Source organism: Nicotiana tabacum, chromosome 16 (genome assembly GCF_000715075.1).
Source record: "Nicotiana tabacum cultivar K326 chromosome 16, ASM71507v2, whole genome shotgun sequence".
Taxonomy (NCBI): Eukaryota; Viridiplantae; Streptophyta; class Magnoliopsida; order Solanales; family Solanaceae; genus Nicotiana; species Nicotiana tabacum.
The window spans coordinates 123,846,054-123,990,232 of record NC_134095.1 but is presented as its reverse complement, the minus strand read 5'-3'; positions in this window follow the sequence as shown (position 1 = coordinate 123,990,232).

Sequence of the window (144,179 nt, the reverse complement as noted above, 5' to 3'; positions counted from 1 at the left end):
GCATATATCAAGGACCAAAACAGTCCACTTCCTATACATTAAGGACTATTTTGATCATTTCTTCTCCCAAAAGAATAGCACTAGCTCTGATACATGGCAAAGTCACTTGCACTATGATATTAGTAGTTAAAATACAAATTCAAAGAAATACACAAATGGGGTACACACATGGGCATGTGTATCCATAGACTAGGTAAGCTTGACGAGAGAAATTCTTATCTTTATCTATCTATCTATCTTTCAATTTAGGATGAAGCCTTTATCGAAATGTCTTTTATTTTTTTACCTTTTAAAAAATAATTTTACACTAAATAAAATAGTCACTTAATTATTTTTCTAATATTTTGTTTTGATAATAAGATGTGAATATATTGCCAGACAACCAAAACATCAATTTACACATAAGGAGTACTCACTACTGTTATAAAACTAGTAATTGAGCCTCAGTTACTCTCTAAAAAAAACAGGAATACTAGTTATATTTCCTATCAATTAGAAATTTTCCTTGCTTCCTCAGTACCTCAACATCTCAATTTTTTTCCTTATTACATCTTGTATTTGTTGCAAAACAAAACTATTAAACATTGTGTCCTCTAAATTGTCTCCAGTTTCGTGCTTGCCATATTTGATAAATTTTCGCTCCATATATCGCTGCCATGATCTTCTTCTTAAAGCTGCTCCAATGTTTCCTATTGATGTTTTGCATTGTATCCGGCACCTCTGGACACTGTTTGCTGAGACCAATCCATTGCTTTATCATTGTCTATAGCTACCCACACCAAGTACATTCATGAAATACGTGTACTGCATTCTCGATATTGCCAGCATCACACATCTCACACATTATGTTATCGCGATGTATTCTCATATCTCTTAGTCTATCTTTTGTCATGAGTCTGCCCTGCATAGCGAGCCACACAATGAATTTGTATTTTGGTAGCATTACTCTGCTCCATACTAAACCAACTATTTGTAACTTGGGAGCATATCCTATTAATTTCAAATCAACTAAAATTTTACTTAAGAAATCCTAATATTAAGGATTTCAAATTCAATTAAAATTTATCTAATTAATTTTTCTCCTTATTTGGCCAGTTTTTATAAATATCATTTTGGAGTTTTGTACGTGGCCATTAAAGTTTTTTTAATTCTTAGTCTCTACAACAACAACAACGACCCAGTGAAATTCTACTAGTGGAATTTGGGGAGGGTAGTGTGTACGCAGACCTTAATTCTTAGTCTTTAAGGTATATAATAATATTTTTTTCTCCAAATTACCAATAATTTATTAACTAAAAATATAAAAAGTCCATCAGCAATGCATGTTCGTAGGGAGGGTAGTGTATATGCAGACATTACCCCTACCATGGGGTAGAGAGGCTGTTTCCAATAGACCTTTGGCATCCTTCCCTCCAAGAACTCCCTACCTTGCTCTTGGGGTGACTCGAACTCACAACCTCTTGGTTGGAAGTGGAGGTTGCTTACCATCAGAGCAACCCCTCTTGTCCTCAAGAGTTTTGATTTAATCTTAACTTTAAATTTCTAGAAGTCTGAACTAATGTGGTGTTAATTTAGAAATAAATTAAGCTACAACCATACTATATGAATTTGAACTACAATTAATTTTTTAAACTTAAGATAAACTAATGTATTTGGAACTCTTGAAATAACTATAAATTTGTCATTTTTTCCCCGATAATTTTGAAAAATTGACCCCAACATTGTGAACACCTGAAATTTGAAAATTATTATTAGCAGAGTGCATTCGGAGTGAGTTTAGGATAGTATTAAATTTTATTTGGTATTAGATGAACGTGCAAAGAAGGAAATTTAAACTTAAAAGCGAGAAGATATGCGTCCCTTCCAGTGTCAGAGACTGTTCAGGAACTTTTTCTCCAAGAAAGGAATCTTCATCTACTTCTCGGTAACATGACTTGCATCACCGGAAAGAAAGGGAACTATCTGTATGAGATAAAATCGGTTGATAACAAATGGCTAAACAACAAGGTGACATGTGGAACTGAGAACAGATAAACTTTGTGTCGACAAATAATCAACATCGGTTACGAAGTGCGTAACCGGTACGAGATGAATCCTGAAGGGAGCACAATCGATGGCAATGACTCAAAGGATTATGTTCCCCAAAATTCAAGCATTTGAGATAGTGTGGAATCAACCGGGCATAAATTTTGACATGTTCAAGTGCACGTTCGTATGCTGCATCGCCCATGGAATCATACACATATATAAATTTGTCTTCAAAGTCCAGAATTCCAAAAAAGTAGTGCGTAGATATCTGGCCCTCCCATGGCTTAAGTCGAAATGGAAGAAATACTTTTTTGGCAGATGCCCATGAGATACCACAGGAAAGGTCGAGGCCTTTTACGTAGCTGGACACCTTTTCATTCGTTGATTCTGTCACACCTCCTTTTTCCGCCCCCGCGAGGGTGAAGGAGTTTTTCCAATTAAAGGACAATCGAAACGGGATTTGTTTGTTTATTTCAAAGTCGCCACTTGGGAGATTTAGGGTGTCCCAAGTCACCAATTTAATCCTGAATCGAGGAAAAGAATGACTCTGTTTAACAGTCCGCGAACCAGAAATCCGGATAAGGAATTCTGTTAACCCGGGAGAAGGTGTTAGGCATTCCCGAGTTCCGTGGTTCTAGCACGGTCGCTCAACCGTCATATTCGGCTTGTTTATCTGATTTTATAGAAGTATGAACTTATGTGCAGATTTGAACTCTTTACCGCTTTTATTATTATTATTATTATTATGCACAAGTTTTAACTTTTAACCACTTTTGTCATTATTATTATTATTAGACAGGGAATTGCAACGTTGTGAAAATGTATCTTGAACCGCGTCACAATCAATGTACCCGTGGTCGTCGACACACTTTGACTCCGTTGAGATTTGGATTTGGGTCACATAAATGTGCACCCGAGTTTAAGGAAATTAAATTATTAAAGGCGTGCCTAAAGAGACTAGCGTATCATTTACTTTGGGTAGGGCTGTGAAATTTTGCTAAAACGGTCCATCCCGAAGTCTAAGCAATTTTAAAGCAAATATTTACTGAGGGCCCCGTAATTTTGTATTTTTTATTCGGCGAGGCTCATCTCATTCTTATTTTTTAAAAGGAATTTGCAACGTCATGGGCACGCATCTCGAATCACGTCACAATCAATGTACTCGTGATTAGAGACACATTTCGATTCCGCTGAGATTTGGATTTGGTTCACATAAATGTGCACCCGAGTTTAAGAAAGTAAGATTAATTAAGACGCGTCCTAAAGAAACTAGCGTGTTGTTATTTTGGGTAAGGCCGTGGAGTTCGCTAAGCGGCCTATCCCGAATTCTAAGTACTTAACACATACATTTTTGTGAGGGCCCTGCAATCTGTGCGTTTTATTTGGCGAGGCTCGTCTCATTTTTATTTAAAAGGATAAACCTATAGTGGCTATGTTTTTCTATTAAGTTTGTCTCTAATAATGAAAGAAGAAGAACGGTCCAACTTTATTTACATGCTTACTACCTGGTTACACTATCCTACATACATTCGGCATTTGAGAGGCAGAAATGTAAAAATGAGAACATATAATCGAACATATTATCGCGAGTTAGATTAGGTGGTTCGATGATTGAGATAGCTTAAATTGTCCAACAGTTAATTACCTAAGGCCTGTCGTGCTTTTGAGACCGATTGTCTAATAAGTAAATCGAAGTAATAATACGTTAAGGAACACACCATCAATCCCTTCCTTTAACTATAAGCAAAACATGGAGTTTATCAACTAAACGACACGTACAAATGTTCAGCTACACCACAGCTAAATACACGGTCTAGGAGAGAAAATGAACTACCCTACAAACAACCAATTTTCAGTACATTTTTAAAGCTAATTCAAAAATAACTTCAACTCTTCAAATTTTCTTTGTATTCATGCTTCAAATTTCAGCTTACATTGACAGTGTATCAGTTGTGTACCTGGTATAGGAAAGCAAAAGAAGAAGAGGAATGATCAGTGGAAGCAGTAGCACACACACAACAACATAGCAAGCAGGAAAGCAGCAACACAACCCCAGTAGTCAGAATTTTTTGTTACCAACAGCAAACCCAGCAAAACAAAATCCAATAATACCCAGTAGGAGAAACCAGCAACAAATTTAAACCAAGCAGAAGACCAGTGAACTTTCAGACCAACAGAAAACCAAGAACACTCAACTGAAATAGTGTTCAACAAGTAAAGCACCCAGTTAGCAGCCCAGCAGCATCAAAACAAGTACAGGCAAAGCAGAGAAGGAAACAGATGCAAAAGTAGTAGCCCCTAATTGTTATGTTAAAAAATCCAGCACAATCTCACTCTATATCACTCTGAATCTAGACTAACCTATTCAAGGTTGAAAGACCAGCCTTGTTTTTGCTTTTCTTTTCTCTTTCTCTAAACTTAACTGTCCAGCCAACCCTTAACTCTAAATCAGCCTATTTATAAGCCAGAAATGGCAAGCCCCCAGGCTGCCTTGATCCCTTCAGCCTTTATTCTGCCCATACCCCTTAATCCCCTATGCCTAAATATCTTTTCTTGATGCCCACTATATTGTTCCCCATGATTATCTTATTTGTTTTAATCAAGAGTCATGGGTGTATTATAATATTCACTTAATTCCCATGCTTGTTGTTTTGTTCCCCATTGTCATTAAAATAAGTTTAACAAATGACCCCTAGGCAGACCCCAGTTTTAACAGCTTGTTAACATGCTACTAAACTCCCAAAATTACCCTTAAACCTTGCATATTACTGTATTACCCTAACTCTTAACAGTCAGTATATAAACCCCTCTGAATTTAGCTAATCACTGAACTGACTGTATCACCTTAAGCCTAATCACTGATTTCAGGTTGCCCCTATTAGATTTCTACAGTTATGCCCAATTCTTAACCTAAGTTCAACCAATGATTCAAACTCAATCAAACAAAGGTGCCAATCAAATGGTATGAGTTGGTCATATTGGGAGCCAATCCTGACCAACTCAAAACCAATTGATCCAATAGGCAGTTGAGGAGGCAAACTAAGATCGAAGCATTGCTGCAACAGGCCCATTGATACAAGTCTCACCATAGATAAGAGGAACAGGCTAGTAATCACACTGAAATGAGCAGACTCATGATTTTCTAGTTTTTTCCAAGTGAATTCAGTTGACGACCCTTATTCAATCGATTATATGCACACAATGGATAACAATAAACAGACTAAAACATCGAGACAGAGCGATTCATAGCTTTGGGGCAAATAGGGAACCTAAGTATTAACTAACTATTTGATGATTTTAATCAAGTTGCACACACAGTTCATCACAACAGATTAACAAACGAACAAAAAGAATTGACTAAATAACAGGTCTACTTGAAGATGGACAGAACTGAAAAAAAATGACAGAACAAATCAGCAAATTAGCTAAACATGCTGACAAACACAAATAGAAATTCAAACATTGACAAGGGAAAAAGAAACTTATCTTGGAAGCTCAAAACAAAACGACCCAGGCTCGAACTCGGACTCGACCATTTTTGGGGTCGAATGGACCTTAAACGAGTATTCTCAACTGAGAACACCTCGACTAAGGTCGATTAGACCCCACATCGTCTTTCAATTCGGACAGACCTCAACTTTTGGTCTTTTTAGGGTTCTTCTTGGTCTGATTTGGGATTCGTTCAGTTCTGGTCAGATTCGAATGGAACCAACAACATTTAGGTGTGAGGGGGGTCAGGAGGTGTTGTGGTATGAGTTTGGGGTCGGTGGGTGTAGATCTGGTTTTTTGCTCGAATCTTCAATTGAAGATTCGAGAAGCTATAGGGTGATTCGAGGTAAATGGTTAACGGATTCGTGTTCAGGGTGGTTGGGTGCATCAGGGGTGTTATTTTGATAGTCATCGGAGTCGTGGTTGCCGGGTTTACGGTGGGGGAATCCTAAGGCAGCTAGGGTTTGAGAGGGGGGATCTGGGGACAAAAATGAACAGTAGGCGAGGGGGGGTTTGGTTTGGGGCGTGGGGTGATGGATTGGGTCTTATATACGGGGTGGGTGGTTTAATCCTGGCCGCTGGATCAATCAAGATCGATGGCCAGGATTAGGGGAGTTAACCAACACGGCATCATTTGGTTTAAGTAGGGGGGTCGGTTCGAACCAGGAAACGGGTCGGGTTCAGGTAACGGGTAAGGGAGATGAAATCCTGGCCGTTGGATTGATTTAATCCAACGACTCCGATTAAAAGGAACCAAAACGATGCCGATTGAGGCGTCTCGAAGCTGGACCAAATTGGACCGGATACAGGGGGTTGTTTTGGGCATGGATTTGGGTCCACCTAGGGTGGCCCAATCCCGATTTCCTTTATTTTCACCCATTTTCCTTCCTTCTTTAATTATCAAAATTAAACAAAAATCCTAAATAAATTATAAAATCAAAATAAAATTACACACATATTATCTAACACCTATAATAGTTAACACACAATATTAAAAAAATAAAATCACACAATGACAAGAAATACACGTGCATAATTTTTGTGATTTTATTTTAACCAAATTATGGTTAATTAATTCATAAATGCACCACTAATTCCCAAATGCATGCAACATATATTTTTGTATTTTTAACTATAGCAAGGCGAGCATTTACGGACATAATAATTATCAAAACGTCACGCAAATTCTCAAAATTGTACCCGAAGGTAACTTATTTTTTTTTCGATTTCTTTTGGAGTAGTTTCCGCGAAACTAAAATCACGTGCTCACAGATTCTTCCTCATACCAACAAAAGTCCGTAAGTGGCTTAATAACCGCTTCTTCTTCTTCTTCTTCTTCTTCTTCTTTTTCAATCTGTTCTTCGGATATCTTCTTTCTCTTTGATTTGCTCTTAAAAACCTCCATTCTCTTTTGCTTCCTTTTCTCAATTATATTCAACTTTTCTTCTGAAGGATGAATACTATCCAGGATAGTCATATACTGATCGAAAAGTAAATCTGTTACTGCGCATCTTGATTTTGTATAAATTGGAAGGTGATAACAATATTTTTTGCGCAAGTAATATACGCCCACATCAATATGCTGCAAATGGACAACGACAAATGATAACATGTGAAATTACCACTATGAAGTTTAGAAAAAACACATTACACAACTACAAACAGCATGACAAAAACTTAAGCATATTCAATTTTAGAAAATAAGCTAAAAAACATCAGCAGTTTACTATGAATAAAGCTATTCTACAAAAAATAAACTGAACTTTTGGGAAATACAGTTGAAAACCAATTCAAAAAATAAACTTAATAACTTACTTCATCCGCAAGATCAGAGTCAGGATCCATAAGCTCGGTAAAGAATGATTTTTGAATATCAAGTCCAGCTAATCTGAATGGATTGGAATCATATTCACTGCCATCCATCTTAAACCACTCTTTAAATCATTGCATCAATCCACTGTCTTGATTAACATAATGGAAGGGACACCTTCTTCTATTCTTTTCTACTATCCAATCTTGCCCCCTTTGCTTTTTCTTATAAACTACATAAGGAAATCTCAACCAAATACTCTCCATACGCATCCTTTTCCCTTTTTTATATTGTTTTCCTTTTGCTTGCTCTTCCTGCTGTTTCGTCAAAACTAACTTCTGTTGTTCAACAGCAGGGGGGAAACTACAGCCATCGTGGCAGATGTTTGACCAATTCCCTGCTATTCACGACGTTCTTCTGCCTCTTAATGAACAACAACAACAGCATAATTACCTTCTGAATCAGTCCCTTGTGTACTACCAAGTGAAAATGAACATAAATTGAAGTTGGGGATATCACTGGTGTCACACATAGGAGAACTAGAAATTTTCCTTCTTTTAGGTTTTGGAAGCAGTTCCGATGCATCAGATGAGATCTGCAAAAGCAAGGAAAATATAAACATAAATAAAACTGATAGAGAACACACATTAGGCAAAAAACAGCCAGTAATCGAATTGCAGAAAATAATTACGTGGTCTAAGTGCTGCTACACAGATGGTGTTTGCATTCCAACAGATCCTGTATCTTCATGCAAAAAAAATAATAATAAATAATACTGACTAAATTTTATAAAATAATACCAACACACTTCACACCTGTCTGTGAGTCAACAGGTGTGAATATATGTATTTCTCCATTTTCATATTGCTGCAGAATCTCACCCAATTCTTTTCGAGCTGCCTCCAGTCTTTCTGAAAAATCATTCAAAAACATAAAAAAGAAAATAAAATATGTAAAATTTCAAAATGTAAAAAATATACTTCGATCAAATATAATAAATTCATGATCTATAGAATACCTTTACGTTTGTCTTCCGGTGTGGTTTCCCCAGGCTACATGCCTTTCTCAATATCAACATTTCCAGCATCATTCAATTGTGAACCAACGTCGACGACCATTGCAGTATTCTCTGGAAGGTTTTTCTCAACTCTACCTTCATTAAATTGAGCATCATCAGAGAGTTTTTGAGTTATGGCAATTGAACCACGACTAGTTTCAACTTCCACTGCATATTCATAAAAGAGGGGGAATAGATCAACTAGTTTTTCTATATATAAAACATAGAAAAAATTTATACCTGTAGTGAAAATTTCACTACAGGATATTATAAAAAAACAGTTAAAACTTCAACTCTAAGAAGACTGAAGTTAGCCAGTCACAAACAAAAACTTCGACAGTTACAAAAAAAAACTTCAGCTCTAGAGCTGAAGTTCGACAGTTACAAAAAAAACTTCATCTCTAGAGCTGAAATTCGACAGTTATAAAAAAAACGTCAGCTCTAGAGCTGAAGTTTGACAGTTATAAAAAAAAAGAAATTCAACTCTATAGCTGAAAGTTCACCAGTTACAAACCAAAACATTCACCAAAAAACATGCTGTAGTTTTTACAAAAAACACAAACACATGAAAATAAAACTTCAGCTCCTATCTAAGGTATAATTGAAATATTATAAACTTCACAATTTGTACCTGTGGTAACAACTTCCTGTGTATCACCACCTAGAAGTTCATTGCAAATCGCTATTACTCCTGCATAACGATCGTCTTTCAGATTTAAAGTACCAACAGGTGCTTGATTTCCAATATCACTTTCCAAAGCACAACTCGGTGCATGTTTTTCAGTGCCAACAACTTGATCATCTGCACCTTTCTCTCCACCTTTACTCTGTCTACAGACATTGGATTGTTCCTCTCCACCTTGTTGTTGAACATGTTCAACGCCTTCAACAACCGCTTCATTATGTGTAGCGTTATCATCTGCGACTTTACGCAATGCATCATGAACAGTATGTTCTTCAGTCTCAACAACATGATTATGTGCACCTTGCTTGCTTCTAATATTCTCAGTTGATAAATGTGCTTCATCATTTACACCTCTGCTCAATCTATCTGCACTGGAACTGTGCTCTTCAACTTGTTCTTGAACATGTTGATCGCCTTCAAAAGGCAATGGACCTTTGTAACAGTCGTTCCTCCTGTCATATTCTCGATGCTTACTCAAATGAAAATTACCATTGTCTATTCCATTTGATTTGTTGACAATCATAAACAACTGTTCAAACTTCTCATCGAAATATTCCTAGAAAAAAAATTACTAACAATGATTAATCTGAAATACAATCAGCACAAATAAAAAGGCTTCTCTATAAATTAGCGTACCTTCACTTTTACAAAAATCGCATCCACAATAGCAGTTCGCTCCTCCTTTTTAAACTTATCAAAAATTTCATTCACGATCGTGCTTCTTTCTTTTTCTGCATGCCTTTGAACCTCCGTCGTTAACCTCTACAATAAATACACAACAAAAATTTAGATATAGAAGAAAACTTCAGCTCAAAAAACATGTTGTACTTTTACAAAAATAAACCCAAAAAACTTCAGATCAAAACTTACAGAGCATATTGTATCAAGTAATTCATCATCATCAAAGTCAGATATAGACGAGGTAGAACGACTCTTGGTACGAGATGCTTCGCTAATAAAAGGAGTTCGATTTGGTTCTTTTGGTTGATTCCGACTACGTGGTGATTCACCAATGTCATGAGTTTGATTCGCTTCTTTTGATCGACTCTTTGTAAGTGGTGATTTACCAATGACAGGAGTTCGATTCAATTCTTTTGATCGACTCAGAGTACGTGGTGATTTACCAGTTGAAGGAACTGCATTAACTACATCTGAACGAATTCGGTTGCACGATAATGTCACGACCCAAAAATCCCTCCGAAGGAGTCGTGATGACACCTAGTCTCTAAACTAGGTAAGCCTAAAATTTACTGAAATAACATTGATATTTATTAACTTCAAATGAAATTTCTCTAAACAATTTACAATTCCCAAAACCGGTAGTACAAGTCATAAGCCTTTCTAGGAGTAGTCATACAACATAATTACATCACTATTCCGAAACAAAGGGAACAAATGGAAATAAGTACAATTGAAGGTGACTCTGAGAACTACAAACGCTGTAGCAAGTTTACCTTGAGTCTCCACCACAACGAATAACTACTATCGATCAAATACCTGGATATGTACACAAAAATATACAAAAGTGTAGTATCAGCACAACCGACCCCATGTGCTGGTAAGTGCCTAGCCTAACCTCGGCGAAGTAGTGACGAGGCTAGGACCAGACTACCAAATAAACCTGTGCAATATAGCGTACAAAAATAATATGAAGCAGGTACCGATGATGGCAACAATGATCAACCAATGATATAAAAAGCAGGTAACAAGAATACCATAAATGTTTCTCAACAATTAATAAATACAAGTGCAATCATCTAATCAAGTCCTTCAAATATAAATCTTTCACCTATAAATCCTTCAAGTAATAATCTTTAAGATAATATGCTTTTCAATAAATATCTTTTGAATATATTTCCTTCAAATAAATCTCTTTCAAATAAGCATCTTTCGAATATAATTCTTTCGAGTAAAGGTCATCTTGTGACACCTCATTTCATAATCATAATTAATATAGGTCTCAACCCACTATCATATTTTTCACGACATTTCGTGCCCATATTTATATCACAACCGCACGGACAACTCACGTGCTATTAAATAAAACCATAATATTTTCCCTGGTACCTCGTGCCTATATCATAATCTATCATTAATAAAAATCATCATATTTTTCTCGGCACCTTGTGCCCACATGTCTCCATCTCACATTTCGCAACAACATTCTCATGTTACTCAATTCATAGGGTCCATAACCCAATACAATTAAAAATATTCAAAGAGCCTCATTTACTTAATATAAAGTAGAGTACAACTTCCAACCCAACTAGAAAATAAACAAGAAAAGATGAAGTTATTTTTAGAAATCGTTTGAATAAAGAAAATACCCTTTTTAATTAAAGTACAATTGTTGAAAATTTAAGTATTGAAAGCTTTATATAAATGCGGAGAGATATTGAAAACAATATGGCTTACAACACAAGGTATCACAACACAGTAAAGGACTCTAAACAGTTAATACACTTGAAATGTTAATAACAAAAAAAAAACACAACAAATAGAAAGTGCACGGCATCACCCTTCGTGCTTTTACTCTCGTCCTCACCATACACGGCATCACCCTTCGTGCTTTACACTCTTCCTCACCATACACGGCATCACCCTTCGTGCTTTACACTCTTCCTCACCCAAGCAACATTCACAAAGCAATCCAGGCAAGGAAGTCAATAATATCGGGTATTAACAAGAAACCAATAAAGGAATATTAGGAAAGCCATAATTCAATTATCAACAAGAATCAGGAAAATAAAGGACAAGTGCACGACATCAACCTTCGTGCTTTTACTCTCGTCCTCACCATAAAAATCAATATAATCTGCAAGGCATCACCCTTCGTGCTTTTACTCTCATCCTCACCATAAAATCAATATAATCGGCACGGAATTGTACATCGTGCGATATGGCATCACCCTTCGTGCTTTAACACTCTTTCCTCACCATATGAATAATATAAATGTGCACGGCATCACCCTTCGTGCTTTATCGCTCTTCCTCACCCAAGCAACAATCACAAAGCAATTTGGGCAAGGCAAAATCAAAAATATCACAATTTGAGCCAATGCTCTATAATGTTCAACAATTCAATTCTCAACTTGAGCCAATGCTCTATAATGTTCAACAATTCAATCCCGGCAAGGGAACAATAGTACAACAATCAAATCCCGGCAAGGGAAACAACATCAAAACAATAACATCCCGGCAAGGAAAACAACATCAAAATAATAATATCCCGGCAAGGGAAACAACATCAAAACAATAACATCCCGGCAAGGGAACAACATCAAAACAATAATATTCCGGCAAGGGAAACAACATCAAAACAATAATATTCCGGCAAGGGAAACAACATCAAAACAATAATACTTCCACAAGTCATATTCCTCAATAGAAATTATCATATAGAGCATATACACTACGAAACGGAGTCAGGTTAATCAAAGTATAAGACTCACGGGCATGCTTGACACCAACGTATAGATACTCGTCACCATGCCTATACGTCGTACTCCACAATTAACATGTAACAAATAAGACACAATTCCTAATCCCTCAAGCTAAGGTTAGACCAAACACTTACCTCGCTTTGCAATCAATTCAAAATTCCAACAAGTCTTTGCCTCGCGAATTAGTGCTCGAAATTCTGAAATCTAGTCATAAACAATTCGATTCAGTCAATAAAAATTATAGGAATTAATTCCATATGAAATTCTACATTTTCCATTAAAATCCGAAATTGCACTAAAAATTTGTCCGTGGGGCCCACATCTCGGAACCCGACAAAAATTACGGAATATGAAACCTCATCCAACCACGAGTCTAACCATACCAAAATAACTAAATTTCGATAATATTTTGACCCTCAAATCCTCAAATCTATCAGAGAGAGTTTTCAAACTCTTCCAACTAAATTCACAGATTTAGTATCAAAACTAGTATTAGATTCGGGTAATCTAACCAAAATTAAGTTAAGAACACTAACCCCGTTGTTTTCTCTGAAAATCTCCCGAAAATGGCCTCTTCCCGAGCTCCAATTTAACAAAAATGGAAAATGGGACTTCCCATTTTCAGAAATTAAGAATCTGCCCAGTAAATGTCGGGGGCACTGTTCACGCGTTCGGGTACTGTTCACGGGGTAGTGTTCATGGTACTTTTCACGAGGTACTATTCATGGGGTACTGTTCACGATGCTGTAAAAAAACAGCAGCTTCCCAAAGAGAATTTCAGCAGCTTTTTCTACCCGTTGACCTTCCGAAATCCACCCGAGGCCCTCGGGACTTCAACAAAATACACCAAGTCCTAAAACATGATGCGGACTTAGTCGAAACCTCAAATCGCATCAAATAATGCTAAAACCGTGAATCACATCCCAATTCAAGCGTAATGAAACTAAGAACGTCCAACTTCTATATTCGATGCAAAAACCTATCAAATCAAGTCCGATTGACTTCAAATTTTGCACACAAGTCATAAATGACATAACGAAGCTATAAAAATTTTCAAAACTGAATTCCGATCCCGATATCGAAAAGTTAACTCTCCGGTCAAACTTAAGAAATCTTTAGATTTAGATTTCTAGATTCCGTTAAATGGCGATAATTTGATCTAGGGACCTCCAAATTTGCTTTCGGGCATATGACCAAGTCCCAAGTCACGATACGGAACTACCGGAATGGTCAAAACTTTTATCCGGGTTTGTTTGCTCAAAATGTTGACCGAAGTCAACTCAGTTGAGTTTTAAAGCTCTAGTTCCCAATTTAGTCCATTTTTCACATAAAAACCTTCCGGAAAATTATACGAACTGCGCACGGAAGTCGAGGAATTATTGATGCCGCTTTTCAAGGTCTTAAAAATACCGAGATGGTTATTTAGTTTAAAGATGATATTTTGGGTCATCACATTCTCCACCTCTAAAACAAACGTTCGTCCTCGAACGTACTAAGAATTATTCTCAAGTTACCAAATTGATGATTTTACTTTTACACAATTATTTGTGGTTGATCCCACATTATCGCATTCGACATAAGTCCGACAACACCATTTCAATTGAGATCATTTCCTTTATCCATATTCGTAAACTTCAAGACCAAATTGCTTACACTCTAATCATTTCTAGAAAGGTCCGATTTTTACGTCAACACACGATATTAGTCCAGACTGGCTATAGCAACTCGTGCCTACGCACCCATCAAATACGGGGTATTACATTCTCCCCCACTTAGGGTCATTCATCCTTGAATGAGAAGTAGAGTCCGTCTTCAAACACATAATGTAACTTATCTCTTTCTTTGCACATCTCAATATCCCAAATTTTTCTAACTCCCAATTTTTTTCAGAAATTTCGGCAGAGTCTCCCCTATAATTGGGCCTATTCACCTGTCAGAGTAACACCCAAACAACTCCTAACAACATGTCCACAGCCCAACAACGCACCACAAAGTATATATCAATAACACTAATCTCCGCATTACAAGCACGCCATTATCACAATGATATCTTGACATAAAATGTATCATATGTATGACCATAACCACATCTCTGGTCTTAATGGTTTTTCATAATAGATTACAACATCGCCAATTAACCTCATGTTAACAAAATTTCGTTTCAAACCTCCAGATTACTAACAACAAGGCATGGAGATCTTATAATTACTTACCCGAAGTAACGAGTCACAATTTAACGCCACTTTGCTCTCACCTTGTAGGCTAAAATTCAATAGTTACAATACAATTTTGGCAAATTATGCACAGAAATATTCATGCAAGAATTTTCAAATAAGCCTAATAGGCATGACTCCCTACAAGTGCTACAACACAAATTTTAATTTCACAAAACAGATAAAATTTTCACCACCAGGACCTCGTCCTTATATAACATCCACCGCAGCTTGTAGCCCAGTTTAAATATTTCATATCATATAAAAATGTGAGGATCTCATCCTTAACTCTGAATCACAAGTATTTTGCACATTGTGCCAACTAAAATTCTCCATTTCCTTTTTTCCATCTTTTAAATAAATTCGGTTAAACAAAATCACAACATACAATGATCCCTCTTGCCGGTAGGGCATATAATTTACAATGGAAATCAATTATTTAGAAATTACATCAAACTCATTAAATTGATTAACAAGAGTCACTTTTAGCCTCACAACTATTTTTAGTGACCAACACATAATGATAGACATAGCTATCTCCATATAATCTCCCAACAGAAGTATTCACATATGTAGATTTAAGAATTACGAAGCTCACTCATAAGTGGAGCACAATAGGAGAAATTTTCTCGATACTCAAAACCGAATCAAGTTAAGGAAATTTTGACTTTATAATAATTCGAGACCGTACTTATAATGATACCGTCTGGTGTAGCAACCTCAGCCATACCATAGAAAATATATCAACAGACTGGGTCTCCACGTCTAGGAGTCTCACCTCCACCTCTAATATCCTGACCTCTACGTATGGTTGGTCATGTAAGTGGAGTAGTAACTGCAATGGGGCACGTAGCCTGAGTGCTTTGACGAAATATGTCTCTCACAAGTCTAGGATAAATTTCTCAAGATGTTCCTAGTATCACCATTTTCATAACAACCCATCCGCAGTTCGACTGCTCATACTAAGTTTGTACCGGATAACTTAAATAACCATTGCAGGAAATTTCATGCCACTGGTACATTAAAAGATGATTGCCCCACGTAAGTGCCCTGATTAACTGGAGCACTATGAGTATTCTGAAATTGTTTCCATGTCCCTGCTGATACTGAAATGTAGAATTATTAAGGACGCGGGAATACCAAAAGTCCCATCATCATTTCTTTCAAATATCAGCTCTTAATCATATACAAGTTTCGACAAACATTTCAATACCACATATATACAGCTCAAGACAAAACTAATATAACGCATGACCCCACAATTTGAGCATTGATAGGAAACTCCCCTCACTTGCAACGAAGCCATATGAAACATTCTGATGATTCGCAATACTAACCTTTATCGCTCGTACGACACCGGTCATAAGACACCTCAAGCTATTTATTTGGCGCATGTCATCCTCGTGACATTTAAACTCGCCTCTTCCAGTGTCTCGGCTTGCTAGTAAATACCATTCGCTAAATAAAAATACCATACGAAACACATAATCTCTAATACGACCAACTATTTTTAGATCTACATCCACATGTGATGATTAGGCAACCAATTAAAACTTCTTAATATATTACTTATCAACCAAATGTCAGAATCTGATGCACCCCCATGTGCACAACTGAAAGATCTCTTTGCACTTCCATATCTTTAATTCTGAACGACACGTGTTAACAATGGTTGAGTAGCCCTGGCTCTCTTATAACCTTTTACGGTATCACAAACCATTGGCGTAGTGCACAATTCCATACATGAGTGGATGCAAAAGAACATAAGATATATGCTTCAAGCTGAATAAATGTCGCACGATAAGGAATGAATGAAGTGGAAATTTTTCCTACTAGTTCTGTAGCCTCTCGAAGATAAGTACAGACGTCTCCGTACCGATCTGTAAGACTCTACTAAACTCGCTTATAACATGTAGCACCTATGAACCTAGAGCTTTGATACCAACTTGTCATGACCCAAAAATCCCTCCGAAGGAGTCGTGATGGCACCTAGTCTCTAAACTAGGTAAGCCTAAAATTTACTGAAATAACATTGATATTTATTAACTTCAAATGAAATTTCTCTAAACAATTTACAATTCCCAAAACCAGTAGTACAAGTCATAAGCCTTTCTAGGAGTAGTCATACAACATAATTACATCACTATTCCGAAACAAAGGGAACAAATGGAAATAAGTACAATTGAAGGTGACTCTGAGGACTACGAATGCTGCAGCAGGTTTACCTTGAGTCTCCACCGCAATGAATAACTACTATCGATCAAATACCTGGATCTGTACACAAAAATATACAGAAGTGTAGTATCAGCACAACCGACCCCATGTGCTGGTAAGTGCCTAGCCTAACCTCGGCGAAGTAGTGACGAGGCTAGGACCAGACTACCAAATAAACTTGTGCAATATAGCGTACAAAAATAATACGAAGCAGGTACCGATGATGGCAACAATGATCAACCAATGATATAAAAAGCAGGTAACAAGAATACCATAAATGTTTCTCAACAATTAATAAATACAAGTGCAATCATCTAATCAAGTCCTTCAAATATAAATCTTTCACCTATAAATCCTTCAAGTAATAGTCTTTAAGATAATATGCTTTTCAATAAATATCTTTTGAATATACTTCCTTCAAATAAATCTCTTTCAAATAAGCATCTTTCGAATATAATTCTTTCGAGTAAAGGTCATCTTGTGACACCTCATTTCATAATCATAATTAATATAGGTCTCAACCCACTATCATATTTTTCACGATATTTCGTGCCCATATTTATATCACAACCGCACGGACAACTCACGTGCTATTAAATAAAACCATAATATTTTCCCTGGTACCTCGTGCCTATATCATAATCTGTCATTAATAAAAATCATCATATTTTTATCGGCACCTTGTGCCCACATGTCTCCGTCTCACATTTCGCAACAACATTCTCATGTTACTCAATTCATAGGGTCCATAACCCAATACAATTAAAAATGTTCAAAGAGCCTCATTTACTTAATATAAAGTAGAGTACAACTTCCAACCCAACTAGAAAATAAACAAGAAAAGATGAAGTTATTTTTAGAAATCGTTTGAATAAAGAAAATACCCTTTTTAATTAAAGTACAATTGTTGAAAATTTAAGTATTGAAAGCTTTATATAAATGCGGAGAGATATTGAAAACAATATGGCTTACAACACAAGGTATCACAACACAGTAAAGGACTCTAAACAGTTAATACACTTGAAATGTTAATAACAAAAAAAACACAATAAATAGAAAGTGCACGGCATCACCCTTCGTGCTTTTACTCTCGTCCTCACCATACACGGCATCACCCTTCGTGCTTTACACTCTTCCTCACCATATACGGCATCACCCTTCGTGCTTTACACTCTTCCTCACCCAAGCAACATTCACAAAGCAATCCAGGCATGGAAGTCAATAATATCGGGTATTAACAAGAAACCAATAAAGGAATATTAGGAAAGCCATAATTCAATTATCAACAAGAATCAGGAAAATAAAGGACAAGTGCACGACATCAACCTTCGTGCTTTTACTCTCGTCCTCACCATAAAAATCAATATAATCTGCACGGCATCACCCTTCGTGCTTTTACTCTCATCCTCACCATAAAATCAATATAATCGGCACGGAATTGTACATCGTGCGACACGGCAACACCCTTCGTGCTTTAACACTCTTTCCTCACCATATGAATAATATAAATGTGCACGACATCACCCTTCGTGCTTTATCGCTCTTCCTCACCCAAGCAACAATCACAAAGCAATTTGGGCAAGGCAAAATAAAAAATATCACAAATTGAGCCAATGCTCTATAATGTTCAACAATTCAATTCTCAACTTGAGCCAATGCTCTATAATGTTAAACAATTCAATCCCGGCAAGGGAACAATAGTACAACAATCAAATCCCGGCAAGGGAAACAACATCAAAACAATAACATCCCGGCAAGGAAAACAATATCAAAACAATAATATCCCGGCAAGGGAAACAACATCAAAACAATAACATCCCGGCAAGGGAAACAACATCAAAACAATAATATCCCGGCAAGGGAAACAACATCAAAACAATAATACTTCCACAAGTCATATTCCTCAATAGAAATTATCATATAGAACATATACACTACGAAACAGAGTCAGGTTAATCAAAGTATAAGACTCACGGGCATGCTTGACACCAACATATAGATACTCGTCACCATGCCTATATGTCGTACTCCACAATTAACATGTAACAAATAAGATACAATTCCTAATCCCTCAAGCTAAGGTTAGACCAAACACTTACCTTGCTTTGCAATCAATTCAAAATTCCAACAAGTCTTTGCCTCGTGAATTTGTGCCCGAAATTCTCAAATCTAGTCATAAACAATTCGATTCAGTCAATAAAAATTATAGGAATTAATTCCATATGAAATTCTACATTTTCCATTAAAATCCAAAATTGCACTAAAAATTTGCCCGTGGGGCCCACGTCTCGGAACCCGACAAAAATTACGGAATATGAAACCTCATCCAACCACGAGTCTAACCATACCAAAATTACTAAATTTCGATAACATTTTGACCCTCAAATCCTCAAATCTATCCGAGAGAGTTTTCAAACTCTTCCAACTAAATTCATAGATTTAGTATCAAAACTAGTAATAGATTCGGGTAATCTAACCAAAATTAAGTTGAGAACACTTACCCTGTTGTTTTCTCTGAAAATTTCCCGAAAATCGCCTCTTCCCGATCTCCAATTTAACAAAAATGGAAAATGGGACTTCTCATTTTCAGAAATTAAGAATCTGCCCAGAAAATGTCGGGGGCACAGATCACGCGTTCGGGTACTGTTCATGGGGTACTATACACGGTACTGTTCATGGGGTACTATTCACGGTACTGTTCATGGGGTACTATTCACGATGCTGTAAAAAAAACAGCAGCTTCCCAAAGAGAATTTCAGCAGCTTTTTCTACCCGTTGACCTTCCGAAATCCACCCGAGGCCCTCGGGACTTCAACAAAATACACCAAGTCCTAAAACATGATACGGACTTAGTCGAAACCTCAAATCGCATCAAATAATGTTAAAACCGTGAATCACATCCCAATTCAAGCCTAATGAAACTAAAAACGTCCAACTTCTATATTAGATGCAAAAACCTATCAAATCAAGTCCGATTGACTTCAAATTTTGCACACAAGTCATAAATGACATAACGAAGCTATAAAAATTTTCAAAACTGAATTCCGATCCCGATATCAAAAAGTCAACTCTCTAGTCAAACTTAAGAAATCTTTAGCCTTAGATCTCTAGATTCCGTTAAATGGCGATAATTTGATCTAGGGACCTCCAGATTCGCTTTCGGCCATATGACTAAGTCCCAAGTCATGATACGGAAATACCGGAATGGTCAAAACTTTTATCCGAGTTCGTTTGCTCATAATGTTGACCGAAGTCAACTTGTTTGAGTTTTAAAGCTCTAGTTCCCAATTTAGTCCATTTTTCACATAAAAACCTTCCGGAAAATTATACGGACTGCGCACGCAAGTCGGGAATTATTGATACCGCTTTTCAAGGTCTTAAAAATACCGAGATGGTTATTTAATTTAAAGATGACATTTTGGGTCATCACAGGTAATTTCCCAATTAAAGGCATTGAATTCAATTCCTCTTCTGTAGGAATTATATCCAATACCCTAAAGTCGCGATATCTCTGTTTAATACAAAAAAAGTATATTATGAGGAGAAAAAAACTAATACATCAACATATTAACACAAATACAAAAATAAAAAAAGTAACTTACTTCATGAATTTTGAACATATAATAAAGTTCGGGATATTTAGGCTCTCCCACGCATACATAACGTAACATCCCGGGTCCTGAGGCATATCAAGGTACTCATCCTCTGCTACATACTTCTCCCGAACATCTGGGAAGCGCTCATAGAACCAAACACATAACGGATATGGAAATCCAGTAAGTTTATACTCAGTTGCATGATGTTGGTTCTGCTTGTCCAATGCATATTTTAGTGAATAAATGAGCTTCTCATAAGCCACATTACCCCAAGGATATTCAGCACAAAGCTTCTCGTCTTCAACGATAGATGCATACTCCTCAATCACACATGACTCGGTATTTTTCCCAAACAGAATAGACTCTACAATAAGAATTTCCATAAGCTTAACTGCATCATCATCACTCTCGCATACATGTGCATGATTCATAACATTCTTTGGAATTACATTGCGATTCATAAAACTTCGAATATCCTTCAAACTCAAACCCTTGGACTTACCAAAATAGCGCTTCAGAATAGTACTCTCTCGATTAAATAGTTTTTCAATATTATGTGTTGTGATCCGCAAACCACACATAATGTGAAAGTCTTCAAGGGTGAAGGAAACATCATGCCCAAAAATCTTGAAACTAATGGAGTCTCGATCATTCGTGAATATTCGAGAAAGACACAAACAATGAACCAACTTCATGCTGCATTTAAATTCTCCATAGCAATAATGTATCTAAATGCACCATTATTAAGCTTATCCATTTGTGCAAGAGTCAAGAAATTTGCAATTAAACTCTTCAAATCATGGTTCCCCTTCCAGTAACCCTTAGAGTCAAACCATTCTGTAAACTCAAAATATTTTTGTCCTGGTCTTGTAGGTGGAAGCTCAGGGACATAAGGACCTGGTGCTACTACAGGTAGTCTAGGTTTTTTAGGTGCTTTGCCTTCTTTAGCTACTTTAGGATCTTTAGGTGCTTTAGGATCTTTAGATGTTTTAGGAGCCATCTTTCCAAAAAAGTAAAAGATACAAATAATAACATCAGTACATTATCAAAAAGATCATTTAAAACTTCAACACCTAAGAAGGTTTAAGTTTGACAAGTATAAAACAAAAACTTCAGCTCTAGAGCTGAAGCTCGACAGGTATAAAACAAAAACTTCAGCTCTAGAGCTGAAGTTTGACAGTTACAAAAAAAACTTCAGCTAAGAAGGCTTAAGTTCGACAAGTATAAAATAAAAACTTCAGCTCTAGAGCTGAAGTTCACCGGTAACAAACACAAAAACTTCATCTCCTAAAGCTGGACTTCACTAGTTACAAACACAAAAAACTTTATCTCCTAAAGATGAAATTCACCAGTTACAAACACAAACACTTAATTCTGGTTCTCCATACAAGCACAAAACATTCAGAAAAAAAAAACAAAACACAAATTCAAAATAAAAAATAATGCCAAAACATGAAAAAAAAACTTCAGCTCCTATCTAAGGTATCATTATCATCTGTTTAACTCTGAAATTTTTTAAAAATTTGAACGTCTAATCACAGAAGAATTTATAGAATTTTTATTAACAAAATAAACACTCGTTCAAAAAACCTAAAAATACAAACGTAAAAGTAAAACTAATGAACTTATTAAACAGAACCCTATCATATATACATGACTGTCAAACCCAAAACCAGAAATTAAATCATAAAATAAAACCCAGAAAGTTAATGCAATATACCTGTGATTAAATCGTAATGTGGGAACAACGACGACTAGCAGTTGAAAATTCGAAACAACGACGAAAACCCTTTGATTTCAGAGAAGAGCATATAAAAAAATGCGAATAACGGGAGAGAGAGACAAAGACAGTAGAGGACTAGCATATACTTGGAGAGAAAGTAGTCTTTTAATAAAGAAGGGAAAAATAGTCTTTTCAAATGGCTTTTAACAAAAAAACGGGTACGGGTACAAACAGAAAGACAAAGCGACTACAAGTTAAAAAGGGGCGCCCAAATAGGGCGTCCCGTGCAATTTTTACGTATTAATTTTATAAAATACCCATAATTTATTGATATTTTAAGGGATCCATTTAAGTCCAGCCATATAGAGAAAAGAATTAAAAAATAAAAAAGGAACCAATAGAATTTTGACACCCAAAAAAGATTCTTGTTTATCCTTTGTTAGTTGACTATATTTTTCTTTATCCTTTTGTTTGACAGGTACCAAACATCTTTTGTTTTTTTGTTAGGTGACACATGAAAAATATTCTTAGTTATCTTTTGGTGACAATTCATGAATTATCACCAACATATTTGCACACAACAATATAGGGATGGGGTCCCTTACACTTTATTTTCAATCCATATCATAAATTCATTTGAGAGAGTAGAAAGGGGAAAATCGAGAAAGATAAGGTAAGGGATGTGATGACCCGGCCAGTCGTCTCATGAGTTACCGCTTCATTTCCCCCATTTCTTCTTCTAATTATTTTGTATTATGGTTTGATATGTGATCGGGTTGATTGGTTAGGGTTCGGAAAGGATTTGGTTAGATTTGAGACTCTTAGTCTCTTTTAAGGATGTTTAAGTTGAAAAAGTCAACCAGATATTGATTTGTGAATTAGAGGGATCGGATGTGAGTTCTCATGGTTCGGTTAGCTTCATAAGGTGATTTATGACTTAGGAGCGCGATCGAAATGGGTTTTGGAAGTGTAGAGGAGATTTAGGCTTGAATTGGCGAAGTTAAGATTTTGGCGATTTCCGGTTGATAGGCGAGATTTTAATATAAGGGTCAGAATGGAATTCTGAGAGTTGCAGTAGCTTCGTTGTGTTATTTGGTATATGTGTGTAAACTTTCAGGTCATTCGGACGTGGTTTGGTTGGGTTTTTGATCAAAAACGTATTTCGGAAGATTTTAGAAACTTAGGCTTGAATCTGATGTGTTTTAGGTGATTTGATGTTGTTTGAGGTGTTTTGATGATTGGATTAAGTTGTTGGTGCCTTTGGTTGAGGTCTCGGGGGTCTCAGATGAGTTTTAGGTGGTCAATCAGACCATTTTGGGGTTTAGAAGGTAGCATAAATTGCAGGTTAAGATGTTGTAGAAAATTGCCCTTCTCGATCGCGAGGGGAGTCCTGCGATCACATAGAAGGTTTTGAGGAAGTGGTTCAGTTGTTCTTCACATTCGCGGAGTAAGTCTTGCGATCGCATTGATTGGAGAAATTCTTCCTCGCGAACGCGGGTATGTGGTTGCGATCGCATAGTGTTAATGACCTGGGGGGCTTGGCTGGTATTGTTCAATACGAACGCGGGAGTAAGTCCGCGATCGCGTAGGGTCAGTAGCTCAGGCATTGCGTTCGCAGGGGATTCGATGCGATTGCATAGAGTAAATTTAGGAGCTGAGATTTTTGTGCTCCGCGATCGCTAAGGTTTTTCCGCGATCGCATAGAAGGAAATGAGGCCTGGGCAGAATGTTTTTAAACTCGTCTTGTTTGCGAATGTGGGTCTATTTTCCTCCATAGTTGGTCATTTTGGGAGATTGAAGAGGGATTCAAGGGGAATCATTGGGTAAGATTTCGGACTTTAAACTCGATTATTATGTGAAATCCACCTAGAAAATCATGGAATTTAAGCTAACAATTGGAAAGTTAGGGCTTGAGTTTAAAAGGCTTTTAATGGAGGATTTGAGGGGTCATTTGGACTCCGATTTTAGTGTTCCTTATATGCATAGACTCGTGGGGAGATGAAGAATCTACTGATGTAAAAAATTTTGAATTTCGAGACGTGGGCCCGAGGGTCAGATTTGGCCAATTTCGGTATTTTTGGTATTTTTCGATTGTTTTCGCTTGGGCTTCTTTCCCTTAGCATATTTTGACGTTGTGATTCTGATTTTGAATATATTCGACGTGAGTGGAGGTTGATTTAAGGGGCAAAGGCGTCGTGGAGTAGTATTTTCACCGGTTTGAGGTAAGTAACCATTGTAAATCTGGAACCGAGGGTACAAACCCTGATATTTTACTTGATTTGATAAATTCGGTGATGCACATGCTTGGTGACAAGCGTATGGGCGTGCACTGGTAGGAATTGTGACTTGGTCCATCCCGTAGCGACTATTAAGCCTCGTATTTGATTGGGAAACCTTATATTACTCCGTATTTCATTCATTTATACTATATTATGGGTTGTAAGCCATGTTTGGGGCCTTGTGCCGATCTGTAGAAACCCTTAGGGGCATTTTGACTGTTTTTCCTCACTTTTCTTGTTAAAAACCATATCCCCAGTCATGTTTTAACCTGTTTAAATAATTAAATCTGGTTTTATCACTCTATTCCTAATTGTGAGGACTGTTTGGGCTGAAATCCCTACTTTCTTGTTGTGCCCGAGAGGCTGTGAGGTTAATGACTAAGAGAGGTGAAAACCTAATGGTGAGGATATTATATGTATATATTATTGTTCGGGCTGCACGCCGCAGCGATACGTATATGGATCGGGCTGCACGCCGCAGCGATATATTATTGGATCGGGCTGCACGCCGCAACGATATATATATTGGATCGGGCTGCACGCCGTAGCGATATGACGCTTGGGCTGTAGGAGCCCCTCCAGAGTTTGCACACCCCCGGTGAGCGTAGTCGACTATAAATAATGGATCGGGCTGCACGCCGCAACAATTACTATAATTTCTACTATAGTGATATATTAATGAGCCTGAGTGCTGAGAGTGAGTACCGAGTGACGAGAGTTGAGTCACGAGTGACTGAGTGGCTGCCCGAGAGGCCATATTCCGAGTGATTCCTTGCCCGAGGGGCCCAGTTGTGTTACTTTTATGGATTTCACTCTTTTTTTAAATTAAGCCTTGTTGGAAAGACTGCGAAGTATATGAATTTCAAGTTTTAAACTGAAAGTGTTGATTTTATGACGAAACTGGTTTTAAACTGTTAAGTTGAGCTGTTATTCTGTTGCTATTTCAGCTATATGCTTTTTACTGCTCGTCACTACTTTCGGTCTTTATTTACTTTAGTTACTTACTTAGTTGGCATACTCACGTTACTCCATGCACCTTGTGTGCAGATTCAGGTGCCCGAGGGGCATAGTGAGGGTCTTCTACTGATTCAGTGTTCGCTGGAGATTACGAGGTAGCTACATGGCATCCGCAGCCCTGTTTTCTCCTTTCTATCTAGTTTATTTTTTTTACATTTCCTAGACTTATAATGTACTAGATGTTCAGTTATGTATTAGAGGCTCTAGACTCATGACACCAGATTATTGGGGCTGTGTAGTTTTTATGTCTTGTTGACTTTCGCATATCTATCTTGCTGTTTTAAACACTTATTATGTCAATTTGGTAATTAAACCGTGCTAGGAAATGACTTATTAAATGGAAATGGGTTGTGGTTTGATAGTTGGTCTAACTTGCCTAGTAATGTGATAGGCGCTATCACGAGCGGTATTTGGGGTCGTGACAAGTTGGTATCAGAGCCTAGGTTACATAGGTCTCGCAAGTCATGAGCCGATTTAGTAGAGTCTCGCGGATCGGTACATAGACGTCTATATTTATCCTCGAGAGGTTGCAGAACCTTTAGGAAAAACTTCATATTCTTGAAATTCTTGTCGTGCGAATTTGTTGATCCGAGTACTAAACTTCTGTTATTCCATTCTCTCCAAGATGGTGAGTGATAAGTTAGGATTTTAACATGTTTTATGCCCCTACTTGCCTATGCTTTGATCATATATTGTTACAAAATAGTCCCAAAAGGCTCACAAGTTGTGCTTGATTGTAGGTTTGATCGACAAAGTGACAAAATGTCAAAGATCGACTCAAAAAGGAGTGAAACCTGCTCAAGTATCAAAGACCAAGAAATTTAAGGGAATAAGGCCTAGTGCGGACCGCGCAAAGTTGAATGTGACCGCACTAGGTGGTTCAGAGAGTTGACAGAACAAGCTTTAGGTAACGCGGCCGCGATTCACATCTCGTGGTCCGCGGTCAAGGCTCCGCGGCCACACTATCTTTTGTGCGGTCCGCGGACAAGAGATTCAGAGAGATGAAATTTTGCTAAGCCAATGCCATGCGGTCCGCGGTCGTGATTGTGCGGACCACGCCAGCTCCTTCTGCGGCTGTGGTCCATTCTACGCGGTCCGCGGAGCCAAATTTCAGAGAAAGAGAAGTTGAAGTCAAAGAGCTCAGTGCGGCGGCGGTCCATTTAGTGTGGCCCGCACTGACCGCGCATGGGTATTTTTGTCCAATTTTTCCAGCCTAGTATAAATAGAACATTTTACCATTTTTAGGTTATCTTTTGTCTTCGGACTTGAGCTACGCTCGTGGGAACGAATATTGTAGCCATTTTTGGCAGTTTAGCTTTAATTTTACGATAGATTCTTATAGTTTCATTTTAGCAATTAATTAATATGCTTAGCTCTTCATCTATTTCTTTAATTTCTTTATCTAGCATGAGTAGCTAAACCCATTAGCTAGGGTTGTGACTCAACCCTAGTGTGGGTAATTGATGGGTGTTGCCATCTATGGTTAGATTGATTATGGGTGTTTGCTATTTGGGTTGATTTTATGTTTCAATCTAAGAATTGGTGGTTGCAAATACTGATTCAAGCTTTGTGGGTTTGAATTTTCTTGAGAAAGAGAGTCTGTGTCCCCAAAATTGACCCATCAAGGAATTGGGATGGACTCATGAGAAATGATAGTCCCAATTAACGGGTTAAATCTCGAGAGAGTAATCACCCTACTTGAACCCTAGTTGCTTGGTCTAATTTGCCTACCCATTTGGTCTCTCGAGAGTCAATTGGGCAAAATCACTCTCTCTACCGAGAGGTGTGAGAGTGGGTAAAATTGTGCAACGGTTATAGCATAAGCCCCAATTATGTCAATTGAACCTTAGTAACATCTACCCATCAATTAGCCACCTAGGTAGTGTCACGACCCTAGTGCCCTTCTTCCAATTACATACAACTTAGCAATCTATCGTAGCATAATTTAGCTTTAATCAACAATTTTGAAATAGTAGATATAACTGAAAACCCAAAATATGTTTGAAGTGACATTAGGAGTAAACACACATCTCTAGGCTAGATAGACATTCCAACTCCACTACTAGCTCCTTGAGGAAATCGATCCCGATCCTCATATCGGGTAAAAGCTATTGCGACCCACTCTTCCTACCTTGGTGTAGCGCCGAGTTGGCAGCGATCACTTTTTGGCGCCGTTGCCGGGTTGTTTGCGGTGTTGACTATCCGTTTAGTTAGTTTTATGTTTTGCTTCTCTTTCCTTCTTGTTTGCTAATTTTGTTTGTGTCGATCACTCAGGTACAAATGGCTCTTAATGCAAATGACCCTCTCGGCAATGTGATAGCCGTGGAGGAGGTAGAGGATCTAGAACAAGACGAGGTCTTACCTCAAGCTCAACGTAGAGGCCGTCAAGCCAATGAAAATGAGAACAACAATATTCCAGACCCTCCTCCGCCAACGCCGAGAGTGGATCCTAGAGTTCTACCAAATCAAGGATATGCCAATTCTATTGTTCCTCCCCGAATCCAGGCGGGGAACTTTCAAATCACAAATTTTATGTTGACCTTGCTTGACCAAAGAGGGTATTTCTTGGGCGCCTCTGATCAAAATGCCTACAAGCACTTGAAGGGGTTCGTAGATACATGCTGGGGTAGCAAGCAAACAAACGTGTCCGAGGATGCATTGAGATTGAGGCTTTTCTCGTTTTCTCTTCGGGGTAAAGCGTTGGATTGGTTAGAAATGCTCCCCAATCATTCTATCAAAACATGGGATGAATTGGCGGACAAATTTATTGCCAAATTCTTTTCTCCAAGTCATATGGCCGCTTTTCGGGATGAAATTCTAGCCTTCAAGCAAGAGCCAACAGAACCTTTGCACGAGATATGGGAAATGTATAGAACAATGGTGAAAGAGTGCCCTAATAACGACATGACCGAGGTGATGATTCAACAAACCTTTTATCGGGGCATCAATACCACGAATCAATGCATTGTGAACCAATTGGCCGGAAGGAACTTTATGAAACTGTTTTACCTAGAGGCATGTGATGTACTTGATGAAATGGCCGACAACCTCTTCGGCATGGAAAAGCCGAGCAAATTCCAATTAAATGACAATTGAAACGGGATTATATTATTAAAAAGGAGCTGTCACACCTCTTTTTTCCTACCTCGGAAGGAGTATAACGGAGTTTTTCCAATTAAAGAACAATCAAAATGGGATTATATTATTAAAAGATTCAGAGTCGCTACTTGGGAGATTTATGGTATCCCAAGTCACCGGTTTAAAATCCCGAATCGAGGAAAGGTTGACTTTGTAATACAGTCTGCGAACCCGAAATCCGGGTAAGGAATTCTGTTAACCCTGGAGAAGGTGTTAGTCATTCCCGAGTTCCGTGGTTCTAGCACGGTCGCTCAACTGCTATAAATGGCTTATTATCTGATTTTAAACACATTTTAGCCTACGGTTCAATTTCAACTTTAACCGCTTTTATTTAATTTTAAGAATATTGCAACGTTATTAAAACACGTCTTGAACCACGTCACATAAATGCACCAGCGGTCTTCGACATATTTTAACATTATTGAGATTTGGATTTGGGTCACATAAATGCGCACCCGAATTTAGGAAAGTAATGTTATTAAATGTCGCGCCTAAAGCAACTACGCGTTTGCAACTTTGTGAGGGCCATGAAATTTACTAAACGGCATGCCTCGAGTTCTAAGGATAAACAAGATTAATTAAACGAGGGCCATGCAATTGTCATTTTTGTTTGGCATGGCGCACCTCAACTTACTCTAATTAGAGCATTTCTAAATTAATACATGAGGGCCATAGGTTGTTATTGGTTTGAATGGCACACCTCAGAATATCAAAAGAGTCTAATTGATTAAGGAAAAGAATCAACCCCCAACAGTTCAAAATATATATTATGTTAAAGGCCCGAGCCGAATTTGACACCCACGAATCAACACTCAGGGAAACGGACCAGCGATATTGAGCTAACCCAAACGATGCCATATGCAGGATTCTAATTTTGGGCAAGCTTTCAGCTTCAGGCCCAATATGGGCCCAAATTTAGCAGCTCTGAGATTGCCAAGCTTGTCTAGTTAGCTAAAAATGATGATCAACATAATATCACCATGGGGCATTGAGCCGTGTGAACAACTTAATCCATGGCTTAAAATAATTGGCAAAAATTAACTAACTGAAAGAAATCTAATTTTGTTTTAGCAAGCATGGAATTAAAATTAGTCCCATGAAACGTGCACACAAATTTCCCATTTACCTTTTGTTTTAACTACTACAATAGGGATGAACTTAGAAACATTTGGAGATTAAGAATTAAACAAGCATCGAGTAACCATATGCTTAATTCAGATTTCTGCAGCTGTTCTTTAACAGATAGTTTCATGCTATTTGGGCTTTTTGCTCAAGACATGTGAATGGTATAATCTAAGAAACAATAAGAGTCTGAATTACACCCTTCAAATGGAACTCATACTAATGATGTTGATATCAACAGATAATAAGCAAAAAAAAAAATACCAAAAGCTTAAGCATTCTAATCGACGTTACACTATAATAGTCCTTTGGAGTCCTTTTATACAAATCTGAACATTAAGATTCAGGCAAATCACTAATAATTTGGAGCACATGATTCGTTTAACACTGCAAATGATCTCAAAACTAAAATGGGATGATTTTCAAAAGTGTAGAAAACAAAACATATACTGAAAACTAATGCTCATGTATTTCCAACTTCCAACAAATACTTGGCTTATTCATTCCATAAGTAAAAGGAATGAACAATACCTGGAAATTGAAAAGAAATCAAAATGTAAGGGGTCAGTGATCTACAGCAGTAGAGCAGCAATAGGATTCAACACCCAAACTCAGTAAACAGCAAAAAATGGCCAACTAAAGCCAATGGAACAATAGCTACCCAACAGAATTCAATCCAGAACTTTAAGAAATCCAAATTTAAGCCATCTCAAACATGGAAAGAATCAGAAAATGTTTCAATCACTGAAAACTTCAATGCTCAAAGCCGAGAAATCAATGAAACAATTTCAGAGTTTCAGCCGTGAGTATTTTCAGAATTTTTTCTCTTGAAGTCTGCCTTCCAAAGCATGAAAAGGTGCCTTTATAGGCAAGTAAATAGGGCAAACTTCAGATTTTGATTTTGCATTCTAGCCCTTTTCAAATTTTCGTTTTGCCTAGATATCCTTATTAGAAATATGAAAATCACATTAGACCCACCACCCATATTCCTAGAAGTTTCTCAAACCGTTATGTAAGAGATTCCCTGAGCCAATTACCTAAATTATCTCCCCAAACCCTGTTATTTACTCTTAAGACAAAGCAGGGGCAGATTGACCCAAAACCAATTTTAAACTTGGGCTAACGGGCATGTTTCCTTCAAGCAACGGGCTAGTAAACAACAGACCCCAAGCCCAGCCCAAACAAACAAAACTTAAGGGGATTAAAAGTCCAATTCAGGACAGCGACAACACACACAATTAATCAAATTCCTTTTCTTTCTTTTTTAAAACGCTTTAGCCTTAAATTAACACTAAGTTATTAACTAGCATATCTAACTTAATCCTACAGAAGAGGAGAAGAAACTGATGAATAAAGATTGAACTAAAAAAACAGAACAAGGGAGAAAAATACCAAGGGAATAGTAAATACCTATGCAATCCATTTTAAACTTCAGAATCCTCAAAGACGAGGCTGACCCGACATCGAAACTCCAGCGAATTCAAAAGCTTGACCAAATAGTGAGAATTGTAACACAAATATTAGTCGAACTTTTGTTCATAGCTAATAATTCGTGTCGCAATTCTCATCACGAGCCAGGAAAGGAAAGAGGCGGAATCTTGAAGAAATTGGGTCGTTAGAGGCTGAGTGTCTGAAATCGGGTCAGAAACAAGGGAAAGGGCGTTCTTGACATGAAATGGCCCCCTTTTTGATGAAAACTGAGGAATTCATGCTGGTTTTAACACGAACTGAGGATGTAATCCGGAAATTTTAGGCAAAAAGAAGAAAGCTTGGATTTTAAATCTTTGATCTGAAATTCGAAAAATCCAGTGGTCTTTTGGAAAAAATGGTGGCAGGACATGAAAGAGGGGATGATGGGGGTTGTCTAGTCGAAATTTGGATGGATTTGGAAATGCTCCTCCGCCGTGAGGCAATTTCCGGACGGCGAAGCTATGGTGGAAAGGGGCGGTGATTTCAGAGAGGGGATTAGGTTTTGGGCTCAGGAGATGGGGATTAATGAAAATAGGAGGAATGGTTAGTCGGTTAATGGAGGGTAACGGGTGAACGACGTAGTTTTGCCCCACAACTACGCCTTTTGGGAGGGGAGGGGGCTAGCCGGGTTGGGGAACGTGTTTGGGCTCAGATGGGGCGGGTTCTGTTTGGTTTGGGGAGAGGACTCCGTTTGGGCTGAGTACTTTAAACCAAAATTTAGCCCAATTTCTAGTCTCATTCATTCCATTTTCATTTTAAGACAAATTATCCAAAATTCCTTTTCCTTTTTTTTTTCAAAATTAAAATAAAAAACCTAAATAACAACTTACAAAATAATTAACTCCTAATTACTATTATTAACTAAACCAAATTAAAGGACAAACTACCCTAAATTCAAAATTAAAATTAAATAAACTATTTTTGAGACTTTTCCATTTTATAAAAATTAATGACTAATTAATTCCTAAAATACAAAATTACCTCCTAAATGCACATGCACATATATTTTGTATTTTTCACTAATTAAAATGCACAAATAAAAATGCGAACAATTAACAAAAAATATCACAAAAATCCACGAAATTGCAAACACTCAAAGAATTTATTTTGTTTTGAATTTATGGGAGTAATTCATATAGGGGAAAAATCACGTGCTCACAGCTGCCCCTCTTTGCTCGGAAACACGAAGAGTTTTCGGGCAAAGATATAGTGAGCGGATATGAGCAATTTTTGTCCGTTTGAATACTCCGTGGGAAGCATTTTTGAAAGATTTGACCAAACCTTGCTTCAGAGGTTGCCTACATATCCTTGGCTAAAAAAAGGAATTAGGTCAGTGTAGTTCAGGAATGTCTGGTAGCTGGGACTACCACGAAGCTGTGATTTCACTGTTGTTGTTGCTGCTGCTGCTACTGCTTACTGACCCCTTATTACACCATGTCAAAATAAATAGAAGCTAGACTAGGCTATGATCTATGCATTACAAAAATCCTATCTATATCTTCAAACTTGCTCTCGTGGTTCTTGTTGCCTTGTTGACTTGTATTCTCCCGGTGAAATCCCTTTGTTGCCACTTTGAATTGTGATCTGAGATGTTTTCCCTTTCTCCAAGTGGATGCCTGACTGCTGAACTTTGAATTGTATTCCCTTGTTCTCCGGGTGGGCTCCTGATTGCTGAACTTGAAATGTATTCCCTTGTTCTCCAGGTGGGCTCCTAATTGCTGAAACTTGAATGTATTCCCTTGTTCTCCAGGTGGGTTCCTGATTTCAACAAAAATAGACAAACAAAGAAAATTTTCTGCCCCAGTTTGGTGGCTGGGCGCATCATGTTACCAAATAATACTAAAAGTTTGAAAGCTTAAACTTGAATTGTACTTCCCTTGTTATCTAGGTGGGCGCCTGATTGCTGAGCTTGAAATGTATTCCCTTGTTCTCCAGGTGGGCTCCTGATTGCTAAACTTGAAATGTATTCCCTTGTTCTCCAGGTGGGCTCCTGACTGCTGCACTTGAAATGTATTCCCTTGTTCTCCAGGTGGGCTCTTGACTTCAACAAAATAGACAAACAAAGAAAATTTTCTGCCGCAGTTTGGTGGCTGGGCGCATCATGTTACCAAATATTACTAAAAATTTGAAAGCTAAAACTTGAATTGTACTTCCCTTGTTCTCCACATGGGCGCCTGATTGCTGAGCTTGAAATGTATTCCCTTGTTCTCCAGGTGGGCTCCTGATTGCTAAACTTGAAATGTATTCCCTTGTTCTCCAGGTGGGCTCCTGACTGCTGCACATGAAATGTATTCCCTTGTTCTCCAGGTGGGCTCCTGACTTCAGCAAAATAGACAAACAAATAAAATTTTCTGCCCCTGTTTCAATCAAAGAAAATCTTGTCAGTTTTAAATGTGGTGGTTAGTTGATGGCATTCTTGCTGAAAGTCTCTCCACTGCATGTTTTGTTTCGACCTGCTTTCCCGAACTGGCCCTGAACCGCTTGAATTTCTATCTGACTTTCCAATCCCATAACCTTTGACGACCCGAATGTTCTATACTCATACTGTTGTTTTACACCTCTGGTGCTTTTATCTGAACCTTTGCATCTCCCATTACATTACCAAATCATTCCACCGATGAAACTTCCGGTGATTCCCTGTATCCCACTTTACATCATGCTATCTTTGGTATGCTCTTACCAAACTGTGCTTTGCAAATTTGGAAATTGGTAGTGAGATTTGAAACCTTTCTTTTTGCTCAAACAAAATCAACATTGAAACATGTTAGAGAAAATAAACCCAAAAGAATAATGAAATGCAATGACTTTGCGAGTTAAGGATAAGAAGAATCCAAAACCGTATGACTGCTAAAAGGGAGAAAGAAAAGAAACTTATCTGAGTGGAACAGCTGGTACCAATGATCATGACATGCATTTCTGATTTATCGGCCCAATCTGTCCAACCAATCAACTTTCAATTGCCATACTTTGTTGCCCCAGAATTTACATAACCTGATTTCTTCACCGAAGCCTTGACCTTGTTCATCCCGCGGTGCCTTGAACGGTTTCCCACCACCAGACTTTTCTCATTTGTTTATCTCTCATCTTGCTTTTGCCTCAAGGTGCCCGTGAAGGTTTTCACCAATAAGACTCTCTCATTTTGATTTCTCTTAGCTCCTGTCGCCTTACGGTGGCCGTGAGGGTTTTCACCAATAAGACTCTCTCATTTTCAATTTTTCCTACTTGGACCAGATTGTTGCCCTTGATATGATTCCCCTCTATCTGCTTGACTCGGCATTTCTCGAAGACTGATCAGAAGGTCTTTCTTTGGACCGTAACGTGGTCTTTTGGACAGGGTTAGAAAGAAAGGGTATAAAAGGCTCAAAACAATTCAAATGGGTTAAAAATTACAACTTTCAGAATCAGATTTCTCACAAAAACCACAACTTCTGTCCCAGTTTCTTGCTTGGGGACTTTTAAATTTTTGTTTTGATGGGACCGAACCGTGAGGCTGCCTACATATCCTTAAAAGGAATCAGGTCGAACGTAGTTCATGTCATAGAAATTGCATTGTTGTGATCTTTCTTTTCTTTTTCTTCTTTTCTTCTTTTGTTTTTCTCTTCTTTTCTTTTTTTTCTTCTTTTTCTTTTTCTTCTTTTTTCTTTTCATTTACTTATCTTCTGCACCTGCATTTCTGAATTGTGCCATTATTCCGAAAGAGGGGTATGAAAGAAAATAAATAAGGCTCAAGGGGGTGACAAGGGATAAAGTTTTTAGATAGGAGAACAAAATGCCTTCGTCATTTCAATCTTCAAAACATGCCAAATACAAACAAGTACAATCAAACAAAGAAATCATACATAGTATCTCTTGACTGCATCAGAATTGATAGCCATTTCTAGACATTTGCCTTCTACATCTGTCAAATACAATGCACCATTGGACAACACTTTAGTTACGATGAACGGCCCCTGCCGATTTGGGGCGAACTTGCCTTTTGCTTCAGCCTGATGAGAAAGGATGTGTTTCAATACTAACTGACCCACTTCAAACTTTTGTGGACGCACCTTCTTATTATATGCTCTTGCCATTCTCTGTTGACACAACTGGCCATGACACATTGCTGCCAATATCTTCTCATTGATCAAACTTAATTGCTCCAGGCGGGTTTTGACCCACTCATCATCATCAATTTCAGCCTTGGCGACAATCCGAAGGGATGGGATTTCAATTTCTGTGGGTATTATTGCCTCAGTGTCATATACCAACAAATAAGGTACGAACAGTAGTGCGATAACCCAACAATGTAAAAGGTAACTTCTCATGCCATTACCTGGAACCTTCCACCATTTTCCGAAGTATCTTCTTTATGTTCTTGTTAGCTGCCTCGACTGCTCCATTCGCCTTGGGGCGATATGGGGTGGAATTGCGATGTATAATCTTAAACTGCTAACATGTCTCCGTCATCGGATGACTGTTGAGATTAGCACCATTGTCCGTGATGATTACCTTCGGGATCCCGAACCAACAAATGATATTTGAGTGCACAAAATCGACCACCGCTTTCTTGGTCACAGACTTGAAAGTTTTAGCTTCGACCCACTTGGTGAAATAATCAATGGCCACCAGAATAAACCTGTGCCTATTTGATGTCGTTGGTTCGATTGTCCCAATAACATCCATGCCCCAAGCAACAAAGGGCCATGGTGCGGACATTGTATGCAATTCAGATGGCGGAGAATGAATCAAATCTCCATGCACCTGACACTGATGATACTTGCGCACAAAACTGATGCAATCTCACTCCATAGTGAGCCAATAATAACCTACTCGGAGAATCTTCTTTGCCAGAACGTATCCACCCATATGCGGTCCACAAACTCCGGAATGTACCTCAGTCATGATAGCTGTGGCCTGCCTAGCATCTATGCATCCTAGCAATCCAAGATCTGGAGTTCTTTTGTACAACACCCCTCCACTGAAGAAAAATCCACTCGCCAACTGCCGAATTGTTCTTTTCTGATCACCTGTGGCCTGCATTGGATATACCCCCATCCTGATGTATTATTTGATATCATGGAACCATGGCTCCCCATCAAGTTCTTCTTCCAACATATTATAGTAAGTATGCTGATCACGAACCTGAATCTGCAAAGGGTCCACATAAGCCTTATCTGGATGATGTAACATCGATGCCAGAGTAGCCAATGCACTGGCAACTTCATTATGAATCCTTGAGATATGCCTGAATTCTACTGACTGAAACCGTTGACAAAGATCATGCAAACATTGTCGATACGGTATGAGTTTCAAATCCCGTGTTTCCTATTCTCCCTGAATCTAGTGTACCAGAAGGTCCGAGTCCCCCAAGACCAAGACTTCTTGGACACCCATGTCTATAGCCAACCTTAAACCCAAGATGCATGCCTCGTACTCAGCCATGTTGTTGGTGCAATATAACCGAAGCTGAGCCATAACAGGGTAGTGATGCCTTGTTTAAGAAATAAGTACCGCTCCTATCCCCACACCTTTCATGTTGGCAGCCCCATCAACTAAAAGTTTCCATCCCAGCTTCTTAACCTGTTCCAACTCATCAATGTGCATTACCTCTTCATCAGGGAAATAAGTCTTCAAAGGTTCATAATCTTCGTCCACCGGATTCTCGGCCAAATGGTCCGCCAAGGCCTGTGCTTTCATTGTCATCCAAGTCACGCAGAGGGTGTCAAACTCTGTAAGTAGGATCTGCCACTTTGCAAGCCTTCCTGTGGGCATAGGCTTCTGAAAGATACTTCAATGGATCCAAGCGATATATGAGGTAAGTAGTATAAGACGACAAATAATGTTTCAAATTCTGTGCGACCCAAGTTAGGGCGCAACATGTCCTCTCAAATGAGTATACTTGACCTCGTAAGATGTGAACTTCTTGCTAAGGTAATAGATGGATTGCTCCTTTCTGCCAGTGATATCATGTTGGCCCAATACACAGCCAAATGAATTGTCCAAGACCGTCAAATATAGAATCAAGGGCCTCCCTAGTTCTGGCCGGGACCAACACAGGTGGGTTCGACAAATACCCCTTTATCTTATCAAATGCCTCCTGACATTCATCTGTCCACTTGACTGCAACATCCTTCTTTAACACTTTGAAGATTGGCTCACAAGTTGTCATGAGCTGAGCGATGAACCTGCTGATGTAATTCAATCTCCCTAACAAACTCATCACCTCAGTCTTGTTCCTCAGAGGTGGCAATTCCTGGATAGCCTTGATCTTTGATGGGTCTAATTCAACACCTCGATGGCTGACTATGAACCCTAACAATTTTCCAGACGGTACCCCGAAAGTGCACTTTGCAGGATTAAGCTTAAGATTGTACTTGCGAAGCCTTTGGAAGAACTTCCTTAGATCCCTGACATGGTCAGACTGCTTTCTAGACTTTACGATCATATCATCCACACAAACCTCGATTTCCCTCTGTATCATATCATGGAATATTGTTGTCATTGCCCTCATATAGGTTGCCCCAACATTTTTCAAATCAAATGGCATGACCCGATAGCAGTACGTTCCCTATGGCGTCATGAATGCCGTTTTTTCTGCATCTTCCTCATCCATTAAGATCTGGTGATAACCCGCGTAACAATCCACAAAGAACCAATCTCATGTTTGGCACAATTATCAATCAATATGTGGATGTTCTGCAGTGGGAAGTTATCCTTTGGACTCGCCTTGTTAAAATCTCGATAATTAGCACACACCCGTATCTTGCCATCCTTCTTTGGCACAGGCACATCATTGGCTAACCAGGTGAGATACCGCGTGACTCGGATGACCTTGGCCTCAAACTGCTTGGTGACCTCTTCTTTGATCTTTACACTCATATCAGTTTTAAATTTTCTCAGCTTCTGCTTGACGGGGGGAATGCTGGGTCAGTGGGCAATTTGTGAACTACTAGGTCAGTGCTTAGACCCGACATGTCATCATATGACCATGCGAAAATATCTTTGTATTCGAACAATGCTTTGATTATCTCCTCCCTGAGTTGTGGTTCAAGATGGACACTTATTTTAGTTTCACGGACATTATCTTGGTCCCCTAGATTGATTGCTTCCGTATCATTCAGGTTAGGCTTGGGTTTTTCTTCAAAGTGGCTTAGTTCTTTACTAATCTCTTCAAAGGCCTCATCATCATCATATTCCAATTCATCAACACACTCAATTTCTTGTATTATTATTTTAGAATTAGATTGACTTTTAAGACTGGGCTGAAGATTCCTCATGCATGTCATGTCATTGAAACCAACATAAAAAGAACTGTACAAGGAAGAAAAAGAAAATAAAAATAAAACTATTTGGAATGAAGAAAAAGGGAGAATTGCATTTCATTGAAATTAAAGATAACAAGGCTTAACACATCCAACTGGACGAAACATAATATCTGAATTACAACCCTGGAATAATCCAGACAACTAAAAGAAAATCAAAGCCCACTACCAAGACTCCCTCCGAGTAGGAAGAGGAGTAGCTTCCCAATTGTTGATCTTTGCACATGGTCCAACGAATTGCACATCCGCTTTACTTGATCCCTCTCCGGCCTCAACCATGTTAACCTCACTGAACAACCTCTCGAACCCTTTAACCAAATCTCCATCAGCATCAATCAATGAACTGGGAACCTTTGACAACGGGCACTTTCTGATACCTGTCCTGACGAATGATTTGGATAGATGCGGGACAGGCTTTGGAAGGGCCCATGCCCTCTGCTTCATTTTCCGGGCTCGTCTCACGTCTGCAGCTGTGGGCTTAAACCCCAAACCAAATGTATCCAGATTCTTAGGAAGAGAAACTAGCTGCACAATGCCTTGAAGAGCAGCACCCAAACCCTTGCCCGGTACGAAGCCATTCTTCAACATCTCAGAGGCCACCATAACATACGCGGCCGTTACTTTAGGAACCAGAATGCTTCTCCCCTCTGGGATTTTTTTCAACTGATTTTTTGTTAGAGACTTGATAGACCCACGAGCCCTTGTCGTCTTCAACTTCGATGAAAGGTACAATGGCATCACTTAGGTCACACATATTATCTTCACCGTGCACCATAATCTCCTGTCTGTCCCAGTCAAATTTAACCATTTGGTGCAAGGTAGATGGCACTGCCTTGGCGGCGTGAATCCAAGGTCGCCCCAGCAAAAGATTGTAAGAAACCGCCACATCTAGCACTTGGAATTCCATGGTAAACTCCACTGGCCCTATTGTCAACTCCAATATTATGTCACCCACTGAATCTTTACCCCTGCCGTCGAACCCCCGAACACAAATGTTGTTCTTATGAATTCTATCATCGTCCACTTTCAGCTTGTTCAACATGGAGAGAGGGCAAATGTTTGCACTAGACCCATTGTCGACCAGAACTCAGGTGACTACAGAATCTTTGCACTTCACCGTCAAATAAAGGGCCCTATTGTGCTCAGTGCCCTCCACAGGCAACTCATCATCGGAGAAAGTAACTCTATTCACCTCAAATATTTTGTTTGCTATCTTCTCCAAGTGATTTACCGAGATCTTGTCGGGAACATGGGCCTCATTCAAGATTTACATCAGCGCCCGACGGTGCTCATCTGAATGGATCAGCAATGAGAGCAATGAGATCTGAGCAGGCGTTTTCCTCAACTGCTCTACAATAGAATAATCAGGCACTTTCATCTTCCTCAAGAACTCTTCCGCTTCCTCTTCGGTCACAACTTTCTTTACCAATACCGGGTTATCCTTAGGGATTCTGACTTTTCTTAACTATTCAGAGGTGAAGCATCTCCCCGAACGAGTCAGACCATGAGTTTCACAAACTTCTTCTCTAACTTCTTTCCCTTTATACGTCACTATCACTTGCTCATAACTCCAAGGAACAACTTTACTGTTGATTACTGGCAGCTGATTTACCGGTTTTATAATAACAGGCTCTATGCGAGCACCCTTCACGACTACAACAGGTTTACTCGCTACCCTTGGTAACAACACTTTAGCTTTCTCTAGTTTCACTGCACCAATACTTGACGACCCCTTTTCGACTACCAACGCTGGCTTATTGTCTGTCTCCTTCAACTGGATCACTGATTTTCCACCGGTTGACTTTTCACTTGGCTTAACTTCGCTGGAACAAATCATCATCACTGTTTGTGAGGGTTTCTTAGCCTCCCCTCCTTTGTGTATCAATTCGATCATATGGGTCTCATGATTAACCGATAACGGATTTTGATTAATATTAGGTGCCTCTAGGGCCTGAACCTCGATCCGATGAGTATCAATAAGCTCTTGAATAGCTGTTTTCAAGTGCCAGCATTTTTCTGTGTCGTGCCCCGGAGCACCTGAACAATACTCGCAACTCACCGAGTGATCAAGATTCCTCGAGGGAGGATTCGACAGTGTAGGCTCAATCGGATTCAACATGCCCAATTGTCTCAACCTGTGGTATAGACTGGTATAAGATTCACCCAACGGAGTGAAAGTCTTCTTCTTCTGCAACATATCATTCTTGGAGGCATGATTAGGCCTGAAACTCATTCCAAGGGGACTTCGGTAGGCTCTTGGGGGTGGATAGGCATTTTGTGAGGCTGGGTACGGATTTTGTGGAGCTGGTGCATGCCATTGTGCGTGAGTAGGAGGTTGGGTATAGGTTTGTGCGTGATTGACGGAAAAATGGGGATCTGGCGGTGGGTAGTATTGTTGTGGTGGGCTATATGGGATATGGGGGTAAGTTTGGTGATGGAGTCGAAGCTGGTTATAGTACGGTGATGGGCTCCTAGATCCGAACCAGGCTCCAGACTCAATTGTCGCAACGTTCTCTTTCTTCTTTTTCCCAAGTACACCCCCAGTACCGTTTTGAATGGCCTGGGTAGTTACCTTGAGTGCTGAATAACTCATGATCTTGTTGGACTTGAGTCCCTCCTCAACCATGCCTCCCATTTTTACAACCTCATTAAAAAACTTGCCTATCGCTGACACCAAATGACCAAAGTAAGTGGGCTCCAAGGCCTACAAGAAATAATCAACCATCTCACTCTCTTTTATTGGAGGGTCCACCCTTGCGGATTGCTCCCTCCAACGAAATCCATATTCTCTGAAACTCTTACCGGGCTTTTTCTCAATCTTTGTCAATGACAGACGGTCTGGAATAATTTCAAGATTATACTGAAAATGGCAGGCAAACGCTTGGGCCAAGTCATCCCATGTGTACCATCTACCATGATCCTATCTAGTGTACCATTACAACGCTGACCCACTTAAACTTTGGCTAAAGTATGCCATCGGTAACTCATCTCTTCCACCCGCTCCTCTCATCTTGCTACAAAAGCCTCTCAAGTGTGCGACTGGGTCAACATGCCTATCGTACAAATCAAACTTGGGTATTTTGAACCCTGCTGATAGTTGAACATCTTGGAACAGACATAAATCCTTATAGGCCACGCTTACTTGACCACCCAGACCCTGCATGTTCTTGAAAGATTGCTCCAAGCTCTTTACTTTCCGAGACATCTCCTTCTGCTCCGAATTCTTAGGTGGCTTCTCCGTTTCTGTCGGGAGATCAAAATGAGGAGTGTAGGAATATGGTTCTGGAACTTTGAAGGTAGGCTCGGGGGGGGGGGGGGGTAATACTGGTTGTCGTGAGTCTGGAACAGAGGCTCACTGGAAGATCGTTGCAATGCGGCAGGTAGAGGCACCACAAAAACAGGGGTAACTGGTGGAGGAGGGCATGTGACTTGTTTGGGTGGTAGAGCTTGGGAAGTGGTGCCATAGCATTGTTGGTAGAGGGGGAAAGCCGGAGACGAGTTCACAGTGGGAGGTTCCTGAGATTGAGCCAATGGTGGAATATAAGCAGGGTTGGCGGGATAAGCCGGTGGTGGATGCCCCTTTGCCCAAGCCTGGTACATTTCAACTATTTACTGCTTTAACTTATGAATCTCTTCGTTCATCACATTAACATCCAACTCTTCCACCTCTTTTGATGGATCGATAATACTTGCCTCCAATTCTTGGCTGGCCATGTTCAGCTTGTCTTTTGACCGGGTGTTGTAGGAGTGAGTTGCCAGAATACCAATCAACTAACCACCTGCCTGGACTCAATACATCAACAACAACCTTGTTAGCGATTAGGGTTTTAACAGATTGGTAAACGTACATTTTGGGCATGAATGCACCTAAGCAGTTAACCGTCTCTATTATGCATTTGATCGGTTGCTTGTGTCATCCCGACTTTTCCTTATTTCCATTTCCCATTTTCTCTTCTTCTTTTTCTTTTTTTATTTTCTTCTTTTCATTATTGCCTTTGCTTTCTCTTTGTTCTTACTCTCTTATTTCTCTCTTGTTTTGCCATTGTTTCTCTCTCTTAGTTTTCTTATTTTTCGCTCTTTTCTTTTCTTTTTCTCTCTTATTTTTCCCCTCCTTTTTTTTCCTCTCTTTTCATTCATTTTCTTTTCCTCTTAGGGTTACGGTCGAATCCTATGGAGATTTTCTACGTATCATGACCCCGCATGAATCAGACCAAGCGTAGTTCTTGGAAAATAAATGTAAAATAGATAACAAAATATTTTGGGATTTTAAATTTTCATAGAAAACAAATACTTTGATTACAAAGACTCAAAACTGACAGACTAAAAACTAACAGACTCTGATGAAAAGACGAAATACAGACTCCAAAATAAACTATCATACTTCAAAAAAAGAAAATACAGACTCAGAAACAACTGACAGACTCCAGCGGAAAGAAAGTACAGACTTAAAACAACTGACAGACTCTAGCGGAAAAGGAAATACAGACTCAAATGAAAATCATGAATACATTAATGCTCCTGGTGCCCGTGGGACATTATTCGGTCTTGTCGTGGGCCTATATGCAAGATCCCTTTGAAGCCTATCTAAGTCACTCATTATCTGTTTAAAAAATGTCATCACTACCGCAAAAAAGGTGGTGCGGGTCATATCCTCATAGGCTTGGCACTTCACAACAATGTAGTCGGCGATAATTCTAATTCTCTCTCTGATGACACCTTTTTCTTGCAACAAACACCCAATCTGTTGGGCCCTGGCCTCCAAAGTCTGCTCGGCTACTTGATTCTGCTCCTGAAGTTGTTGCAAGTCTATTTCTAATTGTGCCAATGCTGTATAATAATGTTCTCTTTCAGCCTTGAAATTTTTCGCCTGTTTGATCATTTTGTTTTCCGCGGTGATGACCCTTTTCTTTAACTCCTTGACCTCATTGTAGTACTCTTCTTTCAACTGCTTAACCAGGCATGCTCGTTCCTCCGTGTTTTTAGCCAATTACTTTCGAGCCCTGGCTAGTTCACTTTCTGCTTTGTTCATATCAAAACTATATTCACCCACTTTCTGCCTCAGGTTACCTATAAGTTTTTCATCTTTGGCACTTCTGGCGGGGTTTTCTGCCGCTATTTTCATTTTCTGAATCTGGGCTCGAAGGGCCTCATTCTCTTTGGCTAGCTTTTTCTTTTCTCCTTCATCTGCTGCAATTTGCAAGCTATTCTTGAATTGAAGGTCTTTGACTTGTTTTTCCAGCTTGCCTATTGTGGCCCTGTATTCATTCTCCTTGGCCAACCAAGCCCATTGTTCTTGTGATGCCTCGACGAATTCCTGAATATGGTGTGTTTTAGCCGGCCTCCCAAACTTAATTTCTCTTCTGTACCAAGCAAGGTACCCCAGTGAAACCTCACCTTTGGACCGATCACGAACACATGTATTTGCTGTTAAGTATTGACACTCGCTCTATATTTGGCGGACTGCTGCTTCATGAAACTTGCTGTTAGGTCCGATCTCGACTACTTGGGCACTAAGATCTTCATCTCTCAGAACTATTTGGCATCTCCCCAACTGCCTCAAAACCCGATACGGGGCATAAGGCTGGATACTCTTGAGTCCCATCAAGAGGAAATGAGGCCTGATGGCTGGCATGTATATGATCTCATCCACAGGCAGCCATCCAAATGTCCACTCTATTTGGCTCGCAGTGATGGAATGGACGCGCGCTACCCACTATATGGCCCCTTCTGGCAAGCTGATTCCATCAACCCTCGTATAAAACTCCTCTATGCATGTTTTCTTTGTCGACCCATAACTCATAAATTGAGGACGATGGCATAGGTGTTCGATCATCCACATTTGCATCAACACGTTGCACCCCTAAAAAATGTCTCCTCCGGCTTTGCAAGCTGTGAGAGCGCGGAAGATTTTAGCTACTATCATGGGCGCAAGGGTGCTGTTGGCCTGAGTAAGTAAAGTGCTGACAACCCCATCCACTCGTATGTCGATATTCCCGTCTTTTCTAGGAAACACCAGAAGCCCCAAAAAGACCACCATGAATGCAAAACACCTGTGTTCTTCCTACTTAAGGCGGTTTCCCTTGCTGCAGAGTACAATAACCAGTTGCCAAGTCTGGGTTGTGGATGCCCTGCTTATTTTCAAGGAATCTAGGAACCTGTGTACGACTTTGGCCCTTGGAGCAATCAGGTACTGGTGTCTCATAGGAACTTTGGGACCCCCAATATATTCGGCTATTTCTTCCAACGTTTTAAGTTTAAAATATGAGAAATGAAATACGTTGTAGGGCGGGTCCCAGAATGTAACCAACGCCTTTATGATGTCTTCCCTAGGATTAATCTTCAACAACCTAGTGAGGCCTCCCAAGTATAGATTGACCGTGTCTTGCCCTGCCTTACCCAAATCATCCCACCACATATGCAACTCCAAAGGGATCTTGTTCACTATTGTTATTGGCAAATTCTGACTTGTGCTCATTCTGCACATTTATTAAGGTGATTAAGCAAAAAATCATGATTTATTTTGACTCGAAATCAAAACTAACATTTTTCTTTTTAGATTCTCATTTCTAAAGCAAAAATCCAACTTTGCAAACACGACCTTTCAGCACCTCCGGAGGAAGATTTTAAGGTTGTGCCCGCTAACTGGCCAAAAATTTGGAAAAAAGATCGAAGGTGGTTGTTCTTGCAAAAACGGCCTTCCGGTATCCTTTTTGGGGATATTCGGCTATTTTTGACAAAAATGGCATCACCTTACCTATTTTATAATAAAAATACATTTTTTATTCTTTTTGGGCTATTTTTTCAAAAAGGAAGTTAGACCCGATGGGCGTTGCCTACGTATCTCATGCCCTATGAGAATCAAACTGGCGTAGTTCGGGCAATTTTGACAAAATAAAACCAACTATTTTCTTTTCTAAAAACACAAAGATTTTCCCCTTTTTTCTTTTCTTTAAAACCACAAAATTTCTTTTTTTTTCTTTCAAAATTTCGACAGAGTTTCGATATGTTTTGGGACATTGGTTCAGAAAAGGCACTCATCCCTCTCAACCATCTCATTAACCTTTCTAAATTTTCCTTATAAGCCGGTCAACATGCAAATCCGAAGCAAATGAATGCATAAGTAGCAAGTAAGATGCATCATAATGGTCTTTATATTCTGGGTACACCTGTCTTAGATAGACCCAACCCCTGTGTTGAGTCTCCAAAGTCAAATACATATGATGCAAATAAACGTTCCTACTAGGGATCCGGCATGAGGCTGAGTTATTCTAGGTTCAAAACCTGGGTATTTGTTCTAGACTATGTACCCGTGCGGACAACTTGAGCCGAGGAGGGGGCTACATACCGGGAACCAAAAGGCCATCCGGCTTAGTAACTTGTCCGAGCCTCTTTCTTATTTCAAGGTATGACACTAACAGAATAGGGATTCTCGAACAGCGAACACATCCCCGAAGCTGAGAAGAGAAGGGTTTCGTAGCAGTTTATATATAGTTCAAATAATATCAAAGTGGTAAAAGCATCACTCAACACATTAGGCCCAAACATGTAGCAAAATCAGATAGAGCCAAATATAACAATTTATCTAAGCTCGAATTCTGAACCCTGAACCAAAAGTTCTGGGTTCTTATATCCCCAGCAGAGTCGCCAGAGCTGTAACACCTCCTTTTTCCTACCCCCAGAAGGGGTATAAAGGAGTTTTTCCAATTAAAGGACAATCAAAACGGGATTATATTATTAAAAGATTCAGAGTCGCCACTTGGGAGATTTATGGTGTCCCAAGTCACAGGTTTAAAATCCTGAATTGAGGGAAGGTTGACTCTGTAATACAGTCTGCGAACTAGAAATCCAGGTAAGGAATTCTGTTAACCCCGGAGAAGGTGTTAGGCATTCCCAAGTTCTGTGGTTCTAGCACGGTCGCTCAACTGCTATAAATGGCTTATTATCTGATTTTAAACACATTTTAGCCTATGGTTCAATTACAACTTTAATCGCTTTTATTTAATTTTAGGAATATTGCAACGTTATTAAAACACGTTTTGAACCACGTCACATAAATGCACCCGCAATCTTTGACATATTTTAACATTGTTGAGATTTGGATTTGGGTCACATAAATGCGCACCTGAATTTAGGAAAGTAATGTTATTAAATTACGCGCCTAAAGCAACTACGCGTTTGCAACTTTGCGAGGGCCATGAAATTTACTAAACGGCATGCCTCGAGTTCTAAGGATAAACAAGATTAATTAAACGAGGGCCATGCAATTATCATTTTTGTTTGGTATGGCGCACCTCAACTTATTCTAATTAGAGCATTTCTAAATTAATACATGAGGGCCATAGGTTGTTATTGGTTTGAATGGCACACCTCAAAATATCAAAAGAGTCTAATTGATTAAGGAAAAAAATCAACCCCTAGCAGTTCAAAATATATATTATGCTAAAGGCCCGAGCCGAATTTGACACCCACGAATCAACACTCAGGGAAACGGACCAGCGACTTTGAGCTAACCCAAACGATGCCATATGCAGGATTCTAATTCTGGGCAAGCTTTCAACTTCAGGCCCAATATGGGCCCAAATTTAGTAGCCCTGAGATTGCCAAGCTTGTCTAGTTAGCTAAAAACGATGATCAACATAATATCACCATGGGGTATTGAGCCGTGTGAACAACTTAATCCATGGCTTAAAATAATTGGCAAAAATTAACTAACTGAAACAAAGTCTGATTTTGTTTTAGCAAGCATGAAATTAAAATCCCATGAAACGTGCACACAAATTTCCCATTTACCTTCTGTTTTAACTATTACAATAGGGACGAACATAGAAACATTTGGAGATTAAGAATTAAACAAGTATCGAGTAACCATATGCTTAACTCAGATTTCTGGAGCTGTTCTTTAACAGACAGTTTCATGCTATTTGGGCATTTTTGCTCAAGACATGTGAATGGTAAATATCAATCTTATAGGTTAATCTAAGAAACAATAAGAGTCTGAATTACACCCTTCAAATGGAACTCATACTAATGATGTTGATATCAACAGATAATAAGCAAAAAAAAAACCAAAAGCTTAAGCATTCTGATCCACGTTACACTATAATAGTCCTTTGGAGTCCTTTTATACAAATCTGAACATTAAGATTCACGCAAATCACTAATAATTTGGAGCACATGATTCGTTTAACACTGCAAATGATCTCAAAACTGAAATGGGATGATTTTCAGAAGTGTAGAAAACAAAACATATGCTGAAAACTAATGCTCATGTATTTCCAACTTCCAACAAATACTTGGCTTCTTCATTTCATTGGTCAAAGGAATGAACAATATCTGGAAATTGAAAAGAAATCAAAATGTAAGGGGTCAGTGATCTACAACAGCAGAGTAGCAACAAGATTCAACACCCAAACTCAGTAAAACAACAAAAATGGCCAATTAAAGCCAATGGAACAGTAGCTACCCAACAGAATCCAACCCAAAACTTTAAGAAATCCAAATTTAAGTCATCTTAAACATGGAAAGAATCAGAAAATGTTTCAATCACTGAAAACTTCAACGCTCAAAACCGAGAAATCAATGGAACAATTTCAAAGTTTCAGCCGTGAGTATTTTCAGAATTTTTTCTCTTGAAGTCTGCCTTCCAAAGCAAGAAAAGGTGCCTTTATAGGCAAGTAAATAGGGCAAACTTCAAATTTTGATTTTGCATTCTAGCCCTTTTCAAATTTTTGTTTTTGTCTAGATATCCTTATTAAAAATCTGAAAATCACATTAGACCCCCCACCCATCTTCCTAGAAGTTTCTCAAACCGTTATGTGAGAGATTCCCTGAGCCAATTACCTAAATTATCCCCCCAAACCCTGTTATTTACTCTTAAGACAAAGCAGGGTCAGATTGACCCAAAACCAATTTTAAACTTGGGCTAACGGGCATGTTTCCTTCAAGCAACGGGCTAGTAAACAACAGACCCCAAGCCCAGCCCAAACAAACAAAACTCAAGGGAATTAAAAGTCCAATTTAGGACAGCGACAACACACACAATTAATCAAATTCCTTTTCTTTTCTTTTTTTAAAATGCTTTAGCCTGAAATTAACACTAAGTTATTAACTAGCATATCTAACTTAATCCTATAGAAAAGGAGAAGAAAATGATGACTAAAGATTGAAACAAAAAAAAAAGAACAAGGCAGAAAAATACCAAGGGAACAGAAAATACCTATACAATCTATTTTAAACATCAGAATCCTCAAAGACGAGGCTGACCCGACATCGAAACTCCAGCGAATTCAAAAGCTTGACCAAATGGCGAGAATTGTAACACGAATATTAGGAAAACTTTTGTTCATAGCTAATAATTCGTGCCGCAATTCTCATCACGAGCCAGGAAAGGAACGAGGCGGAATCTTGAAGAAATTGGATCGTTGAGGCTGAGTGTCTGAAATCGGGTCAGAAACAAGGGAAAATGCGTTCTTGACATGAAATGGCCCCCTTTTTGATGAAAACTGAGGAATTCATGCAGGTTTTAACACGAACTGAGGATGTAATCCGAAAATTTTAGGCAAAAAGAAGAAAGCTTGGATTTTTAATCTTTGATCTGAAATTCGAAAAAATCCAGTGGTCTTTTGGAAAAAATGGTGGCAGGACATGAAAGAGGGGACGATGGGGGTTGTCTAGTCGAAATTTGGATGGGTTTGAAGTGCTCCGCCGCCGTGAGGCGATTTCCGAACGACGGAGCTATGGTGGAAAGGGGCGGTGATTTCAGAGAGGGGATTAGGTTTTGGGCTCAGGAGATGCGGATTAATGAAAATAGGAGGAAGGGTTAGTCGTTAAATGGAGGTTAACGGGTGAACGACGTAGTTTTGCCCCATAACTACGCCGTTTGGGAAGGGAGGGGGCTAGCCGGCTTGGGGAACGGGTTTTGGCTCAGATGGGGCGGGTTCTGTTTGGCTTGGGGAGAGGAATCCGTTTGGGCCGAGTACTTTAAACCAAAATTTGACCCAATTTCTAGTCTCATTCATTCCATTTTCATTTTAAGACAAATTATCCAAAATTCCTTTTCCTTTTCTCTTTTTTTTTTCAAAATTAAAATAAAAAACCTAAATAACAATTTACAAAACAATTAACTCCTAACTACTATTATTAACTAAACCAAATTAAAGGACAAACTACGCTAAATTCAAAATTAAAATTAAAATAAACTATTTTTGAGACTTTTTCATTTTATAAAAATTAATGACTAATTAATTCCTAAAATACAAAATTAACTCCTAAATGCACATGCACATATATTTTGTATTTTTCACTAATTAAAATGCACAAACAAAAATGCAAACAATTAACAGAAAATGTCACGAAAATCCACGAAATTGCAAACACTGAAAGAAATTATTTTGTTTTGAATTTATGGGAGTAATTCATATAGGGCAAAAATCACGTGCTCCCAGCACATGATTTACTACCCCCGGAAGGGTATAAAGGAGTTTTTCCAATTAAAGGACAATCGAAACGAGATTATTTCAATTAAAATTCAGAGTCGCCACTTAGGATATTTAATGGTGTCCCAAGTCACCGGTTCAAATCCCGAATCGAGGAAAGGTCGACTCTGTTTAACAGTCCGCGAACCAGAAATCCGGGTAAGGAATTCTGTTAACCCGGGAGAAGGTGTTAGGCATTCCCGAGTTCCGTGGTTTTAGCACGGTCGCTCAACTGTTATATTTGGCTTAATTATCTGATTTTAGAACATTTTGAACCTATGTGCAAATTTTAACTTTAACCGCTTTTATTCATTTTTTAAAGAAGATTGCAACGTTATTTAAAATATGTTTTGAACCGCGTCACATAACGCACCCGCAGTCCGCAGCACATTTTATCTAACGTTAAGATTTGGATTTGGGTCACATAAATGCGCACCCGAGTTTAAGGAAATCAATTATTAAAATAACGCGCCTAAAGCAACTACGCGTTTGTAACTTTGCGAGGACCATGAAATTTACTAAATGGCACGCCTCGAATTCTAAGGATCAATTCAAGATTAATTAAAACGAGGGCCATGCAATTGAGACTTTTGTTTGGCACGGCACACCCCAATTCTATTTTTTTCAAAGAGAATTCAAACTAAATTTTGAAGGGCCATAACTTATTATTGTTTCGGATGGCACACCTCGACTAACTAAAGATCTATTCAATTAACTACTTACCTCACTAAACAGTAGTCAACCATCACTACTGTTGCAGGGAATTAAAAGCTAATATACTGTAATGAATCTATTTCAACGAGCGAATCAATTCATCAACCACACTTCTAAGAAGGAAATTGAACATGCTACAACAGAAATGGAATTCACAGAAACCTATCCATGACTTGACAAAATAGAATAGCCTTCGTACATGGTCACACATGAGAGATTTCAATTAAACCAAGACAGATTCAATAACGAGGGCTAACAGTGCAGAATCTGTTGCTCAAAACTGCGCAAATCTGCTGCCTAAATAGTGCAAAACAGGGCAGCTTTTCAGTTGGCTATCAGTCAAAACAAATGTCCCAAAATACTGAACGTTATCGGCTCAATCTGCTGCTCAATCTTGTTAGAATAACATAAGGAAAACAGTTTCCATTTGTATGATTCAAATTGATTTACTACTGTACTATCTATGAAATCAGAAACAGGAGCGATTGAAGGTGAAAACCCAATTTCTATATTAATAGTTGCACAACCAAATTGATTCGAACTCTATATGACTCGAACTCGAATGGATCTCACAAACAAATTGAAATTTGGACATGTTACTTGACTCTATACAAAATCAGTCAAACAAAAATCAACAAATAGTAAGGAGTTCATTGAAGAAAGGAGAGATTCAATCTTCTCAAAAATAAGAACGCAGATTTAGAGGCGTGTGCTAGTATCTGCGAATGGAGCCACAACTACTGACTATAAATGAATCAGTGATGGAGAAGCTCCAAGAAAACAGCAATCCCAAGCAAATTACAGCAAACAAAATGAAATAAATTGGATGAATCCACAACAAAGAACTCAGCCGGAACCTCCAAATAGAAACGGGAAACCTCAACCTTCGAACTCAAACCGGAATCGCAACTTTGAACTCAGATCAGTGGTTTTTTTAGCTTATCTTTTGGAATCTTGAAAGATGAAAGTCACAAGCAACTCAAACCATATCAAAGAAGCACACATGGATCTCGATCAACAAATGAATTAGGATAGTTTCAAACTCGAATCGTCAAGAAAAAAATAAATCTAGCGCGAAGCTGACACGAATTCAAACTGATTTTAGTTAAATTACTAGCATATCCTAACAGAAAAGCGGAAGCCTCCAGAATATGGTCCTATTCGGCAGAATGACAAGATGAAAGGAAAGAAACACATCAAACAGGGCTTATAGAACTCGTTTCGAGCTTATACCAACAAACTGAATCCCAACACTTACAACAAGTTCAAGAAAACACATTACTAAACCATGGATCATTTGAACAGTGATAAATTTCTTTATCAAACTGATTCTAACAGCAAATGACGTGTTTCACTAACTCGAACGACCAAAAATCAAATCTGACTTTCATCAAACGCATTCGACAAACAATCAGATTCGAAACTAAAACAAAGTTCCAGCACAAGAAGAGAACAGAGCATCTTAGAAATCTGTGGCAAACAAAATCAGCTCAGTACTAGGCAAACCACATTTAAATCTATACTAATCGATTATGCCAAACTCCTATCATACTAAAATCACACCAAAAGAATAAGAGGGAATCAGAAACGGACCTCAATGAGAGTTTTCAATTAATCGGATCTCAGCAATTACAATAACTTAACTGAGCGAGACTCAAGTCTAAAATTTGAACGAGAAGACAACAGCGAATCGAACTCGAACCCGCGAACAGCAGTGAACTCAACAGCCTTTCAAACGAGTTCCATTTTTTCCAGAAAACTCAGACGAAGAGAAGATCTGAACATCTATATACTATCACTCTTTTAAACAGCAATCAACACCAAATAAAAAAAAATAAAAATCCAGCACACTCAACATCTTTTCTTACATATGTATCTATGAATTTGAAACTAAAGGAGAAGGATGAAAATCAGAAAAACAGAACACCTTTTCGAACCCGAGCTTTTCAATTTTTTTTTTAATTTTCTCTCTAATTTCTGAAAACTAAAAAAAATCTCCCTGAAAATCCCTCTTACCCAAGAAATGACCTCACCTTATATATACGCCAAGCTTCTCGAACCTTCTGCCTTTATCTCCAAGAAATCCCCAAAACGAAAAATTTTCTCCCCAAACAGATTTTCACCCCGTTTCTGATGAGAGAGGGACAAATGGAAGGATTAGATTAACTCCAACCCAATCTAACGCCCCCCATTTTTCCATATATCATCCAAAAGGTGAAAATCCGAAATGAAATTGAAAAGAGCATGTGAGGGAGAGGGATTTTGTTAGAGACGGTTAGAATCTGGCAAGAGGAGAGAGGGAGGGAACGCGTGGTTGGAGATTGGGTTCACTCGCCATGGATTTGGGCTGGAATGGGGCTTGGATTCGCTGGGAGAAGAAGAACAGTGCTCGTTTGGGATTAGGGATTTTGAGTTTTGGGTCTGTATGTATCCGTCCGTGTATTTTGTGGAGATGGGTCGGGTTTAGGGGGTATCTGGGCCGGAAATAGTTTGGGCTTGGGAGATTAGAAATTAAAAGGCCCAAACTTTCAGCTTTCTTCTTCTTTTAATTCAATTCTTTTCAATTTTTCCCAAAAATCCTTTTTTCTTCTTTTTTTTTCCAAAATTAAATTAACATCTAAATTAAATCCTAAAACCTAATTAACCTTTCAAAAACAATAATTAAACCCAAATAGTAATTGCCATAATTAATAAAGGAACACTAACTGAAAGAAAACTACTCAAAAATCAAAAATTAAAACCAAAAGTGCAAGTTAACTATTTTGTGATTTTCCTTTTTATAAAACAACTTAATTAATTAATTAATTAATTCTAAAATATTAAATTAAATCCTAAATACAAATGCACATATTTTTTTTAATTTTCATTAATTAAACAAAAATAAAAATGCACAGACAAATGCAAACAATTAACAGAAAATGCCCCTAAAATTCATAAAATTGCAAATAATGAAAAAAAATTATTTTGTTTTGAAACTATGGGAATAATTCATATAGGGCAAAAATCACGTGCTCACAACGCCCCAAGGTGACTCCACGGTCATCCATTTGCACAAAGAATTGCACGATCATGGCCAAGCTATTGCCGAGCTTACTACAACTATGAACCAATTGGAGAAGGCGCAATTGCAACAAGTCCAAAATCCGCGCCAAGTTAATTCCATGGAAGGTGTTTCTATGTTGAAAAGGAGGCAAAGAGGGCAACAACCTCAAGGAAATTGTGAACAATATGACAACAACAATGATGGTGGTGGTTATTCAAATGAATGTTATGATGATCAAAGCGAAGAGGTCCAATATGTCAATAACTACCAAGGGAATAGAGGCAACTCTTCGAATCAACAATGGCGTCTCCAAGGAAATTGGGGAAATCAACAACAATGCTACGGTAATTGGAATAATAACAACCAACAACAAGGTGGTGGCAATTGGAACAACAATAATCAAAACAAAAATTGGGGCAACCAAGGTAACAATCAAGGCAATTGGAACGGGAACAACAATAATTGGAGCAACAACAATAATCAAGAAGGGTGGAATAATAGTGGAAACCAAGGGAACCGGGGGCAAGGCTTTCAAAGGCTCCCCATGTACCAACAACCGAACAATCCACCCCCCTTTTCCTTCTCAAGGTCCAAGTTCTTCCGGGAGTGATATGGGGAGAATTGAGAACATGTTTGAGCAAATGATGAAAAAGAACCAAGATTCCGATGCACAATTGGCTTCTCATAATACATCAATCCGGAACTTAGAGGTGCAACTAGGTTAAATTTCTCAAGCTTTGAATACTCATCCCAAGGGTGCTCTACAAAGTGATACGGTAGTGAACCCGAAGGATGGGAATAACAACATGTGATGACGGTTACAACTAGAAGTGGAAGAGGCGGTGATGTGCATGCCTCGAGAGAAAAGAAAGTTGTGGAGGATGATGTTGAGTTGTGTGATGATGATGTGCCTTTGAACGTTGAAGATGTGGTTGAACAAAATGCGAACAATGATGTACGGATTGATATCGATGATGAGGCCGAGGTAGAGACTCAAGATGCTGTGAACCCGCCTAGGGAACACGTGATTGACATGCCCGAGATGGTTGTACCAAAGGCCAAGGCTCCCTTACCTAGGCCACCTCCACTTTATTCTCAACGGTTAGCAAATAAAAAGAGTGACAACCAATTCAAAAAGTTCATTGAAATAATGAAGAGTCTCACAATCAATGTGTCTTTGGTGGAGGCACTTGAGCAAATTCCAGGGTATGCCAATTTTATGAATGATTTGGTGACAAAGAAGAGGTCAATGGACTATACCACACATCAAGTGAGTGCTATAGTGCATTCAATGGCACCCAAGCTTGAGGACCCCAGAGCTTTTACTATCCTTTGTACTATCGGAAGTGCGGATTTTGCCAAGGCCCTTTGTGGCTTGGGGCTAGCATAAATTTGATGTCGTATTTGGTCTTCAAGACTTTGGGAATTGGACAACCTCGACCAACCTCAATGAGACTTTAAATGGCGGATCGATCGATGAAGCGACCTTTGGGCATAATTGATGATGTACTTGTTCGGGTGGAGAAGTTTATTTTGTCGGCTGACTTTGTCATATTGGATTGTGAGGTGGACTTTAAAGTGCCGATTATTCTTGGTAGACCTTTCCTTGCTACGGGGAAGGCATTGGTTGATGTTGAAGCGGGTGAGTTGACTTTCCGAGTGGGAGATGAGAAGGTTGTATTCCATGTTTGCAAATCAATGAGACAACTCAATAGCACCGAGGTGTGTTCATTTGTGGACATTGTCACATCTGTGATAGTGGATGACACAAGTTTCATGATCAATGTTGAAGATCCCCTTGAGGCCATGCTTCTTAATATGGATGTCAATGATGATGCTAGTATAGTGGAGTGCGTGAATGCATTGCATGGTATGGGTTCATATTCATATGAGCCTAGGAAGTTATCTTTGGATCTTGAAAACGGCAAAACTCCACCAACAAAGCCATCGATTGAGGAGCCACCGGTGTTGGAGTTGAAGCCACTTCCTCCACACCTCAAGTATGAATTCTTGGGTTCAAATTCTACTTTACCTACTATTCTTTCGTCTTGCTTAACTAGCATGCAGGTTGATGCCACTTTGGCGGTACTTCAAAAGCAGAAGAATGCTATTGGATGGACGTTGGCCGACATTCGGAGTATAAGCCACGCATTTTGCATGCATAAGATCATCTTGGAGGAGGATGCAAGGCCTTCCTTGGGGCATCAAAGAAGATTAAATGAGGCGATGCAATAAGTGGTGAAGCAAGAGGTTATCAAGTGGTTAGATGTTGGGGTGGTTTATCCTATTTCTAATAGTTCGTGGACTTTTCCGGTGCAATGTGTGCTAAATAAGGGTGGTATGACCGTGGTGACCAATGACAACAATAAGCTCATTCCTACTAGAACGGTCACCGGGTGGAGAGTTTGTATGGATTACCGGAAGCTGAACAAGGTGACTAGAAAAGATCATTTCCCATTGCCATTCCTTGATCAAATGCTTGATCGTCTAGTGGGGCGGGCTTTCTATTGCTTTCTGGATGGTTACTCGGGGTACAATCAAATTCTAATTGCCCTAGAGGACCAAGAGAAGACTACCTTTGCATATCCTTATGGCACATTCGCTTTCTCTCGAATGCCATTTGGATTGTGTAATGCTCCAGCGACCTTCCAACGTTGCATGATGGCTATTTTCACCTACATGGTGGAGGATATCTTGGAGGTCTTCATGGATGATTTCAGCATGGTTGGGGATTCTTTTGAGGAGTGCTTGGTAAACTTGGATAGAGTGTTGGCCTGGTGTGAGGACACCAACCTTGTTCTCAATTAGGAAAAGTGCCATTTCATGGTAGAAGAAGGTATAATGTTGGGTCACAAGATCTCAAGTGAGGAATTGAAGTTGATAAGGCCAAGATTGAGGTTATTTAGAGGCTCCCTCCCCCTACTTCTGTCAAAGTGGTGAGGAGTTTCCTTGGGCACACGGGTTTCTACCGGAGGTTCATAAAAGGATTTTTCTAAAGTGGTACATCCGTTGTGCAAGTTGCTAGAGAAAGATGCTAAGTTCTTGTTCGATGAACTTGTATGCAAGCATTCGAGCTTCTTAAGCTCAAGTTGACTTCGACCCCCATCATTACCGCACCAAATTGGAGCTTGCCTTTTGAGCTCATGTGTGATGCTAGTGACATTGTGGTTGGGGCTATTTTGGGCCAAAGGATCAACAAAATGTTCCATTCGGTGTACTACGCAAGCAAGACCATGAATGAGGCTCAAAGGAACTACACTGTCACCGAGAAAGAGTTATTGGCTATTGTTTTTGCTATGATAAATTTCCGACCTTACCTTATGGGGGCCAAAGTTATAGTGCACACCGAACATGCCACCCTTAGGTATTTGATGACCAAGAAGGACTCAAAGGAAAGATTGATGAGATGTGTATTGCTTCTCCAAGAGTTTGATTTGGAAATTGTTGACCGAAAAGGGAGTGAGAATCAAGTGGCGGACCACTTGTCCCGTTTGGAGGAGGAGGGGAGGCCTTGTGACGGCCTTGAGATAAATGATTCATTTCCCGACGTGCAACTCCTTGCGGTGTTAATGAATGGAATGCCTTGGTTTGTCGATGTCGCAAATTATCTTGTTACCGGAATCATCCCGTGTGAGCTCTCTTCCAACCAAAGGAAGAAGCTCAAGCGGGATAGCTTGGATTTTTATTGGGACGAGCCATATTTGTTTAAGATTTGCACCGATGGTATGATTCGATGATGTGTCCCAGAGGAGGAACAATTGGGTATTTTGGAGGCTTGCCATTCCTCTCCCTATGGTGGCGATCATGGTGGGGAGAGGACGGCTTCTAAAGTGCTTAGTTGCGGATTTTATTGGCCTACCTTGTTTAAAGATGCGGTGGATTTTGTCAAAAGATGTGATCAATGCCAAAGAGCCGGCGAAATTTCTAAAAGGGACGAGATGCCCCTCTCAATCCAAAGAGCTCGTGCTATCATTAGTGATGAGGGGTCTCACTTTTGCAACAAGGCTTTCGACACGATGCTTTCTAAGTACGGTGACAATCATAAGGTTTCTACCCCTATCATCCTTAAGCTAGTGGTCAAGTGGAAGTCTCCAATAGAGAAATTAAGAGCATCTTGTCTAAAACTGTCAATGCTAATAGGACCTATTGGTCGAAAAAGTTGGATGACGCTCTATGGGCTTATCGGACAACTTACAAAACTCCGATTGGTATGTCTCTGTATCGGTTGGTGTTTGGGAAACCTTGCCATCTTTCGGTGGAATTAGAGCACAAGGCCATGTGGGATTTGAGGAAGTTGAACTTAGAATGGGATGTTGCGGCAAATCTTCGGGTTGAAGAACTTAATGAGCTCGATGAGTTTAGATTCCATGCCTACTCCAGCTCGTCCTTATACAAATACAAAATGAAGTACCTCCACGACAAATATGCTCGAGGCAAGGAGTTCAAGGTTGGAGATATGGTTCTTTTGTTCAATTCCCAGTTACGTCTGTTTCTGGGTAAGCTCAAGTCAAAGTGGAGTGGACCATTTGAAGTTGTGTTCGTGACCCCATTTGGTGCTCTTGATCTAAGGAATAAAAATGGTAAAGTCTTCAGAGTCAATGGATATCAGGTCAAACATTATCTTGGAAAATTTGATGATAGCCACGTGGTGACACTTCTCCATCTAAAGTGATGTGCTGGTAACATGTGTCGTGCCGCGATGTTAAATCAGGAACTGTTTGGGAGGCAACCCATGTCTTCTTTTTTTTGTTTTCTGTGATTTTCTTAGTAGTGTAGGTTTGATTTTTGAGCTAATTGGTTGTGAGATGTTGCAGGGATTGAGTTGATGTAGTGCAAAACATTTTGAAAAAACTGAACAGTCTCTGAAGTTGCCAGTGCGGCCGCATTGCACTTTGTGCGGTCCGCACTGATGCAGGCTAAATGAGGTGCTCTCTGAAGTTTGCCACTGAGGCCGCATTCCATTTAGTGTGGTCCGCGGTGGACTTCCGCGACCGCGATCTGCTTTTGTGCGGTTCGCGGAGGTTGCCTTCTCAAGCTTCAATTGAACAAACCCAGCGCGGTTTGCGGTCTGTTTTGTGCGGCCGCGCTGGTAGGTAAGGCTGGGGCCCTCACCTTTTTCTATAAATAGAGCTTAAGAGTCACAACTTACACTTTTCGAAATTTTAACACTCAGACCCCTAGCAGCTACTGTTCACTCCCTCTTGTGATAGTAATTCTTGCTTAGCCTGATTAATTGCATCTCATCATCACAATCTGGTAACATTTCATCATCTTTCTTTGTTCTATGTTATAATTTCGTTTTGTTTTTCATGTCCAGTAGCTAGAGTCCCTTCTTCTTCCCATTTTTATTTCATTTGTTAGCTTAGGATAGTGTAATGGTTGGATATTGTGTGTCTAGGAACCTTGTTGAACTAGGTAAAATGAGTAGGGACAAGTTAGGTGGAAAACTTGAACCAAAAATAGCAAAAACTTAAACCCTAACTTAGTGCTTGTTCAAAGTACTCTCCTCCACTTGTGGTCGCCTTTGTGCGGTCCGCGGTGCCCTGACGCGATCCACATTACCATTTTGCACGAACCGCAGTGTTCAAGTGACTGAAAGTAAACCTGTGCCTAGTGCGTCCGCATTGCTTTTTATGCGGTCCGCGCTGGCCCACTGCGGCCGCAATCCCACTTTGTGTGGACTGCGGTGGGGAGATTCAAAGAGATATTTTTCAGGGCCTTGCCCTAATGCGGACCGCAGTCGCCTTTGCGCGGTCCGCGGTGCCCCCAATGCGGCTGCACTCCTGTTTGTGTGGGCTGCGGTGTGCTGTCCTACAAATATGTGTGCAACTGTTATGCAATTCAGTTCATTCATATGCTTCACTGCCTGTCCTTAGACTAACCATGCTAGATGTGTGTGTTTGCAGAAAATGGTCAAACAACGAGATAGAGGTGCCAAACAACCCGGCCGAGGTGATTCCTCTGGGGGAGGCAAAGGAAAACAAGTAAAACTCACTCCCAACCTAGACTAAACATAAGGAAAACAACTAGGGTTGTTGATACAGCAGGAGACCAATAGGGGAGTGAGTACATACCTTCTTAAGACCTCTCCTCTAACTCAGTGCCAGCTCACCCAATTCCAGTTTCACCCACTGCCCAAGCTCCAGAGTGTGTATCTTCTAAGTTGTCTGAGGGCTCAGTAGCCGGCAACAGTGAGTACTCCACCTCCCCCACAACTTCATTATCCGGGGAGAGTGCAGGCGGAGATGCTGAGGGTGGTGACGATAGTGATGAGGAGGTGCCACAGAGTGGTGTACCTAAGGTGGGGGTGTTGACCGAACAAGAAACCCCGTAGTCTGGGAAGACAGGTTTGTTAGCCAGGTGGTTTTTCACAAATTCAGAGTGTAGTGGCCCTTATGGAAGCTAATTCTGGAAAGAAACTTTATTGACCGAGACTTGCTACCCCTAAACCCTAATGTGCACAGACAGTTTCGATCTTGAGTGGGTTGGGAGCATTTTAGGGATGACTGTGTGAAGGCAAATGGGCATATGGTCGAATAATTCTATAGTAATGTGGCCCACATCGCGAAGGGCACAAAAGTGACCAAAGTGTGGAACAAGAATGTGGTGTTTAATGGGAAGGCATTGAATGAGTACTTGGGGTTCAATGACGAAGATGAGACCCTCTACAATGAGAAGTTGGCTATAGGAGAGGAGGTTCGTCCGTGATTAGCTGCGTTCTTGGTAATCCCAGGTACTGTTCCAGAATGGTTGATAGTGGGGGCTAAAATACTTTGGAGGACTCTCAATTTCGAGGCCAGAGGGTGGTTGACGTTTGTATACAGTAGACTTGACCCCACTTCCTATGATCAGACCATTCCACTTGCCCGAGCTGTGCTTATTGCTTCTATTATGGTAGGCTACCCCATCAACGTGGGCTATGTGATGTCCTGTGTGATTTCTGTGGTGGGGGTTGAGCATGACCGAAACTACCCATTTCCCAACACCCTCACCATGTACTTTCGGGACTTGAAAGTGGAGAAGAAGCCCTTTGATGTCAAGGTCAAACCAGTGGCTCCGTTCTCGTGGTACAACATGAAGGGGCCAGACAACCCCAAAGACAAGAACTACAAGTCACCTACCTCTGCCCCAACTGGCCAGTCTGAGGAGCCAGTTGTGGTAGAGCCTTCTATTGAGCCTGCTGCCACTACAGTTGCTGACATGCCTCCCGGACCATCCACTACTGCTGGTCTTTCTACTTCAACTGGCCCGGGGATCTCATCTTCTCGAGCCCATCCTATTACTGCCCATCGCATGAGCCAAACACTGCTTAGTTTGAACAACTGGATGTCATCTACGTCATCCAAGTTGTCTACCTTGTCTTCTGCTATTGAGGCCCAGTAAGCACCACAGACAACTCAGATTCCATAGTCCATTGAGGACACACTGAAGAAGATCCTGGAGAACCAAGAGAAGATCATGAACACTCAGTCTACCTTATCTAAGGTAGTGGACTCACATGGCAAGGCTTTGAAGGAGCTTGACCGGGAGCACAAGAAGATGAGAAAAACACAGGCTTCCAAGGAGTCGGTGAAAGAGCTGAGAGCAGATGTGGACAAGCTAATGGCAGAACCAGATGCCTCTTGACTTACTATTCGGGGATCCAGCCCCAGCAGCAGCACTAGCAGTAGATCCACAACAGGAGCAGACGCAGAGGCTTCCTAGGAAGAAGAGGAAGCTCCCTAGTGCAGACGAGGCGATCATCCAGTTGGCAGACCCACCAGAGGCATCCTCCAGTCTGCCACAGGATGCTCTTGATATTCAGCCCGTCCAGGTCCAGGCCCTAGTCCCAGCAACTGAGTAGCAGGAGACCGAGAACCAATCTGAGGTTCCCGCGCATATAGAGGACCCGGGGACCACTCATGTTCCCATGCAGACGGACAAGGCTTAGGGAGTTCCTATATCCTTTCATTTTGATTTTTGGTGCCTATTTGTTTAGGTGGCATTGGGGAGAATGCCAGCTTTTATTTGAGGGGGTGCGCCCTACTTTTTATCTATTGGATGACTGTATATATAGATTGACTTAGTTTATGTTTACTGTTGATTTTCTATTTGGTATGTATATAACTTTACATTTAGTTACTTTTATCGTACTTTTTATCTCCTCTTTGGTCTGTATATAAAGTTACATTATTGTATATATTCATCCCCCGTTGTATATTCTAATCCCCTATGGTAAATATTCATTCTATTTTCTATTTTTGCAAAAACAATTCATTTTTAGCTTCGTAGTTAGGCTCATAGCCTTTTGTTTCGTTTTTGGCGCTTTCAATAAGCCCTTGGTTTTCTTAATGCCATGGTTCTTTCCAAGGGTGGAGTATTGTGTGAACCGGGTGGCTCTTCCCGATGATGGATGACGTGACAACCTTCTTAAGGGTTTGAGTCTGTTTTTTATTTTTCTTTTATTTTTAGTAGTTTATAGTTAAGGGTACCTCAAGCAAAGCTTCACTTCGGCCTAACACTTTTGCCTTTGATCCCATGGTCAAAGACAAGTAGTTGTGTTTAGGATGGTGAAAGTAGTGACCTTGAGACTTTTGTGTTGACCAAACAATCATCATGTGGTCTTTCAGGACTATTGTGTGCTCAATCATGTCTAAGGTTGTTGTGGGCCCCCAACTCTATGTCTTTAGCAATCCTTGAGTGTATGTGGTGAGAAATTGAAGTTTGAATCCAAGTCCCGAGCCAATGGTCTAGAACTTGCCCTGAATGTTTGTTGAGGCAAAATTTTGAGTGAAATTCGACTTAAGAAGTGATTATAGGCTCTCCTTGATCCAAATAATAGTTGAACAATTTCATAGCCTACCAATGATATAATCCCTAGCTAACCCTTTTGAGCTTTAAACCTTTTTCTTTCAAGAACCAATGCTACAAGCCTATACCCGTTCTAAATTATACCCTCTCTTGACACCCAAATCTTCCCTTGAGAAATAACGAAAGTCTAAGTTTGGGGGGAGAGACAAGAAAGGAAACAAAGTGGTAAAAGGCACAAAAGCAAAAGGAAAGGAAGGCAATGAAAAATAAAGAAAAGAAAAAGACAAAAAGAAAGCCCAATGTGAAAAAGAATAAAAAGGGATTCAAGAAAAACAAAAGTGAAAAAGGTGTGGAAAAAGTAGAAAAGGAGAAACGTTTTGAATTGCATAAGAAATAGTGACAATGTGTCTCTCTAACCCCTTGAAAAGAAGTGAAATACTCAAAGAGTCAAGAGAATTGTGCCAAAATGAATCAAAAGAAGTGTTTAAGGGAAGATGGAACCCATATAGACCAACAACTTTTCCTACCCTGAACCAAAAGCCTTCACATTGACTCCACAAAAGCCCTATAAGATCTTGAGTTGGATGACGCTCGCATTAGTGTACATGAGGAGCAAGCATATGGTACTTAGAGCCGGACTTGTGACCTTTCCTTGAGAGAGAAGAGTGAATTCCCATTAACCTCGTTTTGTGTGCTTATTCTCAAAAGGGTAAGGTTTGCTTAGGGAGAGTTGAGGATGTGTGAGTTTGGGTTCCACAGCGACCAAAGTAATTGAGAGAGTTCCTTGATGTAATGAGTCAATTCTTGATGCTCTTGTGTCACACTTGATCCATAATTTTCAAAGTTTAAATATTGTTAATGATCCATTCGTATTGAGGGCAATTGTTAGTCCCAATTGATACTTGTTGAGGTTACTTTAGGACAGCTGGAATTATTTGGATTTTCCTTTAAGGGGTGGGTCTTATTTTGTTTGCTTGAGGACAAGCAAAGGTTTAAGTTTGGGGGAGTTGATAAGTTAGGATTTTAACATGTTTTATGCCCCTACTTGCCTATGCCTTGATCATATATTGTTACAAAATAGTCCCAAAAGGCTCACAAGTTGTGCTTGATTGTAGGTTTGATCGACAAAGCGACGAAATATCAAAGATCGGCTCAAAAAGGAGTGAAACCTGCTCAAGTATCAAAGACCAAGAAATCTAAGGGAAGAAGGCCTAGTGCGAACCGCGCAAAGTTGAATGCGGCCGCACTAGGTGGTTCAGAGAGTTGGCAGAACAAGCTTCAAGAAATGCGGCCGCGGTTCACATCTCGCGGTCCGCGGTCAAGGATCCGCGGCCGCACTACTCTTTTGTGCGGTCCGCGGACAAGAGATTCAGAGAGATGAAACTTTTCTAAGGCAATGCCATACGATCCGCGGGCGTGATTGTGCAGACCGCGCCAGCTCCCTCCGCGGCCGCGGTCAATTCTATGCGATCGGCAGAGCCCAAGTTCAGAGAAGCAGAAGTTGAAGTCAAAGAGCCCAGAGCGGCCGCGGTCCATTTAGTGTGGCCCGCACTGACCCCGCAGGGGTATTTTTGTCCAGTTTTTCCAGCCTAGTATAAATAGAATATTTTACCATTTTTAGGTTATCTTTTGTCTTCAGACTTGAGCTGCGCTGGTGGGAACGAATATTGTAGCCATTTTTGGCTCTTTAGCTTTAATTTTACGATAAATTCTTGTAGTTGCATTTTAGCAATTAATTAATATACTTAGTTCTTCATCTATTTCTTCAATTTCTTTATCTATCATGACTAGCTAAACCCATTAGCTAGGGTTGTGGCTCAACCCTAGTGTGGGTAATTGATGGGTGTTGCCATCTATGGTTAGATTGATTTTGGGTGTTTGCTATTTGGGTTGATTTTATGTTTCAATCTAAGAATTGGTGGTTGCAAATACTGATTCAAGCTTTGTGGGTTTGAATCTTCTTGAGAAAGAGAGTTTATGTCCACAAAATTGACCCAACAAGGAATTGGGATGGACTCATGAGAAATGATAATCCCAACTAACGGGTTAAATCTCGAGAGAGTAATCACCCTACTTGAATCCTAGTTGCTTGGTCTAATTTGCCTACCCATTTGGTCTCGAGAGAGTCAATTAGGCAAAATCACTCTCTCTACCGAGAGGTGTGAGAGTGGGTAAAATTGTGGTTATAGCATAAGCCCCAATTATGTCAATTGAACCTTAGTTACATCTACCCATCAATTAGCCGCCTAGGTAGTGTCACGACCCTAGTGCCCTTAGTCCCATTAGATACAACTTAGCAATCTTCTCGTAGCATAATTTAGCTTTAATCAATAGTTTTGAAATAGTAGTTATAACTGAAAACCCAAAATATGTTTGAAGTGACATTAGGAGTAAATACACATCTCTAGGCTAGACAGACATTCTAACTCCACTACTAGCTCCCTCAGGAAATCAATCCCGACCATCATATCGGGTAAAATCTATTGTGACCCGCTCTTCCTACCTTGGTGTAGCATCGAGTTGGCAGCGATCAGTGAGGACACGTGCTATCGGGCAGGATGGACAATCGCTAGTACCACCAGTTGGGGCCACCAGAGGCCGAGGTCGTGGTCAAGGCCTTGGTAGGGGTAGAGCAGCGAGGGTAACACCTGCAGATCCACCAGTTGCCCAGTTCAGGATTAGGTCCCGGTTGGGGACGCTACTGCTGCACCAGTTCAGGCACTAGCTGTGCCTATTGTGATTCCAGTCCTTTAGGAGGCTTTAGCCCAGATCTTATCAATATGTACCGGGTTTGCTCAGGCGTTCTCAGTTATTACGGCCGTAGCTACTTCTCAGGCAGGGGGAGGAACCCAGACTCCCGTTGCTTGCACACCTGAGCAGGTTATGCAGGGACTTCAGACACTGGGGGTACCTCCAGCCCAGCCGGTTGCACTAGCTCAGGAGTTTGTAGTACCAGTTATGCCGGACGACGAGCAGCGTCGACTTGAGAGGTTTCGTAGACTCCAACCTCTGACTTTTAATGGTGCAGAGATCGAGGATGCCTAGGGTTTCTTAGATAAGTGCCAGACAATGCTTCGTACAACGGGGATTCTAGAGACCAGCGGTGTAACATTCATTACCTTTCAGTTTTCTAGGGCCGCCTTCACTTGGTGGGAGGCGTATGAGAGGCGTAGGCCTGTTGGTACAATGCCACTGACCTGGCAACAGTTCTGTGTTCTCTTTCTAGAGAAATATGTGACACAATCTTGCCGAGAGCAGCTGCGCAGGCAGTTCGAGTAGTTGCATTAGGGAGAGATGAATGTGATGCAGTATGAGATGCGATTCTCTGAGTTAGCTCGTCATGCGATCTGGATGGTTCCCACAGATCGAGAGAGGATCAGGAGGTTTGTTGATGGTCTCACTTATTAGCTTCGTATCATTATGACTAGAGAGAGGGTGACAGGTGCTACCTTCGAGGAGGTGTTGTTACCCAATTTTTTCCTATGTATTTTTCACATGAAAATACTTTTAAAATAGCATATATATGCATATATAAGTATGCCCAAGTGTTTTAGTATTTTTCCCAATTTTTAAAGATTTTTTTTAAATCAATTTATTGCCCATTTTAAGAGTACAAAAACCAATAATTATTCCTAAAATTGTCATTTTGGTGAATAACTTATTTTAATCCCATATTTGTACCAAAATATAGCTAAGATAATTTTTATACATTTTTACAAATTTATGTAGTATTTTAAAAGCTAAATTGCATATAATTTCAATTTTAGCCTATTTTAAGAATTAATAGCATTTTATTATTATGAAGTTGGTTCCAACATTTTTAAATTAATATTTATGTATTATTAATTGACTTAGTACCTTTAATTTGTTTTAGAAATCATTTTACCTATTTTTATAAAATAAAAAGGGGAAAACATGCCTATTTAAAATCTGGCCCCATTTCGTTTCAATTATAACCCAAATTGATCCCCCTAATTGACCCAATTTTAAACCCCTAACGGACCGGCCCAATTTTTAATTTAACCTGACCCCTGACCCGCTTATCCAACCCGCCCGACCTTCCTTTTAATCCAGGCCTTTGATCATTCTGATCAACGACCACGATTTCCCATTTCCTTTTTTAATCCTCTCACACCCCTAAGCCTACCTCATTTCATTCTATCAGCTTCCTCTGAACACTCCTCTCTCTCAAACTCTCTCAAAGGTCCTTGAAACCCTAATCTTCTTCTACCATTTTCAACCTCAAGCTCACCGGAATCCATGGCCTCTCAGGCCATGGATGGCTTAAACTCATCTCCCTCTGCTCTCAAGCGCTTTGTATTCAAAGGTTCGAGGTCTGAACTCGAAGGTGACCATTTAGATCTTCGTCGATTCAAGGTTCTATGGCTATCTTCGGCCCTGCCCTGACACACTATGGTGTTTTGAGCATGGTTCTAACCTATCCGACCTAGATCGGACCTTTTCCAAGCCTTTCTCATTCTAGGGTTTATATGAAACCCTAGCTACTCGAGTTTTTCTCTGATTTTTTCTTAGATCTATCATATATCTGTGCTCTACTTGAGTTCTTAAACGTTTTCCCCAATCTTCTTTCCGATTTAGGGTTTTCTGAAAAGCTTAAAATGTTTCTCTGACTTTTCTTTTCCTTTTCTTTGTGTGTGTTTGTCTATACTATGTTCTTATGTTTTCTTTTCTACCACGCATGTGCTTCTACTGTTTTCTTATGCTTTCCTTCTACTATACATGTTCTTCCGTGCTTTCTATGTTTTGTTTTTCTACTGTGTTCCTATACCATGCTCACATGTTTATTTTGCTGTGTTTTCCTATATGTGATATTCTACTGTATTTTTCTACTGAGTTCTTAAGTTTTGTTTGCCTTCTATTGAATCTTGTTTGAGTTCTCTTTAAACATGTTTCTTCTATTAAGTGTTATACTATCTCCTTTCTCTTCTGAACCTTGGCTAAGTTCCTTCTGAAAAGTACCTCCTTCTGCTATATTTTCTATTGTGTTCTTAAGTGTTATTGTTTTCTCTTCCACTGAACCCTGCTTAAATCCCTTCTAAAGGTTTTTTCTTAAATGTGTTTCTTCTACTACTATGCTGATTCTCTCATTTGTGCTTCAAGTCAGTTCCTTCACTCTGTCTACTTTGAATTTCCTATTTGCTTGTATTCTTATGAGACTCTGAAAAGAAATCTCTAAGCCTGTTACCTCCTCATCTCTGTATTTGACTCGAATCAAAAACCCTAGAATTTCGAGGGTTTCCTCCGAGTTTGGTCATATGATCGAACTAGGGTTCTGTTTGAGAACCCTTAACTCTTTCATACTTATTTCTGAGTCTATGAACTAAGTGTGAATTTCTCTTGTTTACACACAATCCTAATTCTCCTACACTAGACTCTTCTATTGAGTAACATGATAGTTTTTTCTTGTTTAACCGTGTCTGTATGCTTTTATATGTGTGTTGATTCTTTCTTCAAAAGGCTTTCCAACTTATGATTAATTCAAAATCCTTTTTTGAGGTTTGATTGATTGTTACTGATTTTCCTTAAGCAAAACCTTTCCTCACTTTTCCTGACTTGGTTCATTCATACAAAATATTCAATTTCTGATTAAGTAGTTGTTAATTGATTTCCTTGAATTATTTGCACAAACCGTGTACTATCAAGACTTTGTCCTTAAATAAACCTCTATGTATTTACCCCTTTTGTACTGCTTTGGAAAAGTGTTTGATTGACCCCTTTCCTTAATTATTTTGCCTGACTGAAATCAGAATCCCTTAATTAAAGGGAGATCTTGTGTAATTGATTTCCAAACTATTTTATTACCTATTTCTACTTGCTTTCTGCACTATAAAAGGGCACGACCCTTCTGCACTTTAGGACACCTTCAATTTAATATTTTTACACTTCAGACTTCACAATTCTCTTCTAAACTCATAGTATTATGATTGCTCGTTTGCACTTTGGCTTTACAAGACTACTGCTTTCTTCTTACTTGTGTCCTTGAAACTAGTATGTTCTAGTTTTAGCTTTCAGCATCATCCCAATGTGTTTACTTACAGCTTTTGCATTTATGCCTACTTTACTGTCTCTGTGGAGTTAAATGTACAAACCAATATGTTAATTTCTTTTGCTTGTTCTTGTTATGAATCCATGCACCCCTACCCCCCTCTATGTGCTTTGAGTTAAAGTTCAGAACCTGGCAACATGCAAGTTGTTATTCATGTTTGGACTTACTCTCTTAGGGGATCCTAACTCCCAAAACAATGTGGCCTAACAGGCTGGTGGGGTGTGCCAGTATTCCTCATTGCTAGGTATGCCCACTAGCATGTTCCTGCCTTTTTACCCCTTCCCCTTTACTTTTTTTTTCGAACTCTGCACTTACACTTACTCTTAGCTTCCAAGTTCTGCCCCCTCCTATAAGCCTTGCCTTGGGACCTTGAGTTCCCTCTGAACTTGGATACTTGAGGGCTGGTCCTTCCACACTGCACTATGATTCAATTCTACAATATATTTGGATGCGAGCACTGCCCAGAGTCCATTTGAGACTCTTAGGGAACTCTGATACATCCAAAAATGAGAGAAAGGCTTTGGATCCGGATATATTTCAATCTGGAGTCTGAATTAGGCTCCCCTTTGTTGTACTTTAATTTCTGATGTAATTTTGCTTTTCTTATTCATTCTGGGTTGTAATAATCTTGTAATAAACTGCTGGGGTGTTAGTGAAGAAGGGAGGGTCAATCATGCATGCAAAGGGGTAGATATCATATTCATAGGAAATTATTCTATTTATGCACTCATGTATCTTACTTTCAGCTTTACACTTTTGCATCCATATAGAGACCGTGTCTATAGGTTGTGCACTTCTGCATTTCATATAAATACCATGTCTATAAGTCATTTTCGAAATTCTGCATTTCATATAGATACCGTGTCTATAAGTCATTTCTGAAATTTTGCTTATCATACAAATAATATGCCTATAGGACTTCCTGTATTTTGCATCTATCACTAGGCAAATCTGTTTATAGGATTTAAATAATTAGATGCATATAGATGACCTGCCTATAAGATTTCTTCATGACAATAATAGTGTTCAAAATCAGTAACACCTAGAAAGCATGCCTATAGGAGCTATCAACCAAATCTGAATCGTCAACTCGCTTATAAGTCTAAAATCAGTAGCAATAATGCTTAACGCATGCAGAATTTATGACAATTCTTATACTTCTTTTCTGAAGCCAGTAGATATTATGCCTATAGGTTTCGTCTAACACCTAGGCAAGTTTTTAGGGTAAAAGCTATAACTGCACCAGTCTTTGATAATTACAACCAGCGGGCAGGTCTAATTCGAACTTCTTATCTGAAAATATGTGATAAATCAGCCTGCTTTAACCTTTTAAGTTTTAATCAGACCCTAATTAATACATGTAAGACATTCTAAACTATATGCTTTCTTTGATTTAAGGAGGTTTATTTGAGCCGTATCTGCTTACTTGCTTTCCCAATACTTGTTGTATATGTTTTGATTGTCGCATTAGAATTTTATCCTTTTAAAACTGCAAAACCTAATACCCCTTCCCTTTTAGGATTAGTAGTCCCAAGTACCTCCGGGATTGATAGGAATGAGGCGGGTAATATCATGCAATAACTAAACGAGACCATTTCACGCTTTAATACCTTAATGGGGTGGGAAAGGGTAGATATGGATATGATAACCACACGATAACAAATCGTGTAGCCCCTCTTTGAGTAGTGATTACCGGATGTTGTGTGGGGTGATCCATATTATTTGTAAACTTAGGACCTCCTCCCTTTTACTTGTTTATTTATTACTTTCAAAATTTGTAAACTATTTTTTTCCAAAAATTCAGCTTCCTTTTGCTTCTTTAAATTTCAATCTATTTGCAACCATTATGTGAAAACCCCCTTTATGTTTGAGACTTCTACTTGCCTACATGTTTCTTAAAGTCACAATTGTAGCATGGCCGGGATCCACACTAGTGGATCCTGAGGGGTTCCTAACACCTTCCCCTCGGGATAATTCTAGCCCTTACCCAAACTCTGATTTTCTAAATCAACTTCTTCCTAGTGTCCTAATGCAATTTAATCATTAGGTGGCGAATCTTCAATTCAAACCCAATTCTCGAAAGGGAACGAGTTGTCCTCCCAAATGTCATAAACCCAATTTTGCAAGAAAAATGGGGCACGGCAGGAGGTTGTTGACATCGCCTGTGAGATTGAGTCGGTTTGCCGTCAGGAGAGAGAGGAGAGGGAGGCCAAGAGGTCTCGGGGATCTGGTTAACGTGGAGCATCTTCGGGTCATGGTTTTCATAGTTCTCATCAGGGCCACTCATCACTCAGTGCCCTTCCAGCTCAGACTTTGTCCTGTGCTCCATCAGTCCAGGGTTCTTCCATGCCAGGTCATTCTACTGGTTATTTCGGTGCTAGGGGTTCCCTTCAGTCCCCATCTCCAGCGCCGGGGAGTTGCTTTGAGTGTGGAGGGTTTGGACATATGAGGAGGCAGTGTCCTCGTCTTGATGATAGTCAGTCTCAGCAGAGGGGTCAGCCCTTGACTTCTGATCCAGTTACTTCACCACCAGCTCAGCCAGCTAGGGGTAGAGGTCAGTCATCCAGGGGTCTCCCTAGAGGGGGAGGTCGATCAGGTGATGGTCAGGCTAGTTTCTATGCCCTCCCAGGTAGACCAAATGCTGCTACTTCAGATGCCGTGATTTCAGGTATTGTTTCAGTCTGCCACAGAGATGCCTTTGTGTTATTTGATCCCGGTTCCACCTTTTCTTATGTATCATCATACTTTGCCCATTATTTGGATATGCCCCGTGAGTTTCTTATCTCACCTGTTCATGTATCTACTCTGGTGGGTGATACTGTTGTTGTATACCGTGTGTATCGGTCGTGTGTGGTGACTATTGGGGGGTTTGGAAACTCGAGTGGATCTTTTGTTATTGTGTATAGTGGATTTCGATGTCATTTTGGGCATGGATTGGCTATCTCCGTGTCGTGCTATTCTAGACTATCATGCCAAGACAATCACATTGGCTATTTTGGGTGTGCCATAGATCAAGTGGCGAGGTTTGACTGATTATGTTCCTAGTAGAGTGATCTCGTTCTTGAAGGACCAGCGTATGGTTGGGAAGGGATCTTTCGTATCTAGCCTTTGTGAGGGATGTCAGAGCTGAGACTCCTAGTATTGATTCTTTTCCAGTTGTGAGGGATTTTCTCGATGTGTTTCCTGCAGACCTGCCGGGCATGCCACCGGACATGGATATTGATTTTGGTATTGACCTGGTGCCGGGCACTTAGCCCAATTCTATTCTACCATATCATATGGCACTAGAGGAGTTGAAAGAGTTACAAGAGCAGTTTCAGGAACTCCTTGACAAGGGGTTCATTCGGCCTAGTATGTCACCTTGGGGTGCGCCGGTTCTGTTTGTGAAGAAGAAGGATGGCACAATGAGAATGTGCATTGACTATAGGCAATTGAACAAGGTAACAGTGAAGAACAAGTATCCTTTGCCTCACATTGATGATTTATTTGACCAGCTTTAGGGAGCGAGAGTGTTCTCCAAGATTGATCTCCGTTCAGGTTATCACCAGTTGAAGATCAGGGACTCGGATATTCTCAAGACTACTTTCAGGACCAGATATGGTCATTATGAGTTCTTTGTTATGTCTTTCGGGCTGACCAATGCCCCAGCAACGTTCATGTATCTGATGAACAGTGTGTTTCGGCCTTATCTTGATTCGTTCGTGATTGTCTTCATTGATGATATTCTGGTGTACTCGCGTAGTCAGGAGGAGCACGCAGAGCATTTGAGAGTTGTGTTGCAGAGATTGAGGGAGGAGAAGCTTTATGGAAAGTTCTCCAAATGTGAGTTCTGGCTCAGTTTAGTAGCTTTCTTGGGGCACGTGGTGTCCAGCGAGGGTATTCAGGTTGATCCGAAGAAGATAGAGGTGGTCCAGAGTTGGTCCAGACCATCCTCAGCCATAGAGATTCGTAGCTTCCTTAGTTTGGTGGGTTATTATTGCCAGTTTGTTCAGGTATTTTCATCTATTGCATCGCCCTTGACCAAGTTGACTCAGAAGGGTACTTCATTTGTATGGTCGGACGAGTGCGAGGAGATCTTTCAAAAGCTCAAGACAGCTTTGACCATAACTCCAGTGTTGATTATGCCATCAGCTTCAAGTTTCTATACAATGTATTGTGATGCTTCGAGAGTTGGGATTGGTTGTGTGTTGATGCAGGAGGGTAGAGTTATTGCTAATGCTTCTCGTCAGTTAAAGCCCTATGAGAAGAACTACCCCATTCATGATTTGGAGTTAGCTATCATAGTTCACACATTGAAGATTTGGAGGCATTACTTGTATGGCGTATCTTGTGAGGTGTTCACTGATCATCGCAATCTTCAGTATTTGTTCAATCAAAAAGATCTTAATTTGAGGCAGCGAAGATGGTTGGAGTTGCTTAAGAATTATGATATCACTATATTGTACCTTTCGGGAAAGGCCAATGTGGTGGCCGATGCCTTGAGTCGAAAGGCAGTGAGTATGGGTAGTTTGGCATATATTCCAGTTGGGGAGAGACCCCTTGCAGTTGATGTTCAGGCCTTGGCCAATCGGTTTGTGAGATTAGATGTGTCAGAGCCTAGTCGGGTATTGGCTTGCGTGGTTTCTCGGTCTTCCTTATATGATCGCATCAGAGAGCGCCAGTATGATGATCTGCATGTCCATAAGGATAGAGTTTAGCACGATGATGCCAGAGATATGACTATTGGTGATGATGGGGTGTTGAGGATGCAGGGCCGGATTTGTGTGCCTAATGTGGATGGGCTTCGGGAGTTGATTCTGGAGGAGGCCCATAGCTCGTGGTGTTCCATTCATCCGAGTGCCGCGAAGATGTATCTGGATTTTGGACAGCACTATTGGTAGCGGAGAATGAAGAAAGACATTGTGGGATTTGTGGCTCCGTGTCTCAATTATCAGCAAGTGAAATATGAGCATCAGAGACCGGGTGGCTTGCTTCAGCAGATGGATATTCTAGAGTGGAAGTGGGAGAGAGTCACTATGGATTTTATAGTTGGACTTCCTCGGACTTTAAAGAAGTTCGATGCTATTTGGGTGATTGTGGATCGGTTGACCAAGTCCACACACTTCATTCCTGTGTGTACTACCTATTCTTCAGAGTGATTGGCAGGGATCTATATCCGAGAGAGTGTTCGTTTGCATGGTGCTCCAGTTTTCATCATTTCAGATAGAGGCACTCAGTTTACTTTGCAGTTTTGGAGAGTCGTACAGAGAGAGTTGGGTACTCGGGTTGCGTTAAGCACAGCTTTTCATCCTCAGACGGACGGGCAATCCGAGCGCACTAATTAGATATTGGAGGACATGTTACGTGCTTGCGTCATTGATTTCGGAGGGTCTTGGGATGAGTTTCTACTGCTTGTAGAGTTTTCTTATAATAACAACTACCAGTCGAGTATCTAGATGGCTCCGTATGAGGCTTTGTATGGGAGACGGTGTAGATCTCCAGTTGGTTGGTTTGAGCTCGGTGAGGATAGACTATTGGGGACAGACTTGGTGCAGGATGCTCTAGACAAGGTAAAAGTGATTCAGGAGAGGCTTCGTACAGCGCAGTCGAGACAAAAGAGTTATGCAGACAGGAAGGTTCGAGATGTGTCCTATATGGTTGGTGAGAAGGTCTTGCTGAAAGTTTTGCCCATGAAGGGTGTTATGAGATTCAGGAAGAAAGGCAAGTTGATTCCTCGGTTCATTGGGCCTTTTGAGGTGCTTCGGATGATTGGAGAGGTGGCTTATGAGCTTGCCTTTCCACCCAGCTTGTCAAGTGTGCATCCAGTGTTTCATGTTTCTATGCTCCGGAAGTATATCGGGGATCCGTCTCATATTCTAGATTTTAGCACGGTTCAGTTCGATGATGATTTGACCTATGATGTGGAGCCAGTAGCTATTTTGGGTCGTCAGGTTTGGAAGTTGAGGTCGTAGGATATAGCTTAAGTGAAAGTGCAGTGGAGAGGTCGGCCCGTGGAAGAGGCTACCTAGGAGACTGAGCGGGAGATGCGGAGCAAATATTCTCACCTATTTGAGACTTAAGGTATGTTTCTTGACTCGTTCGAGGACGAACGTTTGTTTAAGTTGGGGGGATGTGATGACTCGACCAGTCGTCTCATGAGTTACCGCTCCGTTTCCCCCATTTCTACTTCTAATTGCTTTGTATTATGGTTTGTTACGTGATCGGGTTGATTGGTTAGGTTTCGAAAAGGATTTGGTTAGATTTGAGACACTTAGTCTCTTTTAAGGATGTTTAAGTTGGAAAAGTCAATTGGATGTTGATTTGTTAGTTAGAGGGCTCGGATGTGAGTTCCGATGGTTCGGTTAGCTTCGGGAGGTGATTTATGACTTAGGAGAGCGATCGAAATGGGTCTTGAAAGTGTATTGAAGATTTAGGCTTGAATTGGCGAAGTTTAGATTTTGGCTATTTCCGGTTAATAGGCGAGATTTTGATATAGGGGTCGGGATGGAACTCCGAGAGTTGCAGTAGCTTCGTTGTGTCATTTGGGATGTGTGTGTAAAATTTCAGGTCATTTGGACGTGGTTTGGTTGGGTTTTTTTTATCAAAAGCATATTTTAGAAGATTTTAAAAACTTAGGCTTGAATCCGATGTGTTTTGGATTGATTTGATGTTTTTTAAGGTGTTTTGATGATTGGAACAAGTTTGAATAAGGTTTTAGGATGTGTTTGTGCCTTTGGTTGAGGTCTCGGGGGCCTCGGGTGAGTTTCGGGTGGTCAATCAGACCATTTTGGGGTTTAGAAGATAGCAGAAATTGCAGGTTCAGATGTTGCAGAAAATTGCCCTTCGCGATCGCGAGGGGAGTCCTGCAATCGCATAGAAGGTTTTGAGGAAGTGGTTCAGTTGTTCTTCACGTTCGCGGAGTGAGGCTTGCGATCGCATTGATTTGAGAAATTGTTCCTCACGAACGCGGGTATGTGGTCGCGATCGCATAGTGTTAATAGACCTGGGGGGGGGTTGACTGGTATTGTTCAATACGAACTCGGGAGTAAGTCTGCGATCACGTAGGGTCAGTTGCTTAGGCACTGCATTCGCAGGGGCTTGGATGCAATCGCATAGAGTACATTCGGGAGCTGAGATTTTTGTGCACTGCGATCGCGAAGGTGTTTCCACGATCGCATAGAAGGAAATGAGGCCTGGGTAAAATGTTTTTAAACTCGTCTTGTTCGCGAATGTGGGTCTATTTTCCTCCATAGTTGGTCATTTTGGAAAAAGTTTGAAGGATATTGAAGGGGGATTCAAGGGGAATCGTTGGGAGTTAAGATTTTCGGACTTTAAACTCGATTATTATGTGAAATCCACCTAGAAAATCATGGAATTTAAGCTAAAAATTGGAAAGTTAGGGCTTGAGTTTAAGAGGCCTTTAATGGAGGATTTGAGGGGCCATTTGGACTCTGATTTTAGTGTGCTTTATATGCATAGACTTGTGGGGAGACGAGGAATCTATTGATGTAAAAAATTTTAAATTTTGAGATGTGGGCCCGGAGTCAGGTTTTGCCAATTTCGGGATTTTTGGTATTTTTCGATTGTTTTTGCTTGGGCTTCGTTCCCTTAGCATATTTTGACGCCATGATTCTAATTTTGAATAGATTCGACGCGAGTGGAGGCCAATTTGGGGGCAAAAGCATCGCGGAGTAGTATTTCACCGGTTTGAGGTAAGTAACCATTGTAATTCTGGAACTGAGGGTACAAACCCCGGTATTTGACTTGATTTGATAAATGCGATGACGCACATGCTAGGTGACGAGCGTGTGGGCGTGCACCGGTAGGTATTGTGACTTGGTCCGTCATGTAGCAACTGTTAAGCCGCGAATTTGATTGGGAAACCTTATATTACTCTGTATTTCATTCATTTATACTATATTATGGGTTGTAAGCCATGTTTGGGGCCTTATGCCGATCTGTAGAAACCCTTAGGGCATTTTGATTGTTTTTTCTCACTTTGCTTGTTAGAAACCATATCCCCGGTCATGTTTTTACCTGTTTAAATTATTAAAGCTGGTTTTATCACTCTATTCCTAATTGTGAGGACTGTTTGGGCTGAAATCCCTACTTTCTATTGTTGTGCCCGAGAGGCTATGAGGTTAATGACTGAGAGAGGTTGAGAACCTAATGGTGAGGATATTATATGTATAAATTATGGATCGGGCTGCACACCGCAACGATACTTATATGGATCGGGCTTCACGCCGCAACGATATATATATTGGATCGGGCTGCACACCGCAATGATATGACGCTTAGGCTGTAGGAGCCCCTCCGAAGTCTGCACACCCCCAGTGAGCGTAGTCGACTATAAATGATGGATCAGGCTGCACGCCGTAGCGGTTACTATGATTTCTACTGTAATGATATATTAATGAGCCTAAGTGCTGAGAGTGAGTACTGATTGATGAGAGTTGAGTCATGAGTGACTGAGAGGCTGCCCGAGAGGCCATATTCCGAGTGATTCCTTGCCCAAGGGCCCCACTTGTGTTACTTTTACAGATTTTACTCTTCTTTTAAATTAAGCCTATATTGGAAAGACTGCTAAGTATATGAATTTCAAGTTTTAAACTGAAAGTGTTGATTTTATGACGAAACTAGTTTTAAACTATAAAGTTGACTATTATTTTGTTGCTATTTCAGTTATATGCTTTTTAACTGATCGTCACTACTTTCAGTCTTTATTTACTTTAGTTACTTACTGAGTTGGTGTACTCATGTTACTCCCTGCACCTTGTGTGCAGATTCAGGTGCCCGACGAGTAGACTGAGGGTCTTCTGCTGATTCAGTGTTCGCCAGAGATTACGGGTAGCTACATGGCGTCCGCAGCCCTGTTTTCTCCTCCCTATCTAGTTTATTTTTTACATTTCCTAGACTTATGATGTACTAGATGTTCAGTTATGTATTAGAGGCTCTAGACTCGTGACACCAGATTATTAGGGCTGTGTAGTTTTCATGTCTTGTTGACTTCCGCATATCTATCTTGCTGTTTTAAACACTTATTATGTCAATTTGGTAATTAAACCGTGCTAGCAAATGACTTATTAAATGAAAATGGGTTGTGGTTTGATAGTTAGTCTGGATTTCCTAGTAATGTGATAGGCGCCATCAGGACCGGTATTTGGGGTCGTGATAGGACAATTATGGAGTCTACTTGGGACTACTCAAATCTCCATCTTATGACTTATGTTTCATGATATAAGTATATCTTGGTGGCTACTCCATGGACAAGCTTTTTTTTCTTATTAAATTATTATTATGTGGCCCCACAACCACTAAGTATTAGCAAACTTCAAAGTTTCATTTCGAGACAAAGCCCAAAATCATACATTATCTTTGGCTTTAGATTCAAAGTCATACATATTCTTTCACATGGAGCACTAATACCATTAACTTAAATGTAACGACCCGGCCGGTTATTTTAAGAATTTACACCCCGATCCCCTATTAACTGCCTTCCCCGAGTTTATTTCTGCTATTTTGATTTGCCGGATGTTCGGTTTTGAGTTTCGGAGAGTTTTGGGGTACTTAGTCCCTAAATGAGAGCTTAAGTGTTGGAAAGTTGACCATAGTTGGAACAGTTTAAAGAAGGCCTCAGAATGGAAATACGATGGTTCCGTTAACTCCGTTGGGTGATTTCGGGCTTAGGGGCATGTTCGGATTGCGTTTTGGAGGTCCATAGCTAATTTAGGCTTGAAATGCCGAAAGATGAATTTTTAAAGTTTCTGGTTCGATAGTGAGATTTTTATATGAGGGTCAGAATGGAATTCCGGAAGTAGGAGTATCTCCGTAGTGTTTTATGTGACGTGTGTGCAAAATTTCAGGTCATTCGGATGAGGTTTGATAGACGTTTTGATCGAAAGCATGTTTTTAGAGTTTTTGGAATTCTTAGGCTTGAATCCGATAAAACAATAGGTGTTTTGATGTTGTTTCGAGCATTCCGAAGGTTGGAACAAGTTTTACTGATGTTTTAGGATTGGTTGGCAGGTTTGGTTGAGGTCTCAGGGGCCTCGGGTATGTTTCGGATGCTCAACGGGTCATTTTTGGACTTAGAGGATTGCAGAAAATGCAGCTGGTCTCCAGTTCTAGTTTCCTTCTTCGCATTCGCGAGTGGGGCCTCGCGTTTGCGAAGAGGAATGGGGGCTGGTGGAAGCTTAACGCTTTGCGTTCGCGATGATGGTCCCGCGTTCGCGAAGCTTAGAGGCCCTATGCTTACGTGTTCATGAAGAGGGTCCCGCGTTCGCGTAGGAGGGGGAAGTTTGCTGCAGCGTTCGCGACAGGGTCATCGCATCCACGATGTAGGAAATATGGGCCAAGCGAAGCTGTCCATAGCGAACGCGAGGGTCCTTCCGCGTTCGCGAAGAAAGAATTACCTGGGCAGATATAAAATTTCAAAATTGAGGGTTTAGCCATTTTTATTAAAACTTACGCTTGGGAAATCGGATTTGAGCGAGATTTTGAGAGATTTTTAGAGATATGGATTGAGTAACGATTCTTAACTTATTTTTGCTTGTAACACATTAATCTAAATATGAATTCATCCTTTAATTTCAAAAATTGTATGAAAATTGGGTGAAAGTTCTTAGACCAAGAATTTGAGTTTTGATTGGGGATTTGACATTGGATTGGGATAATTTTGATATGGTTAGACTCATGAGGGTGAGAGGATTCTGGAAATATAAATTTTACCCAATTCCGAGAAGTGGGCCTGAGGGGCATTTTGGTCATTTTACCTAATTTTGCATATTAGCTTAGAATTTAATTGTAGAATCAGTTACTTGAAGTGTTATTTACATTATTCAATTGAATTAAATAGATTTGTGCCATTTGGAGTCGAGTACTCGTGGCAAAGACATGGTGTCGGGTTGATATTGAGCTGGTTCGAGGTAAGTGGCTTGTCTAACCTTGTGTGGGGGACCTTCCCCTTAGGATTTGGTATATTTGATAATTGAATTGCCTTGTATGTGAGGTGACGAGTGCGTACTTGAGCTAATTGTTGAAAATCCAACTTTCTTTTAGCAATTTCAATTGTGTTCTTTTTCCTGTTTTATAGTACTTGCAAATTTAGCTTGTTGTTAGCTTAGAAAAGCATGTTTAGTTGGCTTAATTGCTTATTTGCTTAACTGTCTTAATTGCATTATGTGAAGCATGTTAGGCAAGAATTACCTGTTTTTACTTGGTACGAAATTGAGCTTATTGAACATTCCTTGTGTTATTGCTGTATGTTTTACTTTGGGACTACAGAACGCTATTCCGGGAGACCCCCCTGCTCGTTTACATTGGAACTACGGGACTGAACCCGGTAGATTCCTCCTGTACTAAGTATTTACAACTGAGGCTACGGATCGGTATTCCGGGAGACTTCCTTGCATTATGAGTTGGACTACGGGACGGTATCCCGGGAGATCCACCGGATATTTACATTTGGGACTGCAGGACGGTATCCTGGGAGATCCATAGTTGTTATCTTTTTGCTGAGCTGTACTTTCTTTCTGTGTTTACTTTGCCTCTGTAGTAATTGTTGCTGTTTTTCTTATTCGTGTTACTTTTACTGTTATATTTATTATACCGCTCTATCCTATACTGTCGAACTTTATATTTTTATTTAACCTCAGTAGGGCCCTGACCTTCCTCGTCACTACCCAACCGAGGTTAGGCTTGACACTTAGTGAGTACCCCTGTGGTGTACTCATGCCCTTTCTGCGTATGTTTTTCATGTGCAGATCTAGGTACCTCAATTCAGTCCTGCCACCCGTGAGGTGAGGCGACTGCTCTAGAGACTTCGAGGTACATCTGTGGCGTCCACAGACCGAGGAGTCCCTTTCTATTCTAGCTTTTAAATATTTTTCCTTCTGTATTTCTTTTCCTTGTTAGATATTCTGGAGTTAGACATTGTTAAATATCCAAAGGCTTGTGGTTCCGTGAGTTTTTGATTTTCAATTAAATACGCGACTTAACAGTCGTACGTGACGGACCTAGTCACAATCCTCAATGGTGCATGACCCCACGCTCGTCATCTAGCGTGTGCGTCACCTCAAAGTAGCACCACGATGTGAAATCCGGTGTTTCATATCCTCAAGACAACATTTACAATCATTACTTACCTCAATCCATTCCAAACTCTAGCCCACGATGCCCTTGCCTCTTGAATCAGCCTCCAAATGCTCCGAATCTAACCAAAACCAGATTCATACCATTAATACCCACTAAAGGAACAAAGCCCAAGCGAAAATAACCCATTTACATCAATAATTCCGAAATTGGCCAAACATGACCCCCGGGCCCACGTCTTGGATTCCGATAAAAATAAAAAGGACTAGAATCCTTACCCTCTCACGAGTTCATACATACCAAATACATCAAAATCCGACTACAAACGACCCCTCAGTCTCTACGACTAGCTAAGCCTAACAAATGCAGAACATATACTTGCGGAAGAAATAATCAAAAGCCAAAATGATCGAATGAAAACAATATTTAAAATGCAGCTCGGCATATACAACACAACTCCTCAGAATCTAATACACCATCCCAAAGATATCATTGTGCTTTGGAAAATATTACTATGTTTTGGGTTGAATGCCATATTTGGGCCTCGTGCCAACTGTTTTGGACCCTTAGGGAATTTTTACTACTATTCCTCACTATTTTGATTTAATATCTGCACACAGTCATGCTATATTCTATTATTTTCATAACTCAGCCGTATTTACTCCGTTTTGATATTTCAAATGATATTTTGGCTGAGCATTATGTTTTACCGTTGCCCGAGTAGCTTGGGAGTTTTCTGACTGAGTGAGTCTGAGGGCCTGTGTTGAGAGGTTATTATGGGATCGGGATGCACGCCGCACTTGTTACACTGATTTGTGATATATGAGAGGCTGAGGGCCTGATTTGTTATGCCACGAGATGGCTTGTGATAGCACTTGGGCTATAGGAGCCCCTCCAGATTCTGCACACCAACAATGAGCGTGGGTACCCAGTGTGAGTGATGTGATATTGCCTAGGGGCTATTGTCATTTAATGTTTTTCCCACGGTGCTGATTACGAGTGATTGTGAGGTAGCCCGAGGGCTGATTCTGTTGATATTTGACCCTAGGGGCGGTTTATGGCACATGTTTTGCCCAAGGGGATGTTTACGTTTCGATCATTTTACTTATTGCTTTCATCACTCGTTTGAAACTATTGAAAGATGTTTTAAAATGGTTTTACTAAACTGAGTTGTTTTTACGAGTTAGTTGATTTACTGTATTGTTCTGGAAATATACTATTTTGTTGTAGTGCTATGACGTTGAATTACCTGTGTCACGACCCTAAACTCAGACCTGGTCATGATGGCGCCTCTCGTGAAGACAAGACCAGCCGACACAACACCCAAATTAACCATTGATCAATAAGAATCATTTTAAGCATTTAATTAAACAAATGTTTCATAATGTAATTCTACATGAACAATGCGGAAATAATATACAAGCCCGATATTGGGGTGTCACTAGTCATGAGCATCTACTACAACTGTCTAACCACATCCTGACCAATATGGTCGGGAAAATCACAAGAAATACATAAGGAAGAAGAAAGAGGAAGAAAGCAGAGCCGCGATCGCCGGGCAGCTACCTTGCTAACTCCGATGAAACTGTCACCAAGCTCAGAATTACCTGAATCTGCACACAAGGTGCATGGAGTAATGTGAGTACTCCAACCCAGTAAGTAATAAAGGTAAATAAAGACTGAGCAGTAAGAAATCACGTATACCACGTCAAAGCGCCACAGTGATTACAGCAAATTCCCAAAACATGATACCATTTAAATCATTTCGTTAAACTTCCAACTTCGGTAAAAAATCCTTTGGAAAATATCTTTCTAACCTTTTCAATAGAGGTTTAATGATATATATATATATATATATATATATTGAAAGTGATGAAAATCATAATCGGCCCCTCGGGTAAAGCATAACTCGTATACAGCCCTTCGACATAACAGAAATTCATAGCATTTCATAACTTATAAAACACTTTAGTTTAAATGAAAGTTGTGTAAAACATTTGTTCAACATTTTCAATAGAGGCTCGGTCTAAAGATGAGTGAAAAGCAGAAATTAAATCAACATATTTAATAGAACTCACTTGGAACGAACAGAAAATCCTTCCTATTTGAGCTAAGATAGTGCTTAACAACAACAACAACAACAACAACAACGACCCAGTATAATCCCACAAGTGGGGTCTGGGGAGGGTAATATGTACGCAGACCTTACCCCTACCCCGAAGGGTAGAGAGGCTGTTTCCAGGAGACCCTCGGCTCAAAAAAAGCAATAGGAGATAATATATTAGTACCATAAAAATGCATAATAAAATAACAACAATATATAAGAGATACGAAATATGAAATACAGGATACAAAATACGAAATACGAAATAGATGGCTGGTATAGTACAACTAGAAGGTAAAGCCCTGTATCAATAGACGACCACTGACATTCCTAGTCTAACTCCTAACTAGATAGTCTCTCTCAGTACATGTATCACTCATGTACATGTATATATATAGCCCCTTGGGCAAGCCTCTCAGTCACTCATGATTCAACTCTTACCAATCAACGCTTGTACTCAGCACTCACACTCAATAGGTACCATATAGTAACCGCTGCAGCGTGCAACTCGATCCATATATCGCTGCGGCATGCAGTCCGATCCATATATATAGTCGACTGCGCTCATTAGGGGCGTGCAGACTCCAGAGGGGCTCCTACAGCCCAAGCGCTATATCGTTGCGATGCGCAACCCGATCCATATATATATATATATATTGCTGCGGCGTGCAACCCGATCCATAAATATATAATCCTCACAACCAGGCCCTCAGCCTCTCTCAATCATTAGCCTCACAATCAGACCCTCGGTCTATCTCAGTTATCAACCTCACAATCACTCCCTCGGTCTATCTCAGTTATCAACCTCATAATCACTTGGGCCATCAACAAATCAAGGAACTCAGCCCAAACAGATTTCACATTTCTAAGAAGTAAAGTGATAAAACCAGATTTAAACAATAATCAGGTAAAACATGACTGAGGATATGCTGTCGAAAAAAAGGATATGTTGTCGAAACAAATAGAGTGAGGAAAAACAGTGTAAATGCCCCTAAGGGTCTCAACAGGTCGGCACAAGGCCCCAAACATGGCATACAATCCAAAATATAATATCAATCTCTAAAATATGGAATATCATAAGATTTCAAAAAAAATACGCAACTTAACAGTCGTACGGGACGGACCAAGTTACAATCCCCAAAGGTGCATGACTCCACGCTCGTCATCTAGCATGTGCATCACCTCAAAGTAGCACAACGATATGAAATCCGGGATTTCAAACCCTCAGAACAGTATTTACAATCATTATTTACCTCGATCTGGTCCAAACTCTAGCCCGCGACGCATTTGCCCTAATGAATCGACCTTCGGATGCTCCAAATCTAGCCAAAATCAGTATATTATCATCAATATACGCTAAAGGAATGAATTCCCTATGAAAATTATCAAATTAGACCAAAAATCCCGAATTTGGCTCAAACCTCCCCCCCCCGAGCCCATGTTTGGGAATCCGGCAAAACTCACAAAATTCGACAACTCATTTAACCACGAGTCCAACCATACCAAAATTACTAAATTCTGATAACAATTCGGCCTCCAAATCTTCAAATCTTATTTTCAAATCCCTAGGTCCAATTCCCCAATTTACACCTCAGAAATATGTAATCTAGTCGGATTATTCGATGATAATTTAATATTATGGAGTAGAAATTATCACAAGTGACTTACCTTAAGATTTCCCATGATTTCTTGCTCAAAAATCGCCCCAAGACGTGTTCTTTCACCAAAAATATAAAAAATGAGCAAAACAAAACAGATCAGCACTAATATACCCGATTCTGGTCGCTAAAATCCATTTTCGGTCGTAAAAGTGCCAAATCTGGTCGCTAAAACTGCGCACACATCCTGCTGCACCAGCAATATTTATTTTCACTAAAAAGGCTCTAACTCCACCATACAAACTCGGAATTTGATTATTCTTGTTCCTATGAGTAACAAATAATAATACGAACATGGAACATCAATCGAAACTCAATTCGGAGCTCATTTGCTCTGTACGATACCCATTTCACTCGTTAAACAATTAACTCATGTTTCGTGTCAAAAACTCAATCGCGACTTGATGAAATTAGACCAAACTTTCCAGATTACTCCTATAATTCATTATCAAAATTTTAGAAGTCTCGAAATCAAATTTGATCTTTAGAACTAAAAATGGACTTTTGAATCATTACATGCTTATGCTCAAAACGGCAGAAATCTTCCAAAAACTCTTCCGAAACTTATCCGAGACGCATGGGACCCAAACCAAACATTCCAACACACCCCATAACATCATTAAAAATTGTTCCAACCTTAGGATTGCTCAAAACAATATCAAAACATAGAATCACCCTCGGATTCAAACCTAAGAACTCCAAAACTTCCGAATTCCGAATCCGATCAAAAAGTCTATCAAAACCTCGTCTGAATGACCTGAAATTTTTCACAGATGTCAGAAATGATACAGCAGACCTACTACAATTTTCGGAATTCCATTCCAACCCCTATATCAAAATCTCACTTATCAACCGGAAAACGCCAAAATCTCAATTTCGCCAATTCGAGCCTAAACCTTCCACGAACCTCCAAAATGCATTCTAATCACGTTCCTAAGTCCCAAATCACCTAACGGAGCTAACCAAATCATAAAAATTCCGATCCAAGATCATATACAAACAAGTTAAATCTTTGTAAAACCTTTTAAATTTCAAGCTTCAAGCTGAGAACTGTTCTTCCAAATTCATTCTGATTACCCTTAAAACCAAAACCAATGATTTGCATAGATCATAATACATCATACGGGGCTATTCATGCCCGAGAACTAGCGAGCAAAGTGCAAAATCTCAAAACGACCGATCGGGTTGTTACAACCTGTTCTCTTACTGCTCAGCTGCTTTTACTTTGATTACTTACTGAGTTGGCGTACTCATATTACTCCCTGTACCCTGTGTGCAGATGCTGGAGTCTTAAACGCAATAGTGAGTGTTGATTAGTCTTCCAGTAGGTCTCCAAAGTTGACTAGGTAGTTGTATGGTGTTCGCAGCCCAATGCTTCTCCTTCCTATCTTATTCAGATTGTCTTAGTATTTTACTTTCGAACTATGTTGTTTTTTTCTTGTTCCTAGACGAGTGGCATAGAGGCAACACTACTGTAGCTAGCCCCCTTATTTGTACTTTTCCATTGTGGTTTCCTTTTTCTTTTGTTATTAATAAAATAGCTACTAGGCATGCCTAGTAGTATAATTTGCCAAAAAAATCTATGGAATAGTAAAGGAAGAATGCGGTAAAAAGGTAAAAGGAATGAGATTACATCTATTCATATCCTAAAGAAATGATATGACTCCAGAACATTATGCAAGTATGACGTCGGAGAGAAGGTGTAATACTGTATATATATATATATATATATATATATATATATATATATATATATATATATATATATATAAGAAGGAAAAAGGAAAGCAAGACACTAATGTTAAAAATGAAATTACTGGTCAAAGGGAAGCAAGCCCGAATTTCTTGAAAAAAACTTGGTCATTCACGAATCCATATGATGTGATGGAGGAGCCGCTCGACCCACTCATGAATATGTGCAACCAACGGATAAAGAGAGTTCTTGGCTACAAAGGTAAAAGACAAGAGGTCAAAACCCATAGCACAACAGAAAAATCAAATACATACGAGTAGAGAAATCAGGTCCTTGCGAGCATAATTCCCAGCTGTAGGAAAACTGTCGACATTCGCCACCACGTTCTTGGTTCTGAGAAAATGAATTTGAACTAGAATTGATGTTGGCCTTATCATCCATCTTCACTAACAAGAACTTTCCCCCTCGGTGGCGAAGATTCAACATCGTTCCCCTATAAAAGCTAGGGGCGAACAGGTCTGTGCCGAAGTGTCAACTCGACCCCGACTATCTCGGCAAACTTGGTAAGCATAAGTTTATAGACATGCAACGCAAGATAAGCTGGGAAAATGTAGTAGTAGTAATAGAACTCCTTAACCAATGGTAAGAGATGAAGGGAATAGCCAACTTGGAAAGGATAGGTGTAGAGGGCATAGTACACGAGACAATGGACATGTACCGTATCTCCCTAAGTGGTAGTCAACAAGCGGCAAGGCCCAATTTGTCCTTGAGCTCCGCTAATTCCTTTACTATCATCAATAATTGAAAATCACCATGTACAACCTTAGGGGCTTTGGTAAAATAGGATCTAGAATCAGGGTTGCATGGTACTATTTCCTCCACCAACGGGAAAGTTTCATCCTCAACAGTTGTAGAAAAACTCTCCCCATAGGAAGGGAACACCATTACCAATGGGGCAGCACGACTCCCCCCACTGACCTCATAAGGTACGTTAGACATGATTCTATATAGTGAAAGAGTAACAAGCAAGATGGAATAAAGAATGAGGTGAATCGCAAAAACAAATAGTAGAGAGGGTTCCGCAAAGAAGATGAAGGGGAAGCTAGTGCTTAAAGATAAGAAAAAGTTTGGCAAAGTTCCAAAATCAACAAACCTTATCCTATTTATAAGGTTTGGGAGGCACCAAGATCAAAACTATGGGCCATGATTAGCACAGAAAACAAAATGACAGAGTTAATCAGGGGTCGCACCTGAATCGATGCAATGCATCGGGAAACGACGTCATTATGGCGCTTGATGTCATGATGTCACCTTCTCTCTTAAATCAGATGGCTCCAACAGACTTCCTAGGTAATTCAAGAAATTTAAAATATTCGAACCTCAAAAGGCCACATAGCCTTATCTCCACGACCTCGACTAACTCCATAGAATTGTATCACAAATGACATTGTCCGCTCATTGACCTCGTCAACTGGAACAACCTCGATAAGTGGAGGGACTAACTTTATGTGGCAAAATCCATCTTTAGTCAAAATGATATCAGTAAAGCATCGCCAAAGTAATCTGATTATCAGCAAAGGTTGTGGTCGAAGAGTCAGCAAGACTGAAGTCGAAGAAACACCAACAAGGCCGAAGTCAAGCATGTTTGAGAGAGTTATAACGGATAGTGTTAAAATAGGACTTAAAGGTCAATATTCTAATGGTTATTCTCTATATTTGTACTATTAGGGTTTCTAGGAATATGGTACCTTGAAATAGACATAGTGATAGGGGCATGTGATATTCATTTGTAAAAATACATTTTGACATGAGAAAGAGAATCGAATCTCATTGCAAATATACAAACATCACATTTTCACTAAGATTCTTATCTACACTTTTTTACTAGATCCAAGAATAACTCAGATATTCAAAGGATTGTCCATCACTTATCATTGCCAGAAAGAACACTCACTAGTTTCATCATTTCTTGGGTAACTCATTCATTCTATTTATTAAATGTCATCTGTTGCTATTCATTAATATTGAATGCTACATTATTATCTTTGATTTTTTGTAATATTCATTACATGATGTTGACGTATATCTACATAGTATTTGTTGCACTTTCGAGAACACCTTTATATAAATTTAATTTTTTGAGACAAGATCTATATTTTTTTGTCATACAATTATGATATGCTAAATTTAGGAATTTGGACTTATAATAATCAGTTATAGTCTAAAAGAAAATAATAACATAGTCCAAATGGTAGATAAAATAAAAATAAAGCTTGATCATATTATTAAATAAAGACTGTAAAGTAAATACAAGTATAAAGAGAAACTGATATATTATTCAACTTCAAACCTGATCTACATAATAAACTGAAAATTCCTCTATTTATAGAAGAACGGAAGCTACTATGTAAGTTGCTACTGCAAGCTGCTACTGCAAGCTATTGTGTAAGTTGCTTGTATACCAAATATAGATAATCTTCTACTGGTGGTGATGTTTATCCATAAAAGAGTATCGAAAGGACAAGCTTATTGTACCACATATAGATAATCTTCTACTGGTGGTAATATTCATCCATAACGGAGTATCGAAAGGATAAACTTCTTTAGGAGGATTATTTTCAATAGAGTACTAAATAGATAAACATATTTACGGCGGAGTCCCATATGGATAAGCTTCTTTAGAAAACTTATTTACAACGGAGTACTAAATGAACATCCATAATATATTATATTTATAACACTCCCCAATGGATGTTCATTAAAAAATAATATACCTCATTAAAACCTTACTAGTAAAAACCCCGTGGGAAAAAATCCTAGTGAAGGAAAAATAGTACACATATTTGGTAATACGCATTGCTAGGTGCCTCATTAAAAACTTTATAAGGAAAACCCTATGGGAAAGAACCTTAGTAAGGAAAAAAGAGTGCATCACGTATTTTACTCCCCCTGATGAAAACCTTGTTTCAAATATTTGAGTCTCCGCATTCCAATCTTTATACCATCTTCTCAAAAGTTGAAGTTGGCAAAGATTTATGGAATAAATCTGCTGGATTATCACTTGAACGGAATCAATGTCACCATTTTTCTGAAGATCGTGTGTGTAGAATAATTTTGGTGAAATGTGTTTCGTTCTATCTCCTTTTATAAATCCTCCCTTAAATTGGGCTATGCATGCAGCATTGTCTTCGTATAAAATTGTGGGTCTTTTATCACATTCCAAACCATATTTTTCTCGAATGAAATGAATTATTGATCTCAACCATAAACATTCCCTACTTGCTTCATGAATTGTAATGACCCGACCGGTCGTTTTGAGATCTAGCACGTCATTCAGCAGTTTGAGGCCATGAACAGATTCACTTCAGGTATTATGACCTATACGCGTGGTGGGAATTGAATTTCAGGAAGTTCGAAGTTGACTTGGAAAGAAATTCTCATTTCAGAAGCTTTAAGTTGTTAGAATTGACTAAGGTTGGATTTTTGAGTAAATGACCTCAGAATCGGGATTTGAAGGTTCAAATAGGTTCGTATGATAATAAGTGTACGAGTCATATTTTAAGTGATGTGGGGTCTAAGGAGATCCCTAAGTCTAAGTCAAGTTGGAAATTACATGATAGACTAAAGTTCCAAATGAGTACACACAAGACCTAACTGTAGACGAGCATGATATGGTGGACAACCTATCAAATGAAAGATCTTTGAGTCTAGTTTCTAACTCTTCAAACCATTCGTCATTTGGATATTTCTACAAGGCTTTATGGATGTTTTAGTAAAAGGTGTCCAGCAGGGGACAACTTGTAATACGAGGTACAAACTGCACAACACAAGATACAACTCACTGAAGCACTTGTGCCTATATAAGGCAGTCACAGGCAATAATCATTTTTGGAGGTTTTCTTGAGCTAGGGATTGGTTCTTTCATGGTGGATTCAACCTTTGAGACTACTTAAGAATACAAGGTGAGTGTTTTGGATATTTTAAGTGTGACGACCCGACCAGTCGTCTCATGAGTTGCCACTCTATTGCCCCATTTCTGCTTCTTATTGCTTTGTCTATTGGTTCTATACGTGATCGGGTTGTTTGGCTCGGGTTCAGAGAGGATTTGTTAAGGTTTGACACACTTAGTCTCTTTTAAGGATGCTTAAGTTGAAAAAGTCAATCGGATGTTGACTTATGTGTTAGAGGGCTCGGATATGAGTTATGATGGTTCGGTTAGCTTCGGGAGGTGATTTGGGACTTAGGAGCATGATCAGAATGAGTTTTGGAGGTTCGGAGTAGATTAGGCTTGAATTGGAGAAGTTGATATTTTGGCAATTTTCGGTTGGTAGGCGAGGTTTTGATATAGGGGTCGGAATGGAATTCCGAGAGTTGAAGTAGTTCTATTGTGTCATTTGGGAGGTGTGTGCAAACTTTCAGGTCATTCAGACATTGTTTGGTTGGGTTTTTGATCAAAAGCGTAATTCGAAAGATTTTGGAATGTGTGCAAACTTTCAGGTCATTCAGACGTGGTTTGGTTGGGTTTTTGATCAAAAGCGTAATTCAAAAGATTTTGGAAACTTAGGCTTGAATATGATGTCTTTTGCTTGATTCGATGTTGTTTGAGGTGTTTTAAAGATTGGTACAAGTTTGAATAAGGTTTTGGGATATATTGGTATGTTTGGTTGAGGTCCCGGGGGCCTCCGGTGAGTTTTGGGTGATCAATCGGACCATTCCATGTTTTTTGGAGTTGCAGATTTTGAGCTGTAGCTATTGCAGAGATTTCTCATTCGCGATCGCGTAGGGGTGTGATGAGGGCAGGTCAGGTTGTTCTTCGCGATCGCATAGCGTGAGTCGCGATTGCGTGAGTTGGGCAAGTGGTGCATCGCGTTCGTGTGGCTCCATCCGCGTTCGCGTGAGTTTAAGGTTCTGAGCATTGCGTTCGCGTGGACCTCTCCGTGTTCGCATAGGTGAGGGCCTGGTAGATTGTGCTTCGCGATCGCGAAGGAAGTCTCGTGATCGCGATGAAGGATTTCAGGCCTGGGTAGAAGGTTTAAATAGTCGTCTTGTCCGTGATTTTGGGGTTTATTTCCATCCTTTTTTATCGTTTTTGGAGCATTTTATAGAGGATTGAAGAGGGATTCAAGGGGAATCACTTGGAGGTAAGATTCATAGACCTAAAACTCGATTCTAATGTGAAATCCACCTAATTAATCATGGAATCTAGGCCTAAAATTGAAGAACAAAGGCTTGAAATTGGAGACCTAGAATTTGGGATTTGAGGGGCCATTTGTGGATGGATTTTGATGCTTTTGATATGTATAAACTCGTGGGGAGATAAGAAATCCATTGATGTGAATTTTATCGAATTTTGAGACGTGGACCTGGGGTCGGGTTTTGGTAATTTCGGGATTTGTGTCGTATATTGATTATTTTCGCTTGGGCTTCGTTCCCTTATCATATTTTGACGCCGTGATTCTGATTTTGGATAGATTCGACGCGAGTGGAGGCCGATTCGTGCGGCAAAGGCGTCACGGGCTAGAGATTTGACCGGATTGAGGTGAGTAATGATTGTAAATGATATTCTGAGGGTATGAAACCCCGAATTGCACATCGTTGTGCTATATTGAGGTGACACACGCGCTTGATGAAGAGCGTGGGGTCGTGCACTGTTGGGGATTATGACTTAGTCCGTCCTGAATGACTATTTTACCGCATATTTGACTGAAATTTATTTGCTATCGTCATTATTTGGGCTGAATGCCATATTTGGGCCTCGTGCCAACTATTTAAACCCTTCGAGGACTTTTATTGATATTTTCTCACTGTTTTTGACTTTATACTTAAACTCAGTCATGTTATATTTCACTGTTTTCATACTCAACCATGTTTACTATGTTTTAACACTTAAATGATCTTTTAAATGATAATTAGGCTGAGAATCATGTTTTACTACTGCCAAGTGGCTTGTGAGGATTTTTGACTGAGTAAGACCGAGGGCCTATGTTGTGAGGAAACATTGATCATGATTTGAGGCCGAGGGCCTGAGATATGTACACCACGAGGTGGCTTGTTGATATGAGGTCGATGGCCTAGTGATGATGTCATGAGATGACTTGATATTGCGCTTGGGCCGTAAGGGCCCCTCTAGGAGTCTGCACACCCCCAGTGAGTGCGGGTACCCATGTGATGTCAGATGTCGCCAAAGGGGTTGGTATTGTTCTGAGATATTTCCCGAGGGGCGAACCTTTATGTGTTTATTCTTCTTAATTGCATGTCTTTTACCTGCTTAATTGTTCAAAAAGGCTTTTCATGAAGTTAAGTTGAACTAAAATGACTGTCACGACCCAAACCCCGCTTTGGTCGTGATGACGCCTCTCGTGAAGACAAGGCCATCCAACAAACCCATATCACCTTTTCAAAAATAGTTAAACATTAATAAACAATTTAAATATGATTTAATGATATAATTAACAGAAGCATAACCCGACACAGCCCAAACCGGGGTGTCACAAGTCACGAGCATCTATTAGAGTATAAATATAACTACAAGGCCTGAAATATACAAAATAGGACTGATAAACAAAGGAAGAATGCGGTGCTGCGAACGCTGGCAGTCACCTTGCTAAACTCCGATAACTTAGCCTTCGATCAGCTCAAAACCCGCTACCAGTGATATAAATACCTGCATCTGCACACGAGGTGCAGGGAGTAAAGTGAGTACTCCAACTTAGTGAGTAATAAAGGTAAATAATAACCGAGCAGTAAGAAATCACGTAAAGCAGCCAACATGCTATATAGAAGCAGTGTAAAGCCCTTTCAGAAAAGTAGTGAAGCTGTGAAATCTTTAGAAATATTTTTGCTCAGTTTAAACCTCTTTTGAAAATGAGTTTTTCAACAGTTACGCAATGATTGCAAAACAGTTAGTGTCGATAAGCACAGAAAATCCGCCCCTCGGGCATGAATACCACAGTATAACAGGTAAAATAACAAGTAAATATGAAAGATAAGCACATAAAGGTTCGCCCCTCGGGCTCACTCTCAGAACAGTACCAGCCCCTCGGGCTCACTCTCAGAACACTCTCAGCCTCTCGGGCTCTCTCTCTCTCAGATCACTCTCAGAATAGTATCATATAGTAACCGCTGCAATGTGCAGCCCGATCCATATATCATCGACGGCACTCACTAGGGGTGTGCAGACTCTTGGAGGGGCCCATTACGGCCCAAGCGCAATATCAAGCCACCTCGTGGCATCATCACTCGGCACTCGGCTTCATATCACTCGGCCTCACATCACTTAAGCCACCTCGTGGCATATAAAGTATCTCAGGCCCTCGACCTCATATCACATATGGCCCTCGGCCTCACTCATTCCAAAAATCATCACACGCCCCTCAAGCATAGTAAAATAGTAGTTCTCAGCCCAAAACATCATTTAGAAATATCATTTAAGTTTCAAATCTGAGTAAAAGTGGCTGAGTTTGTAAAACAGTAGATATCAACAGGACTGAGTTCAAATAATAAGTCGAAATAGTGAGGAAATAGTGATAAAAATCCCCGAAGGGTTCAAATAGATAGCACGAAGCCCAAATATGGCAATCAGCCCAAGTCATGATGATACAAATAAGTTTCAGTCAAATACGTGGTAAAATCATCAATCGGGACGGACCAAGTCACAATCCCCAGTAGTAAAAGACCCCACGCTCATCATCCAGCGCGTGTCTCACCTTAATATAGCACTACGATGTGCAATCCGGGGTTTCAAACCCTCAAAATATCATTTACAATCATTACTCACCTCGATCCGGTCCAAACTCTAGCCCGCGATGCCTCGCACGCACGAATCGACCTCCGGATGCTCCAAATCTAGCCACAATCAGTACATATCATTAAAATATGCTAAGGGAGCGAAGCCCACTCGAAAATATCCAATTTAACATAAAAATCCCGAAATTGCTCAAACCCGGCCCCCGGGACCACACTTCAGAATTCGACGAAACTTACAAAATCCGACAACCCATTCAACCACGAGTCCAACCATACCAAAATTACTAAATTCCGATAACAATTCGGCCTCCAAAACTTCAAATCTTATTTTCAAATCTCTAGGTCCAAATCCCCAATTTACACCTCAAAAACATATAATCTAGTCGGATTATTCAATGATAATTCAATATTATGGAGTAGAAATGATCACAAGTGACTTACCTCAAGATTTCCCATAATTTCTTGCTCAAAAATCGCTCCAAGCCGTGTTCTTTCACCCAAAAAAGGTCAAAATGAGCAGAAAAACGCAACAACTTTAATAAACCTATTCTGGTCGCTAAAAGAGCCATTCCCGTCGCTAAAAGTGACAAATTTGGTCGCGAAAGGTGCGCACCAGATCCTGCTGCACCAGCAATATTTATTTTCACTAAAATGGCTCTAACTCCACCATACGAACTCGGAATTCGATCATTCTTGTTCCTATGAGTCACAAATAATGATACAAACATAGTCCTTCAATCGAAACTCAATTCGGAGCTCGTTTGCTCAGGGCGATATCCATTTCGCTCGTTAAACAATTAACTCATGATTTGCGTCAAAAACCTAATTGTGACTTGATGAAATTAGACCAAACTTTCCAGATCACTCCTATAATTCATTATCAAAATTCCGAAAGTCTCAAAATCAAATTTCGATCTCTAGAACTAAAAATGGACCTTTGGATCATTACATGCTTATAATCAAAACGCCAAAAATCCTCCAAAAACTCTTCCAAAACATATCCGAGCCTTATGGGACCCCGACCAAACTTGCCAACACACCCCATAACATAATTCAAACTTGTTCCAACCTTCAGAACCCTCAAAAAAAAATCAAAACATCAAATCACCCTCGGATTCAAGCCTAAGAATTCCAAAACTTCCGAAATCCGAATTCGATCAAAAAGTCGACCAAACGACGTCTAAATGACCTGAAATTTTGCACACACATCACAAATGACATAACGAAGCTACAACAACTCTCAGAATTCCATTCTGACCCTCGGATCAAAATCTCACCTATCAACCGGAATTCGCCAAAATATTAACTTTGCCAATTCAAGCCAAATCCTTCCACGGACTTCCAAAATGCATTCCAATCGCGCTCCTAAGTCATAAATCACCCAACAAAGCTATCCAAATCATAAAATTTCCGATCCGAGCTCATATACAAATAAGTCAACTCTTAGTCAAACCTTTCAAATTCAAAGTTTTCAACTGAGACTGTTCCTTCAAATTCATTCCGATTTTTCCTGAAAACCAAAACCAACGATCTACATCAGCCATAATACGTTACACGGGGCAAGTCATGCCCAGGAACTGGCGATCAAAGTGCAAAAGTTCAAAATGACCGGTCAGGTCGTTACATCCTCCTCCAGTTAAACACGCGTTCGTCCTCGAACATACCTAGAGCTGTTCTAAAAGCCAACCAATCACTGAATAACATTACCATGCATATAACCGGGGGTGATCCCACCTCACCCTATCTCATATAGGTCCGATAACACCTTTTAACTAAAATTACACAATCCAATCTAGTCCATAAATCATAGAACGACATTTTCACTTCTGAAACCATCAATACGATCAAAACCTCACACATATACTTTGAATAGACCCGAACTAGCTGTAGTAACCCATGCCTGCAACCTCAAGCGCAATTATCCGATATACCATGTAACTCAAACACATGTAGCGATAACTTCCATTCACAACAGCTGCACACAACACTGAATACCGGTAGAAACCTCTTATCAAGTAGGTCTCATTCCAACACTTCCATATACTTCCAATGATAAATGAAACACGCAATAAATCATAACCATCTCTCAGATTAGTCATCCATAAAGTTACTTCTCCTTTGGCAAGGACCATAGCAAATTTCTGAACCGAACCTTGATATTTACCCATCAAACATGCTGAAATCGAATCCGTTTATATTCATTACAGGCCCCAATGATCTCATCTACTCCAACACAATTACTCTAGTGACATGACACACCAAGACAGACTAAGGCGACAACTTGTGCAGTTCGCGCACCAATAAGCAACAATCCGAACATATTCACGTCATGAAACTAACTCAAACGAAAGAGCCGTACCGCAAGCTCACCAATATCATCACCTCACACGGCTGAGAACCCATCTCACATCATAGAAATAGAACACACAAATTTGACCCGCAAGGTCATATTTCCACACAGCTTTGCGAAAACGCGCGATCCTATCCAAACACTGCTCCATATGAAACACCTCAAGTCCCTATGCTCGAAATCGACAACCATGCTCAATTGATGTCTGGAACCAAAGAAAATCATTACATCCACGGTGAAACAAATAACATACACCACGCAAACCCGATAGAACATAACAGGTACGTCATTCACCGAGTAACTCCCAATTACTCTTCCGGCTTGACTTCCACTATGAAACCCCAATGGAACCGCACCATACATGCCCATAACCAACAAATCATAACGTCTCGCAACACAAAAGGAAACTCACAGGTCTCCCAGATCACTAGCAAGCTCAATAACGATCAAACTACCCCTCAACAATACAATTCGGGGCCAACCAAGCCGACTCAAGCTAGAACACGCATCCACATTGGCCTGCCAACGAACTCATTATGAAGGAAGCCTGAAGCTACTCCTTCCACTACTATAACTCCTTCCGGAGCCATACGATATGGTGCCCAACACCAATTCAATACCGAACTCCACAACCTTGCCCGATGACATGTCCGGCCACAAGAAACACATCCGAAAGTCCCTCAACACCAGAACTGAATTAGTGGTAGAAACCTCTGCATTGACATCCATCATGAAGGCCCAATTAAGAAAGGCAGTCCTTCCCAGTCGTTCGCTAGGTCTTCGAAATATAAACCACTCTACTAGAACATAATCCGACACACCTCCTCACTCAACCCGTGGCATTTCCGGCATAGCCCATAGCGCAATAGTCTAGAATAACCCAACACAGAGACAACCAGCCTAAACCCCAATATCATAACCAATATCTAACATACCAAGCAACGAAAGATCCACCCGGACCTCCAAATCCCGATAGTCGCTAAACAGTGCCGATACACATAATTCACAACCACAACATAGCCTGAATATGAGAACTTCCGTCTCCAAATCCACACGGTACATGAATCACCATATCCGATCCCAATTTCGCCATCCGAATGCATGCCACACCTCTAATACCCAGCCATTTCATGAGAGATACAAAAATATTCTTCTGTGCCACCAAGAAAACTCGAATATCAGTAGTCGATCTAGCCAGAAAGTGCCGCAATACTACCGAAGTGGCATCCACTTAATCATGTTACCCTTTTTCTGAACATATACTATCGTCAAATCACTTCTAATTAGAAATATCATTCCCTTAACCATCTGAGGCTACCCGCTACCTAAGAGTTTTATAAACTTCCTTTCAGAAATGAACTATAACTCTACACACGTAAATCTCGATCCTCCACTACATACCGCATATACCATACCATCCTAGTATAACATGAGAACTTCATCTCCCTTCCGAGCCATAGAAATCTACGTACTCAACTAGTCAAGAACTTTTCCATTGGTCCCATCTAGAAGAAAAGTCACTACACATCCCATGCTCCACATGCCCATAGAAAATATACATTTCCAAACCGCGGTAAAAACCATCAAGAACTCTCTGAATTCCCTTTGCACAAATTAGACCTGCCAGGACTGAATCCTTCTAACTCGACCAAGCTAAGCAAGCCATCAAAACCCAAGAGCATTGCTGAAAAATACTTGTAAGAGCTCATTACCTCGAACACGCACAAGGAGTTAATCATATTCTTACCATACTGATTCGGTCTACTATCAAGCTATTCCATCTATCAAATTTCCCTTCTAATTTGTTTTCAACTTGATATTCCCTCTTGCTGTAGCACCACAATTCCTCAACCCAGGCTCACTACACGAGACCCAAGCACAAGACCACACTGTCTAAGACCCATAAGCCGTTGAATACTCTCTCAAATATTCCCAGAAACACCATATTCCAGAATACTTTACTCTGAAGAACTTCATGCGAATCTAAATCCATTACCTTTACTTTCCTGATACTGATACATAGAATCCCATAATTAACATAAAAATACCACAAGTCTTGACCTCTTCCAATGAAAACATAGTCTGTAACCACATGCACAACCTTAAGATACTCGATTTATCCCTGTAGAATCTTGAACACATTAGAACCATTCTCGAAAGTCATTTACTCTTATTCAAACTGCAACTTACCTGACCTAATGAATAGAACCACCCATGCCTCATTGCCACTCCGATACCGCAAAATGAAATCCTCATCCCAATACAACCAAGCAACTTCCTGCTCTATGCGCCGAGCATTCTTTACCAACAACACTCTAGACATTCTGTGATTCTCATATCCTATGAAGCATAATATAACCTTTGTCAAAATATTCCTTTACTCTAGCCATAGCTAATTCACTCGCATGCCCTAAACTGGAACCAACATAGCACCTAACCGTGCAGTCAACTGCTCACAGCAGACTCCCCCACTTGGCTCGAAGCCATAGATCAAGATACGCTCAATAACTCATAACACTTTTACTCTATTGATGCCACAATACCATAGTGAGATAGAACTCAAATCATTTATAAGTTTGTGACAACATAGATCATCTAGTACTGTAAATCTTCTACAAATCTCGCATTCATCCCCGCAACAGTTAAGCCCACTCTCTTAAGCGACCCGAAATTTCAAATTTCAACACGTACCCTTCAATTACACATGAGATCTTCTAACATACACATAAGGATCACACCACTTCAGCACACTCTGCGGGAGATAACCCACCTGCTTTACCTCAATATAACATTTCCGTATACCTTCCACCGTCATACATATTACACCGCCACTTAGTCTTCCTAAGTCTGAACTCATAACGCAACATAAAATTTACTTCACTCCCAACTAGGAGACATGTAAAGATTCTTCACGCGCCCATAACTCGGAGCTACACATTCAATCACAATGGAAATCATACACTTAATAGTTCATCTATAATCCCATAGACCTTCCTCGTCACTTCCAAGTAACATAGATACATCTCGCAGTACTAACATACTCATCACGTAGCTAACCAACCGTCACTCCCACTAATAGGGACAATACCGAATATATAAGTTCAAAACACTTGCTCACACAATCAGCACCTCGGTGCTCAAGCCTTAGGCAAATATTCGGCCTAAGGTCCTCCAGACTGGCCTAGCATCAAACTCACAGAGATCACATCTCGCCCCTCGATCGGGGAATCACAAGCCATCAAGGAATATCTGATACTGAACGCTCATGCGCGCATGCGAACACGTGGGAGGAATTTCAAGAGTTAATTTTCAAGCTGAATTAAGGACGCACGATAAGAATTCAAGAATGTGAAGTTTTCCTAAAGGTTCTGCAGCCTCTCGAGGATAAATACAGACGTCTCTGTTCCGATCCGCGAGACTCTACTAAACCTGCTCAAGACTCGTGAGACCTATGTAACCTAGGCTCTGATACCAACTTGTCACGACCCAAACCCCGCTTCGGTCATGATGGCGCCTCTCGTGAAGACAAGGCCAGCCAATAAACCCATATCGCCTTTTCAAAAATAGTTAAACATTAATAAACAGTTTAAATATGATTTAATGATATAATTAATGGAAGCACAACCCGAGACAGCCCAAACCGGGGTGTCACAAGTCACGAGCATCTATTAGAGTATAAATACAATTACAAGGCCTGAAATATACAAAATAGGACTGATAAACAAAGGAAGAAGTGCGGTGCTGCGAACGCTGGCAGTCACCTTGCTAAACTCCGATAACTTAGCCTCCGATCAGCTCAAAACCCGCTACCAGGGGTATAAATACCTGCATCTGCACACGAGGTGTAGGGAGTAAAGTGAGTACTCCAACTGAGTGAGTAATAAAGGTAAATAACAACTGAGCAGTAAGAAATCACGTAAAGCAACCAACATGCTGTATAGAAGCAGTGTAAAGCCCTTTGAGAAAAGCAGTGAAGCTGTGAAATCTTTAGAAATATTTTTGCTCAGTTTAAACCTCTTTTGAAAATGAGTTTTTCAATAGTTACGCAATGATTTCAAAACAGTTAGTGCCGATAAGCACAGAAAATCCGCCCCTCGGGCACGAATACCACAGTATAACAGGTAAAATGACAAGTAAATATGAAAGATAAGCATATAAAAGTTCACCCTCGGGCAATATCTGAAAACAGCACCAGCCCCTCGGGCTCACTCTTAGAATACTCTCAGCCCCTCGGGCTCTCACTCTCAGATCAGCTCAGAATAGTATCATATAGTAACTGCTGCGGCGTGCAGCCCGATCCATATATCGTCGACGACACTCACTAGGGGTGTGCAGACTCTGGGAGGGGCCCCTTATGGACCAAGCGCAATATCAAGCCACCTCGTGGCATCATCACTCGACACTCGGCCTTACATCACTCGGCCTCACATCACTCAAGCCACCTCGTGGCATATAACGTATCTCAGGCCCTCGGGCTCACTCATTCCAAAAATCATCACAAGCCCCTCAAGCATAGTAAAACAGTAGTTCTCAGCCCAAAACATCATTTAGAAATATCATTTAAGTTTCAAATCTGAGTAAAAGTGGCTGAGTTTGTAAAACAGTAGATATCAATAGGACTGAGTTCAATTAATAAGTCAAAACAGTGAGGAAATAGTGATAAAAATCTCCGAAGGGTTCAAATAGTTGGCATGAAGCCCAAATATGGCAATCAGCCCAAGTCATGATGATAACAAATAAGTTTTAGTCAAATACGTGGTAAAATCATCAATCGGGATGGACCAAGTCACAATCCCCAGTAGTAAAAGACCTCACGCTCATCATCCAGCGCGTGTCTCACCTCAATATAGCACTAGGATGTGCAATTCGGGGTTTCAAACCCTCAGGATATCATTTACAATCATTACTCACCTCGATCCGGTCCAAACTCTAGCCCGCGATGCCTCGCCCGCACGAATCGACCTCCAGATGCTCCAAATCTAGCCACAATCAGTACATAATTATTAAAATATGCTAAGGGAGCGAAGCGCACTCGAAATATCCAATTTAACATCAAAATCCCTAAATTTCTCAAACCCGGCCCCCGGGCCCACGCTTCGGAATTCGACAAAACTCACAAAATCCGATAACCCATTCAACCATGAGTCCAACCATACCAAAATTACTAAATTCCGATAACAATTCGGCCTCCAAATCTTCAAATCTTATTTTCAAATCCCTAGGTCCAAATCCCCAATTTACACCTCAAAAACATGTAATCTAGTCGGATTATTCGATGATAATTCAATATTATGGGGTAGAAATGATCACAAGTGACTTACCTCAAGATTCCCCATGATTTCTTGCTCAAAAATCTCCCCAAGCCGTGTTCTTTCACCAAAAAAGGGCAAATGAGCAGAAAAACAAAACAACTTTAATAAACCTATTATGGTCGCTAAAAGAGCCATTCCCATCGCTAAAAGTGACAAATCTGGTCGCGAAAGGTGCGCACTAGATCCTGCTACACCAGCAATATTTATTTTCACTAAAAAGGGTCTAACTCCACCATACGAACTCGGAATTTGATGATTCTTGTTCCTATGAGTCACAAATAATGATCCGAACATAGTCCTTCAATCGAAGCTCGTTTGCTTAGTGCGATATCCATTTTGCTCGTTAAACAATTAACTCATGATTCGCGTCAAAAACCTAATCGCGACTTGATGAAATTAGACCAAACTTTTCAGATCACTCCTATAATTCATCATCAAAATTCCGGAAGTCTCAACTCAAATTTCGATCTCTAGAACTAAAAATGGACCTTTGGATCATTACATGCTTATAATCAAAACGCCAAAATCTTCCAAAAACTCTTCTAAAACATATCCGAGCCTCATGGGACCCCGACCAAACATGCCAACACACCCCATAACATAATTCAAACTTTTTCCAACCTTCGGAACGCTCAAAACAACATCAAAACATCAAATCACCCTCGGATTCAAGCCTAAGAATTCCAAAACTTCCGAAATCCGAATTCGATCAAAAAGTCGACCAAACGACGACCAAATGACCTGAAGTTTTGCACACTCATCAAAAATGACATAACGAAGCTACAATAACTCTCAGAATTCCATTCCGACCCTCGGATCAAAATCTCACCTATCAACCGGAATTCGCCAAAATATTAACTTTGCCAATTTAAGCCAAATCCTTCCACGGACTTCCAAAATGCATTCCGATCGCGCTCCTAAGTCATAAATCACCCAACAAAGCTATCCAAATCATAAAATTTCCGATCCGAGCTCATATACAAATAAGTCAACTCTTAGTCAAACCTTTCAAATTCAAAGCTTTCAACTGAGATTGTTCCTTCAAATTTATTCCAATTTTTCCTGAAAATCAAAACCAATGATCTACATCAGTCATAATACGTTACATGGGGCAAGACATGCCCGGGAACTGGCGATCAAAGTGCAAAAGTTCAAAACGACCGGTCGGGTCGTTACAATGACTTTCACATATCTTTACTGATTTATTATTTTTACTAGTTTTACTGCTTCGTTATAGCCGATAATGTGCCTTACGTGATTTCCTACTTTCAGCCTTTATTTATGATTATTACTCACTGAGTTGGAGTACTCACTTTACTCCCTACACCCCGTGTGCAGATTCAGGCATTGCTGATCCTGCCAATGCGAGTTGAGAGCTCCTAGCAGACTTCAGATTCCACGAGGTAGCTTCTTGGTGTTCGCAGTCCCGTGTTTCTCCCCCTTTATCATTTCTATCTCCTTATCAGACATTTTGTAATAACTTATAGACTTTTCGGACTTGTAATAGGATTGATAGATGCTCATGACTAGTGACACCCCGGTATTGGGCTGTGTTGGGTTGTATTCTGCAAATTATGCTATTATCTGCTACTTTGAGATTCTATTTATTATGATTTAGACTTATTTCTTATGGTTTAACTGTTAAAAAAATTAAAATGGGAAGTGTCGGCTGGCCTTGTCTTCACGAGAGGCGCCATCACGACCGGGTCCAATTTTAGGGTCGTGACATTAAGTTAATAACATCCTATTAACACTAGTATTAACATCATTCAATTTTTGAAATCCCTAGAAATATTCCAAGTTGTTCAAGAACACCAAATTTTTCAAATATTGGATTTTTAAGGAAAAGCTTCAAGAAGATAATTCTAATTCTTCAAGCTCATTTCTTATGAGTTTCTAATATTTGTTTCAAGTTGTTATGGTCGGATAATTGGTTTCATAAACCCTAGTTCATGGCATGAATAGTGTTCTTGAGAAAATGAGGGCAAGATAAATAGTATTCTTAGAAATGAAATTAAAGGATGCATTGAACCTATGGAATCATTTTCTATCTTAGTTGGAAGTGTTCAACTAAGTAATCACCAAATTGAATATTTTGAAAATGTTGGTTTACGAAGATGGTGAATAGTAATTTGGCAGTGTTGGAGAATTAATGTATTATCATTGATGACTTCAAATGGGTATTAAATGATAAGAGTGGAGTTGAATGTGCTAGTAAGTGAACCTATTAGACGATTTGAGCTGGAGGCTTGTACCCAACTTGTGAGCCATAAATAGATATTGATAAATCTTTTTGAGTCATATTTTAATTGTAATTGGGATTGTAATTGTAGATATCATGTTGGTGGCATTTTACTCAATGTTACGATGTCGGAGGAGGAATAAAAGCTTGCGAATATTAATAAAATGAAAGTGAGTTTTGAAGCATTGGGCATCAGTCGAATTGTTTGAAAGGCGTGGGAGCTGGCTATGGAACTTCGAAGTGAGGTAAGTCTCTTTTCTAACCTTGTAAGAGGGAATTAACCCCATAGGTGAACTAAATTAATATATGTTTCTATTTGTGAGCACCATGTACACAAGAGGTAACAAGAGTCCATACGTAGCTACTAACTATGTCTTTGTCCGGGCAATTTTAGATTTACAATGCCTTGTTGATATTGCTGTTGATTTATGTTTATTGTTTGCCTTGAGAAGAAGTGAGATTGAGTTTGCTTAGTAAATGTCTTGAAAAGGGTTGAAATTGAGGAATTTGAGATCTTAAAAGTTTTCATTTGAACCTCATATTTTTTAAAAGAATTGAAGGAATATTATAATAGCTTATGAAATCCATGTGTAACCGCGTCGCATGTATGTTTCGCGAGCGGGGTAATTTCCTTAAAAAGCCACAAGCTGAATTTCCCATATTTTGAAAATAATCAAGAAAGAGATGATTTTTAAGTTAAATTTATATTTGACCGCGTCGCAAGTATGATCCGCGAGCTGAGTGATTCCTTAAATTTATATTTTACCGCGCTGCATGTATGATTCGCGAGCGGGGTATTTCCTTCTACTACTTTTATGGGATCAGGCAGTTCACCTTGGTAGGATTTATGTACCACACGCTCATGGGAGCGGGTCGTTCGCCTCAGCAGGTTAATAGATGCATCCATGGTTCGCGTCGTTCGACCCTAGGCAGTGCACAATTTACTTTTATGTTGGATCGGGTCGTATGCCTCGTCATTTTCTATATATATATTTTCCTCATGGAATCGTACGTAATACTTGGCAAGAAGCCAGTGTATTCGAGGTTTTTCCTAGATTTGAATTATGATAACCTCTTTGGTGTAATATATATATATATATATATATATATATATATATATATATATATATATATATATATATAAAAGGTCCAACGGATTACCACACCTGTTAGTTGAGAGCTTGAGCAAAATTGTAAAGAGGGGAATTATACCACGTATTATATACATGTTTATTTCATATATTTACTCGGTTTCATATTTATTTACTTATTTGTTTACCACTAGTAAGTGTCGAATCTACAAGAAAGTGAGAAATTTGCAACAAATTTTTTCATTGCCATATATTGGAAATTATTGCGAAAAGTATTTTTGGCAACAACAAAAAAGTTGTTGCATGCCGTTGCAATAAATGCTTATGGGAAAAGTATTTGCAACAACAAAAGTTGTCATTGCCAAAATCTGACTTAATGCAACAAGAAATATTATTGCCATAAATTATATTTTAATTATACACTTGTGGCTTATAACAATATTTAGCAACAAAAATTATTGTTGCGATAAATTATTATTATTTTCGCAACAATACTATTTGTGGCAAAAAAATTGGCAAGAGGGTAGTTAATAATCTGTTATAAAGGCTTTTCACAACAAGTATTATTGTTGTCACAAACCACTTTTTGCCAACAATATTATATTTTCTGTTGTAAAGCTAACAATAATAAATGTGTAGTTGCTACATACACAAATCATATTTTCTTTTAGAATGTCACAAATTTATATATAAATTAATATATGATATATATTTGCAAAGGTCAATACAACTGATGCACTAAGTATTTTCATACTTTCAAATACTAAATACTACTAAAACACATGTTCTTACTTAAAAATAAAAACATGAGCATCTACAGGGTCATAATTTCTAATCTAATAACAACTCAAAAGTAAATCTTCTTCTAGTCGCTTGAGTATTAGATGAACCATATTGTCACCTATGTTGGTTTATTCATCCTCATCCTGCAAAAGAAGATAAATTATAATTATATTTTTTATAAAAGAAAATTATAAAGTACACAAGTACAAATCAAAAAAAAGAAAAATTTGGGCACCAATGAATGATATAAAAAAATTCTTATAACCAAAGCTAAAGCTAAAAAGTTATCAAGTAAGAATTATATGGAAGACTATCAAAATCTTGCCTATAGTAAGCTAGTTGTGTATGAAGCCTTTGTTAATCTAACCTCATGATCATGATTCATGAAGAAGCAAAAGTCTACAGAAAACGAAATTTTGCATGTCAAAATTACTAAGTATACAATATCTATATTCGAGGTTGACCCTTCGTCACTATTTCTTCGAGGTCAGACTGGATACTTACTGGGTACGCGTTATTTTCGTACTCATACTACACTTGTTGTACATTTTGTTGTACAATAATATATACATTTAGTGGCCTTGTGGACGCAGCGACGTGGTTGACACGAGGATTTAGACGAGCTGCATCTTATGTGCGATCCGCAGCCAGTAGAGTCTCCTTCAGAGTATTGGTATTTCCCTTCCTGTCCAAATGTAATCCGGACAGTTATTGTATTTTATTTTATTCCTTAGTAAACTCTCATGCACTTGTGACGCCAAGTTTTAGGATGATTATGAGTTATTCATTATTGAAATTGTTAAAAAATACTATTATTTATTCTGTAAAATTCATCTTTTACTATTAAATTGAAGAAAAATCATGATTTCAAAAATAATAAACGAGAACTTGATTGATTATTTAGTGTTGGTTTGCCTGACAATGCTGTCAGTTGCCATCACGACCTTTAATAGAATTTGGGTTGTGACATGAATAGCTATTATCTCAGCATGATTTGAAGAAGTAGCAATAATATATTTCTTTGTGGAGCTCCATGATATGACAATAACTCTATATGTAAACACGTACCCGGTTTGAGATTGAGCTTTATGGGGATCAGGTAAATAACTTGCATTTGCATAACTAACAAGATCTACACTATCTTTGTTAGTGTCACGACCCAATTTCACTGCAGGTCATGATGGCGCCCAATGCCGATGTCAGGCAAGTCAACGCGAAAATATTAATAAGCTCTAGTTTTTACTTTACCAAAACAGTTGCAGCAATTTCTTATTTTGAATTTAGAACAAGTGATAATTCGCAACATACAATAATAATTATACAATCCCAAAAAGAATAGTCTACCAATGTGTGTGCCAAGACCTGGTGTCACAAGTATATGGGCATCTAGTAAAATATACAAAAGAGTAAATCTTTCCTACTGTCTGAAATAAAATAGATAGCCAAAAGCAAAGAGAGACTCCATCATGCGACTGAACGGCATAGGAAGGGAGCATCTCACCCTGGAATCTCAGACTACGATTAAGAATGCGCACCAGATTGGTAGCCAGATGTACCTACCTCAGATCATGTACAATTAATTACAGAAGCGTAGTAGGAGTACATAAACAATATGTATCAGTAAGTATCCCGTCTAATCTCGAAGAAGTAGAGATGAGAGGTCGACTTGACACTTACTAGGGTCAAATAATATAAGAAAGTGTTATACTAAGCATGAACACAAATAAATAACAATTTATAGCAAGAAGTGATAGGTAATTTCCTAGATATTATCACAGTTAGCCATTTACTTTTCAGGGCATTTAGCAAAGCAAGTCATGAATAAGAATTCACATAGATACCATGCGCACATTATGTTGAGGTCGTACGGCCCGGTCCAACATAAAAGGACATGTGCACTGTTAGAGGGTCGAATGGTACAAACCATAGATGTATCTATTTTTACCGAGGCGATCGGCCCGATCCGCAAATATCAATTATCATCAATAGGGTCATGTAAGTCATACTCATAGTCAAATAAATTCATACAAGTTATCAAGTGAGTGCATGCGTTCTCATACATTTATTTCCAACCCCTAACAAGTCCTAAGTGATCTCATTAACATGAAAGGAGATAGACATTTACAAATATAGCATGATACGGATCCTAAACTACCCGGACAATTAACATAATAGTAGCTACGCACGGACTCTCATTACCTTGTACGTACGTAGCCCCCACAATTAGCAACACATGATTAATTAACTCACATATGGGGATAATTCCCTCTTACAAGGTTAGAAAGGAGACTCACCTCGCTCCAAAGCGTACACCCAATATCAAGAACGTGCTCAAACCCTCAATTTGGAGCCGAACTATCCAAAACTAATTAAACGTGGTAGGAACTAGTCAATACAAGCTCAAGAGTTTGCATTTTAATGGCTAAAGTAATTTTTCAACCTTAAACACAAGTTTCCTAAAATCTGACCTCTGGCCCATATGTCCGGATTCTGAATTTTTTTGAAGAAAGTTGTTCTCTATAACCTAAAGGTCAACAATATATGATTTCTACTCCATTCCATAATAAATTTCGTGGTTAAATATAATTTTTATCAAAACCCTATGTTTTCCTCTAACCCCATAATTTTTCCCTAATATGTGTGTGTTAATCTACCCAAGACTCAAGTATTAAACTAAAAATAAGTAGGATGAACTTATCTCAAGATGCTAGGTGAAATCTCTCTCTTTGGAAGCTCCCAAATAGCCCAAACAATGGTGGAAATGTGTCAAAAATGACACATTCCCGTATTAAAGGAAGGCACTACCTTCAGCGATTTCCGCACCTGCGCTTAGGGGACCGCATCTGTAGTCTTGTTTTGCGGAGAAGGAGCCGCATCTGTGGTTCCTAGGATCCTCCCCTTGGCTGCTTTTGTGATGGCTTGACCGCACCTGCGGTCTCGCACCTGCGGCTGACCTACCGTAGGTGCGGTTATGACAGATAGCTGGAGCTTCAGCTCCTTTGCAATTTTTTCCAACTTCACTCGAGCCTCGTCCGATTGACGCTCGGGGCCCCGGGCCCCGCTCGAACATACCGACAAGTTTAAAATCATAAAATGGACTCGCTCAAACCCTCAGAACGCCCGAAAAAACACTTAATCTAAGAATCACCCCCTAAAACCAATTGAATAGAGTTCGGAGAGGATTTGGTAAGAAATAAGACACTTAGTCTCTTTTAAGAAGGCTTAAGTTGGAAAAGTCAACCAGGTGTTGACTTATGTGTTAGAAGGCTCGGAAGTGAGTTCCGATGGTTTGATTAGCTTCAGGAGGTGATTTGTGACCTAGGAGCGTGATCAGAATGGGTTTTGGAGTTGTAGAGAAGATTTAGGCTTGAATTGGCGAAATTGATATTTCGGCAAATTCCGGTTGATATGCGAGATTTTGGTATAGGGGTCGGAATAGAATTCCGAGAGTTGCACTAACTTCATGGTGTCATTTGGGATATGTGTGCAAAATTTTAGGCCATTCAGACGAGTTGATAGACCTTTTGATCGAAAGCATAATTTAAGAGTTCTTAGGCTTGAATCCTATGTTAAATTGGTGATTTTATGTTGTTGTGAGCGTTTCGAAGTTTTGAACAAGTTTGAACGATGTCATGGGATGTGTTGGTGCAATTGATTTGAAGTTCTGGGAGCTCCGGGTAGGTTCCGGGATGTTTTAGTGCAAAAATCATAGCTGTAGCTGGTCTACAGGGGTTGCAGGCCCCGGGACTCACTCACGCGGTCCGCACAAAAATAAGTGTGCCCGCGTTGGGTGCTGTGTGGACCGCACAAAACGGGCGCGGCCGCGGTAGGCATCGTGGACCGCACAAAAGCGGGCGCGGGCGCAGTAGGCGTCGCGCGGACCGCACAAAAGTGGGCGCGGCCGCGGTCGTTTTGGTGCGGCCCGAGGTAGCTGAAACCTGAGGGGTACCTATAAATACGAGGTCTTGGGTTTTATTTAATATTTTAACCTAGAGAGCTCGAATTTTGGCGATTTTTCGAAGGTTTTTCAAGAAATTCATCGGGGTAAGTGATTTTAACTCAGATATGGCTAGAATACATGAATCTATCACTGAATTCATCATTTAATTCGTGATTTGAGATGGAATTTGGGAAGAAAATTGTGAAACCTTTGAAAAATGTAAAATGATGATTTGAAGGACCAAAGTGTATCAGAATTGGATAATTTTGGTATGGTTAGACTCGTGAGGGTATGAGGATTCTGAAAATGTAAATTTTACCTGATTCCGAGACGTGGGCTCGGGGCTCGGGTTTTGCTAATTTCGAGATTTCTGATATTTTTCGAATGTTTTCTCTTGGGCTTTGTTCCCTTAGCATATTGTGACATATTCATTCTGATTTTGGATAGATTCGACGCGCGTGGAGGCCAATTCGAGGGGCTAAGGCGTCGCAAGCTAGAGAATTAGCCAGTTCGAGGTGAGTAATGGTTGTAAATGATGTCCTGAGGGTTTGAAACCCCGGATTGCACATCGTAGTGCTATATTGAAGCAAGATACGTGTTGGATGATGAGCGTGGGGTCTTTCACTACTGGGGATTGTGACTTGGTCCATCCCGATTGATGATTTTACTGAATATTTGGCTGAAATTCATTTGTTATCATCATGATTTGGGCTGATTGCCATATTTGGACTTCGTGCCAACTATTTGAACCCTTCGGGGAATTTTATCACTGTTTCCTCACTGCTTGACTTATTATTTGAACTCAATCCTATTGATATATACTGTTTTACAAACTCAGCCACTTTTACTCAGATTTGAAACTTAAATGATATTTCTACATCATGTTTTGGGCTGAGAACTACTGTTTTACTAATGCCCAAGGGGCTTGTGATGATTTTGGACTGAGTGAGGCCGAGGGCCATATGTGAGGATATGCCGAGTGATATGAGGCCGAGGGCCTGAGATACTTTATATGCTACGAGTTGGCTTGAGTGATGTGAGGCCGAGTGCCGAGTGATGATGCCACAAGGTGGCTTGATATAGCGCTTGGGCCGTAAGGGCCCCTCCGGAATCTGCACACCCACAGTGAGCGCAGGTACCCATTGTTCTGAGTGATTGATGCTATGCCCGAGGGGCTGATATGAGTGATTGTGAGGTAGCCCGAGGAGCTGATACTATTCTGAGAGTGAGCCCGAGGGGCTGATACTGTTCTGAGTTATTGATACTAAGCCCAAGGGGCTGATACTGTATTGAGAGTGAGCCCGAAGGGCTGATACTATGCTGAGCGATTGATACTGTGCCCGAGGGGCGGATTTCTACTTGTTATTTACCTGTTAAATTATCGGTTTTACTTGTTTTAAAAGGAATATCATTTGATTTCTCACTAATTTACTGCTTTAAGTGATTTTTACTGCTTGATATGGAATTGCTTTGTGCCTTTACGTGTTTTCATACTTTCAGCCATTATTTATAATTATTACTCACTGAGTCGGAGTATTCACATTACTCGCTACACCGTGTGTGCAGATTCAGGCATATCAGAGTCCGCACCTGACCGCTGATTCCGTCCAGGCTAGGCGGTGATTCGGAGTTACGAGGTAGCTGTTGACGTCCGCAGCCCCTTGTCTCTCTTATCCTCTATCATTTATGTTTTCTTCAGATTGTTGTATCAGATTCCGTACTTTGTAGACCTATAGCAGATTCTGTAGTAGCTCATGACTTGTGACACCCTGGTTTGGGCTGTGTCGGGATGGTTCCTGCTGTTATTATCGTTAAATTCTGCAATTTATGAGCATTATATTATATAATATTACTGTTTATGATGATTAACTGTTTAAAAGAGGTGTTTCGTTTAGGTCTGGCTGGCCTTGTCTTCACGAGAGGCGCCATCACGACCGGGTTCGGGGATTGGGTCATGACACAAGTTATCTACATTAGTGGAGGAATACATGAAGTCAAGCCTATGATACTACTTGTATGCATTTGAACATCTTTTTGAGAGAGAGTTAATTCTTTCCATTTGATATCCCATTTTTGTTTTGAATTAAGATTTATGAGTGTGGGATCCTCTCTTAAATGTGAGGGCACATGAGATTTGAGTTGTGAATTTTAATCCCATTTTCAATTGGAAGGAATGACCAAAGAAAGTTGATTGTGATAGAGAGATAAATTTTGAAGCTTTAGTGTCATGACTTCATTGCTACTTTGATTTGCATTAGTGTTTGAGCACTTGAAGTATAATGAAGTTCATGAGAAGTGCTTGATAATTCATATGCTTGGGAGTAATTGTTGGTACCAATCGCAGTCATGTTTTTGTGCTTATAGTAGACCTATTTGGCTTGGCATGATATGGATGCATTGTTGAGCTAACTACTTGAAAGGAGATTTTGTCGCTTTCATTGCTTGAGGATAAGCAATAGTTTAAGTTTGGGGGTTTGATAAGTTGGTATTTTACCAACTTATCTTGTCTTTAAACCTATACGTTTGCAATGTTTGAGTGATAAAATCGTGTGTTTAATGTCATTTACTTCTATTTTACAGGTTGTATGTGATTTAGAAGTAATGGTGAAAAAACCAAGTAAAAACAAGTCAAACGGGAGCTAAAATGGACAAGGAGAATCTGCCCAGTGATTTATTCTTCGCGAACGCGAAGGTACATTGCGAACGAGAAGAAGCAAGAGCCAGCCTTCGCGAACGCGAAATGAACCACACGAACGCGTTGAATAAGATCTTGAACCTTCGCGAACGCGAAGGACCAAATGCGAACGCGTAAGCTGGGATTTGCAAACCTTCGCGAATGCGAAATTTTTGTCGCGAACGCATTGAGGAAACTGGGCATGAAAACTGGGCAGATCTGGAATTTCATATTTTTGACCCCAAATCCTTTAATACCCAAACCAGCTCATTTGTAAAATATCTTTGGCTTATTTTCAGTCCCATAGACTAGAGAAGAACAAGTTCTTGAAGCTAGGGCTTTGCACACACACTTTGGTCTTAAAGATTCAAGCTTGTGGTTAAGATTTTCATACCCATTTATGTTTATTTCTTCATTTCCTTGTTTTGTATTGTATATCTAAGTGTGTAGTATTTTATTCAACACTTGAATCTTGTTTATGAAAATATTCATGTTTAAAGTGTGGATTAAATACCTTGTTGTGCTTATGTATTGAATGATTTTTATGCTTTTATGAAGTGAGTTATTGTTACTTTAATTATTCTTGTTATTTAATATTTCCAAAGGGATTAGCTAACCCTAGGACTCGCCCATTAACTCCGAATTAATTTTGGAAAAGATAATTTTGGGTTGGGAAGGATTAATTAACAAGAACTTGAGGCTTTAACCTTCATTTTATAGATTCTACCTAGGGATAGGATTTAACTACTTGTAGCCATTCCGGTTGTGCTTAATATCTTAATTGTTTTAGGGATAATTCAATTAGGAAGTCTTGTTAGTCTACTGAAAAATCTAATTAAGAGTTATTATCCGTGACTAATTGACATAAACTCGCTTATATTTGTAAAATCATGGAATATATTGTACCGTTACTTAAGTGTAATTCCCGATGCATTCATACTTGTAGTCATTGATCATTTTACTTGCTTTCTAGGTTAGTTTACATTTCCACATTTAGATATAAAATATTTTCAAACCAAAATTCTTAGTGTTTGGCATTGCGTGATAAGCGATAATTTTCTTACATTTCTAATCGCCTACACATTGTTCTCTGTGGGATTCGACCCCGACTCATAGTTGGGTAAATTATATTGCATGCGACCGTGTCCATTTACTTTTTAGTAGTGGATTTGGACGTCATCAAAATTGGCTCCGTTGCCGGGGAACAATTTGGCGTAATTTAGGTTGTTTGAGAAATAAGCGAAAGTGCTTTGGTCCAAACTTGTGAATATTTGTTTAATTATTTTTCTTACCTTGGTCTATTTTTCTTGTTTATTTTATTATTTTTGAAAAATGGCATCATATAATGATTATTGGTCGGATGGTAGTTGTTCATACTTTGATGACCCTTGTCCTTTATTGTGGAGGATCACACTCGTGGCAAAATTGTTTAAATTCTCCCGGGGGTGGATTGTGCGCACAATTGCATACCCATGAGTGGAGTATTTGTGATAAATGTGGTTGCCAAAATGGTCATTGGGATGATTGTGCTTATTTGTTATTCCCTTCCCCAAGCCCCCGCTATGATGATTCTACTTTTTGTGATGAAAATTATAGGGCTATGGAAATGGAAGAAGTTGAGCATGGACAAAATGGAGAGTTCAAACTCATGTTGGAATGCCTACTTGAAGGAGGAAACAAAAAAAAAAGTGCCTTGGAGGAGCTTTTGGAAAATAGTCTCCAAAATGACGTGGCACTTGAGAGGTTGCACTCACAAATGGGAGAAATGTTTGAAGCTTTAGAGGTCCAAAAAGCCTCTGAAGTTAATGAGAGCCAAGAATTTTCCTTAGATGAGGAAGCCGAAAGTCCTTCCTTGGCGCTTGATCAAAACCAAGAAGAACTCTCAAATGCTCAAAATGAGAAGATGATGCTCATCTTGGAGACCATTCTTGAAAATGAGGAGATGTACAACTTTGCACTCGAGGACTTAAAACAAGGCTTGAATTACAATGATGAACATATTCGCACATTGGAAGATCAAATAAAAATATTGGTTGAGGCTCACTATGCCCACCAACTTGAGAGTGTGGAAGGAAGCCAAGAAGAGTCCAATTCTGAGGAAGAAAGTGAGCTTTACTTTGAGGATTCAAGAATTGAACATCTGCCAACCGACTCCATGAGTGTTAATGATGCAGTAAAAAATATGGAATTAGAGTCATCCGGTGTAAATGAAAAATTGGTTGAAATTGACTCTAGTTCGGGGAAAAAGAGGATGTGAAAATCCGAGAAAAATTGCAAAGTGAGGGTTTGAAGTCACATTCCAAGCATTTTTCAACGTTGGAATTGTGTGGTGATATGGAAATTAAACTACACGAGTCAATGAGGGATTGCGAGGAGGAAAGTGTCACGACCCAAACCGATGGGCCGCGACGGGCGCCTAAATCTTACCTATCAAACACCCCTAAGCATACATCTAAAATATGAACCTGAATAACATCTGCTGCATTACAAAATTAACATACGTGAAAGAAGCCTGCCATCAAGGCATATGTACGTATATAGACAGAATACAGTGGGCGAGCCGGCAAGGCTGCTATAGACAACTATACATCAAAAACTGAAAGCCGACAAGGCCACATATAACCCAACTAGACATATTGTCTACAGACCTCTAACAGAAACATAACTGTACAAAGACGGGACTGAGCCGCGTTATACTCATATACATATATATGTACAAATGTATCGTACCAATATCAAAAACAGCTTCGGATCAAATGGAGCACGCCAACTCTCGCTGATTAGGGACCCTAAGAATGGGGACCGTCAGCTTGTCTACCTGCACCTGCGGGCATGAAACGCAAGCCCCGTGAAATAGGGCGTCAGTACAAAAAATGTACTGAGTATGTAAGACATGGAAATTAGTACGTAAGAGACATAGATGAAACATGGACTACTGAAACACATTTTTAAATTTGAATAACTTTGTAAATACTGAAACGTTTATAATGTCATGCACGTGCATGTAAATGTCATGCCATGCATAGGTATGGTGTACATAATATCATCAAGCTACTGGGGGCATCCCATTATATCATCTCGGCCACTGTGGGCAATATCATCAACATATACCAGCTGATCAGGTGGTGGTGCGTATATAACGCCATAACTTTTTCCATATCCCATATACATATATATACATACATATATACGGGTATATAACGCCGTTTGAACACATACATATATACACATATATAACGCCGTTTGAATCATATTTCAGCCACTGTGGGCAACATCATCATCATATATATATATGCGTATATAACGTCGTTTGAATCATATTTTAGCCACTGTGGGCAATATCATCATCATATACCAACTGATCAGGTGGTGATGCATATATAACGCCGTAACCTTTTCCCATATCCTATATACATATATTTACATATATACGCGTATATAACGCCATCTGGTCATGGGTCAATGCACATGTACGAAATACACAAAAAATACGTAATCATCTCAATATTCCTTCCGGATAAATTTTTCCAACTGCGTATTATTTTGAGACCCATGAACAGAAGAAAATAATAATTCTCATGGGGAATCAAGAATATAGACACCCCTACTATTTCTATGAATAGAATAATTTATAGAAATCGTGTATTTGCTCGTTTCTTTCGTATAATCTAGACCATGCCAAAAGAAAGAAGGGAGGGCCTTAACATACGTGTTCCTGGAATTATTTGAACGAATTTCTGCTTGAAATCTTGAAACGAAATTTGGACGAATTTTTTTGATTCTGCTCTCTAACGTTTTTTTGTGTACTAAAGACATAAATGGATTTAATCTTAAAGTTAACTTTGTTCCAATCGTTTGAAGTCTTGATTTTGGACTTACACTCTCTTGGTTTCAAGCCCAAGTTGTGTATTGAAGCTAAGACAGAATGTTGATAAGTCTTTCTAAGACTTATTCTTTAAGTCATGGTTTTGGGTTATTCATAGGTAACCACATGGATTAAATGACTTATGAGTCATGTCTACCAATTGTGGCTTTATGCCACCTGGAAAGGTGGTTAATTTTCAATTTTTTTTATCCACTTATTAGTTAACTAGGTAATGTCCTGTTACCCGGTAATTAATCAATTACCCGCATAATTTAAAAATTACCACAAATTACTTAAAATTCTATTTATTTTTTTAAAATACTTCATATATACTATATATTTTATATTATCGTGGTCATATGGTACCTTGCATGGTACTAGTTCATATTTATCGGGTATTATCGCTCGACCCGTATTTTTTTCAAATTGGCCACTTTCACCGAAACTCGTTTTCTTTAATCTGTGTACCCCTTTATCCTTCATAACACTTATTTATCGCTTCTTATAAATAGCGTAAATACATTAACGTCAAGATGATATCATCCCCGAGTCTACGTCGGTTAACTGAAAACGAAATTTTAACGTACGAAAATGCGAGATGTAACTTCCTTCCCCCCTTAGAAACATTCGTCCTCGAATGTTCCACTCTCCGTGATCTATATAACTTTGGCAAGGTCGCCTTTTATAACAATACTACTACCAACTCTCCCCGTAGAAGCTTAATAACCCAACGCCACACAGGACCACAATTATCAATAACGACAATGGCCTCACATGACCAACGACAATAACAAACGCAAGAATTTATGCACATACCTTATGATTATGACGTCTCAGTCGGACCCTTCTCTGGAGGAGGAAATAAGTAGGGATATCTAGACTTCATGTTTTCCTCGGCCTCCCAAGTCATTTCTTCCACATTGTTGTTTCTCCAAAGTACTTTCACAGAGGCTACCTCCTTATTCCGTAGCTTGCGGATTTGTCGGTCTAGAATGGCAACCGGAATTTCCTCGTATGACAAGTCCTCTATAATCTGTACATCATTCGTAGGTACCACTCGGGTAGGATCGCCAATGTACTTTTGTAACATAGATACATGAAAAACTAGATGGACAGACTCCAATTGCGAAGGAAATTCTAACTCATAAGCTACTCGGCCCACCCTCCGAATGATCTTATAAGGCCCAATATACCGTGGGCTAAGTTTACCCTTTTTGCCAAATCTCATCACACCCTTCATAGGTGACACCTTCAAGAATACCCAGTCATCAACCCCGAACTCTAAATCTCGACGTCGCACGTCTTAATATGACTTCTGACGACTCTGAGCTGTCAATAGTCGATCCTGGATAAGCTTTACTTTTTCTATGGCTTGCTGAACCAGGTCTGGCCCGTGTAATCCAGATTCTCCAACGTCGAACCACCCTATAGGCGACCTACACTTTCGTCCGTAAAGGGCTTCGTATGGAGTCATCTAAATGCTAGAATGGTAGCTATTATTATATGCGAACTCAATAAGCGGAAGATGATTATCCCAGCTACCTTTGAAGTCTATTACAGAAGCTCGCAACATATCCTCCAGTGTTTCAATTGTACGCTCAGCCTGTCCGTCTGTCTGGGGATGAAATGTGGTACTAAGACTTACTTGAGTCCCCAATCCCTTTTGGTAGGATCTCCAGAAGTTAGCTGTAAATTGAGCTCCTCTATCTGAGATAATAGATACAGGTACACCATGCAGTCGTACTATCTCCTTAATATAAAACCTCGCATAATCTTCTGAAGAGTACGTAGTTCTAACGGGCAGAAAATGGGCTGACTTTGTGAGCCTATCAACAATTACCCATATCGAATCGAACTTACGCTGGGTACGAGGTAAGCCTATGATAAAGTCCATATTGATTATTTCCCATTTCCAAGTCGGAATCTCCATAGCCTGCAATAATCTACCAGGTTTTTTATGCTCAATCTTAACCTACTGACAGTTAGGGCACTGAGCAACAAATTCAGCTATGTCCTTTTTCATTCCGTCCCACCAATATATTTCCCTGATGTCATGATACATCTTTGTCGCTCCTGGATGGATAGAATAACGGGAATAGTGAGTTTCTCCCATGACCTGCCGACGCAACCCCGCAACATTAGGCACACATAATCGCCCTTGGTATCTGAGGACCCCATCTTCGGTAATTTCAAATGGTGTCTTCTTCTTCTGAAGAGTGGTATCTCTATAATGAATTAGCACAGGGTCCTCGTATTGGCGTTCCTTCACTTCAGTTACTAAAGATGATGTTGCCGTATCCTGAAGAGTAATTCCAATGTCACCTGAGTCCAGTAACTGAACTCCAAGACTAGCTAGCTGATGAACCTCATGGGCTATTCCCCTCTTTTCTGGCTGCAAATACGACAGGCTGCCCATAGATCTACGGCTGAGTGCATCGGCAACTACGTTTGCCTTCCCCGAATGGTATAAAATATTAACGTCATAGTCTTTAAGTAACTCCAACCATCTCCTTTGACGAAGATTCAATTCCCTTTGCTTGAAGATGTACTGGAGGCTCTTATGATCCTTATAAATATCAACATGAATGCCATACAAGTAGTGCCTCCACATCTTTAGTGCATGAATCACCACAACTAACTCTAAATCATGGGTCGGGTAGTTCTTTACGTGCTTTCTTAGTTGTCTAGAAGCATAAGCCACAACCTTACCATACTGCATCAACACCCAACCCAATCCAACGCCTGAAGCATCACAATAGATAACATAACCATCGGTCCCTTCTGGGAGCGTGAGAACCGGTGCTGAAGTTAACCTATCTTTTAATGCCTGGAAACTCCGTGCACATGCATCAGTCCATTGAAAGTTTGCTTCCTTCTGAGTCGACTTTGTTAAAAGTGCTGAAAGGGAAGAAAATCCTTCCATAAATCTCCTGTAATAACCTACCAACCCAAGAAAACTACGAACCTCCGTTGGTGTTGTAGGCCTAGGCCAAGTCTTTACTGCCTCAATCTTTTGTGTATCCACCAGGATGCCTTCACCCGAAATGATATGCCCAAGGAAAGTTACAGAGTTCAACCAGAATTCACACTTAGAAAATTTTGCATACAACTTCCTCTCCTGTAGAACTCTGAGCACCGTACGCAGATGACCAGCATGCTCATCCTCTGAACGAGAATATACCAATATATCGTCAATAAATACAATTACAAACAGATCTAAGAAAGGCCTGAACACACAGTTCATCAAATCCATGAATATTGTTGGGGCATTGGTCAGACCGAACGACATAACCCGAAACTCAAAATGCCCATATCTAGTCCTGAATGCTGCCTTCGGAATATCTTCATCCTTAACCCTTACTTGATGGTACCCGAACCTCAAGTCTATCTTTGGAAACCACTTGCACCTTGCAACTGATTAAATAGGTCATCAATCCTCTGGAGTGGGTACTTTTTCTTGATCGTCACCTTATTCAGTTGCCTATAATCAATACACATTCTTAAGGAACCATCTTTCTTCCTTACAAACAACACAGGTGCTCCCCACAGGGACGTACTAGGTCTGATAAAACCTTTTTCAAGCAAGTCCTTTAGTTGTTCTTCCAATTCTTTCAGCTCTGCGGGGGCCATTCTATAGGGAGGGATAGATATTGGGTGAGTATCTGGTAGTAGGTCAATAGAAAACTCAATTTCTCACTATGGCGGGAGACCCGGAAGTTCATCAGGGAAGGTATCTGGAAACTCATTTACCACAGGGATGGACTGAATAGTTGGTGACTCTACTTCTACATCCTGAACCCGAACTAAGTGATAAATACAACCCTTTCTGATCATCTTCCTTTCCTTGAGATAGGAAATAAATCTACCTTTCGGCGATGCTGTTCCACTCTAAAATAGGCTCCCCCAGAAATTGAAATCGGACTATCTTCGATCTACAATCAACATTGGCATGACAAGAAGCCAACCAATGCATACCCATTATAACATCAAATTCTACCATATCTAACTCGATTAAGTCTGTTACGGTAGGTCGACCATGAACTATTATTATACAACCCCTATATACCTGCTTAGCTATCACCGAGTTCCCAACAGGTGTAGACACCTCAAAAGGTTTAACCAATTCAGGTTTTATTTCAAACTTACTAGCAATCAACGGAGTAACGTATGATAAGGTCGAACCTGGATCAATTAGTGCATATACATCGTAGGAGGAGACTGATAATATACCTGTAACAACATCAGGCGATGACTCTTGGTCCTATCGTCCTGCCAATGCATAAATGCGGTTCCGAGGGCTGCTCGAGCTAGATGCTCCGCCTCTGCCTCTACCATGACTCATTGGTGCTTGGGGACTTTGCCTAGGGGGCGTACTGATGATGACGATCTAGCCACAGATCCCGCTGGCTGAGCTATGCTTGTATCACCTCTCATCGGACAATCCCTCATAATGTGGCCAGGATAACCACAAGTATAACAAATATCTAGTCCCATACGGCATTGCCCGGTATACTGCTTACCACATTGAGTACATCGTGGCAAGGGTGGCCTCATCTGATTTGACTCACCCCTATACTGAGAACCTGAGGCCCTAAAATTCTGACCAGGCCTTGAATATGTAGAACAATCAAATCTCTTTCCTCCAAACTGAGGGGGCGTGCTAGCCGAGGATTGGGATGGATATCTCAAATACTGCTGCCTCTGACCATCTCGAAACTCACCAGAAGGACCCGAAGACCTCGCCCTCTTATTTTGGGCCCTATCATGCTCACGATCGGCCCTCTGTTTCTGTTTATGCTCCTCTACACCTTGAGCGTACGCCTGAATACGAGAAATATCCATGTCTGGATGAAGTGAAACCGACATACAATCGTTAAGCAAGTAAGGTTCTAACCCCATCACGAACCGGTGAACCCGATCCTCCATCTTAGATACAATAGTGGGAGAATACCTAGACAACGAATCAAACTGAAGACAGTACTCCCGAACACTCATGTTTCCCTGCCGAAGGGTCAGGAACCTATCAACTCTGGCTCGCCTAAGCTCTGGTGGAAGATAATGGCGAAGAAAAGCTTCTGTAAACTCCTGCCATACCGCTGGAGGGGCATTCTCACCTTTGGACAATTCCCAAGACTCGTACCAATTAATTGCAACATCTCAGAGTCTATAGGAAGCTAGCTCAACTGACTCAGTCTCAGTGGCCTTCATTACCCGTAACGTCCTCTGTACTCTATCAATAAATACTTGAGGGTCCTCATTCGGGTCTGCTCCAGTGAATACTGGAGGGTCTAAATTAATAAAGTCACGAACCCTCGCGCTCACGAACCTATCTGGACCAATACCTGCTTCCTGACGTCGAGCCTGTACGGCTACTAATCGGGTCAATAACTGAACAGCATCTCTCATCTCCTGACTCGGCGTATCCTGTTGAGGTGTTAAATGTATAGGGGCGGGTGCTGGAGCTGGTGCCCTTTGGAACTCTTCTGGGAAAGGCGGGGTATGTGAAGTCTGAGATGGAACCTCACCCTGAGATTCTCCCCGAGCCCTGGTAACTCGTGGTGCTCGACTAGTAGTCTCACCAGCCACAGACTTTCCCTTCTTGGTGGCCGTACTCTTTGGACGCATTGCTGAAAATATAACATATCGTTAGGAACAAGAATTCTTGTATTGCACGATCTTGAGATAAAAAGAGAGGATAACATCCTATATGTCCTGTAGCCTCCTGTTTATAAGTGTGGTGCACGACACATCCATAAACAAGACTCTACTAGACACGGTCTGTAGACAACCCTAGGATAGAACTGCTCTGATACCACTTTTGTCACGACCCAAACCGATGGGCCGCGACGGGCGCCTGAATCTTACATATCAAACACCCCTAAGCATACATCTAAAATATGAACCTGAATAATATCTGCTGCATTACAAAATTAACATACGTGAAAGAAGCCTGCCATCAAGGCATATGTACGTATACAGATATAATACAGTGGGCGAGCCGGCAAGGCTGTAATAGACAACTATACATCAAAACCTGAAAGCCGACAAGACCACATATAACCCAACTAGACATATTGTCTACAGACCTCTAACAGAAACATAACTGTACAAAGACGGGACTAAGCCACGTCATACTCATATACATATATATGTACAAACGTATCGTACCAATATCAAAAGAAGCTCCAGATCAAATAGAGCACGCCAACTCCCGCTTATTAGGGACCCTAAAAATGGGGACCGTCAGCTTGCCTACCTGCACCTGCGGGCATGAAACACAAGCCCCGTGAAATAGGGCGTCAGTACGAAAAATGTACTGAGTATGTAAAACATGGAAATTAATACGTAAGAGGCATAGATGAAACATGGACTACTGAAACACATTTTTAAATTTGAATAACTTTGTAAATACTGAAACGTTTATAATGTCATGCACGTGCGTGTAAATGTCATGCCATGCATAGGTATGGTGTACATAATATCATCAAGCCACTGGGGGCATCCCATCATATCATCTCGGCCACTGTGGGCAATATCATCAACATATACCAGCTGATCAGGTGGTGGTGCGTATATAATGCCATAACCTTTTCCATATCCCATATACATATATATACATATATATATACGCGTATATAACGCCCCATATACATATACATACATACATATATATGTGTATATAACACCGATTGAATACATACATATATACGCGTATATAACGCCGTTTGAATCATATTTTAGCCACTGTGGGCAATATCATCATCATATACCAACTGATCAGGTGGTGATGCGTATATAATGCCGTAACCTTTTCCCATATCCCATATACATATATTTACATATATACGCATATATAACGTCATCTGGTCATGGGTCAATGCACATGTACGAAATGCATGAAAAATACGTAATAATCTCAATATTCCTTCCGGATAAATTTTTCCAACTGCGTATTATTTTGAGACCCATGAACAGAAGAAAATAATAATTCTCATGGGGAATCAAGAATATAGTCACCCCTACTATTTCTATGAATAGAATAATTTATAGAAACCGTGTATTTGCTCGTTTCTTTCATATAATCTAGACCATGCCAAAGAAAGAAGGGAGGGCCTTAACATACCTGTTCCTGGAATTATTTGAACGAATTTCTGCTTGAAATCTTCAAACGAAATTTGGATGAATTTTTTTGATTCTGCTGTCTAACGTTTTTTTGTGTACTAAAGACATAAATGGATTTAATTTTAAAGTTAACTTTGTTCCAATCGTTTGAAGTCTTGATTTTGGACTTACACTCTCTTGGTTTCAAGCCCAAGTTGTGTATTGAAGCTAAGACAGAATGTTGATAAGTCTTTCTAAGACTTATTCTTTAAGTCATGGTTTTGGGGTATTCATAGGTAACCACATGGATTTAATGACTTATGAGTCATGTCTACCCATTGTGGCTTTATGCCACCTGGAAAGGTGGTTAATTATCAATTTTTTTTATCCACTTATTAGTTAACTAGGTAATGTCCTGTTACCCGGTAATTAATCAATTACCCGCATAATTTAAAAATTACCACAAATTACTTAAAATTCTATTTATTTTTTTAAAATACTTCATATATACTATATATTTTATATTATCGTGGTCATATGGTACCTTGCATGGTACTAGTTCATATTTATCGGGTATTATCGCTCGACCCGTATTTTTTTTAAAATTGGCCACTTTCACCGAAACTCATTTTCTTTAATCAGTGTACCCCTTTATCCTTCATAACACTTATTTATCGCTTCTTATAAATAGCGTAAATACGTTAACGTCAAGATGATCTCATACCCGAGTTTACGTCGGTTAACTGAAAACGAAATTTTAACGTACGAAAATGCGAGATGTAACAGAAAGGCAACTACCATACATTTTACACTTTGAGGAAGTAAGAAAGCAAAATGACATTCCTCACATGAAAGCCAAGAAGTGCAAAATGAAGAATTTAAGGATTGGCTTGATCATCGACTTACCACCCCCCTCGCTCGTGGTCACAAGCATGATTCCAACCTAGGTGCCCAGTTCATATCATCCAAGTGGCGAGAAAAGTGGTAAAGTTGTTTGCATCGTTCCACGGCATTAAATGCGGTACTTGGTGGGAGGCAACCTATCGTTTTTCAAAAAATTTAGTCATTTTTAAAATTTTCTTTTTTAGAATAGCTTAGAATATTATTTGTAACTAATCTGCCAAGTTTTAAATTTTTTGGAGTTGATTTGAGCAGGTCAGAGTGTTCCGAAGAGCCAAAACTAGTAGCTGTTAGAACTGTTGAAGTGCAAGAAAAACTTGCTCTTCGCATTCGCGAGTGCACATCGCATTCGCGTAGGTTAATGAAACTATAAAGCTTCGCATCCGTGACCATCATCGGAGTCTACCCTTCGCGTACGCGGAAGTCCCTTACGAACGCATAGGGTCGGGTAAGTGTAAATACAAGTTACCTACTGGAAGCGAGCAAAACTCACCCCTTGCTCAAAATAACAGTTCCCTTCACTCCTTAAGCCCCAAAAATTCAAATCATCTAAAATCTTCAAGTCTCTTGCAAATTTTTCATCTCCATTCTCAAGGTATGTGATTTCTTCGCTCTCCTCTCAAATCTTTCGTCTCCTTCTTGGTGTAAATTGTGAAACAATAGAAGAGCACTCATTGTTGTTTGGTCCTTAGGGTTCAAATTATAAGTATTAAGTTGCAAATTGATGCTTGAAATTTGTTGTTGCTTGCTGGGTGAGATTGGTTGAGTGTGAGTAGTTGTTTTTTAAGAAAATTTTGGGTAAGATTTGGTCATAAATTCTCTGTAAATGAACAAAGAAAAGAGGTCACCCCAACTATTTGAAGAAAAGCCTGAAAGAAAAGATGTTCTGGGCGAGGAAGATGACCTTCGTGAATGCGAGGGTCTCCCCATGAACGCGAATGCAAAATAGTGTTGGCAGAAATATTAAACCTTCGCGAACACGATGTCCAGCTCGCGAACGCGAAGGTCTGAGTCTGGGCAAATTTTTTTTACTCTTTGAGAACGCGATTTTCTGCTCACGAACGTGAAGAACAATACCTGGCAGTCCCAAAAATGGAAAAAAACAGTAGCTTCGCACAGCTCTACCCGGGACCCTTTTCGCCCATTTCTTTGGCCTAAATTTTTCCTAATACATTGTTTTAAGTGTCTGTATGAGCTTTTAACATTATTGGTCTATTTTGTAGTTACTTTGGGCTTAAAATGGATCCAGAACATAATGAAATTGCACAAGAACATGTATTTGGACCTGGACAAGAGGAAGCCTTTGATCGTGAGCGGTTTCTATCTACAACATGTGAGCGGAAATACGACGAACTCTTGTCCAACATCATCATCCGAGAAAGAGGCATAAACTTGGAAAAAGTTAAAGCTAAAATGTTGGGCTTCTACACGCGCTTGATAGAGAGCAGGTGGATTTGTTTTGCTGAGCAACCAAATAATGCCAACCACACAGTAGTTCTGGAATTCTATGCAAACGCCTTGATGACTAATTTCCAAGGTGCATTTGTTACTACTGTGCGGGGTGTGCAAGTCCACTTCAGCCCTGAGATAATACATGGTGTTTATGGCCTCCCCAATGCTGACAACGAGGTCTACAGAGAAAGAGCCAGAGCAGGAGGAAACCAATGGCTAGTAGATAAGCTACATGATGGGATTACTCCGAAGTGGCTGATAGTGCACAAGGGAGTTGATTTTCACGACCTTACGGCTGAGGCAAAGACATGGCTCTCCATTATCTATTCAAGAGTGTCACCCTCTACTAATGACACTGATGTGACACCAGACAGGGCACTGATCATTGCTACTATTATGGATGGAATACCTGTGAACGTGGGGGAACACATTGTCCAAGAAATTAAAGAAGCCACTCATGGGAGATCCAAGAGCCTTTTATTTCCATCCTTGATCACTAGACATTGCTATGATGTTGGGGTGCCTCAATGCCCTAATGATGTTGAGAAAGGTCAAGGAAAGCCGATGATTCATCCCTTGTTTAAAAGGGGACCCGGTGACAAACAAAAAAAGAGGTGAATTGATGTTGCTTCCTCTTCATTTGGGAAGTTCTCTGAGGCCACCACTGATCCTGCCGGAACCTTCGCACCTTCATCAGGGTCCTTTGACCCCATGGGACCACTCCAGCCCGGTCCTCACACTATGCGCTACTTGTCCAGCCATATATATGGGGTAGATGTACATGTTAGGCAACTTATAGGTGACCTTCCCACTGGCCCACCTAGGACTGGCATTTCTATTGGGACTGCTGCCCACCATCTATGATGGATTTGGTCAAAGATAAAAAAGAGATCACAGACAAGATGGAGGCCATTAACACCAGGCTTGAGAACATGAGTCACCGACAAGGAAAGATTGAAAAGAGGCAGAGAAAGTTCAAAGAGCATGAGAAGAAGAAAAGCAAGTTGTTGTCCAAGATGATGCAAAAGTTAAGCACATTTTGTGGGTCCCAGGAATAAGATGATGATGATGATGATGATGATGATGATGCGGACTTGGAGCTAAAATTTCCCACCACTTCCAGTTCCGTCTGATGCAGTATTCAGGGAGCACTTTCCACCATTTTACTCTATCATGTTTAGTTGCATTGGGGACATTGCAACATCTTTAGTTGGGGGTGGCTTCTTGTATAACTATTCTTATTGTATAATTGTGGATAATTGAGGGTATGGCAGATTGGTACTGTGGTTGTTTTTATTTTGTTGTTCGTGTATTTTCATGTGATGTGTTATATTAGTATGTTTATTAGCTTCTAAATTTTTTTTAGTTACTTGATGTTTATTAGCTTCTTAAATTTTTTTTATATAGTATGTTTTATGTTAGTGGCGATATCCTTGGTTTTCTTTATACCACGGTTCTTTTTCCAAGGATGCCAATTTTCTTATTGAACAGGGTAATTGTACAAAATATTTGTCAACTTTTTTCGATGATTGATAGATAGGCAACCTTCTTAAGGGAATTAGTCTTGTAGTTAGAATTAGTTTTTTTTAATTTAGGAAAAATAAACCGTTTGAGTTGGGGTTTGTGCCCATTGACCAAGATGTGGTTTGCTTGGTACCAACATGATTTAAACCCCGGCATATGAATTTTTGGTTGTTGAAAAAGAAAAATAATTCAAGTAAAAATGTCATGACTTTTAGACTCAAATTTTGGCTCTTTGATTCACTAAATAGCTTCCTATGCAACCTCTTTGAGTCATTGGTTTCAACTGAATTTTGGATTTGTATTCCACTTGAATGTTCATGTGCCATGTGTGGTGAGATTATTTGTGAGTTCTTTTGCATTACTTATAGTCTACAACTTGCCCGGAATGTGCTTCAAGGCGAAATCATAGACTAACTTGGTTTGAAAAATGATATTAGGCCTTCCTTGGACCGCTAGTGTGCCTTAAATTTCCTACCCTTGAATATTTTCCCTAGTCAACCCATTTTGAGCCTTTAACCTTGTTCTTTGGCAACCATATTACAAGCTTAAATCCTTTGTTCTTAATTGATCTAGCTTTTAGCACCCTACCTCCCTAAGTACTTTGAAAGTGTAAACATAGGCTAAAAGCTTAAGTTTGGGGGTGAAGGTTGGAATAGTTGTGATATGGAAGTTGTTTGAAAAGATGGAAGGTAGAGAAAAGAAGAAAGAAAATGAAACCTTCCCTGACTTTGAAAAAAATAGAATAAAATGATAAAAAATTGTGAATAAAGGGAAGACTAAGTGTGGAATGAAAAGTGAAGAAACGATGGAAAATATTTTTGAAGGAAATGCACTTTAATTGTAAATGTTGTAGTGCTTGGGGAGGTTTTGAGTCACTCTAACCAAAATGTGCCCTACCTTAACCAAAAGCCTAAACTACAACCCTTTAAGTCCTAATTGATTTTGAACCAAGTTGTCTACACTAGTGGAGGAATACATGAAGGGCAAGCTTATGGTACTACTTGTATACATTTGAACATCTTTTTGAGAGGGAGTTAATTCTTTCCATTTGATATCCCATTTTTGTTTTGAATTAAGATTTATTAGTGTGGGATCCTCTCTTAAATGTGAGGGCACATGCGATTTGAGTTGTGAGTTTTAATCCCATTTTCAATTGGAAGGAATGACCAAAGAAAGTTGATTGTGATAGAGAAGCAAATTTTGAAGCTTTAGAGTCATGACTTGATTGCTACTTTGATTTGCATTAGTGTTTGAGCACTTGAGGAATAATGAATTTTATGAGAAGTGCTTGATAATTCAAATTCTTGGGAGTAATTGTTAGTACCAATCGCAGTCATGTTTTTGTGCTTATAGTAGACCTATTTGGTTTGGCATGATATGGATGCAGTGTTGAGTTAACTACTTGGGAGGAGATTTTGTCACTTTCATTGCTTGAGGACAAGCAATAGTTTAAGTTTGGGGGTTTGATAAGTTGGTATTTTACCAACTTATCTTGTCTTTAAACATATACGTTTGCTATGTTTGAGTGATAAAATCGTGTGTTTAATGTCATTTACTTCTATTTTACAGGTTGTATGTGATTTAGAAGTAATTGTGAAGAAACCAAGTAAAAACAAGTCAAACGGGAGCTAAAATGGACAAGGAGAATCTGCCCAGTGATTTATTCTTCGCGAATGCGAAGGTACATTGCGAACACGAAGAAGCAGGAGCCAGGCCTTCGCGAATGTAAAGTGAACCACGCGAACGCGTTGAATAAGATCTTGAACCTTCGTGAATGCGAAGGACCAAACGCGAACGCGTAATCTAGGATTTGCAAACCTTCGTGAACGCGAAGTTATTGTCGCGAACGCATTGAGAAAACTGGGCGTGAAAATTGGGCAGATCTGGAATTTCATATTTTTGACCCGAAATCCTTTAATACCCAAACCATCTCATTTGTAAAATATCTTTAGCTTATTTTCAGTCCCATAGACTAGAGAAGAACAAGTTCTTGAAGCTAGGGCTTTGCACACACACTTTGGTCTTGAAGATTCAAGCTTGTGGTTAAGATTTTCTTAGCCATTTATGTTTATTTCTTCATTTCCTTACTTTGTATTGTATATCTAAGTGTGTAGTATTTTATTCAACACTTGAATCTTGTTTATGGAATATTCATGTTTAAAGTGTGGATTAAATACCTTGTTGTGCTTATGTATTAAATGATTTTTATGCTTTTATGAAGTGAGTTATTGTTACTTTAATTATTTTTGTTCTTTAATATTTCCAAAGGGATTAGCTAACCCTATGACTCGCCCATTAACTCCGAATTAATTTTGAAAAAGATAATTTGGGGTTGGAAAAGATTAATTAACAAGAACTTGAGGATTTAACCCTCATTTTATAGATTCTACCTAGGGATAGGATTGAACTACTTGTAGCCATTCCGGGTGTGCTTAATCTCTTAATTGTTTTAGGGATAATTCAATTAGGAACTCTTGTTAGTCTTCGGAATAAGCTAATTAAGAATTATTAACCATGGCTAATTAACATAAACTCGCTCATATTTGTAAAATCATGAGATACATTGGATCGTAACTTGAGTGTAATTCCCGATACATTCATACTTGTAGCCATTGATCATTTTACTTTCTTTCTAGGTTAGTTTATATTTCCACATTTAGATATAAAATATTTTCAAACTAAAATTTTTAGTATTTGGCATTGTGCGATAAGCGATAATTTTCTTACATTCCTAATCGCCTACACATTGTTCTATGTGGGATTCGACCCCGACTTATAGTTGGGTAAATTATATTGCATACGACCGTGTCCATTTACTTTTTAGTAGTGGATTTGGACGTCATCAATAATAGAAGAGTTTTAAAAGAGGATAAACAAACAAATCAGACAGAAACTCAGGAAAACAAACATTCGTCTAACAAACAGTCATAATAAATTAGGGCCTTTGACATGCAAACTCAAGTAGAAGAACGATTTGAGGAAACACAATAGAATATGTCAAAAAATCAGAGAAAGGTTTTGAAATAGCTTAACAAGAACCCTAATCGGAAAAGATAAGTGGTTTTGAAGGCAGAGTTTAAAAGAAACTTCGAGAAAAACGCTTAGAAGTTCAGAGCAAACATAGATCTGAAATATATCTAAGGGAAATCGAAAGAACCTTAGAGGTTAGGGTTTCAGAAGAACCCCAAGTGATGAGAAAGGCTTTGAAAACCTTGATCTAAGCACGAGAGTCGAAAGTCTGACTCGAATAGCCAAGGCTGGCCGGAGAAAGGTCAGAGACGACCGGAGAACAGCCATGAACTGAAATCGAACAAGGTCTGGACCAAGAACTTGCAAGATCTAGCCTTGTTACCATAAGAATCGAACACGTAGAAGTCATGGGGGTTGATACAGGTCTCCGATGACCTCGGAAGCCATATATTTGGGAGGTATTAGGGTTGTAGTTTGATGGCGGCGGCTAGGGTTTGTGAGGGATTGCAGAGAGAGTTGAGAGGTAAAGGGATTCAAGGGCGGTGTTTGGTGTGAAATGGGATAGGGTAAGGGGTTATTTGTGGTTAAAAATGGAAAGGGCTAATATTGGTCGTTGATCTAAATGATTACGGCCAGGATTGAAAGGGTTAGGTAGGGGATCCGGGTTGGGTTATTTAAATGGGTTGTGGGTTGGCTTGAATGGAAATTGGGACATGGTAATTGGGCTTCAAATTGGGGGTTCAATTCAGGCCATAATTGAAATATAATTGGGCTAGATTTTAAATAGCCAATTTTCCCTTATTTATTTTATAAAAAATAGCAAATTAATTTCTGAAAACAAATTAAAAGCATTAAAATGATTTATAATCTATAATTATTAAGTTAAAATACTGGGCTAAAATTTTACAAATATAAACGCAATTAAATCTTAAAAGAGGCTAATATTACAATTATATGCAATTTAGCTTTAAAAATACCAAATAAATTTGTAAAAATATCAAAACATTATATTAGCTATATTTTAGAATGAATATAAGAATCCAATAAATGAATCATCAAAAATGATAATTTTGGGAATAATTATTGAGTTTTTATGGATAAAATAGGGCAATAAATTGATTTAAAAATCTTTAAAAATTAAGAAAAAATAATAAAATATTTGGACATACTTATATATGCATACATATGCTATTTTTAAAGTACTGTGTATATTAAAAACATATAGGAAAAAATTGTGTATCAACAGCTGTCCCTCTTTACCCGAGAAGGATGAAAGAGTTGTTGGGTAAAGATATGATGGCCAATTTTCACTGAACGAAACGGTTCAGGAAGGTTTAGGCCACGCCCTAGATTCCAAGCTACCTACATATCCCTAGTCTTACAGGAATCAGACCATATGTAGTTTCGGGTCTGTCGGCGGAGTATGCCGATGGAGACTTCCCAAGAACGGATGCAATATTCAGGACGGGGAATGGTTCAGGTTTGACATGGCTACGGGAACTGGAGCGGGATTGCTCCTGCCGAGATGGTCGTTGCTTGCCGGTTTACCTACAAATAAGCAATACAAGCATATATTGTGCGTAAATTTAAACATGATGCAAATTCTCGTCAGACCATGAATGTTGTCTCTGGACGGTTAGGATGACGTCCTTAGACCATGATGTCCTGGGCCATGAAGCGTATAATAAAGGATTCGCATGCCATGAAATGATGCTCTCGGGCTATAAGGATGATGCCTCCGAACCATGATTCCTTTGATTAATGATATGCAAAAGATTAAAAGGGATAATCAGGCCATGACATGGTGTTCTCGGGCTATGAAGATGATGCCTCCAAACGATGACGCCTTTGGATAATTTGGCGATCTTTCAGCCCATGAGATGCAGTATTTGGAGATCTTTCAGCCCATGCAATGTAGTAGGTGGCGATCTTTCAGCCATACAAAATGTAGTAAGCGACGATCTTTCAACCATGCAAATGTAGAGGTGGCGATCTTTCAGCTATGCAAATGTAGTGGTGGCAATCTTTCAGCCATGCAAATATAGATAAGGTGGCGATCTTTCAGCCATGCAGAATGAAGTAGGTGGCTATCTTTCAGCCATGCAAATGTAGAGGTGGCGATCTTTCAGCCATGCAAATGTAGAGGTGGCGATCTTTCAGCTATACAATGCAGTAGGTGGTGATCTTTTAGCCATCCAAATGCAGTAGGTGGTGATCTTTCAGCCATGCAAATGTAGATAAGGTGGCGATCTTTCAGCCATGCAAATGCGGATAAGATGGCGATATTTCAGCTATGCAATGTAGATAAGGTGGAGATCTTTCAGCCATGCAAATGTAAATAAGGTGGAGATCTTTCAGTCATGCAAATGCAGATAAGGTGGAGATCTTTCAGCCATGCAATGTAGATAAGGTGGCGATCTTTAAGCCATGCAATGTAGATAAGGTGGCGATCATTCAACCATGCAAATGCAGATGGAGGTAGAGCTTAACCTCGGAAGGCAGAATGATAGCCTTATGCAATGCAGAAAATGCAGATGGAGACAACGCTTAGTCTCGAAAGGCAGAATGGTAGCCTTATGCAATGCAGAAAATGCAGATGGAGATAGCGTTTAGTCTCGGAAGTCAGTATGGTAGCCTTATGCAAGAAATAAAATGGAAAATGGTAATAGAGCTTTCTTAGCTGATAGCAGATTGTGATATTGTGACTGCTGGGGACATTGTGCCTACTGGTGACACTATTGTATGTGGATAGCAAATGTGAATAAGTTCAACGGTTCTGAGAGATATATTCCTGAATAATGTTCATCACGTGAGTGTATAGTATGTTTGGATATTTTGCAATCCAAGTACCTACATCCAAAGAAAAATCGTAAGTTTTGTAAAGGGGGAGGTTAGTTCGTATCCCCTGTCACACCTCCTTTTTTTACTACACCCCCGGGAGAGGGGCGTAAATAGGAGTTTTTCCAATTAAAGGACAATCAAAACGAGATTTATTATAAAGGTTCAGAGTCGCCACTTGGGAGATTTATGGTGTCCCAAGTCACCGATTGAATCCCGAATCGAGGAAAAGACTGACTCTATTTAACAGTCCGCGAACCAGAAATCCGAGTAAGGAATTCTGTTAACCCGGGAGAAGGTGTTAGGCATTCCCGAGTTTCGTGGTTCTAGTACGGTCGCTCAACTTTATATTCGGCTTAATAATCTAATTTTAGAACATTTTGAACCTATGTGCAAATTTAAACTTTTAACCGCTTTTACTTATTTAAAGAATTAATTCAAAGTTATTTAAAACATATCGCAAGCCTCGCTACATGAAATGCACTCGTGGTTCATGACGCGCTCTATTTAACCTTGTTGGAAATTAGAACTAGGTCACATGAAATGCACCCCCATATTTTAGCATGTTTACTTTTTAATATTCAAAATTATGGTAGGGTCACATGAAATGCACACCCAAGCCCCTTTAATCTAATTTGACGTAGTTTAGTTGATGAATAATAACCCAATATCTATATTGTGACAACATCGTGTTCAGCTATAACCAATTCGAGTAAACATACGAGCAAATAACTAAGCGGGCAAATTCGAAATTACAACGAAACTGTGACTATCCAAATAGAGGCAAAGAGCAATCTGTGTTGCTTGCTACAAAGAAAACCGAGAAGCAGAACAAGCCTTCACACTTGCTAAACAAATCTGCAATGAATAAAGGATTCCACCACATGGCCAAGGCCGTTTCCAACAGGTTGCAAACAACTATTTGTGATGCCATGTAATAGAAAATTTTCAAACAAACATGTAACTAGACTCAAAAGAGTAGAGTTTCAAAATAATCCAAATGTCCAAATGATAATATGTGATAATTACTAACATCATAGTTGCAAATACAATGCAACTTCAAAGCGATAGCAATCAAGTTATGACAGCCAGGCCACAACTGAATGTTGTTCAAAACCATAAATAAGAATCTGGGCATAGCTCGCGTTTCATTCAAACACCAAATCCATATCATCTGAACACTAAATTAAGATTAATCAGGTTGACAGAAGAAACGAATTGAGAAATATGAACCTGAACTTTCGATGAAACACAGCTTCACACACGAGCACTGTTTTGACGCTCAAATAACAGATACGGAGTCGAACAAAATGTAGCAGCACCGGAACCTCGCCGAAAATTCAAAACAGACGGAATCTCGGACGGCGTATCAACCAACACCTCGACGGAACTGAACAGATTCACTAGACATGGATTTGGGTAGCGTCTTCAAGCTGACTTTCGCACTGATTTGAGTTAGTTTCAGGGTGTTTAGGAGCTAGGTTTACCGCTGGGTTCGAACCCGGTTCGCCGGATTCTATGGCAAGTCGTTTGTGACGTGAAGCTTCGCCAGAAATGGCAGCTTCACGGTGAACGGAGGTCCAGCGACGATGGTGAGCTGGGTGAGGTCTCTTGGTTTTGTTCGTCGTGTCTGGAACTCGTTGATCCGACGAGCAGGTGGAGCTCATTTTCTGGCGAGTTTCAGGCAAAGACGAGGTCATTGGTGTTTTCTCTGGCGTGCATGGGTCGTTCCCAGTTTTGGGGGCTGTTGGTCGAAGAACAAGAACGGGGAAGGGAGGGTCGTCGAAGAAGACGACGTGAAGGGGGTGCGAGCCGTTCTGGTTCGCAGCCTTTTAGCTACGTTTTTCCAGCCTTCTTCGTTAATATCATGTGCAGCTTTGCTGCTTTCTCGTTTCAGCTGCTCCCGTTCATTCTCTTCGTTCATTTTGTTCTTTACGTTCTCTTTTTCGTTCAATTTTTCAGCGTTTTTGTTTCGTTCTTTTGTTATCGATCAGGCGCAGCTTTTTGTTCTGCTTTTTTCCATTCCCCGTTCTTTTCGTTCCTTTTTATTTTTATAGTATAGGTTTTGGGTAGGGTTTTAGGCTAAGGGGTATGGGCCTAGGAATTATGGGCTTGGCAATTGTGGGCTATGTCCAAAATTAGGCCTAAAGATGGGTTGCTCGAGCCCAAGCTCTATTCTCTCGCTGCGAACGAGATTAAAAATACGGGCCCATTTATTAATTAATCCTACTATTCAAATAACTATTAAAATAAACTAATCATTAAAACAAATCTATTTTTGGTATTTTCAAATATAATATTAAAATAAAAATACGATACTATTCTTGCATATATTTTTAAATATTTTTTTAGATTAAAAATGACTACAAAACATTAATGAACCTATTTTTGTGATTTTTTGTTTTCTTGTAATAAAATAAAGTAAAAGAGTCAAAATTACTTAAAATATCTATATTATGCCTAAATTAAATATTTACGCGCTAAAATATGAAAAATCTTGGGGAGGGTCAAAAAGCATATGTCTACAGCTGCCCCTCTTTGACTGGAAACGTACAGAGTTTTCAGACAAAGACTGACTAGAGAGGTTTTTGACCCGACCCTTATTTAGAGAGACTAAAACTAAGAGAAAAGGGGAATGTGACCGAGCCCTGGTATCTGGGCTGCCTACATATCCTTGGCTATAAAGGAATCTGGCCACGTGTAGTTCAGAGATGAGTGAGATGTGGAGTATACCGAGGTGGAGAGCCGGTCGTGGTGCCGTTCCGTCGAGGTTCCGGTCCGCGGTCCTGCTATTACAGCAAAAATCAAATGAAAAAGACTAACTAAACCTGTCAACTACGAGTTACAAGATTCCTATCTATAAGTCTTCTGAAGCTTGATCTTGAGTCTTGAATGGTTCTTCATGCAGACTTTGGATTTGAACCTTGACGCTTGCTAGTTGCAGGTGCTAATTCATTCTTCCTCAGCTTTTCGGACCAAACCGGACATGTAGTGCTTGTGACCTCAGTCGTGTCTTAAGCAATTCACGTCTTCCATCAACTTCTGCATTTGGATTCACTTATTGCCTTTCTCTCTTTTTCTTTATTGTGACTAACTTCTATTGATCCCCTCGGACTGTTGACTCGCATTCTTGCCGCGAGATTCTTTGGTTGCTGAATTTAATTGCAATTTGAGATGCTTTTCCTTTTCTTCAGGTGGACGCCTGACTGTTGAACTTGAACCGTCTTCTCTTGTTACTTGACACTGTTTTCCTTTGCACCTTGAACCATTTTCCCTTGAAACTTGAAGTGTCTTCCTTCGAAACTACTTTCCCTTGAAACTCGAGTTGTCTTCCTTCGACACTACTTTCCCTAGAAACTTGAGTTGTCTTCCTTCGACACTACTTTCCCTAGAAACTTAAGTTGTTTCCCCTTGTTCTCTAGGTGGGCGCCTGATTGCAACAAAATAGACAAAACAAAGAAATTTTCTGCCCCAGTTTGCACTAGGAAGATTTGTGGGTTGTTAGCAAAATTATAAACGACTTGTACTATTGATGCAGTGATGAAATTAAACTAAAGAATAGACTAGGAAAACTATACACTAAGCTTGACTAAAGTAAAAACTGACCCTATTCTCCAGGCGGGCTCCTGATTACTGACGTGAAATGTATTCCCTACTCTTCAAGCGGGCTCCTGACTGCTGACTTGAATGTATTCCCTGCTCTCCAGGCAGGCTCCTGACTGCTAACTTGAAATATATTCCCTGCTTTCCAGGTGGGCTCCTGACTGCTGAACTTGAATGTATTTCCTGCTCTCCAGGCAGGATTCTGACTTCAACATAGACAAAACAAAGGATTTGAAAGCTAAAATTTAAATTGTACTCCCTTGTTCTCCAGACGGGCTCCTGACTGCTACGCTTGAAAGTATTCCCTGTTTTCCAGGCGGGCTCCTGACTGCTGACTTGAAAGTATTCCCTGCTCTCCAGGTGGACTCCTGACTTCAACATAGACAAAACAAAGAATTTGAAAGCTATAATTTAAATTGTACTCCCTTGTTCTCCAGCCGGGCTCCTGACTGCTAACTTGAAAGTATTCCCTGCTCTCCAAGCGGATTCCTGACTTCAACTTGAAATGTATTCCCTACTCTCCAAGTGGGCTCCTGATTGCTAAACTTGAATGTATTCCATGCTCTCCAGGCGGGCTCCTGATTTCAACAAAATAGACAAAACAAAGAAATTTTTCTGCCCCAGTTTGGTAACTGGACAATTTGTAAGTTATTAGCAATATTGTAAACCAAAATATAACTTGAAATACCAAGACTAGGAAGTGCGTCTCCTAGGGGTGGAACATTAATGACTTAAACTAGGAAGTGCGTCTCCTAGGAATGAATTTAAATGACCGAGACTAGGAAGTGCATCTCCTGGGGGTGAGAACTTCAGTGACTAAAACTAATACGATCCAAACTAGGAAGTGCGTCTCCTGAAAGTGTATCCTAAAAAACCCAGACTAGGAAGTGCGTCTCCTAAGGGTATAACTTTAGTGCGTGGAACCAGGAATTGCGTCTCCTAGGGGAAAGCTCAATGTAGGAAGTGCGTCTCCTAAAATAAAAATATAACCTGAAAAACCCAGACTAGGAAGTGCGTCTCCTGGGGGTGAAATCTCAATTACTCAAACTAGGAAGTGCATCTCCTAGGAATGAACTTAAATGAACCAAATAGGAAGTGTGTCTCCTAGTGGTAAAATCTCAATTTAGGAAGTGCGTCTCCTAAAATAAAATATAACTTGAAAGACCCAGACTAGGAAGTGCGTCTCCTAGGGGTAAAACATCAATGACTCAAACTAGGAAGTGCGCCTCCTAGGAGTGAACTTAAATGAACCAAATAGGAAGTGCGTCTCCTAGTGGTAAAATCTAAATTTAGGAAGTGCGTCTCCTAAAGCAAAAATATAACTCGAAAGACCCAGACTAGGAAGTGCGTCTCCTAGGGGTGAAAAATCAATGACTCAAACTACGAAGTGCGTCTCCTAGGAGTGAACTTAAATGAATCAAATAGGAAGTGCGTCTCCTAGTGGTAAAATCTCAATTTAGGAAGTGTGTCTCCTAAAGCAAAATATAGCCCGAAAGACCCAGACTAGGAAGTGCGTCTCCTAGGGGTGATGTGTGATCTTCTCAATAGCCTTTGCGTAAGAAGAATTAGGGCATTACACCTGAAAATTTCAAATTTCCAAGCTTTGATATGAACATAGTTTCCGTCCCTGTTTCAGACAAAGAAAACTTTTGAGTTTAAACATGGTGGTTGGTTTGTGGCCTTGACTTTGTGGCGGCTGCTCCTTCACTTGCCATGATAACTTTGATTTCACCTTGAAAGACATTGCTCGCTTATTGACTAACCAATTTCTCTGTCACCCTTATCACAGAAAATACCTCTTCTCCGTTCAGACCCAATACCCTCTATCTATTGCATTGCTCATGAACTGACGTCTACCAAACCTTTGTGTTTCACATGAATCCCAAAGCACATCAATTGCCATCCACTTAGTGCGTATGTTGTTCTTTCTTGACTTAAACCATTGGCCTTGGCGTTGAGGCCTATTGCTCCTTCATTTGTCACGATAACTTTGATTTCTGCTTGGAAGACCTCGCTTGTCACTGGTTAACCACTTTCTTTGTTGATCTCATCACAGAGAATACCTTTGACCCATTCACACAACATCCTCTATCTGTTGCACTATTCACGAATTGAAATATACCAAACCTTTGTATTTCTCATGGACCCCAAAGCATGTTGATCGTTACCAACTCAATGCGCTTGTTGTTCTTTCCTGACTTATGACACTGTGACGTGCTAGCCAGATCTCGTTTTGTGCAATTGGAATGCTGGTGGCAAATTTTGAAGCCATTTCTCACTTATTTTGACCAAACAGACTCAGGAAGAGGAAATAAACAAGACAAAAGGAACAGAGTAAAGGACAAAGGAAAGAAGTGATTCCTAACAAGAAAACTACAAAGTAGAAACCTATCAGATGTTGATACCAACTATAATGACCATGACATGTACTTGTGGCCTATTCTATTGAGAAAGTCTGATGTCCAACTCCTGTTATACCCCTAAACCATGAAACTGGGCTTCAATGCTCCAATTATCCAATCTGACTCACAATCCTTATTCGACTTGTAGTGCCTGGAGAGTTTTCACCATCAAGCCTCTCTCATTTGTTCTTTCTCTCAGCTTATCGTCGCCTTACGGTGCCCGCGAGAGTTTTCACCAATAAGACTCTCTCATTTTTTACTTCTCTCAGCTCACATCGTCTTACGGTGCCCATGAGGTTTTCACCAATAAGACTCTCTCATTTTTGACTTCTCTCAGCTCTCGTCGCCTTACGGTGCCCGTGAGGGTTTTCACCAATAAGACTCCCTTATTTTCATTATTTTTCTGCTTGGACCAGAGTGTTGCATATGACGACCCGGTCGGTCGTCTTAAGAATTAATGTCTCGATCCCCTATTAACTGCTTTCCCCAAGTTTATTTCTGCTAATGTGATTTGTCGGGATGCTCGGTTTTGGGTTTTGAGGAGTTTTGGGACACTTAGTCCCTAAATGAGAGCTTAAGTGTTAGAAAGTGGACCGAAGTTGGAGCAGTGGGGAGACAGCCTCGGAATGGAAATCTGATGATTCTGTTAGCTCCGTTAGGTGAATTTGGGGCTTGGAGCGTGTTCGGAATGTATTTTGGAGGTCCGTAGCTAATTTAGGCTTGAAATGCCGAAGTTTGAATTTTTGAAGTTTCCGGTCTGATAGTGAAATTTTGATCCGAGGGTCGGAATGGAATTCCGGAAGTTTCAGTAGCTCCGTCATGTCATTTGGGATGTGTGTGCAAAATTTCAGGTCATTCGGACGAGATTTGATACAGTTTTTGATCGAAAACATAATTTAAGAGTTCTTGGAGTTTTTAGGCTTGAATCCTATGTGAAATTGGTGATTTGATGTTGTTATAAGCATTCTGATGTGTTGATCAAGTTTTAACGATGTCATGGGATGCGTTGGTATAATTGGTTTGAAGTTCCGGGAGTTCCGGGTAGGTTCGGGGATGTTTTAGTGTAAAAATCATAGCTGTAGCAGGTCTACAGGGGTTGCAGGCCCCAGAACTCACTCACGCAGTCCGCACCAAAATTAGTGCGCCCGCGTTGAGTGCTGTGCGGACCGCACAAAAGCGGGCGCGGGCGCGGTAGGCGTCGCGCGGACCGCACAAAGTGGGGCGCGGCCGCGGTGAAGGGCCCTCCCGCTGGTCCTACTTCGGAAGCTCATATCTTTTGATCTACAAGGAATTTTGAGGTGATTCAAAAACGAAAGTTGTATCCCTTCGTGTCTAGTTTTCAGAAAGGTAAAGATATCTCAATTTGGACATCTGTAGAAAATGTTATAGAAAAAATACTAAAGCCTATCACTGTAGAGGGAGGCCTGTGCGGCCGCACGTTGCCTTTGGGCGGACCGCACTGGCTTGCGCGGACCGCGTGAGTTTTGGTGCCGCCCGCAGTAGCTGGAAACCTGAGGGATACCTATAAATATGAGGTTTTGGGTTTTATTTAATATTTTGACCTAGAGAGCTCGGATTTTTGCGATTTTTCGAAGGTTTTTCAAGAAATTCATCGGGGTAAGTGATTTTAACTCAGAGTTGGCTAGAATACATGAATCTAACACTGAATTCATCTTCTAATTCGTGATTTGAGAGGGAATTTGGGAAGAAAATTGTGAAACCTTTCAAAAATGTAAAATGATGATTTAAAGGACCAAATAGTGTCGGAATTGTATAATTTTCGTATGGTTAGACTCGTGAGGGTGCCAGGTTTCTGGGAATATAAATTTTTACCGATTCCGAGACGTGGGCCCGAGGGGCGTTTTTGTCATTTTCCATAATTTCGCGTATTAGCTTTGAATTAAAACATAGGATCATTTGTTTGAGATGATATTTACGATATGCAATTGAATTGATTAGATTTTGGCCATTTAGAGTCGGATACTCGTGGCAAAAGCGTGGTTTCTAGTTGCTTTTGAGCCGGTTCGAGGTAAGTGGCTTGTCTAACCTTGTGTGGGGGACCTTTCCCCTTAGGATGTGCTATATTTGATAATTGAAATGGCATGTACGTGAGGTGACGAGCGCGTACTTGAGCTAATTGTTGAAAATCCGGTTTTTCCTTAAGTATTTCAACTGAGTTCTTTTCTTGTTTTATTCTACTTGTGAATTTAGCATGTTGTTAGTCTAGAAAGGCATGTTTAGTTGACTTAATTGCCTATTTGCTTAAATTGCCTGAATTGCATTACGTGAAGCATGTTAGGCTAGAAATAAATGTTTACTTGGTACGAAATTAGTGTTTAATTTAATATTCTTGTGTTGTTGCTCTGTGTTTTACTTTGGGACTATGGGTTAGATTCCCGGGAGATTCCCCCTGCACATTTACTTTGGGACTACGGGTTAGATTCCCAGGAGATTCCCCTGAACATTTACTTTGGGACTACGGGTTAGATTCCCGGGAGATTCCCCCTGCACATTTACTTTGGGACTGCGAGTTAGATTCCCGGGAGATCCCCCGCACATATATTGAGGATATCGAGAGATCCTCGGGATACCAAGAGATCCCTGGCTTATATTAAGGATACGAGAGATCCTCGGGATACCAAGAGATCCCTAGTACATGTCGAGGATACTAAGGGATCCTCGGGTTACTTAGAGATCCCCGGTTACTTTCCTTATGGTTTGCTTTCATCATTGTTTCTAACCTCAGTAGGTCCATGACCTTCCTCGTCACTACCCAACCGAGGTTAGGCTTGGCACTTACTGAGTACCACTGTGGTGTACTCACGCCTCTTCTGCGCATGTTTTTCATGTGCAGATCCAGGTACCTCTACTCAGGCGCACTATCAGTGAGGCAGGAGGACTACGGAGACTTCGAGGTAGATCTGCTGCGTCCGCAGACCGACGAGTCTCCCTTTTTATTCTATCTTTAGTACCTAGTTCTCTTTTCTTCCGTTTGTTAGATATTCTGGAGTTTGGAGCCTCACTATACATTTCTGTAGCCTGTGTTTTCCCGTGAGTTTCCAGGTTTTGGGATTGTTTTAATCTTGAGATATTGAGTCGTATATGTCGAGCGACATTCAGTACAATTTCCTTTTTAGATAATTAAATATGGTATTCTATTTTTTCGCAATTATTATGTTTCCGCAAGTGTTAGGCTTACCTGGTCACGGAGACTAGGTGACGTCATGACAAGTTCAAGGTTGGTGAACTAGGGTCGTGACATTGCCCCTGATATGAATTACCTCTCCTTGCTTGACTTGGCATCTCTCGAAGACTAATCGGAAGGTATTTCTTTGGACCGTAATGTGGGCTTTTTGGATAGAGTTAGAAAGAAAGGGTATCAAAGGCTCAAACCAATTCTCATGGGTTCAAAATTACAACTTTCAGAATCAGATTTCTTGCAACAAACACAACTTCTGCCCCAGTTTCTTACTTGGGGACTTTTGGATTTTTGTTTTGATGGGACCGAACTATGAGGCTGCCTACGTATCCTTAAAAGGAATCAGGTCGAACGTAGTTCATGTGATAGGAATTACCTTGTTTGTTGTGATTTTTTTTTTTGTTTTTCTTTTCTGTTCTTTCCTTCTTTTTCTTTTTGTTGTTGTTTTTCTTCTCTTTTCTTTTTTTTCTTTTTCTCTTTTCTTGTTGTTTTTTTTCTTTCTTTTTCTTTTCTCTTTCTTCTTCTTTTTCTTCTCTCTCTTTTCATTCATTTTCTTTTCTCTTTTTCCTTTACTTATCTTTTGCGCTTGCGTTTCTGATATTTGCTACTGATTCCGAAAAAAGGGTATGAAAGAAAATAAATAAGGCTCAAAAGGGATAACGAAGGATAAAGTGTTTAGATAGTAGAATGAAATGCCTTCGTCATTCCAATCTCCAAAACATGCCAAGTGCAAACTACAAAATTAAACAGACCAAGGAAAATATTCGTAACATCTTTTGGTTGTGCCAGACTTGATGATCATACCAACACATTCACCTTCTACATTTGTTATATACAAAGCACCATTGAACAACACTCTCACTCTCATTACCACGAACGGCCCCTACAAATTTGGGGCAAACTTGCTTTTATCTTCAAATTGATGCGGCAGGATGCATTTAAATAGTGTATTTTTATGTTCCACCTGCCCCAGTTTCACACAATTCGGGCTTGAAGTGATCTAAAAATGCCTTCACTTATTTCCCTCCAATGTCCCTACATCTTCAACGTTGTTTCATTGCTTCGTGACTAAACTGACTTTTAAAACTAAGCTAAGAATTACGAGTGCATGTCATGTCACTAGAGTCAACAGGAAAAAGACTATAAAAGGAAAAGAGAACTAAACAAAATGACTAAAAATAACAGAAAATTGCATTAGACAGATGGTGAAAGGGTTTGAACAACAAAACAAGCAAACTAAACTGAGTTACAACCTTAGAACAAACCTAGACAACACTAAGCGAGTTACTACGAAAAATAAACTAGGCAAAATAAAAGGATAGAAGGGTTTGAATCACAAGGCAATATCCAGATTACAACCCTGAAAATAACCCGGACAACAGAAATGACAACAAAATAAACCACCAAGACTCCTCTCCAGCTAGCCAAGAGATGAAGCGTCTTTCCAATTACCAAGCACGACATCTTAGCCACTGGGTTCCCCATCAATATTGCCAAAACCATTAACAACTTCAATATCATTAACTTCAGTCCGCAAGTTCCCAAGAGGATTCGCATGCTCCCTATCACTGTCATTGATCACAATTACCCCTTCTTGAATCATTCTTTCTATTTCCCTTTTCAAAGAACGACAATCTTCAATGTTATGCCCTTGGACATTAGAGTGGTACATGCATCGTACAGTAGGATCAAAGCCTTTTGCATATGGGTCTGGAGTATAGCCGAAGAGCGGCTCAATCAGGCCAGAATGCTTTAACTTTTCAAACAAGCTTGTGTAGGACTCCCCAATTGGCGTGAAACTATTTCTTTGCCTTTGTTCCCTTCCCTGCCCCTATTTTCTAGGGTTGTTGGGTGCTCGAAAACGTTGTGAAGGAAAGAATGCATTATGTGGTGCTGGCGCTCGTCATAGGGAGTGACCTGGTGGTTGGACATATGACCGGACATTGTTCAGAGGATAATACTGAGGTGGATTATGTGGAGCTCTGGG